This window comes from Magnolia sinica, chromosome 15 (genome assembly GCF_029962835.1).
Source record: "Magnolia sinica isolate HGM2019 chromosome 15, MsV1, whole genome shotgun sequence".
Lineage (NCBI taxonomy): Eukaryota > Viridiplantae > Streptophyta > Magnoliopsida > Magnoliales > Magnoliaceae > Magnolia > Magnolia sinica.
Genome location: NC_080587.1, coordinates 32912550 through 33056728, shown reverse-complemented (window position 1 = coordinate 33056728; position 144179 = coordinate 32912550). Strand labels below are relative to the sequence as shown.

General features: G+C 39.8%; 1 protein-coding gene and 1 non-coding gene across 3 annotated transcripts; one reads left to right on the top strand and one right to left on the bottom strand.

Annotated features, from left to right (window-relative positions):
• Positions 1 to 1257: 1257 nt before the first annotated feature.
• On the top strand, positions 1258 to 1364 carry LOC131228348 (small nucleolar RNA R71). The gene has a single exon (XR_009162854.1). It is a non-coding gene; the product is annotated as a small nucleolar RNA R71 (small nucleolar RNA).
• A 63722-nt stretch (positions 1365 to 65086) lies between these two features.
• LOC131228013 (putative clathrin assembly protein At2g01600) lies at positions 65087 to 140567 on the bottom strand. Of its 2 annotated transcripts, none has more exons than XM_058223826.1 (15): positions 140312 to 140567; positions 140074 to 140143; positions 139358 to 139455; positions 134907 to 135045; positions 134627 to 134754; positions 134428 to 134520; positions 134207 to 134257; positions 112505 to 112570; positions 112334 to 112399; positions 112114 to 112194; positions 111920 to 112000; positions 91611 to 91763; positions 91460 to 91535; positions 91241 to 91359; positions 65087 to 65702 (listed from the first exon to the last, which is right to left on the bottom strand). In XM_058223826.1, the coding sequence occupies exons 1-15, from the start codon at positions 140399 to 140401 to the stop codon at positions 65340 to 65342; spliced, it is 1674 nt and encodes a 557-aa protein (XP_058079809.1). In that variant the 5' UTR covers positions 140402 to 140567; the 3' UTR covers positions 65087 to 65339. The 2 variants fall into 2 exon arrangements, with proteins under 2 accessions (XP_058079809.1, XP_058079811.1); XM_058223828.1 differs by having other exon boundaries at positions 91241 to 91356.
• Between the last annotated feature and the right edge of the window lie 3612 nt (positions 140568 to 144179).

Here is a 144179-nt window from a genome sequence, read left to right as displayed (position 1 = left end):
TTTTAAATATTTGGTCATCGTTTGGTCGTACATAAGTCTTTCAGAAATTTGGCATATGAAGATATTTGTTTAACTGCATGCAGTAGAGAAATATTAACCTTCACTTATTTCAACACCTCTAGAATGTCACTCACTTTCTCAGTTAAGAAGATTTTCTTTTAAATATTTTTCCGTCTTTTGGTTGTACATAAGTCTTTCAAAATTTTAGCATATGAAGGTATTTGTTTAACCGCATCCAGTAGAAGAATTTGACCTTCACTTGTTTCAACACCTCTAGAATGTCCTGAGAGTTAGAGAGAGGTTTTGGTGCAACCAATCATTGGGGAAATGGAGCAATCGGCTTCCCTTGAGGTTCTGATTCTAATTCTTGTGGAGCAATGTTCGGTCTATCCTTGTTGTCCTCTTCCAGGTCCCTAGGCTTTTCGGTCCTAACCGAAATAGTTTTGTCAATGGTCTTCCCACTCCTAAGAGTGCATGGTGATAGATTTAGCTTGCTCCATCTAATTTAAAGAGCTTCGGTCGTTAACTTTATATTATGGTTTTGGATTAGGAAGAGGATGAGTTGGAAGGCTCCCCTTATTCCCAATCGCACTTTTAGTATCAAGTCTTTGTATGGCCTTTGTGATGTCTTGAAAGGCTTGTAGCATACCCTGAATGAAAAGCTCTTGCTTTTGAAGATGTTTTAGAACCGGGTCCTCTTGAGGTTTCTCTTGATGTGGAATTTGATTAAAGAAACCTTGAGGGGTAGCAGTTTGTCCATTCCTCTAACTGAAGTTTGGATGATTTCTCCAACTAGGATTGAATGTATTAGAGGTAGGTCCATTAACAGGTCTTTAGTAATTGTTCACGGCATTGGATTGTTCATTCAACACCTCTTGAAAGGCAGGTATTGTTGGACAATTTTTAGTTGTGTGAATGTCGCAAGCACAAATACCGCAAACAGTTTCCTTAGCCTTTTCCTTCTTTAATTCCATGGCCTCGAGTTTCCTAGTAAGATTAGCCACTTTAGCACTGATATCATCACCCTCTTTTAGGAGATACATTCCACCCCTTTCTTTGGATTGAGTCAGCCTAGACATGGTGCTTGGTTTTGGGGAGATGTCCCATGATTGGGTGTTTTCAGCAAGCTTATCAAAATAGTCTCACACCTTATCGACACTTTTATTCATAAATTCTCCATTACACATTGTCCCGACTAATTGACACATGGGAGATGTTAGTCTATCATAGAAAAAGTTCGTTATGCGCCACATTTCAAAACCATGTTGTGGGCATGAACTAACAAGATCTTTGAACCACTCTCAACATTGGAAGAATGTTTCATCTTCCTTTTGGGCGAAGTTCATAATCGACTTTCTAAGGGTGTTTATCTTATGGTATGGGAAAATTTTCTTTATGAACTCCCATGTCATGTCAATTCATCTACCAATAGATCGAGGACGTAGTGAATGCAACCACATCTTAGCTTTTTCTTTTATGGAAAAGGGAAAGAGTTTCAGCCTGACCGTGTCGTCAGGCACGTTAGGAAAATATAGAGTAACTATAATTTCGTCAAACTCTTTTAGGTGTAAATATGGATTTTCATATTCAAGCCCATGAAATTTTGGAAGGAGTTGAATTACCCCTGACTTGATATCCATATGTCCAGTATTTTCTGAAAAAACCATGCATGAGGGTGTACTCACCCCTGCCGGTTGTAAATAATCTCACAAAGTATGAGGCGGGGGTGCTTGATGCACCTCATTCTCATCCTGGACTTCCTCAGCCCTAGGTTGAAGTTGTGGATTTGCTAGTTGATTTGCAACCATCACTTCAATTAACTCTGAGGATCTCAAGTGGTGTCTAATCCTACAATGGATAGATAACCCCTTAACCAATCCTCCAATTAAAAGATGTCAAGTATTATCATGGACCCACTTGGGCATGAAACACTCTCAGCCCTCAAATTCAAATTCTAACCTAATTCTAAAAAGGAAGAAAGGAAATAGAAATCTAGAATTAGAAAGAAAGAGGGAATTAGAAAGAAGTTACCAAATTATTAGGTCCTGGAAAACAAAACAAAATAAGTCAGTTTCTAAAATAGGAACTCTAAAATTAGAAAGTTCTAATAAAAAGTAAACTAGTTTCTAGAAAAAGAAGATTTCTAAAAACAGAAAATAGAAAGTTTCTAAAAGACTGATTAGGAAAGTTCTAAACCCTAGAATTAGAAAGCAAGTTAGTTTCTAAAAAATAAAAGAAATCCTAGAATTAGAAAGTTTCTAAAAACAAAAAATAAACTCTAATCCTAAAAATAGAAAAATAGAAAAATTAGAAATAGATCACCAATTTAGAAAGTCTATATCAGGATCCTACAAAATAGGAAAGTTAGGTTAGTATCTAAAAATCAAACAGAAAAAACTAATCCTAAAATTAGAAAATATAAAAACCTAATATTAAACTAATCCCAAAATTAGCTAATCTCAGAAAAGCGCAACCGTTAGCCCCCGTCAATGGCACCAAAAACTTAGTCACAACCCCAAGTGTAAGGTCGCGATGTAGTAAATAATCTCGGTAAGACTGAGGTCAAATCGACAAGGACTGAACCTTGTACGTATTTTAGAAGTAACCAAAACTAGAACTAAAAGAAGATGTAATCTAAATCTGGAGAATGGAAGAGAATAATTGCAAACTATTTAACTAAAACTTATAAACTACAAAGGTGGGAAACTAGGGTTTCCAAGGATCCACTTGTAGAGAACAGGGAGATCTATGCTTGATTCACAAATACAACTAGATTTAGAGTCCCATCTTCATCCAATTGGAAGATAATTCATGGAAAATCAATTTTGAACTTCCTTTGATCTAGTTCTTAATGGATGAAAGGTATGAGAACTAGAAGTGACTCCATCACTAAACCATGCCCCATGAGACGAAGCATACAACAGAATTTACCAATCCACAACCAATCTGAGAGAATTGTGAACGTTAGCAAGGATTCCATCATCCAGCCATGCCCATGGGATGATGGTGAACAACGGGATTCCTAAGTTCACAGCCTCTATACACGAACAAAATATACTCAAAGCTATCATAGATCTATTGTAATTTAAGTCACAACAAACCATTAAAAGCTAAGAGTATTTCTCATAATCAAACTAGAATCAAAGAGAGTTCAATAAACATAAATCAAAGCCATAGAAAGTATCTCATCACACTACAAGCTCCACCTCTTAGCCCTAGCTAAGAAATTTAGCCAACCATAGACATGATTAAGCTAGAATCTGAAAAACATCAAGGAAGAAAACTAAAGAAGAAGGAGAAGAAAAACTCTTTGAAGTCGGCCTGCTCCACGGCTTTCTCTTTCTCTTTCTCTCTCTCTTCACGTCTGATCCCTCACATCCCCTTTCTCCTTCTCTTTTATAGCATTGTTGTAGGTCGGCTGGAAGTCGGCAACACGTGCGTAATCTTACACAGCAAGAAGCAGTGAGGCTTTTATGCATCTCTCCTACGCAACGAAACCATCTGGCGCAACCAGTTTCAACACAAAGACGGCCCTATTACGAGATCTGTTCCGATCAGCCTTCTTAGGCATGGTCGGACATCCCTTAGGAGAGGTTTGAACAGTCAAGATCATTGGTCTGATCCTGGCCATGATTGCATAACAGCCCGGATCGTCCAGGTTCCCTCCGGATGCATGTCTGCGTATTACATGCGAAAAATAGATTTTGCGTTAACTGTGGGGCCCACATGCTATGGTGTTTGAATAATCAGCTCCGTCCATTAGATTGGTGGCAGAATTTTGGTTAGAGATGATGTGGTACATCTCGGATTCAGTGTGGCCCATGGAGTCTTTTTTTCCTGCTATCCATCCTACGTTTGATCATGATTTTCGTGTGTGCATGTGCATGGCAGTGTAGGATGCCATGGGTTTGGTCGGCCCCACCATCCGGACATAGTGGACAGTTCAAATCGACCATTTGGTCAAAGGTGGTGGGCCACAACACATCACAACGAATGCCTGTCTGCTGCTGTGTAAGAGGAGAGAGACTTCTCTCTTTGGAAAGCACGGTCAAATTTAGTTTGACCGTGCTTACACTTTCGGTGCACTGCATTGTATAAGAGGTTGTGCACTTTCATCATGGGTGGGGCCCACAGAGGTATCTTTGGAAGGATCTGTTCCATCCATCTATTTTTCTCATCTGATTTGATGGGTTGAGACCAAAATTGAAACATATCCAGAGATCAGGTGGGCCCTGAATCATTAATTTATGGCCGATCTTCCTATTGGACTACTTCCACAAAGATCTGAGGGCTGAAATTTTACGTGTACGATTACTTTATGTCCTCAGGATGGATATAAATTTTTGTGCCAAATGAATGGTAGGAGCCCTGTGATCTTGCATTCAGGATGATTTTTAAGCTTCCTTATCTTCAATCACTTTGTTTTCTTAGATCTTTGGCATGTGAATTCTTCAATCTCGGTCTCCTAAGATTTGTCCCTTGCCTTGGTGATTCTTAAGCATCAAATCCATGCCTTTAGTACCCTTTTCAGTCCAAGCTCTTAAATTCACCTTGCAACATAAACATGATTAAAATAGAATGTTAAGCATAATCATGTTCATAAAACTAAGTAATAACTAGGGTCTGATATTTAATATTTGACCCTCAACACTTCTTTGCAAACTTTTGCTTCAACGCGATTAGCTCTGCCTCTAGAGTCATGATCCGGACTTCCAAATTCTCTAACTCGACCTTAGTAGTTTCCACTATGGCATTCTTGGTCACGATTTTTGGGCAATGATGTGTGCAAAAGTCCTCTTGGACTCAGTCATAGCTTGTTCTGCCTCACAGCGACCGACAACAACACCAGCATGATGGCATGTCTTCAACAGCCCTTTGAGTTCCTTGAGAGCAGATATCTTGGCATCTAGAGTAGGGTCTAACCAGGAGAGGATGCGGCAAGATCCTGTCAACCCCTTTTGTAAAAGGTTGTGAATTTCAGCCTTTACATCCTACAGATTGATTATAAGAGATGGAGACTCAGCCGCAGTTGCTTCTCCCATAAAGGATCTCTCAAATGAAGAAAGGATATCGCCTACGGGAGGGAGACCTTTACTGTTGAGGGTAGGGGTAACACCTGCAGGTGTAATTACCAAAATAGTTGGCTAATGAGAGCTAGGTTCGACCATCTCGACCATAGTTGTCTCAACAGCAATAATGGCCGAAATCATCCCAACAATTTCAACCGCAGTAGAATCTGCACAGCTAGAACCATTTCGATAGCCTTGACCAAAGTGGCAACAGGTTCTTTGATCTCGGCTGCATTCAACTCATCAATCTCAGCCGAAGCTGGTTCAAATATCTCAACTGAAACACCTACAACTTCTGTTTCCTCAGCCACAACTCTTTCGGTCTTAACCGTTTCCTCAACCATCTCTGTTATAACCATAGCTTCAGACTCAGTTGAAGCCAGAGACTTCTCAATCATTGCAGGTGGTGGAAGGAGTAGCAATGGAGGAGCAAAATTTACAGCGAAGGATTGAGAGGGAGGCCCTGCAGCCAAACTCTGAATCACCGGTACAAGATTGGAGGGAGTCTGTATCGCACACTCCAAGTTACCAGGAATATTGCTGACTTCAGGTGAACTATCAGAGTGGACGCCTTTTGCATTGACTGTTGTTTCTGAGTCGAGGTTCATAACCTATGTAATTATAGGATCAGGGACCCTCGGAACCACCGGAGTTACTACTACTGCAGTTGCCATGGTTGCTAGAGGAATTGCAAATTATTGGATTGCTGGTATATGTGGTTGATGTTGTTGTTGGTTCATGACCATTCGTTCGATTGCTAGTGGCAACTCCTGAGTAAGTGTGAGAAAAAAGAAAGGAGTTAACAAGCACATAATAAATTAAATCGGTATAAACAGATGTCTGAGCAAACAATCTCCACCTAAATCAGACTGAACAGCGTAGATGATTGGCTAACTGTTAGCAGCTTAAGGATTTTTTATTAAGGTTGTCAACGGTCGAGTGGAAGTAGGGAATGGTGGCGGATTAGGACGATAAGGTGGGTGATACTTCTCATCAATGGGAAGTCAAGATTATGCAGTCTCTCTCTATCCCGCCACCATTTATTGAAATGGGCTTTCTCATGGCGTTTTAGGCCTTTGTCAATTTCTTGTGAATAATCTACAATGGTAAGGCTAGGCCAATACTTGGTTTTGAAATATTTTTCAAAAACGGATATAGCCTAGGCCAAAGAGGTACCCGATGGTTGACTAGGTATAGCCGATGTCAACAACGGTTGATCCTCTATTATTGGATGAAATTTGGGAGGATCAGTGTGTTGGAAAGAAAGGATGTGAATTTTTTGGAGGTTAACTAAAGAGATCCCCCAAATATGAGATCTTCTTCAAAGCCATCCATTGTTATCGGGCAGATGTGAAGATTTATGAAGGTTCCTCTGTGATTTCTTGGCTCGCTAGGACAAGAGCCTCAACTGTTGGGGTTAGAACAGTAGTGGCCGATCTTATTTTTTCCCTGCCCATTGTCCTCTTAGCATTAGGGGCAGGCAGCATGGCGGCACTTCTTTTCTTGTTCTTCACCACATCCAATTAAGAGACAAATTGATTTATAAGCTCTGGCTTACTTCTACCACCTATCAATTTAGTTTAGTGGTGATCCCACCATGTGACGAAGTTATCCGTTATCTGGGGAAAGTTGGGATAACTTGGGATCGTCAAAGTGAGTGACTCTTTACGTTATGTTGTGCTCAGAGTTATATAAAGCTCTAAATCGGTCACTAGCATACGATTATAAGGAGGATGATTAAAAGCTTTATGAGTAAGAGGACATGGGATACATTAAGAGGCATGGGATACATTGAACGAGGCCAAATTGTCGAGCAACTAGCGATGGATAATACTGCTTGATCCTAGCCTTAGCATTTTTGCCTAACTCAATCGTGCTTCCATAAGAAAGATTGTGGCCGATAACATAGCTAGTCCAGGTGTGATGTGAACAACCGGCCAAGTATTCATTATTTGGATCAAATTTCCCCATCAGCCACCCTAGTCATAAGTTGTTTCCTCTAAAAAAAAGGCATGAAGGATTGGTCTTCCTTGGATTTGTTAAGGCAGAAGAATCCTGTGAGATAGTTTTTGACCGTAAAACTCTCCAGGAAGATGTGGAGAATTCAGTTGTTGAAAGAGGAGTATGAATTTCCTGTGTATTGTTTGATTAAAGAAAGCAGGTCAGAAGTATGCAAAAAACTACATCTACAGGAGCCATAGCGGCCCTCCTGCAGAATGTAACCCTTTACGAGTGGCCTCGTAAAGACTTTGATTTAAATGGCCAAGAATGTAAGGTGTCAAGCCATCCTATGACCTTGAGCTAGTCGTTCAACCAAAGCAACGTATTCAGACGTGTCCTGAAGAGCACTGACACAGAGAAAATGTCGATAGATCCAGATAATAAGAAAGGTCATATGTTCTTCTTCTTCAACCGGACCTTCTTGCTTGTGGTGGGCCTTCAGGAAATTGGTGTAACCTTTATTCTCCTTGCTTGGATAATCCTTGCGCTATTTAGAAACAACACTTGCATAGTAGCTCAGTCAGATGGCAAATGTCCTTGATAGTAGTACTCATCGGGCCGCAGTCGAAGAGAAAGGTGTTGGTCGAAGTACTCCAAAATGCTAAAAGAGAGAGAGAAGAAGGGCTGGACTAACTTGATGCTCATGAAGGGAGATTTTTATGCATTCATAGATGCCTATGTTTTTCCACATTGCTGCATAATGGGATGACACCCAGATGACCATTCTTCCCAATCTAGAAGAGGCTTCAGCCATGTCCAAGGGATTTTCAATGCATTTTCCACACCAAGAAAGGATCCAAATCTGATTAGTATTTCTTCTCCAGGGCAGATCGGGAAGAAGGGATCAAGAGGTTATACCTCATCGACCGAGACTTCTGAAGAAAATGCTGGACCAACGTAAAGAACCTCATCGCCCAAAGGAGACTTAAAGATGATATCCTCGGAGCATTTCTCCCCAAGGAGCTCCATTACTGCCATGATATCTTTCTGGTCAAAAGAAAGGGTGGATGATGAGGAAGCAGCCATTGCAGAAGGAGTGTTTAGAAGCAAAGGTTTTGGGGAGGGGATTGTAGAGAGAGAAAATTTGAAGGTGTAAGCAGGAATCATCCTAGGTATTGTTTATATGGCTGAAGAAAGAGATGGCATTTATTGAAGCATCATTATTATTTCGACAGAATGGCTAAGGAAGACACGTGTAAACACAGGATTCAATTGATGCCTCAATTTGACACGACCAATACTGACAATAACGGTTGAAGGCAATTCACAGTTGGACAACATGTGTGAGCATTGATGGCATCATTAATAATGACTCAAATGTCGATGCCTCTTTCATCAAAAGGACAAAGATAAGGGGGGCAATGTTCGTACCCATTTCGGCCGAGCCCTATTGTCACGCCCCAAGCTCAGAAACTGGGCTAACAAAATTCTCGATCACCGAATCCGATGCCGATAGCCTCCGTAGTACCCCATTCTCGGGTCCTGGCACACATACACTAGGTTCCGATCCTGGGATCCTACAAGGAGGATTTCTATAACATAAGTCTGTTTCATAATCAGCATAACTAAGATCATAACCCACAAATAATAACCACAAGAACATCATCACAAAATCTACTAAGAATAAAAAAAAAAAACTTTTATAATATAAGGCGTACAAAGGGAAAGATACAGTGGCTATAATAAAACTCCAAAAGCTCTGCATCACGTTTCAACTCCTACTTACCTACTGTGTAGCATCACCAGCACACATCAATCATGCATAAGCTTATAAAAAGCTTAGAGGGTGGTGTAAGTGTGTGCAGAACAGGTGTCAAGTATGCAATATCAGAGTATGCGAAATATGCAGGCAAGACCATGAATACCACTAGTCGTAACAAGGCTATGTAATACAAGGCAGGAATGCCACCATCCATACCAAGGCTATGCAATACAAGGCAGGAGTGCCATCAGCCATCCCAAGGCTATGCTACGCTACACCAAGCATGAATGCTATTAACCATACCAGGGCTATGCGATACGGGGCCTATATAACTAAATGTCATATGCAATATGCAATGTGATCATGCCAGTCCACACATCAGTACAGTTCCTCTCTGGAAAATCACTGGGGTCAAATACACTCCACACTGACTGCCGCCTCCCTAGCCGCGCAGCCCAGCGAGCGAAAGAGACCTCACTACCCGCTTGTAGTCTGCCAATCTACCCAGCTCATCGATAGCAGACCCATTTGTAAGCTGGTCAAACTCAGCATAGCTTACAGCCCCCGCACTCTAGCGGGTAAGGCCACACCCCCTTCCAACGGACCAAGACACAGTGGGGGACACGGCCTAATAGTATTTGGCACTGGCGCTCATGTTTTCACTCGGTCTAGATGTTAGAGCATCTCGTGGTACCAAAAAGGTTCTGGGACATTCACCCAAGGATATCCTATGTGCCCACAATACTAAAATCAAGCATTTTCGGTGTTCAAATCTGGCCATTCATGATGTGCCTATGGAGGCTACAGCCCTGATGATGTTATGGCGAATAATAACCATGTCATGCAAATGCGAGATGCATGAATCATACCAATCAACCATGCATCAGTCCTGCGGATACAGTGCTCTCATATGAGGCAACTCCATCACTTAGGGAGTCCCATAAACAACCTTGTAAGTGCTATGGTCTCATGCTCCTTTGATTGTCAAATTTTGTTGTGCCAAAACCTCTATCTGTGTCTTGTGTTTGTATGTTGATATATATGATCAAGACACTGCATCACAATGGTTCAAGACTTGTATGGTGCTCTACTTCGAGAAATGTAAAGTCATGTACTTTAGGCATCAAGTTCAGAGCTACATCGATAAGAAGAGTACATTTCAAGACTCAAATACATTTCAAGACTCATGAACAACTTAAGATGAAGTTTAATTTCAAGCTTTAGAAGATCTCAAGATCAAGCTATATCAAGTAGAGATCTCAACCTTTATAAGGTTCAAAGGTCATCTTACATCTGAAAGAATGAAGTTCAATGTTCATACTTAATGATCCAGGTATGATAGACCTTAGATTAACCTTAGGGTAAGTCATTTTGTATACATAATTCAAAATGAATCTATTTATATGAATTAGTCTGTTCTAAGACTAGTCCTGTACCTTATTCGACTAGTCCTAGCACTGGTTCGACCAGTCCAAGAAATTCCATGACCAGTCCTAAGTTGTTGAAAATTTTTAAAAAAATTTTATTACTCTACAACTAGTCCTGTAGACTGTTCGACCGGTCGTAGGGAAGTCACGACTCGGCCTTCGACCAGTCCTAGAACTACGACTCAAACTCCAGTAACCAAGCCTAGTTATCTACGACCAGTCCTGGGTCTGATACGACCGGTCATAGGTGGTCTAAGACCAGTCATAGCAATCCTAAGATTAGTCGTAGAACTGTTTTCAAAGATTTCTCTTAAAAAATTCAAAATGCCGTTGAAGCTACGACCAGTCGAAGGGTTCCTAAGACCAATCGTAGATGTGATCTTTTCATCTATAAATTGAACACAAATTTCAGAGTTTTTTATTGATTAATTTTAAGAAAATTCGAGCCTCCACTCTGAGATAAGCTTGTTCATTTTAAGCTACGATGTGCATATTTAATATTCTTCTTGTTAGCTTTTCTTATTTAATTTTATTCCTATATTTCAATCTTATTTAAAAAGAGGAATTGTTGTATTCCTTCTTCTTGGAATCAAAATCAAATAGAGTTAAGCCCATTTGATTTAATTTAAAATCAATTAGAACTTAGAACTATTGTAAAGTGAGTATTGGACATTGAACGTTGATTCGAACATCTACTCCGATTGGTTCTACCGGGCTACTTCAAAAAGGAGAAATACAAGTGTTTTACTTTTATGTAATTTACATTCTTTTGGCTTTTGTTTGATATTCGCCAGAAAAATCTCATTATGTGGTTATCTGAGGAGAGCCAGAAAACTCAGAAAGTATGGGTTTTTGGATTGTGTAAGCCCAAGTAAACACAATTGTGAAGGTTTTAGGTGAACCTATGAAACCTATTTTGTTAGTGAATGCTAATATCCCCTGTGTGAGGATATTAGGAGTGGAGTAGCATTCTGTGTGGCTGTTGTTAAACAGTTGGTATACACACAGGCAAACCACTATAATTCTTTGTCTTATAGTTTAAATGCTTGCTTAAGTTTTATATCTTTTATCATTCAGTTTTGTGGAATGTATGTGTGGATGTGAATGTTATAAAATTTTCATTTCAAGCACAGTGGGAATGCTGTAATAATTTAGATTTAAATTCCTGTAATTTATTTCAATTCCTTGCTATTTATTTATTCCTCTCCGGTTTAAGTTTTTGATACAAAGGACATTTTAGAAATAAGGTTGTCCTGCCATAAATCCTTGGTTTTTATGGTGTAAGGTTGTCCTTAGAACTGAATTCGTATCAACCTCTCAATTCTTGTTTATTGAGGTTGCTTTTATTTCAGCATTGTGAATTGATTTATTTTATTTGGTTATCATATTCGTTTATTCTGCTGTTAAAGTTTTATTTTGGCATCGTCCTATTCACCCCTCCTCTAGGACGTATAGCTAGGTCATTTCAAACTTGCCCAATGACACATACCATAATCAATCACTCCTCAACCAAGCATACATATGATGCACATGGGAATGAATCATGAAGATAATTAAGCATAACAAGCGGTCATGATGTACTCTCCTCTTAACAAGGTCAAGTCTAGGTATTTAGACGATTCTACATGGTATGGAAGAAGCATAACCAATAGTATGGGCCCAACGGTTTAGGGGTAGCCCACAAAGTCTAAGTAAGCAATACTATGGGCCCAATAGGTGAGAGTGGGCCTGACAAAGGGCCTAGAGAGGTTCACAATGTAGACATTTAACCACCATTATTCCCTAGAAGGCGGCCCAACAAGGAATCTAGCTAAAACAAGGCCGATGGCCCGGATACAACTATGAAAAGAAAATGGGCAGCAATCCATAACATCTCATACAACATGATGAGCCTCAAGAAATGACCCAGAGCCTACATACATCAATGTGGGCTCAATGGGGCAAACCATGGCCCAAGTATCATGGCCAACCAATACATGCATTATGATGGGTCTCATGGGCACCCCATATGCCCAAATACATAGGTAGGGCATATCCAAGATTCACCAAGATGGGCCTTACAATTTAGCCTAAGACTAGGCAAGATAGATGGGCAACAAGGATCCAATTACATGTAACATATCAGCCCATAAGGTCCAATACATAAGTAAGCAGCCCATACACAAAACTGGGCTCAAGGTTGGACGTCCAATCCACCTAGGCCTACTAGACATCCAAAAATCTGGACTGTCTTGGTCCTCAAACAATCAGCCAAAGGTAGGCCTCACAAGGCACTAATGGGATCTAATAATCATAGGAAAATACTTGCATAGAGTGAGTACACAGCACCCGCAATCTGGTGGGCCTCACAACATCATAGCTTCCAGCTACATACAGAATTTTTTTAAGGCCTTTGCTGGACATCCAGCCCACTCAACTTCTTGGGCCTACTAGGGTCCAGCAGATGGTAATTCTAAGTGAACATAAACTTCATGATGGCCAGTAATTATCACAGTGGGCCCCACTAGATGGAAGGTGAGGATACAACACATAAATAAAAGTGGGCCTGCTGCTGGACTGCAAATCCAGTAGCACCCCAATTGGTCTGGGCGTCCCAAAGGGGCTGGACGGCTGGCCCTAGAAATACCCAAGGTGGGCCCCACTTGTGGACATCCCACCAGGGGGTGGACGTGCCTAAGTGGGTCACACAAAGGGGAGGACGGTGTGGACAACACACATAATTAAGGTGGGCACATTGGAGGGGCCAACCCCTGCTGAACGTCAGCCTAGATGGAACGTATAGCAAGTGGGCTGCTAGCACAGCTATGGTAACCCCCAAAAATGAGTGGTCCGGATGGTCCACATATAGCTGAGGTGGATCCCAGCAAGGTAGGCCATAAGGAAGGTAAGGGGAGAAGCCATAAATACATACAAACAGGAATAAAATCTGGACAGCAAGGTTTTAAAAAAATAAAATCTGTTGCTGGAATGTTGCTGTCCCCATCTTATACACCCAATGGAATGGGCCCAGGCCTGCCCAATCAAGGGCGAAATGGGTGGATTACATGCACCCATGAATTTGCATCAAGGTGGGGTCCACAAAAGTGGCCCACCTTTCCAAAAATCAAGTTGATATGTGTGTGTGTGTGTGTTTGTTTTTCCTCCATGCAGGATTGCTGGACGGTCCAGGAACTTGGACCGTACAGCCCTCTTGGGTCTGCCCCATAGGGCTCCAATCAAGGGTGGATGTAAAGAGTTTTCATCACACTACAGGGTAGGGTCCACACCTCAGAGGAATACCCAAAAATCATGGAGAAAAAGAGCTATAAACTGGGCTTAAACTCCATACAAAATCATACTACAATGACCAGAAATTTGGACAACAACTTGTTGTTGTCCATTCCAGCCCATAATGCGGTTGATTGGGGGATTTATCTCAGATTCAATAGGGTGGGGTCCACCTAGATGGGTCACAGATACTCTAGACCTAAGCCCCATTCAAAACAACCCTACAATCAGGCCCAATGGCCATCCAAACCATGCAAACTAAATTGGGCAACAATGATGGGCCTGGATGTCCAGCAGCTAGGGCCTGAACGTCCCTATAGCTAGATGGTCTGGATGCATGAACACATCAGGTGGGCCACACACATCAGAAAACTAGAGAAAGGAGAGAGAGAGAGAGAGAGAGAGAGAGAGAAGGAGAGAGAAAGGAGATCTCGGCCATAGGAAGGGCTCCGCCATTATGAGTCCGCCTCAAGCAATCATCATTCAATCAAATACACATGGGTCCCGTGCATGCATGGGCCCTACAATAAAAAATCTGACATGGGGATACCATCCCCACCATGGATCTAGGGTCTAGATGACCCAACAAACTATAGATCAAAGGAAAAACATCATGATGGGGTCCATGGAGAATGGCCCCATCATGGCGACATGCATGCACAAAGTTGGTCATTAGCCACACTCATGGAGTCATGAGGATCTCCACCATTGATTAGTGGGTCCTGCACACTCCCATGAAGGAAAGATGAAGATCTAAGGAAGAAAAATATGAAAATCTACCCTAGGAGAACACCCACCTTAAGGATCTTCTTCTTTCTTCAACACTATGCTCTCTAACTCCAAGGAAGAAAGATCTATGGTTGAGATGGGATTACAAGGGCTGGATTAGGTCGGATTTTAGAGAAGAGAGGGCTGGAAAATGGACGAAGGTGGGACATTTTCTCCTCTCTAGCAAAGGAGGATGAAAAATGAAATGAAGGAGAAAGGAGAGAAAGAGAGAGAGTTGTAAAAGTGGAATGATGAGGGGAATCCAATGATGGCTTTGGGAAGAAAACCCATAATGAGATTGTTAGGCTAGGGTTATAGGTAATAGGGTGGGCAGCTATCATAAGTAGGTTAGGTAGCTATATGTAATGATGAAACTAGGGTGAGGTCACCCATCTAGGAAAACATGCACAAGTAACAAGGTGTTTCCCACATTATGATTAATGGTCTAAATATTATGCGCAGTACATATTTTGATCTACTCCTTGGATTAGCGCATGAGATGCGGCGTTAGAACCGCGGCAATGATGTGGTTGTAATGGCATAGGTTTCGAGTCGAAATAGTTCGGGTTTACAGGGCAGAACTTAGGGATGATCGTAAATGCTACTTACAGATCGCGAGTCACCAGAATTCAACCGGAAAGACCGCGAGACCCAACGGAATGGAATGGATACTAGGTTATGGGTCTGACAGCTCTCCCCTCCTAACAAAAAATTTCATCCTTGAGATTTACTATAACCAGGATAAAACAAAGGAAGAAGACAAAACATCATCACATATATAGCAATTAATACAAGGCAATACATGGCACAATATAATCAATCACTCAACAAACAAATTTGGATAATGCTCTCTAATCTCAGCTTCACGCTCCTAAGACACATGTGCTCAGAATGGTGACCCCACTGAACTTTCACTAGAGGAATGACCTTGATTTCGAAGAACCTGCTCCTTCCGATCAAGGATGCGAATCGGCTGCTTAATATAAGAAGCATCCTCACGGACCTCAAGAGGCTAGTAATCAATCACAGGAATAATGTCTGATCCACACTTCCACAACATTGAACATAAAAAATGTTGTGGATACCAGACAACTCAGAAGGTAAGGCAAGCCTATAGGCCACAGCGCCCATGTGCCTAGTGATCTCAAAAGGTCCTATGAATCTCGAGGCAAGCTTGCCCTTTGCTCCAAATCAAACCATGTCGTTCATGGTCAAGAACTTGAGATACACCCTGTCCCCAACTGTAAACTCCAAGGGATGACATCGACGATCAACAAAACTCTTCTGTCAGCTCTAAGCTGTGTGCATCCTCTACCTGATAATGTCGATGACCTCCAATGACTGCTACACAAGCTCAGGACCTAGGAGATGCTGCTCTCCAACCTCGGTCCAACAACTAGGAGATCTGCACGATCTGCCATATAATGCCTCAAAAGGAGTCAAGCTAATGGTTGCCTGATAGTGGTCGTTGTATGCGAACTTGGTCAGGCGTAAATGCTCATCCCGGCTACCCACGAAGTCGATCACGTAAGCTCTGAGCATATCCTCAAGAATCGGGTTGACCCTCTTAGTCTACCCATCGATCTGCGGATGATACGTGGTGCTAAGCTGCAAAATAGACCCCATCGCTGACTAGAAGCTCCTCCAAAACTGAGACGTGAATCTCGGGTCTTTGTCAGAAACAATCGAAACGAGAATGTCGTGCAGTGTCACAATTTTCTCGATGAATATCCTCGGAAGACGATTCAATGACTAAGTCTCATGAATCGGAATAAAATGTGCCAACTTCTTCAGACGATCGATGACAACCCAAATGGCATCGTGACCGTGCTGAGTCCTCGGTAAGCCCATGAAAAAATCAATGGATATGTGCTCCCACTTTCACAACGGAATGCTCAACAGTTGTAAGGGACCAGGGGGTCTCTGGTGATCGGCCTTGACACGCTGGCACGTGTCACACTCGGTCACAAAGATGGCAATCTGGCACTTCATCCCTAACTAAAAATACTGCCTCCTCGTGTCATGATACATCTTCATAGAGCCCGGGTGGATAGTAAGTCGCGATCAGTGTGCCTCGGTCATCAGATCTCTAAACAACTCGGGCACATCCGGAACACACAATTGGCCTCTGAAACAAAGTCCACCATTGGAACCAATCTGCCAATCTAACTGCTCCACAGATGTAGCCTCTGCTCGGTAATCTTGTAACGACTTGGCTGTCTGCTAAGCCTCGATTACCCTTGTGACAAGAGAGGGTTGAATCAATAGGCTCGATAGCTGAACAATGGAAGACTGCAGACCAAACTTGAAGTCGTACTCTGCTACATCCTCGAGCATCTTCCACTCTCGGACCATCATCTATGCCACCAAACCTCCTGGCTGACAGCTGAGCGCATCCACCACCATGTTCGCCTTGCCCGGGTGGTACTGAAGGTCAAAATCGTAGTCCTTCAGGAGCTCCATCCAGTGCCTCTATCTCATATTCAGCTCCGACTGAGAAAATAGACACTTCAGGCTCTTATGGTCAGAGAAGAACTCGAACCTAACCCTATAAAGATAGTGTCTCCACACCTTTAATGAAAAGACAACTGCTATTAACTCCAGATCATGCGTGGGCTAGTTCGGCTCATGGACCTTGAGCTGGCGCAATACATAAGCCACTGGTTTCCCGTGCTACATCAGGACAGTACCCAATCCAACTCTTAAGGCATCAGTAAAAACAATAAATCCATCACTCCTAGAGGGAAGAGTGAGGACAGGAGCAGACGTGAGGTGGTCCTTTAGCTCCATAAATGTCTGCTCACAGGCATTACTCCAGACGAACTCTGCGCCCTTCCGAGTCAACCTGGTCGGCAGTGCTGCAATGCGGGAGAATCCCTCAATAAATTGCCGATAATATCCCACCAAACTAAGAAAGCTGCGGATCTCGGACGCGTTCATAGGCTGGCCCCACTGATGCAGTACATCTAACTTCGAGGGGTCCACATCAACACCCTCCCTTGTCACACGTGACCAAGGAACTTTACCTCCTCCTGTCAGAACTCGCACTTCTCCAGCTTCGCATAGAGCTGGTGGGCACAAAGGGTCTGCAAAACAATCTGCAAATGCTTCTCGTGGTCCTCACAGGTCCTCGAATAGATCAGAATGTTATCGATGAAGACCATAACAAACTAATTGAGGTAAGGCCGGAAGACCTCATTCATCAACTGCATAAAGATGGCGGGCACATTAGTCAATTCAAAGGACATGACCTGAAACTCAAAATAACCATGGCGAGCACATTAGTCAGTTCAAAGGACATGACCTGAAACTCAAATAACCATAACGCGTCCAGAAGGCTATCTTTAGGATGTCCTCCTCTTAGACCTGAATCTGATCATAGCCGGACCACAGGTATATCTTCAAAAAGAACTGTGCACCCTACAGCTGATCGAATAAATAGTCAATCCTCGGGAGTGGGTATTTATTTTTTATTGTGACCTTGTTGAGCACGCGGTAATCCACCTAGAGCCTCAACGAGCTATCCTTCTTCTTCATGAATAGTACCGGGGCTCCCCATAGTGAACTGCTCGAACGGATAAAGCCTAACTCCCATAACTCATCCAATTACTCATGTAGTTCTCGTAACTCCATCGGTGTCATACGATACGAGGCCTTCGAGATAGGCGCGGTACCAGGCACAAGATCAATCTAGAACTCAATCTGCCGGCACGGCAGCAACCCGGAATCTCCTTGAACACGTCGGGGAAATCACAGACAATCAAAAACTAATCGATGCTCACAGCCACTGACTCCTCTACTGCACACGCCATCAAACTAGACAACGGCTCTCCTTTGGGCTCGACAACAAACTAGAACAACGGCAAGCCAAGTATATAGAACATGACTGTCCTTATGGAGCAGTCCAATATGGCGTGGTACTCGACGAGCCAATCCATGCCTAGGATAACATCAAACTCGGACATCGGCAACACAAAAAATTCTCAGGCAAAAAAATATCCCCAATTAGAATGGGGCAAGATAAGCAAAATCGGCCCAATACCGCAGTCTTCCCCAAGGGAGTCGATACCGACAAAACCTCATGAGCGGACTCCAATGGTAGACCAGTTGATCAGCAGAACTCCTCAACCACAAAAGAATGAGATGCTCCAGAATCAAACAACACACGTGCAATGCAATCAGAAACAGGAAGAATGCCCTCAACTACCCCTCCTAATGACTGAGGGTCCTGCTGAGTGGCATAAAATCTGCCCTGGACCAGCGAGGGAGGTGCCTGCCCCTCTACAGTCTCTACTGCTGCTACTGCCACTGTGACAGCCTAATCTGCTACCTCTACTACTGCAGGGGAGGCCTCAGAGGCTAGTGTTGTGGTCGCTGTTGCTACCACAGTGGAGGCTAATGCACGGACTGCTACGGTGCCCTCGGCTACTATTATGCTAAGGATGGGGAAACTCATGCCTATAATGTCCTGTCCTACCACAACCAAAGCAAACACCTGTGAATGGTCCTGAAGATGATGCTAGATGTGCTACTAGTGCTCGAAATCCTAGGCGACACGTACGTCAACAGTGCTGCTGCTGAAGGGAGCTTACAGAGGGTGTCATCCGCTTCAGATCTCCTCCCTAGTCACGGGTCCTCTGCAAGGTGGCCCAATCATCCTCATAAACCAGGACCCTCTAAACAACCTGATCAAATGTCATAAGTAGGTGTCCGACCACACGACTCCTGAGAGCCGGATGTAAGCCATTCACGAAACGACAGGCCTTCCACCTCTCATTATCCATAAGATAAGTCACAAATATGGCCTATATAGGTTCACAATGTGGACATTTAACCACCATTGTTCCCTAGAAGGTATCCCAACAAGGAATCTAGCTAAAACAAGGCCCATAGCCCGGATACAACTATGAAAAGAAAATGGGCAGCAATCCATAACATCTCATACCACATGATGGGCCTCAAGAAATGGCCCAGAGCCTACGTACATCAACGTGGGCTCAATGAGGCAAACCATGGCCCAAGTATCATGGCCAACCAATACATGCATTATGATGGGCCTCATGGGCAGCCCATATGCCCAAATACATAGGTAAGGCATATCGAAGATTTACCAAGATGGACCTTACAATTTAGCCTAAGACTAGGCAAGATAGATGGGTAATAAGGATCCAATTACATGCAACATATCAGCCCACAAGGTCCAGCACAATAGGTAAGCAGCCCATACACAAAAATGGGCTTAAGGTTAGACGTCCAATCCACCCGAGCCTACTGGACGTCCAAAAATCTGGACTGTCTTGGTCCTCAAACAATCAGTCAAAGGTAGGCCTCACAAGGCACTAATGGGGTTTAATAATGGGGTCTAATAATCACAGGAAAATACCTACATAGAATGAGTACACAGCACCCGCAATCTGGTGGGCCTCGCAACATCACAGCTTCCAGCTATATACAGAATTTTTTTAAGGCCTTTGCTCGACATCCAGCCCACTCAACTTCCTAGGCCTACTGGGGTCCAGCAGATGGTAATTCTGAGTGAACGTAAACTTCATGATGGCTTGTAATTATCATAGTGGGCCCCACTAGATGGAAGGTGAAGATACAACATATAAATCAAAGTGGGCCTGCTGTTAGACTGCAAGTCCAGCAGCACCCCAAATGGTCTGGGCATCCCAAAGGGGCTAGATGGCTGGCCCTACAAATACCCAAGGTGGGCCCCACTTGTGGATGTCCCACTAGGGGGTGGGCTGTGCCCAAGTGGGTCACACAAAGGGGAGGACGGCTTGGACAACATACATAATCAAGATGGGCACAAGGGAGGGACGGCCAGCCCCTGCTGGACGTCAGCCTAGCTAGAACATCCAGCAGGTGGGCTGCTGGCCCAGCTACGGTAACCCCTAAAAACAGGCGGTCTAGATGGTCCACATACACCAGAGGTGGGTCCCAACAAGGTGGGCCACAAGAAAGATAAGGGGAGAAGCCGTAAATACATACAAACAGGAAAAAAAAATCTGGACAGCAAGGTTTTAAAAAAATAAAATCTGCTGTTGGAATGTTGCCGTCCCCAACTTGTACACCCAATGGAGTAGGCCTAGGCCTACCCAATCAAGGAGGAAATGGGTGGATTACATGCACCCATGAATGTGCAGCAAGGTGGGGTCCACAAAAGTGGCCCACCATTATAAAAATCAAGCTGATATATATATATATATATATATATATATATATATATATATATATATATATATATATATGTTTTTCCTCCATGCAGAACTATTGAACAGTCTAAAAACTTGGACCATCTAGCCCTCTTAGGCCTGCCCCATCGGGCTCCAATCAAGGGTGGTTGCAAAGGGCTTTATCACACTACAGGGTACGGTCCACACCTCAAAGGAATACCCAAAAATCAGGGATAAAAGGAGCTATAAACAAGGCTTAAACTCCATACAAAATCATACAGTAATAGGCCAGATATCTGGACAGCAACATGTTGCTGTCCATTCTAGCCCATAATGTGGTTGATTGGGAGATTTATCTCAGATTCAATAGGGTGGGATCCACCTAAATGGGTCACACATACTCCAGACCAAAGCCCCATTCAAAACAACCATACAATCAAGCCTAATGGCCATCCAAACCATGCAAACTAAATTGGGCAACAATGATGGCCTGGACGTCCCTACAGCTAGATGGTCTAGATGCATGAACACATCAAGTGGGCCACACACATCAGAAAACTAGAGAAAGGAGAGAGAGAGAGAGAGAGAGAGAGAGAATGAGAGAGAAAGGAGATCTCAACCATAGGCAGGGCTCCGCCACTATGAGTCCTCCTCAATCAATCACCATAGAATCAAATACACATGTGTCCCATACATGCATGGGCCCTACAATAAAAAATATGAGGTGGGGATACCATCCCCACCATGGATCTAGGGTCTAGATGACCCAACAAACTATAAATCAAAGGAAAAACATCATGATGGGGTCCATGGAGAATGGTCCCATCATGGCGACATGCATGCACAAAGTGGACCATTGGCCACACTCATGGAGTCATGTAGGATCTCCACTATTGATTGGTGAGTCCTACACACTCTCATGAAAGAAAGATGAAGATCTAAGGAAGAAAATTTAAAAAAATCTACCCTAGGAGAACACTCACCTTAAGGATCTTCTTCTTTCTTCAACGCTATGCTCCTCTAACTCCAAAAAAGAAAGATCTATGGTTGAGATGGGATTACAAGGGCTAGATTAGGTGGGATTTTAGAGAAGAGAGGGCTGGAAAATAGAGGGAGGTGGGACGTTTTCTCCTCTCTAGCAAAGGAGGAAGAGAAATGAAATAAAGGAAAAAGGAGAGAAAGAAAGAGAGTTGTAGAAGTGGAATTATGAGGGTGTAAGGCCATTATGAGTTTTGGTAAGAGAATCCATCATAGCACATGGGGTAGAGAATCCAATGATGGCTTTAAGAAGAAAATGAGATTGCTAGGATAGGGCTATAGGTAATAGGCTAGGTAGCTATCATAGGTAGGCTATGTAGCTATATGTAATGATGAAACTAGGGTGAGGTCACTCATCTAGGAAAACATGCACAAGCAACAAGGTGGTTCCCACATCATGATCAACGGTCGAAATATTACGCGGGGTACATCTTTTGATCTACACCTTCGATTGGCACACGAGACATGGCATTGGAACCACGACGATGATGCGGTCGTAATGGCATAGGTTTCAAGTTAAATCGGTTCGGGTTTACAGGGCGTAACTTAGGGATGATTGCAAATGCTACCTACAAGTCACGGGTCGTCGAAATTCGACCGGAAGGACTACGGCACCCAATGGAATGGAATGATACTAGGTTATGGGTCTGACACCTATTTCGACTAATCAAGGTCATTTACATGTGATCTATAAGGATATGCATGGTGCATTTAAAGGATTTCCTATAAATATGTACGGTTATTTTTTTAAAAGAGGAACCACAACATATCAATTATGGTTGAACGTTATTAATGAGATTGAAAGGACAAGTGACCGAGCTTTGATGATTAAATGACAGTTGCTAGGCGATCGAGTTCATACGGTCGCTTGACAGGTGGCTAAAGGAGGAAAAAAAGGAACAAAATGTGCGAAGCATCCAGAACCCAAGTCGTGAAGAATAGTTATCATAACCATCAAAATGTGGGAAGGATCCAAAATGGCTGATTTAGAGCTATAAATAGAAGAAAATTACAGCAAAATAATTCATCTCATACCAAACCAATCAAACCAAATCAACTATCTTCCAATTATCATTTTCTTTACATTTCATAGTGTAAGCTTTACTTTCCATGCTAAGTAAATTACATTCCTTAGTGTAATCCTTTACTTTTTGCCCACTGTTTACATTCTGTAGTATAATCTATAGTGTTAATCAAGTATCTGATAACGTTTAGCTATAATCTTGGGTCTACGCTCATAAGCTGGATTTAGTTCTACATCAGAGAGACGTTCTTCGACAATTTACAACGGCCAACTGTAAAGATTTCTTTACTATCTGTATTGAAAATTCCTTTCGTACGAAAGGCATAAGAGTAACCTATCTTTAGAGGATGAAACCCACCCTCTGATTATCACCTGATCCATTTACACATTGAGAGAGTAGCTGAATAAGCGACCGATCTTCCCATATTTCGGTTATACTCTACGTCTGCCTATCTTAGCGCTCAGGGTCATTGTCGTTTGATTCGAAGTGGAGCCACAAATCCAATTTTGGCACACCCACATACACTGTGTGAGAAACAATAGTCAACAATATGTTTTCATCAAGTGAGGTGATGTTGGACCTAAAAATGAATACATGCTTAAAAGAAGGATTTAAAGCTTAAAAAGAGATTAAGCTAAAGATAATGAAGAATTGGATATTTAAAGTCATTAATGAAGATTTCAAGAGCCAAAGATCCAAGAAAATCGAGTACAAAGGATGGAGAAAAGACTGAAAAATCACAAAGTGCATCAACAAAAATAACATATTGTTCAGTTTCACATAAGGTTGATTCGGTCCAGCCGAATGTGCATAGAACAGTCCAACGATAAGAAGTGATTTTCAGATGTAATTTGGCTCGACACTTAAGTCTGACTGAAGCCATGTTCAGTGTGACCTAAGGGAGAGAAATTTCAGATATATTTTGGAGAAATTCGACTACAACCGAAGGAGTCTTCGGCTAGACTCGGTACGACTTCAGTGCGATCGAAGGCTATCGTTGGTGCGACTGAAGCGTACCATAAGTGCATAAATTTGAAGTCAGTTCCAAGTCGGTGCGAGTTTTTCCTATTTAAATGGGTGTTTTAAGTTTTCATAGATACGAATTAGGTCCTAAGAGAAAGACCTAGGAGTGGTGGAGCTTCTGCGGAGCTGTCTTTCTTCTTCGATCCCTTAAATCTACATTATCATTTTAGTTTTTCTTTTATTTTTCTTTCTAAGATGTTATCCATGTTAGGCTAATATCTTAGCTAAGGCTAATGGATGAAGCTTGTATTTTAATTACAATATTTAGTTTATTTGATTTAATAACATTAGTTTTATAAGTGCTTATATGTATTAGCACACATAAGTTATCAAATTTTGGGAGATAAAGATATACAATGATACCGCTCAGATCATAAGTATGGTCAGATCACAACTACACTACATCTCTAAAGATCAACTCAAGATCGGCTTATCATCTCAAGAAGATGTCACTCAATTTAAAGATTATCACAACTAGATGATCTTTGTGTTTGTTAACCAACAGGTGATATAAATACCTCATAAGGAATACAGTGAAAACTTAAATATAATGAATCAATGTAATTAGTAGAAGTAATTAAATTTCGAGGACAATTTTATTTAAGGGGGGTAGATTGTAACACCCCAAACTTTTCAATACCCAAGTATTAAAAGTTCTCAAGTGTTACCATGAATTTTAACTTAATATGTACATGTGTACGATACCAATCTAGCTATCCTAACCTTACATCTATTCTCCAACATAAGTTCGATCATTGGGAATAATCTTCATCCATAGATCAAGCCATCCAACCATTGATTTTAAAACAAGGACATCATATATCTAAGTATCCTCATATGTCCATTATAACCAACCACTCAGTCAAATATTCACTATTAGATAGAGACATCTGACCACCCGATCATAGTAAACTAACTACTTAATCTGTATATCTACTCATACACATTAAATTGAGATTCTGATCCATTCCTCTTGTTCACCACCTATGCATATGCTTGAACCACAATCAAAACTACAATTAGAGGAAATTATATATGTGAGAAAGTCACTTGAATCTAATGATATACATGTTCTACCTCTTGATCACTCTAAAAACCCACTTGTGTTGATCCATTTACGAAACTGACCATACAATCACCTAGATACATGACTAGAATGCTAACCTTCAAGTTTTTTAAGATGTTATCTGACTACCCATCATGTTTGGATTCGTCAAACGAGCCATCCAAATATTACCAGGATCTTAGAGTGTATGTCAAGACTATCGAATAACTTTTCAATTAGATGTATATAAATGTCGTATTAAACCTCAGAGTAGTATAGTCCTTTAAAAAGGTATCTTGGTCATCTTTATGCAATCAAGGTCCAAACTGAGGTGTTAGAGAGAGCGTGAAAAATAATAAATAGTGGTGAAGTTTCGTCGCATTTGGTGTAATTAGGAGATACGGATGGTAGAAGTTGCAAAAAGGGAGAAGGGAATATTTGTAATTATAAACTTAAAGTTTATATATACGGCGAGGTCCACCCAAGGCTCAAATCTTTAATTACATACCTATAGAAGTTTTTGCAGTGATTTTCATTAACAGGTTTTTAACAACATGTGGCCCACCCAAGGCTCAGATCTGCTTCATATTTAGGATTGTGGCCCAAAATGACCTGCTCAAGATAATGAATGGACTGGATTTCATAAAAACATCATAGTGGACCCCCCCCCCCCCCCCCATCACACATGTGTGAATGCATAAAACTAAAAATCAAAATCATTGTTGCACGTCCAGCATTCGCAACTAGTTCCATTCTTTCCTTCTAAAACCAAACAATAATGATCACTGGGAGCTATCATCGACTGATCGTAGCCATTCCTTAGGAAGATCGTGGTCATCCACCATACATCAATGAGGAAATCAACCAAAGATCCAACGCTTAAAGGAAGCCTTTTGAACCAGAATCCCTGAAAATCTTCCTACTTAAAAACCATATTTCAATAGGAAACTTCCAGTTTTCCTCCTATTCAAGGTAGATCTCTTTATAAATCTAAGAAGCATCATTCTCCAACAATCAAGACCGTCCATTTGAGGAAATCTTAGCCGTCTAAGAAACCATTGATTTTCAACAGAAAACCATTGTAGCAATAACTCTCCATTGACTATTACGAATCAATTTTAGAAACCATTCCTGGATGTAATCCTAGCCATCTAATCTTCTTAAAAGGATCTCTAAATCCTATTAGGAATCCAAATAATTTAAAAAACAACTAATCACCATGGGTAAAATCCTCGAACTTCATGGCTTCTTGCACAAGAAAACCCAGAAACAACCGCAATGCCGTTTCGCACTACCCACTGTATAAAACATCTTAGACCTTAGAATTCTTGATTTTTTGAGCATCATGTGATGAATCTGAGTGGTTCAGAAGTAATGGAACAACGAAAAATGTACCAGGAAGAAATATTCTCCTAAAATGTTATCATCTTCCTTGTTTATAAGAGTCATCATCCATCCATACTGCAACCTGATCTGAGGTCTAACACGTTCATCAGGTGGGCCATCTGAATAGCATTCAATCACCAACGTTTAGTCATAAATCAAATCAAAATCATGGGTTCATAAATCAAATCAAATAACGTCTAAAATTGCTGTGAGACCTGACCCGAGTTCACATGTTTGCATGTGTGTGTGTGAGTATGCATCTCGTGTATTTTGGTCCCGCGGTCCTACCGGTTAAATTTCAACGACCCGCGACCTTCGGATAGTGATTGCGGTCACCCTCGAGTTTGGTCATGTAGACCCAACTCGGATTGACCCAAGACCTATGTCATTGCGACCGCATCATCGCCGTGGTTCCAGCGTCGTGTCTCATGCATAAATCCGGCATGTCCATCAAAAGTTATGGGCCGCACATTATTTGGACCGTTGATTGCATTTTTGGTGGGACCCACCTGATTGCACATTTCCCCATGTGCACTATTCCCAATGTAAGCCACCTTTAGCCTAGCAATGATGGCTTCTTTTCTCAAGAAAACCATGATGAGATTGGCTTCTCTAGGCAATGATGAGCCACCTTATCCCATGAGCAATGATTATTTCTCTTTTCAAAAATTCATCTTTTTCTAAGAAAGCAATCATTTCAACCTTAGAAACTCTCTCATCTCCCTCTCTCTTTCTTCATTTCTCTCTTCTCCTCTTTGCAAATGTCCTCCATTGCTGAATTTTTCCAGCCCTCTATCCTCTTCTTCTCCCCTAGATCTAACCATCAAAGATCCATCATCACCATTGAACCTCCTTCCTTGTAGCTTAAGGAGCATGGTGGTTGAAGAATCTTGAAGATCCAACAAGTGGGTGAGCATGTAGGATAGATTGCATGATTCTTATTGTCATAGATCTTTTGTTGCTTCATATGGAGAGTGTAGGACTCACCACATCAATGGTGAAGGTCCACCACTCCTTGGATAAGTTTTTTTTTTTTTTTTGCCATCACTTGCATGCATGTGATCTTGATGGGGCCATTCTCCATGGACCCCATCTTGATGAGATTTCCTTTATTCCTCTCTTCTCCACTTTCTATGGTTTGGATGTAATGATTATGTGGCCCACCTGATGTGCCATGCAACCAGAATTTTTAAATTTTGGGACATCCAGGCCCAACTGTGCTGCCTAGTTTTGCCGCTTGATTTGGAAAGCCTTTGGGCTTGATTTTATGGATTTTCTTGGGGAGGGGCTGGGCCTGGGAGTTGTGTGACACATCAGGGTGGACCCCACCTTGTGGAATCTATGATTTATTTCCCATTTATTAAATTTTTGGGCTGATCTGATTGCTGGAATTTTTTTATGCTGTAATGTATGTGTTGTAGGCCTTGTTTGTGGTCTCCTTTTTCCTGATTTCTTAGACTTCTCTTTGAGGTATGGACCCCACCTAAAAGCATGCTAAACCTCAGCTTCAAATGTCCCTATTTGATCACCCAAAAGGGTGGGCCAAGGAGGGTGGACGGTCCAGATTTTTCTGGACTGTCCAGCCACACTGTTTGCTGGAAAATCATAAATATCAGCCTGATTTTGAAATAGTGGGCCACCTTTGTGGACCCCAACTTATTGTATATTTGTATAGGAAGGTTGTCCTTGCATTTTTCCAAATTTACATAGACCTGGGCCCACTCAAATGGGGTGCTAAAGTCAGGGACAGCAGCATTGCTGCAGCAGGAAAATAAAAATCTGGACCTTGCTGTCCATAAATTGCATGAGTTAAATAAAATATTTTTACTATCCCAAAAATCCTAAATTTTTGTAGGGAGGTGTCCCACCCATGGTAGGACCTATCCACACAATTTCAGGGCCAAGGAATCCTATTTGGGCATCCAAAAGGGTGGGCCAACATACTGGACTGCCAGAAATTTCTGCTGTGCAGTCCAGCAGCATAGTCCCATAAAAATAATATTAAAAAAATAATTTCTAAGAAGGTGGGCCATATTTATGGATGCCAACTTGTTTTAGGCTTGATGAGGGACCTTGGGTCCAAATTTCAGGAATTTTGGAGGCCCAGAACCCACCCATTGGATGGCCCAAATTCAGGACAGTTATATTCCAGCAATATTTCACCCTGGATAGATTGTATTCTTTAAATTAATTTAAATACTTCTGAGTATCCTAAAATCATGAAAATTTACAGAGAGGTGGTCTACCCATGGTGGGACTCACTTACAAATTTTTGGGGCCAATGGAGCCTTGTGTACACCGTGACAAGTGCTGGAATGGATCACCACGTTCAGGTGTCCCGATTCACCAGATTTTCTTGATGGTCTGTATTATTTAAATTAATTAAAATACTTCTGACCGTCCAAAAATCACAAAATTTTGAGGATTCGTGGTCCACCTATGGGAGGACCATCTTGTAAATTTTCATGGCCATCAGGCCCCTGTACTGATCGTGGTGTGGCCTGCAAACTTGGGTCAGTTTTGGGTCAGATACTCAGGCCCGTAGGACTACCCATCACGGGACGCCCATACCTTGGGCTGTTGCTGGGCCTGTATTCCAGCGGCATGGCCCACTTCTAATATGTGTTGTGCATTCCCCTCTCATCCGGTGGGACCCACTATGATATGTGTGGGTCACCATGGGCCAGTAACCCATCTAAATTACATAAATTTCTAGATTTCCAGCAGGCCCAGGAAGTGGGTGGGCTGGAATTCCAACAAGGGGCCCAAATTTACTCCATAGTTGATTGTTTTGGAGCTGTTGTGGCCCACCAGATTTAAGGGAGTGTTGCACATACTCCTTGCCTTATTTCCTTAGATATTTTTGGGCGTAATTAGTTCCTCTTAAGGCCCACCTTTGTGGTGATGTTGGGGGTTAGCCTTAACCAGATTTTTGGTAGTTTATAGGCCCAATGGGCTGGAAACCTATTTCTTGAGCCCAAGATCGTGCAGGGCCAGACCTTATTATTTCACAGGCCCAACGGGCCGTCTACAGGCTGACCGTGTGTATTTATTAGCCGTGATGCCCTCATGAAATGCTTAATTATGGGCTGACTTGCGGGGCCCACATAAATGTATATTGTGGAGGGCCTTGCTAAGTCTTTGGGCTGATGTGGCAAGGCCCACACTGTCAGTATAGGCCTTGCCTATGTGTATTCTTGGGTTTATGGGCTGCCCTCAAGCCCACCATAATGTATGAATTGGATGACTTTGGTTTTAGGCCATTTCTTTAGGGCCCATTATGTGATATAGTATATGCATATTTGTGTTAGCAAGTAGGCCTTGTGGACTCAGTTCTTTTGGATAGGCCCATTGATCTTGAGCCTATACTCTCCTATCTATTGTGATGGGCTTAGGGGCAATGATACACAAGAAGTCGGGCCCTTGGCTGCCCATTAAACTGACCCTGTACTTAGGCCAAAAGTGAGGCCCAACTCACTTGTGTTAAATGTGAAACTTGCCCATGTAAATGAATTACTGGGCTGCCCATGAAGCCCACCACAATATGTGGAATTATGACCTTTGTGGTTGGGCCCAAACCTTACTTGAGGGCCCACTATATGGCTTATGAGTTGGGCTTGGTGTATGGCCTACTAGTCCACACATTGCTTAGGCCTTAGATCTTTCATTATATGGGTAGTGGTGAGCTACCTCTTGGAAACCAGTTGAGGTTGGATGTCCTCCTGGGTGATCCTAAGGTAAGCTCATAGGTTTCTCTATGGGTGGTTAAAGGCCCACCATAGACCTTAGGCTATTTATTTAAGGCTCAATATGCATGTATGTAGAACCTACCTTAATGCATGTTTGGTCCAGGCCGTCCAAGCCTTAGATCGCCCGATTGTGGAAGCACTCTCTGCCTTGGGTTGCTGCTGGACTCACAATCCAGTAGTAGGCCTACTTGATCTTTTCATGATATATACACACTCTCCATCTGGTGTGGTCCCCCAGTGAGTATAGTTGGCCTTCATGAGATTATTTCCACATACTCAACTAATTTCTGGACCTTAGCAGGCCCAGGAAGTCAAATGGGCCAAAAGTTTATCAAAGGGCCTTCAATGTACAATTTTATGGTTACAACTTTATTTGGCTGTGGGGCTCACCATATTGAGAACTTGTGTACGTGTTACATGCTTATGCTTTCTTATAATCCTTGGGCTTAATCAGTGCATTCTTTGGGTCACTTTTAGTGATCTTATGAGGACCCCATCTTAAGATCAGAATTTTGGGACATCTAGTGAGCCCAGATTGGGCAGGGACATCCCAGCTTGGCCCAACCATACATTGGGCCGACTTCCACCATTTTGATGGACTTGTGGGCTGAGGTAAGGATAGTATTGGGCCCTCGGTTGCCTACTTAATTACTAATTATTGGGCTGATGTAGTGGGGCCCATTTCATCCAAACTTAAACCTATTTTTGGGCCGTATATTGTGTACGCGGGCTGCCCACTAAGTCCAACTTAATGCATGGATTCTATGGCCATTGGGAATTGGGCCTTGGGCCTTAATTCCCCTCTTAGAGCCATGTTGTTAAAAGTGGTATTATATCTTTTTATGGCCTATTATGAGGAATATATGTATGTAATTACTTTTATTTTTATCTTAAATGTAGGCCTTGGGCCTTTTATCCATATAGTTCATGGTAGATATGCCTTTTGGGGAATGGTGGTTAAATGTCCCCATTATGGACCCCTCTAGGTCTGGTTGTATTTAAAAGTGATTGGATACTTATCTTAGACAGGTTGCTAGGCTCATTTCTATATTACTTAGACCCGTAGTTGTATGCTTAGTCTTGTGGGCTACCCTGTAAATGGGCCCCCACTAGAGGTGGGATTCCTTATGGATATTGTCTAAGTACCTAGTCTTGGTTCCTTCTTGGATAGGAGGAATGTAATTTACTTTGTATATTGCCGCATAATGCGCCTAGACCCATCTTCATGACCCATGTGCATCATTGTATGCTTGGATGACACTGTGTGTGTGGTTATGATTGTGCCATTGGGCATTGCATGCTGTCTTCCCGAGGGACGTAATATTCCCTCTTGAGCATGTTGGATGCTTGGAATTGATGCATAGTTGATTGTGTGATTCATGCATCTGGCATTGCATAATATGAGCATTATCACCCTTGCTTCATCAGGGTTGTAGCCTCCATAGATACATCATGGATGGCCATGTTTGGACACCGAAAATGTTACTTGAGCATACTGGGTGCATAGGATGCCCATGGGTGAAATTCCCAAAACTTCCATGGTACCAAGGATCTGCTCCAACGCCGTGACCGAGTGAAATATATGAGCGCACGAGGGCCTTATACTATTAGGCCGCGACTCCCACTGTCGTGTAGTCGGTTGGATAGGGGTGTGGCCTTACTCGCCTGATGTAAGAAGGCATTGCTAGGCTGAGTCTGACCAGCTCGTGAATGGGTCCGCTACCGTCAGGCCTTGCTGGTGATTGGTTGTCCACAGGCGGGTAGTGAGGTCTCTTACGCTCGTTTGACTGTGCGGGGTCTGTAGAGCTGCAGTCATCTAGCAGTGTAATGGACCCCGGTGATTTCCTTATGATTGGAAATATACTTGACATACGGTTTGGTTATGAACACTGGCATTACTTACATCGCATTAGTATTGGTTATGTAAGCCCCTTCATGCATTGCCTTGGTATGGCGTCCAGTACTCATTGTATCATATTCATGATAAGCCTTGGTAAGGCTAGTGATATTCTCATTGAGCATGTCTCCTTCCTGTATCTCCTATTATTCTTCTGTGCACTATTATCACACACTTACACCACCCTCTAAGCTTCTATAAGCTTATGCACGATTGATGCGTGCAGGAGATCCTAGGCAGGTGTTGCAGTGGCAGAGTTTGGATTAGAGCTGAGCTTGAGGACCCAGTATTGCATCCTTCCTTTCTTTCTTCTATTATCTTATGTATGTCCTTTTGGATCTCATGTAAACTTGTAAAAGTTCAAATTCTTAGTGGATTTTGTGATAAGTGCCTTTTTTATTCTCAGATTTACTTGTTGTGATCTTGGGTATGCTCGTATTGGAAATGGTTATATTGTTATGGAAATCCTCCTTGTAGGATCCCAGGATCGGAACCTGCTTCAGGAGCCGAGAATGGGGTACTACGGAGGCTGTTGCGGCAAGAACCGGCCATCTGGTTCCTTGTGAATCCGGTTACCGAGTCTGGGGCGTGACAATTGCCTTCGCAACTCATTTTCGTGCACGACACAAACCCATCCCTTTCCTACACGGAAAGTCCTTTAAAAAAACATTATAAAAAGAAGGGAGAACTCTCCAGGAACAGCCATCCAATACCAAGTGAATCAGGGAGAAAATGAGAGAGAACGGTAAGGGAAGCCACTAACCGAGTCAACTCAGTGGAGTAAAAAAAATACAAAAGGACTCTAGTCCAGATCATGTGTGTCGACCTCCTCAAAGGAAGTAAGGAGCAGAAGGGAGAGAAGAAAAGGAAAAGAAAGAGAAGAAGAAGAAGAAGAAGAATAGCAAGCAACTTTTCTAGTTGAGTTAACTCAGTGGAACCACTGAGTCCAGTAATGAGTGAACCTGGTTTGGATCAATTCCAGCTAGCCACTTAAATGGTAAGTTCCCTTGTGAAGATCTTCCTTCTAATTTTCATTTGATGTCGAGTTCCATTCAATTTTGAACTCATAACCATGTAAATTAATCAACTAGAGAGTCTAATCGAGTTGACTCAGAAAATAGACTCGCTGAAGCATTTATTGGGCTGAAGTTAGGCGCTAAAGGAGGTGAGTTGTCCTTCTACATTTCTTTTTAGATCACTAGTTAATGTAAACCCTATATCATAAAGCAAGCTCTAGAGTAAACTCTAACCATACAAGTTTTGTGATCTATGATAGAAATCAAATCTAAAGTACATCTACAAACATCTAGCAACACTAGAAACCAATCTAACAACTAGAGGTGAAGGTTTTTCCTTTAAACTTTGTGATGAAATTGATTTGATTGTCTTATTATTAAATGTTTCATGTTTATTGTTGTTCATCTTTACCGTATGAATTCCAATTACATAATTCCAACCACTACATTATTACCTTACATGCAAGTATTATTTTGGAAATCCCACTTTTAGCGATCGGTATAATACTGTGGACATAATGTGTTTCAGGTAGTGGCTCTTTTTGTCGACACGTAATCCCGTGGGTTGGGTAGTGGTGCACAATTGATGTAAGTAAACTGTCATGCGTGTTATATCATTTCTCAGGATTAAATGTTACAAATAGTCACTCTATGAATAAATCGTGCCATGTAAATCTTTCAATCGCCTTGTTGTATCACCTTAAGATGTTCGCAAAAATCCACGTTAACGTTAGACACGCTGACGAATCTCCATAGTATGGGATGCAGGGCGAGCCATATATCTTTTAACTACTCTCCACATTATGATGATCGTTGAATGTGATGGACCACACATACTTTGCTAGGCATGCATTTCATATAAAATGTTTGTGCATACCGATACCACTTGTATTTGTTGAGTATGAGATATATCAGAATCCTTCTGTTATTCCTGTAAATCACTTAAATCATTGTAAACATTAAAGGACAACCACCACTATGAGTAGGGTGTTGACCCTCTCCAACCATACAGATGTTATAGGTAAATTACAGGTTGATAATATGGATGACGACCATTTTGTGGAAGATATGTTCAAATAGCGAAGAAGAATATCACACGATTTGCTTTTTTATTTATATTTCCACTGCTTACTTTAAGACAATGTAATAAGCTCCCATTGAGAGGGCATTAAAAAACTAATTGAACTCTTTTTACTCAAATGTAAACTAAATACAGTTGATGTTATTCTCATGGATGGTTACCTTCATGAATGTAATTGGATCTGATTTAAATAAATAAACAACAAGGTACAATTTTAAAGTATCCAATTTTTTACATTATTAACAACCAGAGTTCTCGGGCACGAGTATGTACTCAAGCCGTGAAAATTTTAGGATGTTACATAACCCTAGAAAGACCTTAGGTTAGGTGTTTTCAAAAATCATTTATTTTAGATTATCTTTGGTGTATTTATTCTGGAGTTCGGCCAACCTAACTTCTTCGACTAACCTAACTTTAGGTTTAGGGTAAAATTCAAAATCTACTGACAATTTGGCCAACCTAACTTTTAGTTTGGCCAGCTGAATTTTGCCTTGGGCTAGTTGAATTTTGGATAAAACTTATCCAATGCAATTCAATAGTCGTTGGAATGAATTCGGTGGAATCCGACTAGTCGAACCTATTCTTAGGCTATCTGAATTTCCATATCCTTTAGCTATAAATAGGGACCTTCTCTCATTCTAAATCACAATGAAAAATCACTCAAAACCTTCTGTAAGTTAGAGAAAAGATTAGGTCTTCATCAAGCTAATTGTCATGTATTTATAAATTTATTTTATGCTTATTCAGTTTCCTTTGTCAAGTTAATTTTAATCATATTCTAGAGAGTAGTCTATCTACTTAAGAATTAAGATAATTAAATTTATAGTAGTAGGGTTTTTTATTTTCTAAAATACTTTAGAACCTTATACTCTTTCTGGTTAGGAGAATACTGCTTCATCTACATTCAAGAAAGAAGATCTTCTGGTACAAGCTTCTACTGCATCTTCGAATCTACATTTGAAGATAAGTACACTATTTATTTTTATTTCATTTAGGTTTTTCTGAGATAGCCTGTGAAAATCACAAAGTCGATTTTGTTTGTGATAGCCTGTGAAAATCACAAAAGGGGTTTTATTGTGATAAGCCGGTGAAAATCACAACGTACTGTATAAGGTTATTAAGATGAACCTGTGAAAACCTTGAAATATAGAAAGCTAAAATTACAAGGGAAGTAATTTTGGGAGTGGAGTAGGCATGGTTTTTTAAACACCAAACCACTATAACTCCTTGTGCCTCTATGGTGAATGCTTATTTCTTTCTGGTGGTGAATGTTATTTATTTCATTCCTAGTCATGAAAGTTATATTTATTTTATATCTTGCTAGTTTGAAAGATTGATTTTAAAGATATTCGTGAAATAAGGTTGTCCTTCCTAATATTTTAGGTGAAGGTTGTCCTACTAATTATTTGGAATCAAGGTTTCAATACTTAGGCGATTGAGATTTTATATTATTTATAATTCCACTTTTATTTCAATTATTTGGTATTGTCTTATTCACCTATCCTCTAGGACATCGATAGCTCGTCTTTTCAAGTTTCAATTATGATAATATATTGAAATAGATTTGAATTTATTTTAAAGTCTTTAAGTTGTTTATTTCTAGTTATTTCTAGATTTGTTGTGCACTATGGGTACAATGAATGCTCGGATATAATAATTGCTTAGCCTTAATTAGAGAATGATTCAATATGTATAATTGATGAATCTATTATCGCCTAAGGGTGCATTAGACGATTTTAATTCCCTATGTTTAAATCCAAGTGCTTTATGAGAGAATCATTCAATCGAATTCATTTTCTTATTAGTGTTAATGATTAGTTTAACAGAATTATCTTCCAATTGGATAGGATAAGATTTCAATTCCAATTGAGTTATACATTAAATCAATGAATGAGATATTATGATTGTTATAAGTAAATTCATGGATCCTTGGTCTTTTATTTTTATTGTTAAAAAACCCTTTAACCTAATCGTTAGATTAAAAATCCAGACACACTTTACCTTTATATTTGTTCTAGGTTGTGTTCCCCATTCCCTGAGGATTCAACCTCGGTCTCACCGAGTTATTACTGCATCGCAGCCCTGCACTTAGGGTTATTAACCCTTAGGTTTAATCAACTTCTTTTAGGATTCGGTCTCTGACCACTAAATAATAAAGAGAGTCGAAGGACTTCACCACAATCCTAACTTCGTCATCGAAATCCTAACTTCGTCATCTGAATTCCCTCTTTAGATATTGGTAGGTGAGGAACGTCTCCATCATGGTAGGATCACTCTAGCGAGGCCTGGTCACGTCATCATTAGCCTCGTAAAAAAAAGGAACAAAAGGAAAGAAACAAAATGAGACTAAATCCCCTAAGGCAGCTACCTAGCTAGCCAGCATGATGCGTTCACGCACCCATGTGTCCACCAGCCTACATGCCTGCACATCCACGTGCTTGCATGCCCACGTGCCTATGCAGTCACGTACTACACATCTCGGGTGCTAATCTGCATATGCGCCCTGTGCGGTTACTCTATACATACGAATGTTTTCACTCTTTACAAGGACTTTTAAGGCCCAGGTTGGGTTTTGAACCTCCCTAAGACCGTCCTGAATAACAACAGAGTTCCAAATGACTTGAAGTGATTATGAATTACTCAGTTCACACCCGACACACGTCTCCAGGTGCCCTAGAAGTCACAACCTCACCTCTCAAGCCTGACCTGTTAAAAGTGCAATGGTCACGTGACTGCTGTCTTAATGCAACAGCCATGTCGACAATGTGAATCCCTTTGTGCATTTCATGTTATCTGAAGGAATATCACAATCAAAACTCCATATCAACATGCTTGTTATACACAACTCCAATGTAAAACCTGGATAACAGTTATTACTATGCTTAACAAGGACTATCCTTTAAAAATAATTCAATATCATACAAAATCATCAGATAAGGGTTTTTTTAAAAAATGCTGAAAGCAGCTCACCCTTGAGAGAATCATGTTAAATGCTAAGGATCCCCACTATTCCAAGCCATATAATGCCAACCCATTCAAGATGATTTCTGCGAACATGACTCAATAACATCTAGAATCGTAGTAAGTCTTCGAGTGGTCACCCATCCCAAAGATGGGTGTGGGCTGAGCGTTGCACTACTCGATCAAAAACTAATTAGTAATCTTACCCATAACTGAAACAAAAATGGGACATAGACACTTGACTCATCAAAACAGTGTGGGTTGGATGATTAGCTTAACATTATTCAAACAACCCCTTATTATGGACCAGGTGGCCTCTTTCTTGAAAGTTATAGTGAAAGATAAGCTATCGATGTCCTAAGGGGAGGGGGGGAGTTGAATAGGACAATACCAAATTCTTTGAGATAATGTGGAATACGTAAACAAATAATCTCAATCGCTTAAAATATTGAAACCTTAATTACAAATAATTCAAAAGATAACCTTCACCTAAAATATTCAAGCAGAACAACCTTATTTCACGATGTCTTTAAAATCAATCTTTCAAACTAGCAAGAGATAATGAAATAAATATAGCATTCACAAATAATGAAATAAATTATTACAACTAATGCACAAAGAGTTAAAATGGTTTGGTGCTTAAACCCACACCAACTCCACTCATAAAATTACTACACTCATAATTTTGGCTTTCATTATTTCAAGGTTTTCACAGATTCACCTTAACAACCTTATACAGTTCTTGTGATTTTCACAGGCTATCACAACAAAACCCGCTTTGTGACTTTCATAGGCTTACTACCAAAAACTCCCTTTGTGATTTTTACAAGCTTACCACAGCAAAACACCCTTTGTGATTTTCACGGGCTTACCACAACAAAATTCCCTTTTTTTATTTTCATGGGCTTACCACAAAACAACCCATTAAGATTTCTAGGGTATCTCAGAAAAACCCAAATGAAACAAAAGTAAATACAGGGTACTTATTTTCAAATGTCTAATCAAACATGTAACCGAAGCTTGATCGCAATGATCTTCTTTCTTGGAATTTAATGAAGAAGTATATGTTCAACCAAAAAGAATAAAAGGATTTAATGTATTTTAAATAAATAAAAGATAACCCTAATGCTACAAATTTAATTCTTTAAATCTCAAGTAGAGTATGGATTACTCTATTAAATATGATTAAAGCTAACATTAGAAAGAAAATAGATTAAGTTAAACAAAGATTAGAATTACCACACAGATAGCTTGAAGAGGGCCTGATTTTCTCTTTGACTTTGAGAATGATTTTTTATAATTTGTATTGTAGAAATGAATGAGAGAAGACCTCTATTTGTATGCAAATGATTTAAAATTTTGGTCAGCCCGAAATTTGGTTCGACTGGCCGGATTCCAATAATTGTGTTCCATCGGCTCTCAAATTTCGCGGGATAAGTAAAAAATTCGACTAGACCAAGCTAAAATTCTACTGGCCTAATACAGGATTCAGCTAATCGAATCTCCCTGAATTCTAAAGAAAACCATTACTAAAAACTTAACCGAACAAAACTTTCGGCTGGCCGAATGTTAAGTTCGGCTGGTTAAACCCAAAGTTGGGCAAGCCAAACTTGCAACAAAAATTCTGAAAGTTGTTGTATACTTGCTTGAATTTTGTTAAGTTAGACGAATTTGGTTAGGTTGGCCGAACTGCAAAGAATTTACACTATCCATGTTATATTTATGGCCATGATTTATAAACACCTAACCTAAGGTCATTCTAGGGTTATACCACCTGATAGTTGACATATACCAAAGCTTTAACCTTGAACCATGCAATGTCTTTAAGGCTTAAGATGTCGAGCTAATCTTGAGTTAATCTTCATGAGTTGCCGAAGACTACAGGAGTGTACTTGTGTTTAATCTGGAACTTAGTCTATGAAATTTGACAACTCTAAGTGTGTTTCAAATACAAGAACTTACAATCTCCCCCTTTGTTAATTTTAGGACAAAACACATATACAACCATACACAACAACTCATCATACATACATACATTAAAACATCTCAAGGACTCGTCCATCAATATAAAGCTTTGGTTCAAGAAGACATTTGTACACCACCTGTAGTACATCACCTTAGGCTCCCCTTGAGAACTTTAGTAAATCACCTGTAGCTCCCCCTGACTAATACCAAACACATGCACAATATATATATATATATATATATATATATATATATATATATATATATATATATATCCAATTCCAAACATATCATGCGTGCATTGCCTCACACACACACACATATCCATTTCTTCCCCTTTTTATCACAAGTTGACAAAGGAAGATGCAAAAAAAAAAAAGTAATAGAGCATAACAATATCATAAATGAGGGCATATATAATAATAATTGAGTATCAAGAAGAGTGTGAAGATAATCAAATCTTCCAATTTTATTACAAATTATAATAGATTCTAAATCATTCAGATTCAGAAGCAGACTTAGTGGGCATCTCAAGATCATTAATTTTCAAACTCTGACTAAATCGATGAAAGTACTTTTTAAAGTACTTCATTTTTATTTTTGTGTTTGAGCTAATGAATCTTATAATACTTGCAAGACATCTACCTTATTCTCTAATGCAGCCAACCTATCATTAAATTGAGAGGGCTGGTAGTTAGAATCATTTATGCCTCCAAAATCCTCTAAATCTGTAAAAATGTCGTCCATATTGATATCGACTTCCTGTGCTTCTTCCTGATCACCTCGTTACTTAGGAAGAGTAGTTAATTACATCATGTTCAAATTAGCATTATTGAATGGTAATTCGAACTCCAGTGCTTCAATCGACAGTATTTGTATGCGATATTGTTAAGGGAAGTCATAAGATACGAAAATAGAATAGAACCATGTTGAGGATGCATTCGATACTGAATTATAACAAAACAGATTAAGGAAGACATATACGAACACCAGTGGCGTTAGCATAAATAACTCTAATCATGAAGGGAGTAAGATCAATCTTATTTCATGTCTGGGATAAACATTTAAAGTGAAAAATGCGATGAAGGATGTGGTATTTAGGAAATACTTGAATGTGGGAAGGGCATTACAGGACCGCCCTTCAACAATGAATCCACATAACACACGGGTAATAGATCTTTGATTCCCTTGAGCTGACACCAATTAATGACATGTTCCCTAAAAAATAATTGTTTAAGCTCTCCCAACTACCTTAGTTTACTAAGATTGTAAATTATCTTGTCACAGGTTTCATGCTAACACATTAAACTGCTCAAGATAAGAAAAAATTTACATCAAGGTACGCAAGTTTATATGAGATGACCCATATTTGCTTAAAAACTGTCCAGATCAAATTCTAAGGAGATGTGTGCAAGACAACGAATACCAGAGCGTAATCTCCTTTTGTCACTCTCAGGCATATGGTGGTCACTTTTCTGCCAAAAAGACCATGGCCAAAATCTTGTAGTGCGGCTTTTATTGACCCACTATGTTCAGAGATACTCATGAGTTTTACAAAGCTTGTGAGAGTTTTAAAAAATTAGGAAGATTGACCTGTCTAAACATGATGCTACTGAACCCCATTTTGATTATAGAAGTATTCGATTGCTAGGGCATTGATTTCATAGGACCATTCCCCCAATCATTTAGAAAACATTTATATTTTATTAGCAGTGGACTATGTTACCAAGTGGGTCGAGGCGATCCTATGCCGAAACAATGATCATCAAATAGTCATTCAATTCTTAAAAGAAAATATTTTATCCTGGTTCGGAACACCTCAAGCCATCTTAAGTGATGGAGGGTCACACTTTTGCAACAGACCATTTCAGACCTTAATGATGCAATATGACATTTCACACAAATTAAGCACTCCCTATCACCCGCAGATAAGCAGTCAAGCTGAAATTTCCAATAAGTAAATCAAACAGATTTTGGAAAAAAAAAAAAAAGAAGATGAATCCTGACCGAAAAGATTGGTTAATTAGATTGACCAATGCTTTATGGGCTTACCGTACAACTATTGGAATGTCTCCCTTTATACTCGTCTATGGGAAGGATTGCCACTTGCTTGTAGAGATGGAACATAAGGCTTAATGGGCAATAAAAAATCTAAATTTCAACTTCGACAACTCCAGCTTGCTCGAAAACTTCAACTGAATGAACTCGAAGAGATTCGAAATGATACTTATGAGAATTCAAGAATTTACAAGGACATAATGAAGGTGTTCCGTGACTAAAACATTCTTTGAAAATCATTCATGCTAGGTCATAAGGTCCTTTTATACCATTCCCAATTACACCTTTTTTCGGGTAAGCTTCGATCTCGTTAGACCGACCCTTCATCGTTAAAATTGTTTATCCTTATGGGGTTGATAAAATTGAAAATCCAATGAATGGCAACATTTTTAAGGTGAACGGACATCATCTTAAGCCATTCGGTGAGAAGTTTTCTTCAGAGGATATGTCCATTCCTCTAAATGATCATGTGTACCAAGATTGACCTCCTAGTCTAATGGAGGTGTAGTTAGGTTTCTTGCTTTCCTAGGATTTATAATAATTATTTTAGTTTGTTTAGTTTCCATGCTAACTCCTTTTACATGTTGAGAACTTTGAAAATGCTTCAATTCTACTTCTTTAGGTATGATCTTCCTATCACTCCTCTTTTATTTTTGTTGTCTCATATGCATTGATTGTTACATCTTTTATATTGAGGACAATGTAGAATTTAGGTCAGGATGAGATTAAGTAGACTAATCTATATTTTCCTAGTTCTCAAGCAAAAATCTTTAAAAATTTTCAATTTTCAATTTAAAAACTCATTTAGAAAGTGAAATCTATGTAATTGAGCATATTTCAAGTACTACAATAGATATAGAGCTAAATTTTTGAATTTTTCAAGTTTGATCAACTGAGTAAAGTATTAGCTAAGTTCTCTCACTGATTTAATTAATAGAAAGTTTAAACATCAATTGAATCTAATTTGCAATTCACACTTAACTTCTTTTCTGTGAATAATACTAGAATTTCTTATTTTAGCATGTATATCACTGAAAAAGTGTTAGGAACGAAGTCTGGAGATCCTTATCCACCTTAAAAATAATGGAAATGAAGAAAATAACTAGCTAGAAAACATTTAGATTGACAAAAGGGCCATATATGTGTATTTCAATGAAATTTCAATGAAAAAGGAGGAAAAGATTGAAAATAATGTGAAAAATGGCTGTCGATATAAAATCTAAAAGCTGAAAAAAGAAGAGAAAAGGGGATATGTTCGATATTAGTGCTTGTGTTGATCTACACCTTAAAGCGATGGGCATGGCTGACATTATGAAATGATAGTTATTTTCTATGAAAAGTGAGTTAGGATCCACCAAGCACATTAGAAACTTGATGTTTGAACCCATTCTGTTAGTTAATTGAAGTAGAAGGTTTAATTCAACTGTTTACCCATGAGATTTGGGTCTAGATTTTCAAATTATCATTAACCCACACATGAACATAATGTCATAGTCCACTCACACCACATGCACATTCTCCATGTGATACCTCACCCCACTCACACCACATGTACATGAAAAGGCTGAGCTAAGAGTCCTAAAGGGGGGGGGGGTTGAATAGGACTATGCCAAATTAAAAAATTAAATGCAAAATTTAAACAAATATGAATAAAGATAGCACTTAAACAATCTCACAATGTAGAAATGAATAACAACCTCAAACATACAAGTATTGAGAGGTTAATATAGATGTCTAAGGACAACCTTACACCAAAAACCAATGGTTTATGGTAGGACAACCTGATTCCTAGAACGGTCTATGTATCAAAATCTCAAACTGATACAGAGGAATAAAGAATAAAATAGCAAAGAAAATAACTAAGCTATTACAACATTCCCACACTTGCATACAAAGATTACAACATTCTCCACATATGCTTAAAAATGAAATTACAACATCCACACAATGCCACAATCAATCATTTACCACAAGTCCATAAATTATAATGGTTCACTTGTGTGTACACCAACTGTTTAGAAAAACGGCCACACAACTACTCCACTCTCAATATCCTCACACAGTGGATATTGGCATTCACTATGAAATAGGTTTTTCAAGGTTCACCTAAAACCTTCACAATTGTGTCTTTCAAGTGGGCTTACACAATTCAAAAACCCCCACACTCTGAGTTTTCTGGATCACCTCAGGCAAACCAATAAAAAGAAAGAGATTTTTCCTGGCACAATCTCAACGGAACCAAAAGAATAGATTTACAGAAATGTAAAATACTTATCTGGATATTCTCCTTTGATGAAGCTCGATAGAACGAATTCAATGTAGATGTTCAATGTAGACGTTCAATGTATAATCTCACATATGAAAGGGTTCTTAGATCTAAACGATTTTTAGATTAAATCACTTTGGGGCTAGCTTGATTTGATTTTGATTCTAAGAAATGGGAAAACTTCAATCCCTTCTTCAAATAAGATTGGAATGTAAAATATAAAATCAAATGCAAAAAATCTAATTAAAGAGAATATTAAGTGAGCACTAAATAGCTTAAGAATATCACTAACTTATCTCTTAGAGTGGTGTCTTGATTTTGCTTGAATTCAATGAAAAACTCTGAAAATCGTGCTCTATTTATAAGTGCAGAAAATGCTCATTCGACTAGTCCAGAGGTCAACTCGACTGTCGAAGGACTAATAAACTTTTGAAAATTTGGACGCGATAAGATAAAGTCGTTCCACGACTGGTCGAATGGCCTGCATGACCGGTCGAGTGGCCTCCACGACCGGTCCAGCCATGCCCACGACTAGTCGTGTGGGACCCAATTTGGTTGCTAGACTTTGAGTCAAACCTGCTCAACTGGTCGAGCATTGTTCACTCAACTGCTTAAGCAGTCTCCAAGACTTGTCGAGGTTATAACAGAAAATCTCAAAAATTAGTAACAAACCTTGGACTGGTCAAGGAATTTCTTAGACTAGTCGAGCCAGTACTAGTACTAGTGAACATAGGCTAAGACTAGTCGAGAAAACAGTTTATACACTTATGTAGTGACCCATTTAAAGTATGCAATCAAAATGACCTAACCTATGGTTAATCTAGGGTCATTCATACCTTATAAGTGATATTGAAAAATCTTTTGTTTCGGTTGATGGTTGATCTTGAAGTTCACGAAGCTTGATATCTTGATGTATGTTGAAGCTTGAATTTGTAACACTTTGAAGCTTGAATTTAAAACACTTTGAAGCTTGAAGTTGTAGCACTTTGAAGCTTGAATTTGAATTACTTGAGTTCAAAATTCACCTTGAGCTTTGAGTACCAAAGTAATGCATTTTGTCTTGACATAGGTCGAAGCTTGAAAGCTTAATCTATCAGTTGATGTAGTTCTTCAACTTGCATATCTCTTATACTTGTGATGCTTAAATCTTGAAGTGGAACATCTTAAACTTGTACAAGAATTGCATGATCTTGAACATGAAGATAAGCTACATAAGATATAGATTCCAAGAGGTTTTGGCACTATAAAATTTAACAATCATAGGAGCTAGAAAGCATAACACTTATAGTACATTCTTCATATGATAACCTTTTTAGAATGATAGTAGACTTGATGGACCATGCATGCACCAAAGTTTGTGCCAATCTGATCAGTCTAACTGCTTCATCTGATTTATGCAATTCAAACCAAATTTGTTGTCCAATGCAGTGGTCACTGACACCCCTCAAAATGAACTAGATTAGTGGGGGCCACAGATATCTAATAGATTCCAAAATTTATTGGATGACAGTAGACTTATGGATCATGTTTGTACCAAATTTGGGGTCAATCCAATTAGTCTAACCCCTTTATTTGATTTCTGAAATTCAGACCAGGTCTGTTATCAAGTGCAATGATTAGCACTGACATCCCTTAAAATTAATTCGATTAGTGGGGCCCATAGTTATCTAATAGATTCTAAAAAATTTATGAATATATTATAATTGATAAAACATTTATATACCAAATTTGAGGCCAATCTGATATGTTTAACCCCTTCATTTGATTTATGCAATTTGGGCCAGGTTTGTTGTCTAGTGTAGTGATCAGCCCTGATACTCTTTTTAAACGACCGAGATTTATGGTATCCACATATATCTAATTGCTCCTAGTTTTTTGTATTGTGATATTAGACTTCATATGGGATGCATGTACCAAATTTGAAGTCAATCCGATCGACTACCCCTTCATTTGAATTATGCAATTCAGACTAGGTTTGTTATCTAGTGCAGTGATCAGCAATGACACCCCCTCAAATACGACAAGATTAGTGGGGTCCAAAAATGTCTTATAATTCCTAATTTTTTTGGAATGATAAAAGATTTTATGGACCAACTTTGCACCAAATGTGGGGTCAATCTAATCAATCTAACCCATTTGCTTCATTTATGCAATTTAGGATAGGTTTATTGTATAGTATAGTGGTTAGCACTACCACCCCTCAAATAGACCAGATTAGTGGGGCTAAAGATATCTAATTGATCCTAAATTTTGTGAGATGATAGCAGACTTGATGGACTATGTATGTACGAAATTTGGGGTCAATCCAATATGTTTAACCCCTTCATTTGATTTATGCAATTCGGATCATATTTGTTATCTAGTACAGTGGTTAGCACTTACACCTCTCAAAATGGATCAAATTAATGGGACCCACAGACATCTAATAGATCTTAAATTTTTTGTGATGATAATAAATTTGATAGATAATATATATACCAAATTTGGGGTCAGTCTGATCTGTCTAACCCCCTCATCTGATTTATGCAATTTGGACCAATTTTGTTGTCTAGTGTAGTAGTTAGCACTGATACCCTTCTAAACAGCTTAGATTTATGGTGTCCCAAGATATCTAATTAATTCCATTTTTTAGAATAAATGTAGACCTTATAGATTAATTATGTACCAAATTTGAAGCCAATCAAATCTGTATAACCTCTAATGCAGGACCTATATGATATTTGTTTGCAATTCAACCTGTCCAAATGGTCACATTGACCCAGACAAAAGAACCATATAAATATTATCTTATCCTAAGACTTTTTGTGAGCCCCACTAATCGTGGGCCCGATTGTGATGTTTATATGTAATCTGAATGTTCATAAGTTTATTTCTACTAAGCTGGATAGAAAACACAAATATTATTTTAATCCAAACTTGGTTGGCCACCGTGAAACCCACTTGATGTATACTTTAGATTATTATGGTGGTTGGTCTGACTGTGGGCGCCACCTTGATTATTATGCTTAGGTAGTGAGGCCCACATTCATGTATTCGATAGGAGTGTTGGGCCTTTGGACGAATCAATTTTGACATGCATAATGAAACCATCAATGTGAACCCTATCATGGGAGGTGTGTTAGCCGTTGAATCGGTCCATTAAAGTAGGCATGTAGATGTTATTGGCAACCCCAAGTGCAAGGTTGCACTGTAGTAATAACTCAATGAGACTGATGTTGAATCCATAGGGACTTACCTTGGATGTATTCTGAAAATAACTAGAACTACTAATCTAAAATCTGAAATTTTTGAGAGAAATTACTGTAAATTAAATTTATCAAAGTAATGAAAAACTATAGTGATGAGGATCCACTTGCAGCTATTATGATGTAAATCAAAGTCCTATTCTATCTAATTGGAAGATGGAGCAGTTTAATTATAATGTGGTGTTGAATTTTATTGAATTAGTTCACACATGAAGTACCAATCTTATGATCGTAGGGAATTCATGCATCAACCATGCCTATAGACAATGATAGATCATGAATTTTACAAATCACATGATTTGCAAAACAGATAAGAATATATCAAAAGTTTTCCGAGCATCTACTGTAATTTTAGTCACAATAAATCATAGAAAACTGAAAATATTCCTCCATTCAAACTAGAAATCAATGCAAGTTCAACATAAACTCGAATCAAAATAGAATAAGTATTAAAATAAACTACAAGCTTCACCTCTTAGCTCTGGCTAAGAGATTAGCCAACCAAAGACATGATTAAGCTAAAACTCTTAAAGAAAAATATGTAAAACTAAGGAAGAAGAAAGAACTCCTTGGAAGCTATTCCACCCTTGGCTCTACTCCCCCAACCCTAATTTGTATTTAGAATCCCTTGGAAAACCCAAATACATAGGCTTTGTTCAGCTGACTTTGGAAATCGCCTTAATTTTACACACTCTATGCACCTTCAATGTCATCGAAGGTGGAAGTCCAAGTTGAATTCAAATTTGGAAACCGCGCTCCTTCGCACTATGTAAGTTGTCGATGTCATTGCCCGATCTTCGATGTTATTGAACAGGTCTTCATTACAATAAAAAATGGTCCAGAATAGTCCAGCGAGTTGAGCTTCAAAATCCGAAAGTCTCCATATCATCAAACTGGCTTCGATGACATCAAAAGTTTTCCTTCGATGGAATCGAAGGGTCTTAGATAGAACCAAACTTTACACCCAATTGTCTAGCAACAAACTTGATTTTTCACTAAATTCTCAATGTGATCGATCAGCCTTCGATAGCATCAAATACTTACTTCGATGTCATCAAAGTGTGTTTGATGTAATCGAATAGTCAAGTTCAGCAATGTTGAATTTCTGCACTTTGTAATTTCAATTTTCTTCCTTCTTCACTTAGTTTACTTGGATCTTGGACTCTTGAAATCTTCAATCTTGGCCTCCAAATATCTAATCCTTGCTTTAGCAATTCTGGAACATTAAATCCATCCTTTTAGCATTCTTTTCACTTTAAGCTTACGAAATCACCTTGCAAGATGAACATGCATAAATATATCAATTAAGTGTTATCACTTTCATAGAACCAAGGTATAAGCAGGGGGAAAATATGCAATATTTAACACCCAATGATGCCAAGTTTTAGACCACACATGACTTTTGGAGGACTGCATAGTTAGTCACTCAATGCAATAATAAAGACGTTCGGTTGTGCTTACATGTGTTATGATGATTATGATATTTTTGATTTTATAGTTCACTCGGCCCTTTTGACATGTTGTAATGTAATAATTACATATATAGTTTATTATCAATTGTTTATTGGGCCTTGGGAAAGCCCATTTGCTTATTGGGCCTTATGAAAGCCCACTTGTTCATGGGCCTTAAGAGAGTCCACTTGTTCATGAGCCTTGGGAATGCCCACTTGCTTAAGGGTTTTGTGAAAGCCCACTAAAGTAATTGGGCGTTGCCATAAGCCCACTATAACTATGATGTGCATGAATTGAAGCCCAAAGAACTTGAGGCCCATAACTAATTGATGAATGAAATATAGTGATTTGCTAATGATATGATAGTACATGCTTTTATTACATCCAGCATTAACATAGCATATCCATGCATACATCCCGAGAAAAGGAAGATCAAACTTTGGCCCTCGTGTTGGTTAAAGGAAATATTAGGTCCTCATGTTGGCTAAGTGAAATATGTAATGTGATATTAGGCCCTCGTGTTGGCCAAGCAAATATGTGATATGATATTAGGCCTTTATGTTGGCAATGTGAAGTATGTGATGTGATATTAGGCCCTCATGTTGGCCAAGTAAAATATGTGACATGATATTAGGCCATCGTGTTGGCCATGTGAAACATAAGACATAATATTAGGCCCTAGAGTTGGCCAAGTGAAACATGTGATATCATATTGGGCCCTCATGTTGGCTAAGTGAGATATGTGAAATGATACTAGGGCCTCGTGTTGAAAAGTGAAATATATGATATGATATTAGTCCCTCTTGTTAGCCAAGTGAATTATATGTTGCATTATGGATTGTCGGGTGACTCATATATGTAATGAGGTGACAAGGCCCGAGGGGTGATTTGCCCAAGATTTATTCCTAAAAGGCCAAGCAACCCATCTACATGATAAGGTTACAAGGCCCGAGGGAGTGCTCTGCCCAAGATTCATTACTAAAAGGTCTACGGCCCACTGTACACGGTGCAGTGACAGGACCCGATGACTATATTGTATTGCCAAGTGACCCATCATATTCCCCCAGTGTGGTGATGGGACCTAAGGAGTAACATGGTACTTAGTGATAGCCCTCGTGTGGGTTTAACTAAATTTGTGGATGGTTCGATCTAGACTTGGAAGCATATGGACTCCTTAGGGGGACAGAGGAGTAACCTTCTTCTATGTGAAGAATCTCCACTTTCCAGCTTAGGGAGATAATTGGTCCCTAGGGTATGATACCCCACAGTTACACCAATTGGTAATTAGGAAGCCTCCTATATTCATGTGCATACGTGTTGGGAGCAAGGGAGAGAGTATGACGAACCTACTATAGGAAATGGTGAATTATGCCCATCCCCCAATTCTATCAGAAGGGATATGAGGCTATCTTTAATAAATTTTATTTGGAGTATTTAGAGTATTTGGAGAGACGGTGCAGCATATGCATCAATGCATTTGCACGCATGTTACATTTCATCCACATTCATTTATACATTACTCACTCGAATTCATAAATGCGTAACTAGACTATCAAGTGCTTATTCGTAATGGCTAAGATTTTGGTTAGGTGTGGGACTAACCTGAGATCAGGGGTTTACTACCTTGAAACACGCTATCCAAAATAGGTATGGGACTAGCTTGGATAAAAGTTATTTGTGTTGGATCCCATAGTTCACGAAATCACACACTACTATCCCTAACACACCATGCGTTAGTTATATTCTCTACTTGTTATAACATGATGATAACATGATTAGTTTTTTTTTTTTTAACACACTCACACCCCCACACACACCGCAGTGGGATTTCACCACCTATGGATACTCGAACCCTTGACTGGGTGTTGAAACTCTTGAAAGTCTACCACCGAAGCAAGAGTAAGGATCCAAATAACATGATTAGTTATTTACTACCTATATTTGTTTATCTGCTTTACTATGTTTAGTTGCAAGTGTTACCTGATTATAATATGACATAATTACCTATGTTATACTATGATCGGACACTGTTATGCCTTTCATTTGGCCGTATTATGCCACTTGATAGAACTACCTATTGGGCTTTTATAGCTCACTCCATTACTTCCTCTCATAATTACAAGAATGACTCACCAGTGAAGACATGTATTGTTATTTTGAAACATCAAGGAATGTAATCAATAGTGGACATTTATATGTATATATGGGTTTCATGTTCTTTGCTTATCACTAATGTCACGCTTGAGTACCATTCAAAACAATAATTCGGCACCAGATTCGGAGTTCAGGAAGTTTAACAGCCCATTTGCCAATTTTGATGCTAGACGATATGCTTCTCATGATTGTAAGACTCGTATCCTAGATCGTACCATTTCGTAGACTCCCGCGGTCCTCCTGGTCGAATTTTGACAACCTGTGACCTGTAATTGGCGTTTGCACGTGACCCTAAGTCGCATCTTGTATATCTATGTCGACTCGACTCAAAACTTGTATTTTAACGACTGCATCGTCGCCGCAGTTCCAATGTCACGTCTCACGCGCCGATGCGATACCCAGGCCAGGAGTTGTAGGCCCGAGTTTATTTCGAGGAAAATACCACGCATTTACAAAACTCAAGAGAATCTCTACCAAATATCAAATCAATCAATCAATGTACAAGTCAAGTACATATCCCATCAACACCCATCCCTCTCTCACCAACAAGGCATGGTAACCGATACCTCTCTCATACAAAGTCAACTCTCTCTCTCTCTCTCCACCCATCCCTTCCTTACACCATCACCTATCACTCCATCCCTTTTCATCCCATCACTTCTCTCTGTTTCTCTCATTTTCTCTCTTCACTCCCAAGCAACTAAGAGAGCAATCGTCCAAGCTTCCCAAGGAGAAACTAGGTATGGCCCACTTCCCTATCCCAAAAACCCTCATCTCCACCATCCAAACTTCATCATCCACCATCAAAGGTTGAGCATAGGAGTTAAGGAAGCCAAGGGACTAAGAAGGAGTATAATAGGTGGGTGATCTTTGGATTTCCACCATTGATTTCTATTTTTGGGCCCACTTGTGGTGGGACCCACTTGATGTATGCATTGTATTAAGTATAGGGAAGGCCCATAGTGGTGGGGTCCCTCCCCTTCTCTCTCTCTCTCTCTCTCTCTCTCTCTCTCTCTCTCTCTCTCTCTCTCTTTCTCTTTTTTATGGTAATATATGTGTGTGGCCCACCCCGATGTATCTTGCATCCAGGCTACCATCCAGGGCCTAGACGCTGCCGCTTTTTAAAAAATAATAATAATAAATAAATAAATAATATATTACATGAGGTGGGCCACACATGGGACCCACCTAATATGGAAGCAGATTGGCCGGTGTAACTCACACCAGCTATATAGCTAATGTAATGACGTCAGCAAGTTATGTGGGACCCACCAGATGTATGGGTCTTATCCACACCGTCTAACATAACGGACGTGTGGGACCCACCCCATGTGTTAATTCAAACCGTCCACCCATTTAGAGGCATGATCCCACCCCACACATGTGACACGTGTGGGGGTGGGACCCACCAAGGTGTATGTGTTTTAAACCCAACCTGTCTGTCCAGTGTTCAGGGTCTAGACACTAGACATTTTTCAAAAAATGTTGGACCTTTTAAAAAAAACAAATAAATAAATAAATAAATAATAATAACAATATAATAAATAAATATTATAATATTATATTATATATATGTAGTGGGCCCCATGCGGGACCCACCTGCTAGACGGATTGGCTGGAGTACCCACACCAGCTATATAGCCGATGTATTAACGTCAGTTCTGTGGGTTCCACCTGAATTTGGATCCATCTCACGTGATGCGTGGGACCCACTGCTGATGTATGGGTCTTATCCGCACCGACCAGACGACTAGACAGTGGGACCCACCGTTGACGTATGTATTGTATGTCTGCCCCATCCATCTGCCGGGCCCACCTTAATGTATGTGTTACATCCAAACCGTCCATCCGGATGGTGAGCTCGTCTTAAGGCTTGAGACAAAAAATAAGACAGATATATTTATCAAGTGGACCGCACTACCAAAAATAGTGGGGATTAAACATTGAAAGTGCCATAGTTTGTCAATTAGCGTGAGTGTTGAGTCAGCAAGTCAAGAGAGACCCACAGGAAGATCAGTCAAGCATCTGCCCCAACTGGATGTGTGCTCCGAACTCATCAAAGGTAAATTAAGCCTCACATCCCACGTCCCAAAACACTCAGGTATATAAAACCTTAAAATAAGTAGAACAACATAGGTGTTTGAGTATGAAAACTTATCTTCCAAAATAGAAAAATTTCTAAGTTTTCAACCTTTCTCGATATATCGATATCACATCGATGTGATCGAACTCCTATTATCGATGTCCTCGGCAAGTACTCAATATCATCGAAATGAGGACATCTTGTGTCCAGCAACCAACTTGATCCTTTGACAACATTCTCAATGAATCGATGGACACTTCAATATCATCGGAATTCAAATGCCGATAACATCAAGACAGCTCGATATAATTGAATTCTAGCTAGTTTGTGTCCATTGTGCTGTTAAGGTAAATCTCATATTTATCGATGACTCGAAGCGAGCCTCGATTCCATCGAAAATCAAATTCCGATGATATAGAGGGACCTTCAATGTTATCGAATTTGGACCAAACTAGTCCAGTGAGTTCAATAGAAAAATTCTCTGGAAATGACCAAGGAATCGATGATGTCTCGATATGATCGTAATTTAAATATCGATGAAATCGATATATGCTCCATTTCATTGAAATAGATCAAAGATTGTCCAGCAAGCTCTTTTGAAAATCATGTGGAAGTGATCGATTTATCGAACAGATTGTCGATGAAATCGGAATTCAAACTCCGATGACATCGACGAATGATCGATGGCATTCATCCCCAGGCAAAAAGTTTCATGTATATATTTCAGTGGAGTTTGTATCATCGAACCTTGCTTCAGTAGCATCGAAAGTATATGTTTGATGATATTGAAATAAGCCCAATAATATCGAACTCAGTTAGAATCTGACATCTTTATTATTGTTGGAACTTTTTGTCTATTTAAGGAGAGCTTGTTATTAGTTGTTGTATTGAGAAAATGAGAAAGAGCTTTGAAAGAGTAACTACATATCATTTAACCTAAGTCTTTTTTCTCATTGGAGTTCATTCCTCAATCCACCCTCATCATTGACGCATCTATTTATTATTTTTTCATTATTATAATAAATCATTGGTTGTCAATATTATGAACCTACTTTCTTTGTAGTTTAACGAGCTTATTTAAGGGCCTTACATGAATAGTTTCAAGGCACCTTTGAAGTGAATAAAATTTATGCAATTTTCCTTCTATTTTATTTATGATTCTTATACTTAGATTGAAGGTGCATATATTCGGGTGGATTCTTTCCACCAGCGAATTGTGCCAGTTTAGATAAGGATGTGAGTGGGGACTGAAAATTATTGGAGCTAAGTGGGCCTACCTTGTCGGGCATAGGCTTTTGTGGGATTTAGGCTTGAGTTTCTATGACAAGCCGCTCTTCAATTGTCTAATATGACGACAAGCAGCACGCTGTACATTAATTTGGCCCATTAGATCAATCATAACCGTGGATCTAGACCAACAACTAGCTTCTTCTTCTTAATTTTTTTTCTTTCTTTTTTTGAATGATCCATGTGGTCCAGTTTTTGGATGACGGTCCAAATGCCCTCATCAACTTTCTTCTCCTTTCAAGTGATTGATTGGCCTTAGATTATATGGAAAGCTTTTAATCATGTCTATTAGTTAAATAAATTAAGATTATATGGAAAGCTTTTAATCATGTCTATTAGTTAAATAAGTTAAAGATATTAGAGATCTAATTGTCATCCTAGATGGAAATTCACTTTCCATTCCTGACCATCCAAATGTTCCCTTTTTTTAATGAAATCGTTGAGTTTTATACTACTTTTCCTGTTAATGATGCCATGGTTGAAACCTTTAATTCCCACCAATTCCTTCCTTTGTTATATCTAGCTTTATTTAAAATTCATTCTTTGTTGACTATTAGATAACACTTGATTGCAATCAACTCGTGTAATAGACTATTAGATAACACTTGGTTGCAATTGACCCGCATGATAGACTATTAGATAACACTTGATTGTAACCAACTTGATTTTGCAATGTACCCACATAATAATTGATTACACTATGCCCATGGGAGTTTTATATCTCGTTATCAGTCCCAGCACAGATAAAAGAGGCTTGTGTCGAGTTGGCAGCTGGCTTCAAACTTATGACATAATTTCTACTATGAATATGAATAATAAGACATTATCAAACTAGTGGCCCTTATTGAAATGGAATCCCTGCAAAAATGGACCCCAATTAATTGGTATAAGGCTTAGATAGTGATAATAATTTTAACCAAAGATCATCTATTTTGGTTAATAGCTCCCACCAAGTTTCCGTAAGAAGGCTGAATTTATTGTCTCAAGTTTTCTTATCCCTTGCTCTCCACATTTCAATGTATATATATATTGCTCTCCACATTTCAATGTGCGTGTGTATGTGTGTGTGTGTGTATATATATATATATACCGAAACTCTCAGCTGTGCACCGGTTCGCATGTCACTGCATGCACACCTAGCTACCAACAGTCGGATCAGGCCCACAATCTGGATGAAGGGGATCTTAAGCACGAGTTTGAGAAAGAGAATTTCTGTTCCCCGCATTTCGGTGAGAGATTCGCATGTCACTGCATGCACACCTTGCTACCAACAGTCGGATCAGGCCCACAATCTGGATGAAGGGGCTCTTAAGCACGAGTTTGAGAAAGAGAATTTCTGTTTCCCGCATTTCGGTGAGAGAGAGAGTCTCTCGCTGGCACGCCACCTCTGCGGATTCTCTAGTCCGGATTTCCTGCCAAAGCCTTTGCAAGTTGTTGCACTGGAAATCTAGGTGGGACCCACCGTGATGTTTGTGAGAAATCTATCCTGTCCATCCATTTTTTGAGTTCATTTTAGGACTTAAGACCAAAAGTGAGCAGGATACAATACTCAAGTGGGCCACACTAAAGGAAGTAGTGAGTAGGGCCGTCCATTCATTTCTTCATGTCGTTTTAGGCTGGCGTCACAAAAATGAGGTAGATCCGTTGCTCAAGTGGACTCCTAAATGGGGATTAAAGTTTTATCGTTGAAAACTTCTCGAGAGCAATAGAAGTTTTGGATCAAGCTGATATTTGTGTTTTACCTTCATCCAGGTCTCTATGACCTTATTAAGAGGTCGGATGAAAAATAAACATCACGGTGGGCCTTAGGAAGGTTTCAACAGTAGATGTCATTAATACTGCTGTTACGTCCTGTGGTGTGGCCCACTTGAACCTTGATCTGCCTCATTTTTGTAATCCAAGCCTAAATTGACATGGCAAAAATGCACCAACGGTGTTGAAAAAATCCATACGTCACAGTGGCCCTCGGAGCCATAGCCTGTCCCTGTCTTGAGATTGGCGGGAGAAGTAGACGCGGATTTCCTGCCAAAGCCTTTTGCAGGGAGTTACCATGATGTGATGCTAGGTGGGGCCACTGTGAAGTTTATGAGAATTCCATATGAAAGTAAATAGTTGGATTCAGGGACCACCGTTGAAACATTTTCATGGCCACAAAATTTTCGTACTAGGTTAAATTTTTTATTTTTTCACTTCATCTCAGCGGATATGGCCTTATAAACGATTTGGATGGAATATAAACAGCAAGTGGAGCCCAAGAAGGTTTCAACGGTAGAAAACTCTTTCACTAGTTTTCCCTCTAATATGGCCTCATTGAGTTATATATGAATCCATCTGATTTTTAGTCTCATGTCCGAAAATGATTCGAAAAAATGTACGGACGGAGTGGATTTCTTCAAAATATCACATGGCCCTCACATAGCATCCGAGTGAAAGTCTGAAATCTGCGTCCAAAAAGGGACAGGGAGCGATTAGGTGTGACATGGGTAGAGTTGGGCATCGGTCCGGGTCAGACCGAATCTGGCCTAATCCGATCAGATTCGACATCACGGTAGCTTAATCCGAACTCGGTCCGACCCGGGACCGAGTCTGGGTCACCTAACTCGGACAGATCCGATACGTGGCTAACTTGACCCGAACCAAGTCCGACTCAGGCACCCTGCCTGAGTCGGATCGGGTTGATCCAACTATTTCATGTGGTGTGGTCCACTTCAGCCTTCAATATACCACACTTTTGTGCTCAACGTCTAAAATGATATGTCAAAATTGATGAACAGCTTAAATAAAACATATACATCAAGGTGGGCCCCACATGTATCTGAAAGAACGTATATGCAATTACACTGGAGGTGTTATATTATTGACGTGCCGTGTTTTCAATTTTCACGCTGGGACTCTCTTGTTTTGACGTTAGCAAGTACTAGGGATGTGATCATGGGATATGTGTTATATCCAAACCGTCCATCCATTTGGTGGCCTCGTCTTACAGCTTGAGACGAAAAATAAGACAGATCTAACTATCATGTGGACCACACGAATCGTTTAACAGTGAAAATCATTCTCTGCTGCTATTTGTAGTGTAGTCCACATGATCTTTGGATATTATTTATTTTTTGGATAATGCTCTATAATGACCTCTAAAAATACATGAACGGTGTAGATATAATAAATGCGATCAATGGGGCCCATGTAACTTTGATATCCTTTGAACCCTTCGTACAACTCGGAGCTCGAGGAGCGTCAGTGCTCCGCTTCGCACGACACGTACCTACGCTAGCTGTGGGTTGTCAGACAGCCATCATGGTGGCGGGAAACGGATTGGCTACACCGCTGACATGGTCAGTGCTATGTGGGCCCCACCATCACATGTGTTTCATCCATGCCGTCCATTTATTTTTAGAGATCATTTTACAACATGACTCCAAAAATGTGGTATAACCAAATCTCAATTCACAACTAGGTCAAGCAATTTGGATGGTCTGGATTGACATAAAGACATGGAAAAATAACAAGTAGAAAAGGGGGGAAAGGGGATGAAGAAGAAAAACCTGAAACAGAACGACGGAGAGCTTAGTGAACTTGATTTTCCTTCTCTACATTTGGTTAGGTTCAAATGTGACTGAACATATTAGAAGCATGGTCTGAAGGGGGTCATTTTATAATTTTTTTGTAAAGATTTCATAAGATTGAGGTGAAATGTAAATAAACTTGAGGAGCAACTGCAATGTATCCATGAGAAGCAACGTGTTGAAGGATGGCAGAGTAGCAGCTGTTGGTGAGACAAAAGCCATGGAAGAAAACCACCACTGGATATTCTCCTGCTTCTGTTGGAGTGCTGATTAATAGAGGCTTTGGAGGTGATGAGCTTTCAGGAGCCTCCACAACCTTTACACTCAGCTTCCCTACTTCAAACACCTCTCTCTCTCTCTCTCTCTCTCTCTCTCTCTCTCTCTCTCTCTCTCTCTCTCTCTCTCGGGCGGGAGAGTTTTGGGGAAAAAAACGGGTAGGGTAAAAGGAGTTTTAGGTTTTGGGTGAAAAAAAGGGTATTTATAGGTATAGCCCTCCGGGTCGGGTCTGTTCAGGTCGGTTCGGACCCATTCGATCCGGGTATTCCAACCGGATCTGTCCGAGTACAGTGTTATCCAAACCTGACTCAAAATTAAATTGGATCTGGCCAATCAGAATCGATCAGGCCCGATTAGACCGTCGGTTCTGTTCGGAACGATACCGAGTCGAGTCTGGTCGGGTCGGATACACGGGTAACACCTTCGTGGGGACGCGGATTATCAACTGACATAACCAAGTTCAGTGGACCTCACCATTATGTATGTGTTGTATCCACACCGTCCATCCATTTAGAGAGATCATTTTAGGGCATAACACAAAGACCGAGGTAGATCCAAAGCTCAAGTGGACCCCTCTATAGAAAACAGCGAGGACAGTGATGCCACCGTTGAAACCTTCCTGGGCCCACCATGATGTTTTTTTTTTAGATCAAATCTGTTCATAAGTTAAACCTAGACGAAAGGAAAACACAAATATTAATTGATCGAAAACTTACGTGGCTCTCAAGAATTTTTTAATGGTAGACATTTAATCCCCACTATTTTATGTGATGGGGTTCACTTGAGCTTTGGATTTGGCTCCTTCTTTATGTCATGCCCTATAATGATGTCTCAAAAAATATGGACATTGTAGATACAATACATACATGATGGTGGGGCCCACGGAACGTGGTCACATCACTTTAGTAGCCAATTCGATACTGACTTATAGCTAATTCTCGTCTACAGATGAAATATTTGTGGGGCATATAAGTTTTGAATTAGGCTAATATTTGTGTTCTCAGTTCATCTTAGTAGGAATGACGTTACGAATGGTATGGATAGCATGTAAACATTACTATTAACCCAGGGAGGTTTCAATGGTAAGAATTTCCATACCCACTATTTCCTTTAGTGTGGCCCACTTGAGTATTGTATCCTACTCACTTTTGGTCTCAAGTCCTAAAATTAGCTCAGAAAAGGGATGGATAGGGTAGATTTCTTACAAACGTCAAGGTGGGTCCCACCTAAGTTTCCAAGGGTAGTAACTACAAAAGGTTGGTCCCACCCAGGAAGTTCCCGCACCCGGATGCTAGGTGGGGCCACAATGATCTTTTGTGAGAAATCCACATTGTCCATCCATTGTCGGAGCTCATTTTAGGATATGTGACCAAAAATTAAGTGGATCCAAGACTCAAGTGGGCCGGAAGAGAGGGAAAACCGGGGAAAGAGTTTACTACCGTTGAAACCTTCCCGGGATCTACCTTGATATTTATATGCCATCCAAACTATTTATAATGTCATTCCCACTTGCATGAAGTGAAAACACCAAAAACTTCGCCTAATATGAAACTTTGTGACTATACAAATGTTTCAAACGATGGTCACTAAATATAGATTGTTTCCTCTAGCATCCCAACGCAATAACTTCTTCCACAAGAAATCCATCTCTGTGGGAGAGTCAAAGAATAGGGAGAGGGAGTGCGCCACAGATGGAAACTCTCTCTCAAACTCGCATGTAATCATCTTCCTAATCTGACGGTTGATATCAAGGTACGTGGTTGATATCAAGGTGCACACGTAGTGACGTACGAACCAGTGCACAGCTAAGCATTTATATATATATATATATATATATATATATATATATATATATATATATATATATATCCGAATGCTCAACTACGCACCGCACGTAACTCGTGCAAACTTTTTAAGAATTCATCATACGTGATGTGATTTGCGTAATTTGGACGGTCCACGTGATGTGGAACCTCATGAAACCCTAGGGCCCAACTTTGGTGGGCCATGGAAAAGGAAAACAGTTTTCTCCCTTGATTTACATCTCTTTTCTATGTCCCACCAGAGGTTTATATCAAGGTGAAAATTGGTACCTTAAGGTTTCATTGGAGGCCACGTCACGTGCATAGGTGAGCATGCCTCTCTCTCTCTCTCTCTCTCTCTCTCTCTCTCTCTCTCTCTCTCTCTCTCTCTCTCTCTCTATATATATATATATATATATATATATATATATAGCCAAATGCTCAATTGCGCGCCAGTTCGCACATAACTGGTGCGATCTTTTTTGAGAACTCATCAAAGGTGAGATGACTGCAAAATCTAAACGGTCCACATGAAGCAGCACCTCAAGAAACCCAATGAGTCCAATTTTTACTTTGATCCAAAACTTTGGTGGGCCATGAAAAATGAAAACAGTTTCCTCCCTTGATTTGCATCTCTTTTCTATGGCCCACCAAAATTTTAAATCAGGGTGAAAATTTGCCCCTTGGTGTTTCATGAGATTCCGCATCACATGGACTATTCGGATTAGACGCCCATGACACGTGTGCAAAGGTGCACAGGTGAGCATGACTCTCTCTCTCTCTCTCTCTCTCTCTCTCTCTCTCTCTCTCTCTCTCTCTCTCTCTCTATATATATATATATATATATATATATATATATATATATATATATATTGCGCACCATACCGGAAGGGCATTGAGATGACGAGAACGGCTGAGATTCAGGGGAATTGAGAGAGAGATTCTTCAAAGAAATTTACTCTCTCCTGCACTCACGTGTGCAGTTTAGCTCCTGCGAGTTGAGCAGCAAGACTTGAAGTGACATCACCAAGTTATGTGGGTTTACCTTGATGTATTTGTTATATCTGCACCATCCATCCATTTTTAGAGACCATTTTAAGACATGAAAAAAAGAATAAACAGATCGAAAGTTGAAGTGGACCCCACCATAAAAAAACAATATGGAGAGAAACGCCCACCGTTGAAACCTTCCTAAGGTCCACTGTGATGTTTATTTAAGATCCAACTTGTTCATAAGTTAACGTAGACATTAAAGAAGGGAAAACACTAATATCAGCTTGATTGAAAACTTTTGTGGCCCTTAAAAGTTTTTAATGGTGAGTGTCACTCTCTCCACTATTTTCTGTGGTAGGGTCCACTCAAGCTTTAGATCTGACTCATTCTATGGCTAATGCCATAAAATGATCTCTATAAATAGATGGACTGTGTGGATACAACACATATATCATAACGAGGCCCACATAATTAGATGGCATCACTTCTGTAGCCAGTCTCCCTACTCAACCTATCAGTAGCGAGTTTGGACTTACATGACATCCCCACCATTCATAACACCATTTCTCCTAAGATATATATATATATATATATATATATATATATATATATATTCAAAGCTTTTGTGGCCCCATGAATATTTAAACCGTGGACATTCAATTCTCATGTTTTCAACACACTTGAGTATTGGATCTAGCTCATTTTTTACCCCATGTCCTAACATAATCTCAAAAAATGGATGAATGGGTTGGATTTCTCATAAACATCACGGTGGACCCCACCTAGGTTCTAGCGCGGGAACTCCGTGAGAAAGGCTTTGGCAGGAAATCCGGGAACGGATTGGCCGGTAACCCTCTAACTCAATGCCCTGTGAGCCCCACCGTGATATGTGTGTTTCATCCATTCAGTCCACCCATAATATATATATATATATATATATATATATATATATATATATATATATATATATATATATATATATATATATATATATATATATATTATTTTACACACGCGGACACACCCCACACACTCACGCTAGTGGAATTTCACCACCCATGGGTACTCGAACCCTTGGCCAGGCGTTGAAACTCCTCAGAGTCTACCACTGGTGCAAGAGTAAGGTATGAGCCCACAAATGAGGTTGATCCAAATTTCGAGTGGACCACAAAGTGTTGATTGAACGCCCACCATTAAAAACTTCTTGGGGCCACGAAAGTTTTGGATCAAGCTGATATATATCTTTTCACTTTTTCTAAGCTTGTATGACCTAATCAATAGGTTAGATGTCAAATAACCACTACGGAGGCCCTAGGAGGTTTTTAATGGTGGACGTTCAATCCAAAAAAAAAAATTTCCATGGTGGATTTAGATCTACCTCATTTTTGGTATCAAGACATAAAATTATCTTTCAAAATGGCTGAATGGGGTGGATAAAACACATACATCATGGTGGGGTCCACATAGCACCGACCACTAGCCAGCCAGACCATGTCCAGAAATCTAGATTGGAAGCGGATTACGAGCAACTTAGTACCCTAAGGGCGTGTTTGGATTCGCATATAGTACTGTATTGTGATGTAATACTATACAACGCATATACTCTGGACATTGTACACTGTATCCATGAGTATTATCGTTGATCAGTAGAATGTTTGACATGGAGTGACCTTGGAATTGTAATCAGTGGATAAACCTAATTCAATGTTTGTTGAAGGAATGGTAACACATACAAATCTCTTCTTTCTCTTTCTGTCTGTCTTTTCTTCTTGTTTGTCAGGGAAAAAAAAATCTAATCTTTACATTTTAAAATAAATATTAAAAAAAAAAAAAAAAAAAAAAAAAAATCGAATTTTTCTTTCACAGAAGGCCGAAAATCAAGGAACCCAAATCAAAGAAATTTCAAAAAAAAGATTCTCTTACCTTATTCATTCAAGAGCTCAAGAACCCCCCCTCAGAAAATGCGGCAGAGGACTACCTCAAGAAGGCTTGAGATGATTTGGGTCTTGGGCTAATGATTTAGATAAATGGAAAGGAACCCAAACCAAAGGCAAGTATGAGGAACGTGGGACGTGAAAAAGGAGAAGGGAAGGCAACCAAACAGGCAATCATGTCCCGATCAGCAGCTGGAGTAGCCATGATGAGACCATGGCTAAAATAACACCAATCCCATATATAGAAAATACGGTGAAAGAAGCAGAAAAACCATCTAAGAAAAAGATAAAAGATAGAAGGGAAGGAAATTGCAAATGGGATTGCTCAAAAGGCGAGAAAGAAAGGGAAAAGGCATCTCTCTCAAATGCTCTTCTTTCCTTTATTTTTGCTTTAACATGACATAAACCACATGCATAACAGATGTAAAAACAAATATATCGTGTGGCAACTTCCACAAAGAGTTTCAACAGATTCTCTTTGAAAGAGGATTTTGTAACTCTCTCCGTCTCTCGCGCTATGCTCTCTCAAAACACCATGGAAGAAAAAGAGAATTTTCTTCTAAGCCTCTCAACGCAATGAAGACATTGCACGGCCCCATGTGAATAGACGTTAATAAAGAGATGCGTGCCCATCCATTTTTAGTTCGGAGACATACATGGGCGGTGACTGTATACCGGATTTCAAATCTAATTCAAAGGCCGCTTAATATATTATTTTAAAATAAAACATTACAGTATGTTCTGGGCCTGCGATCCAAACACGCCCTAAGCGTACTAAGTAAAGCCTGTGGGCCCACCATGATTTATTTATTTTATCCACTCCATCCATCTATTTTAGCATATAATTTTATTACATGAACTAAAAAATGAAGCCTATAAAAGTCTTAAGTGGACCACATCATAGGAAACAGTATGAATTGAGCTTCTACCATTGAAAAATTCTGGGAGGCCACATAAGTTTTCGATCAAGTTGATATTTTAGTTTTCCCTTCATCCATGTATTTGTGATCTTATGAACAGGTTGGATAACAAATAAACATCACTGTGGGCCATAGGAAGATTTCAACGGTGGAAATCATTATTCCCACTGTTTCCTATGGTATGATCCACTTGAGCTTTGGATATGCTTCAATTTTGGGCTCAACCACTGTAATGATATGGAAAAACGGATCCACGGTGTGGATAAACCAAATACATTCACTTGTGGGGCCAACTGAGTTTACTCACTACGATAAGAGCGTCCTGAGTAACTCAGTACGCAATCCGATTTCGTCTGGATTAGAGGGTGTACCACACACGAGCCAAACGGATTGGCTACTCCCCCGCCACTAGCCATTTGGGCCCCACTATGAAGTCTGTCTTTTATCCATGCCGTTCATCCATTTTTACAGATCATTTTAGGGCTTAATACCAAAAATGAGACAGATAAAAATCTCAGGTGGACCACACCACAGGAAAACAATAGTGATTGGATATCCACCATTAAAATCCTATTAAGGCCCACTGTACTCTTTATTTGACATCCAATCTGTTAATTAGGTCATACAGACCTATATGAAAGGGAAAAAACAAATATCAACTTGATCGAAAACTTTTATGGCCCCCAAAAAGTTTTTAATGGTCGGAGTTCAATCAACACTGTTTCAATCTCTCCCTATTATTTTCTGTGGTGGGGTCCACTCCAACCTTCGATCTACTCATTCTTTTCCTTATGTCCTACAATGAACTCTAAAAATGGATGGACAGTGTGGATATAACAAATACATCAAGGTGGGCCAACATAACTTGGTAACATCACTTGAAGTCTCTACTCTACTTGGCAGTAGCTAATCCGCCTCCCTCTGCGTGAGTGTAGAAGAGAATCAATTTCTTTGAAGACTCTTAATGCAGCTGAATCCCCCGACCATATATATATATATATATATATGGAAAAGGTACTATGCGCTCTACCTCAATTAGCTCTCGTGAGGTCGAGCTGTGTGGGCCCCACCGTGATGCGTGTCGACCATCAGCACCGTGCATTTGATGGGTACCCTCTAAATTATGGGATATCCGAAAAATCAGTCGTATATGTTAGTCAGGTGGGCCATACCATCTAAAATCATGTGAAACACCGTTAAAACATATAAAATCACTTGGTGGGGCCCACCTGAGTTTTGAATGCTGCTGAAACTTGGTCTGAACCCTCATGCAAGTGGGACACACATAATGGATGGGCTGGATTTGCAAACCACATCTCGATGGGCCCAAAAAACGTATTATGAATGTTTTAATGGTGCACGGCCCCTCCCCACTTCTGTATGTGGTGTGGCCCACACAAGTCACGGATTGACTTGATTTTTGAGGCCTAGGCCCACGATGGAATGGTGCATCTGACTGATGGGTTAGATGTTCAAAACGCATCACGGTGGGGCCCACACAGCTCGACCTCATGGGACAGACTCGTGAGGTCGAGCGCATAGTACCTTTTCCCATATATATATATATATATATATATATAACAACAACAACAATATATGGTCCAGCAAGCAAATGATACCACCATGTAGATAACAAGCATCAGCTCATGCTCCCAAGTGAGGGACATAATCAAATCCAGAATGATTCCCAAAAATCGTTATCCTCTTCCAATCTCCAAGGCCATCTCACATCACAACTTAGAAAATGCATACAAAATATACTCTAATAATACAAACTCCAGATCAAAGGAATAAGTCTTGAAACTCGTTTTGTGTGGGGCTATATATTGTATCATATTTTCCGATCTGATAATTGTATTAAAGATTCTTCACTAGAAATATAATTATTTAGTTTATTAAAAGCTGAGTCTGGTTTTCAGGTTTTGGAACACCTTGCTCCCACCATCCAAGGGGCGGAGAATGTTGCCATGCATTTCAAAATGGGCTTCTGAAAATCCACAGGTGTTTGAAATGCTTATAAATTTCAAATGCCTTAATCACATTTCTTTGAATTGTGATTATGCATGTAAGCATGCAATGAATCATATTGACCATTGCGATCAATGGGATTCCCCAACTTTGAAATCTTGACCCATTGTCAACCAGCTTTCAAGAATGAAATAAAATGGAAACCAGCGGGGAAAAAACCACCTGTAACCATGCAAACCAGAACGGCGCTACTTGTACAGACTGAGAACAGCAAGTAACCAGTAGATGGTATCCTCAAGTGAGCATTATTGTGTAATTTATCTCGTGGATTTTCCTCCAAGGATAAGAAAGAGGTAAAGGGAATGGCTTTTAACCACAATTTGTAAACAAGCCAAAACTTCTTAGGCGTTTGAATCCCTAGGGTATTATACATCAAAATAAAAAAATAATAATAAAAAATAAAACCTTAGAAAAATAAATAAATAAATAAAAACAATCTGAAAGATTATTGCTCAACTAAAACTTTACATCCAAATTCATCACTTCATATGAATAAGATGACCGGAATCATGGAATCCAAAAAAAAAAAAAAAAAAAGGTTTTTGTCTTTACATTCCAAATATGAGACTTTGTTCAATACTGAACTGGAATAGAATACACAAACATGCACAAGATCTCAATAAATTCACCTGCATTGGGGTAGTAGTAGTAGTAGATTTTGTTGACAACCCATATACTACAGCAAGCCCGTGTTTCCAAATGGATTATTCTGAAGGTGGGGAGGATGGTTCAAGGCGAAGGACCCAAAGCCCGCATCACCAAAGGGGTTTGACGGCCCCATGGTCATCGAGTGTTGCTGCTGCTGAGGGTGGTTGTTTGGCTGAAAAAAGGGATTTGATGGCATCATCATAGACATCTGCTGTTGCTGTGCCATTGCAGCCAGCTGAACTGATCGAGGGGCCGCTACGCTGTTCGACGCAGCAAATGGATCCTGCATCTCAAATGGATTTGGAGGGGCAACTCCATACGCTGGCTGACTTTGTCTGTATGCTGCTTCATCATATAAGCTATCAAGAGTGAGACTGTCCATACCGCCAGCCTGAAAAATATACATATATAATTACCACTTGATGCCAGTAGAAATTTTGGCATGAATATATCAGGAAACGCATAAAGAAACAAAAAATACATGAAGGGAGTTATGCATATGTTGCAGTCTTCTTGGTGTCCAACACAATCCATGCGGGCCTCTCTATCTCTGAACGAAATGCAAAATATTGCGAGAGCTAATAAAATTCCAAGTTAGATTAAAGATACACTATTGGTTACACTCATTTGGTTTTGATAAACAAAAATAATGAGATCCTACTACCTATATATGATTGGAGAATAGGCATCCAAATGCGAAATTGGAAAATAAAATTTGAGTCAAGAAATAAAATAAGTCCAATCATCATCTTGAAACATCGATTCAAATGGTCCAACAATGAAATTACCTATAATTCCAAGGTTGCCCTGGTGATGCTAGGTTCTAACAAAATGGCTAAAGAGCTAGGATCATTGGCATGATTCTTTTTACCATGGCTTGCTGTCCAGGTTGATGATTGGCCACGAGCACATCTCACTTAAAAGCTTTTGGCGCATTGCTAACATCCTCAAGACGGTACTCTGATGTTAGCAACATACCAAAAATTTTACAGTGATTTTTTTTTTTTTTTTTTTCTGATATTTATTATATATTGAACAAAGAAAACAAAACAAAACAGAGTGGAGTTTTTCCATCAAAGCACACTGTAGCACTTCTATGTGGCAGCTTCCAAGGCCTGAATGGATGTATTGTGCCTAGAAGAAGTTAAATTCATCAATCAATTCATCTATTGCAACTCGTCTTGGGGATTTGGAGAGAGACTTTGGCTATGATATGAAAAGAATCATCCTAGCCTCTACTAAAGAGTTCATGCAAGTTTGGATCAGGGTCATCCAGGGAAAGAAAAGCAGTGATTTGGCGACTCTCTCTGTTTGTTGTTATCTGGATTTGTGGGGAAGCAACAGAACAATAGAACCTTCAACAATAAGTCAGCTTCGCTGGAGGTGGAATTTATGAAAGTCAAAGGCAGGTATTATTTTGGGCCTTGGAGATTCCCCTATTCTAAGTGTTACAGAAAGGAGGAGCTTTTAGATGCTCAGGGCATTTTCTTGTGAATGCCATCTTTTGGGTAGTGGGATGATCCCTCAGCATCTCCACCCTTTTTTCTTGTAATTTTGGTTTTGCATTTAATAAAATTTTTCCCTTCAAAAAGAAATGTTTTCCATGGAAAATAGGTTTATCTTCTGCCTCAAGTTTCTCAATAGAGTTTTGATGGGTGTGTTACTACCAACAATGGGAGCTGTAATGGCCTTTACCAACAGCACCACTTCTAATAAGAGATGGTCTTCAAGATAAAAATAAAAACTAAAAATAAGTAAACCTCACTACCACCATCTACCAATGCGCAGCAGAAGGCAAGGTTTCCAATATCAGTTTTGAGAGGTAGATCAGCATAACACAAGCCCAAACAGATACAATATGTGCCACACCTGGCCATACTGGACTGCTATCAGCCATAACAGCTGATTTTTATTTATTTATTTTGCTGAAATTTTGAAAACGAAAAACAAAACGGAAAGTGGAAAATACAAGAACCTTATCTTCTTCTTTTTTAACGTTTATTCAATGGTGTATCAGGCCATTCTTTGGCTTACACTAGGGGTCAACATTGAGCCTCTATATTTTATCAGGCATTTACAGGATGTGATCATGTGGGGTATGTTGTTCCTAGATGACATAGTTTTGATAGACATAAAGCTAGAGCTATGGAGGGATGCTCTATAATCTAACATTTTAAAACCATTCGGAGTAAAACAGGTTTATAGAATGCAATTTTAGTAACAATGGGAGTGGAATAAGAATCAGTTAAGATTGCTAACCAAGGACCCCAAATTGCCATTTTCAATATCAGCAATCAATAATTATGAGTCGGGAGGATAAGAGATTGAGTAGGATGTTGCTCATAAAATTGGAGATGGGAGGATGAAGTGACGATGTGTCTCTGGAGTTCTTTGTGATCACAACATACCCACCAAACTGAAAGGGAGATTTTATAGGATACCCATAAGATCCGCCATGCTTTATGGGATTGGAAGTTGAGCAGTCAAGTAACAACATGTGCGAGAATGTTGAGATGAAGTGGCAGGATGAGGAAGGATAGAATTAGAAATGAGCACATCGAGCATCATGGGAATCACCAAAAATTATCTGGAATAAAATATCCATGTTATATTACAACCACAAATATCATGAATGTAATGTAATGAACCATATATTATTATAATAATTATATGCATGTAATCAAAACTTGAGATCCAAGAAGGGGGGGCAAAAAAAAAAAAACTATAGCTACCTATACAGAGTCCCCCAAAAAAAAAAAAAAAAAAAAAAAAAAAAAAAAAAAAAAAAACTGATACAGGACAATTAAACACTTGCTCTAAAAGCTCGAACTGTTAGATCACGGCGAATTAATCCTTTTATCTCATAGCCTAGGCCCCACATCTCATGGGTTAAGACCTCGGCCGAACCCCCCTCGTGGGCCCCAAATCACATAGGTACTGCCTCACACGAGCCACCCACCCCGAGTGTGTCCCCACATCCCACAGGCTACCCCACTCGAGCCCGGTGTGAAATGCCCCTGCCTTAATCACTCCCAGTGAGGAATCTCAAATACGAGACCTCCCTCGTGGGCCCTGCCCACCCTGAGTGTGCCCCTGCATCCCACAAGCAACCCCACTCGAGCCCGGTGTGAAAATGCCCCTACATTAATCACCCCTGGTGAGAAGTCTCGAACACAAGACCTCCCGCTCTGATACCAATTTAATGCTGGACAATTAACTACTTGCTCTAAAAGCTCAAATTATTAGAGCATGGAGAATTAATCCCTTTATCTCATAGCCCAGGCCCTACATCTCATGGGTTAGGACCTTGGCCGAACCCCCCTCGTTGGCCCCAAATCAAATGAGTACTGCCTCACACGAGTCACCCACCCCAAGTGTGTCCCCGCATCCCACAAGCTACCCTACTCAAGCCCGGTGTGAAATACCCATGCATTAATCACCCTCGTGAGGAGTCTCGAACACGAGACCTCCCTCGTGGGCCCCGCCCACCCCGAGTGTGCCCCTGCATCCCACAAGCAACCCCACTCGAGCCCGGTGTGAAAATGCCCTTGCATTAAAAACAGTCTACTCCACTTTAATTCATCGAATCCTGCCCAAACCTTATGTTCTTAGTCTCTAAAATAGGCATAGATCTAGTCAAAATGGGTTTACAAGCATCCTCTAAGATTGAAATGAAGGAGAAAAGCAAGAGGAAAAAAATAAAAAACAAAAACAAAAACACAAGAAAGGGCCTTTATATGCATCAGCTTGTAACCAATACGGGTTGGGCATCTTGATACCGATAGGGATGCGAATGGGTCTGGTTAACCTGCTAGGTCATTGGACCTGACACAACAACTAGTGGGCCCGGATCCAACATTTAGAACCATAAGGAGAGTCTAGGTCCAAAAGTTCAACCCAAATTACTAGATTGGTCAGGTGGGGTCCTCTTAAAATCAACTTAGGGCCTGTTTGTTAAATCTGAAGTCTGAAGCCTGAATATGAAATCTGAATTTGAAGTTTGAATCAGAAGTTTGAAAACCTGTTTGGTAATTGTCTAAAAGATGTGCCAAAGTCTGAACATTAAGTACGAAATCTGAATGATGGAGACATCAGAGGACCTACTCGGGTGTACCAGAGACAGAGACGATCACCCATATCAGCACAACTTTCTTTGCAGATGGGAGACGAGTTCTAGATGGGGCCCGCCAGGCCATTTTGAAAACCCCACATGCATTGGGCGTGCATCAGGAAGATCCCAGTTTGGGATGATTCGAGTCAATCCAACCATCAGATCTTGTCAATCAGGCCATCGAGCTGCAAGATCTTCCAGATCTGGGCTTCTTAGACTTTGATCTAGCTTCCTTTATGGGTTTTTTTTTTTTTTTTTTGGTCATTTTTAGGATTTAATTGATGGTTGAGATTGATAATAAGTGTTTTAGTTTTCTTATTTTGGATGATGGGTCATTTCACTTAAGTGGGTGGTATAATTGTAATTATTCCAAAATTTTAATTATAAAAGCACAGTGGGGTGGAGGTCCAACCCTAGTGGTGCTATTGAGAAGGGGGGGGGGAAAGAAAGAGAAGCCCCTTGTGTGAAGGAATTTTCCTCCTTATGTTTTAGGGTTTGTGAGAAACCCTCCCTTCTAATTGAATTGTAGAAGGGTAGAAGCTTATTTGGTGGTGGATTCCCCAAGGTACATTCTTCCTCTTTCTCTTCTTCAAAAGGTATTTTTCTTCTCGTCTCCTTCTTTCTCCTTCCATTACAACCTACTAAACCCATCAAAAATTCATTCCTAAATCTCTATCCATGAATACAAAACCCTAATGAAAATTAGATTATTATTTTTATATAACTTCCCCAAACCAGAATTTTGCTTACATCATTGTCTATACACGTGGTTGTTGCACTACCTACGCTAGATTGGAAGTCCCTACTTCCAAGTGGGCCACTTTTGAATTATTTTATATTTTTGTGCACCGCGTATGTGATAACCTAGGACCTTCGTGTTATAAATCTGAATTTTCAAATCTATCAAGTGATTATGTTTGATTTTACATGTTGATTGCTGAAATTAATTTGTAAATTGATCTTTCATCTTGCATCCTAGGGTAGTTTCCATCATCATACATCACTGAAACAACCCATTTGTTAACAAACACCTGAAATGTCTAAAATCTATTACTTTGACAAATTTGCTCGTCTCCTGTTTGGAGATGTGATTGAGATCCCTAATTGTGGGGGCCATCATGATGTATGTCCCTTACATCCACACCATCCATTCGTTTTGAAAACTCATTTTAGGGTATGATCCCAAAAATGAAGCAGATCCAAATCTCAAGCGGACCATGATACAAGAAATAGTGGTAATCAACCACTAGAAACTTCTCCTGAGCCACAAAAGCTTTGGATCGAGTTGATATTTGTGTGGTCTCCTCATCCAGGTCTTTGTGACCTTATCAACAGGTTGGATGGCAAATAAACATTCTGGTGGCCCCCTTAAAGTTTTTAATGGTGGAGATTCAATCACGACTGAAACAATGGGAATTGGGCGCCTATCGTTGATCCAGGTCTGTGTGACAAAATCAACAGGTTGGATGGTAAATAAACATTACAGTGGGTCGTAGGAAGTTATAATGGTGAGTGTTCAATATCCATTGTTTTCTTATGGTGTAGTCCGCTTGAGATTCAGACATGCCTCTTTTTTTGTCTCATGCACTAAAATGATCTCGCAAAATGGATGGTCGGTTTTCATAACATATACGTCATGGTGGGGCCAACATAACTTGGTAACATTAAGTCCGTGGTGTGTGGCACACCATGCAATCCGCTTCCACTACTAGCAGCGTCCGGATTTCCTATTAAAGCCTTTTCGAAAAACTTCCTACGCTGGGATGCTTAGTGGGGCCCATTGTGATGTTCGTGGGAAATCCACCTCGTCCATTCGTTTTGCAAGATCATTTTAGGACAACAAACCAAAAATGAGGCGGATCCAAAACTCAAGTGGGCCACACTACAGGAAACAGTCGGAATTAGGCGCCCACTGTTGAAAACTTCTTAGGCCACGAAAGGCTCTAAACAAGCTAATATTTGTCTTTCCCCTTCATCTAGGTCCGTGTGACCTTATGAAGAGATTATATGGCAAATATACCACACAGTGGACCCTAGGAAGGTTTCAACGGTAGTCTTTCAATTCCCACTGCTTTCTGTTGTGTGGTCCACTTGAGCTTTGGATGTGCCTCATTTTTTGGGTTCATGCTCTAAAATGATCTGGAAAAGTTGATAGATGGTGTGGATCTAACACAAATCATGGGAGGCTCACATAAGTATTGAAAACTTCTTGGGGCCATGGAAGGCTCTAAACAAGTTAATATTTGTCTTTCCCCTTCATCTAGGTCCAAGTGACCTTATGAAGAGATTATATGGCAAATAAACCTCACAGTGGATAATAGGAAGGTTTCAACAATAGTCGTTCAATTCCCGATGTTTTCTATTGTGTGGTCCACTTGAGCTTTGGATGTGTCTCATTTTTTGGGCTCATGCTCTAGAATGATTTGGAAAAGTTGATAGACGATGTGGATCTAACACAAATCGTGGGGGCTCACATAAGTGTTAGTGCACTGATTTGTGCACCTTGTTTGTCAATCACGTGAGTCCATGTGTCGTGTAATTGGTTAAGCACTTAGAAGCTGAAAACCGAAGACACAAGAGAACGTGAAAGATCAAGGAGCAAAGAACAGGTAAATGAGGTGGCTTGGCGACCCTAACCTTGACCCAAAACATCCCTTGAACATCTAGATGATCCTAATCCTATAGGTAAACATTGTTAATCATCCCTTAGCCTTAGAAGCTTTATTGGAACGTAATAAATAAGACTAGAACAGGTGTGAAGATGCCGTGAAATTGTATGCCCAAAACAACAGTTTTCGAGTGGTCCTCGATCCAATCGACAAGCTTTCGATAGGACTCGATGGAATCGAAAGATCACTCAATCTGATTGAAGAATGAGTCCAACAACCATCAGATAAAATCCTGAATTTTCTCGATTGGATCGATGGAGGATTCAATCCTATCATTCAGTCCTATTGAAATGGTTGTTTTATAACCATTGCAAAACAATTTCTTATAAAAAGGGCATTCAATTTTAGGGCAAAAGAATGAACTTTTGGTGCAATAGGAGCTTACGAGATTCCTCACTCATATCCCACATTCTGGGAAGTTGGTAGAATTTTTCAATGAAACTTATGGGATGTTAAAAAGACATTATTATACACTTAAAACTCAAAAGATTAGAAATAATAATAATAATAAATGTTTTCTTTGTATAGGGACATAAATTATGCATTGTTTGACAAAAGTGATGCAATAATATTCAAAATTAGGAGGTATATAACTTATAGCTCACACAAGGCATGTAAGAAGGTAAAAAATTGGAGGCCGAAATTGAAAATCGGATTTTCCCCAATTTCCCCCATTTTCCCCAAATTCAAAAATCGGAGGCCAAAATCTATGATCGAGCATCCATAACATGCAAAATCATGAATTACAAACTTATTCCATTGATTCCGGGTAATTTAAACAAGAAAAAATTGTTCAAATTCAAAAAAAAAAAAATAAATAAATAAATAAAATAAGTGAAACAATTTCATTCCAACGCCGCACACTCTCCGATCTCGATTTCCATACCCAAATCCCATTCTCTCCGAACAATCGACAAATAGTGATCAAAATCATCTTCTAAAAGTAAGCGGAAAAAAAAAAGGGGGGGATTTTAGAGCAGTTTATAATTGCAATATTTTCAAAATATCAAATGTATTGATATATTGTCAGTATGTTGCAATATTTTGGGAAATATCGCATGGTGCAGGAAAGAAAGTGAACTTAAGCTCGGCTTCATATCGCCCACATGTGATATTGATAGTATCAGCCGATACTAACAATACTACAATCACTAGGTCCAGGAAAACCCATATCCATCCCATTAAATTAATGAGTGGTTAGCTTTTACTTGGACTTGACTCAGACATGACCTGAATTATAATGGGTTAGGTCTAGGTCCAAAATTCTAACCCAATTCTTAAATGGGTTTGGTTTATGCCCACTTCAACCTAACCTAACCAATGTTGTCAAATGGCATAAGCGATCCCACGAGACACAAGGAGACTGCTCATATGCAATTGCACAGCGCCCAAAACTTCTTTTTAAAAATAAAAAATAAAAAATAAAAAATAAAAAATAAAAAACTGAAAAATATTAAAACTCAAGAAAAAAAAAAAATCAAAATACTACAAGTGAAGATATGTTTTGATAGTTTTATTACCAAATTCAATAAATATTGTCATATTTATTACATTTGTTATACTATCAGACCATAGCAAGTCAACTACAAATAATCAAATGAATGCATATTTATGGGAGTAAAAAGAGCAAGAGAGTAATAGAGTAAGGAAAGTGGGGGTGGGAATGCCTATTTATAGGCAAAAGGGGGAGAAAATAAAGCAAAAGAAAAGAAGTCCTAACCATTGGGACATTATGCCATCCATACTGAGTATGTGATGGCATAACCGCATAATGACGGCTTATGCTGTCGCATACATCTCTGTGTGACACATAAAGCCCAACAATCCAAAAACCACATATGCCACTATGGCAATCTGGTCCATGCTCTCCAAATGGCATATGTGATCGCGTACTCACTTATGCAACACATATGACAACATTGGACCCAATCCAACCCATTTACAACCCTAGGTACCAGTACACCCCGTATCAACTAGATGGCCATCAATTTTCTTGATCAACAGTTTCACGCCTATTTCTAAGATCAACATTGTCCGATATGGACATGATATCCTTGTATCAGTTGATACGATATCAATCATATGAAACCATGGTTTAAAGGACATGGTCAACCCCCACAAAACCCTTAGATTCCAATTAGAGCCCCCTCCATACGTCATCTTCACTCCATGGAAGAGCTCGACATGTGCAATAGTGCATCCATAGAAAAAACCAATCATTGACTCATGACATTTCTGGGTTGTGACACCAATCATGCTTCGTGAAAGTGGGATGAAGGAGAAGATTTCCTAGGTTTCCATGTGTTAGAGAGAGAGAGAGAGAGAGAGAGAGAGAGAGAGAGAGAGTCAAATTGTTGGATGAAGAGAAGAATAAAGAGAAGCTTCTGAAAAGATGGAAGAGAGGTGTTGTGGACCATGAAAATTAGTTTACAAAGTAACAGCTCATAAAACTTTTGGGCACTTTTCCATGGAACTCTGCTACTTTTTCTTGGAATTCGCCTACTTCAAATGGTCAATATGTTTTCCACTAGTAACCAGTTTTCCATAAAATAGTTAACAGGTTCCCAAACAGGGGATTTAGCTCCTTTGTTTCATCTTTAAAAAGATATAAACAGCAGTAGCATTCCAATGAATTAGGAGGGAACTACTATCAGTATCGATAAATCATGCAAAGTGGTTTTATAATTATGAGAATCATCACCCTAAACAACAAATTCACAAGTAAATTTGTGACCGTAGTAGGACATTAAATTAGAGAAGGGGAAAAAATCCATTAAACATATGGGAACTACTGCCAATATTTGGAAGAGAAACTTCAAATTTCTAATAGCAGAATATTTTGTCAGAAAATTTCTGCAAAAAAACCGCCTTACAAAGCCAATATTCCTTACAATAAAAAATAAAAAAAAAAAGCTAAAAAAAGTTTTGTGATCAACAAAGAGTAACTTCACCTCAGGCCTTCTACTTGATACTCCCTTCTTTTTCCTGGAAAGAGGTGACACCCGTGAAGCATGTAACTCAACAAGAACCCCAATTAACCCTATTACTTGCCCGAGTTTCTGATAAAAAAATGAAAATTATATGAAAACTAAATTCCCTTAAAAAGAAGACGACTGATTACTAAACAGAAACTTAGCAAAAGAAACTACTCCCCTTAGATTAGTTGACTAACTCATAAGCCAAATATTCCCTTTCCGATGTCATCACTAAGCGTTAGACAATTTTCCCTTTTTCCAGAGATGTAGCTCTGAAAACTACCCCATCAATCTGCCTCGTCAAATAGAATTTGCCACATTAAATGGACCATTGCATCGACATCATTGCTCCAAAATCTCATAAGAACCAGTACCAGTGATAGAACTTGCTCGGACACAAACTTAATGAAGACTGGACATTTAGAGAACAACTTCAACCAATTTGATGTAGACCCAACTGAAAATACAGGGGTCTGTTTGGACTGCAGCAAAATTGCAAAGGATTTAACAGGAGAGCGAAGTTGTCGAAAGGGGTCTTTCATAGTGCAAACGGAAGGGTCCTTTGGTTGGAAAATGGATTTTATTTATTTATTTATTATTGCTAATCCCCTTCTCAATAGAAGTTTCTATTCTCAAAATAATAATAATAATAATAATAATAATAATAATAATGAGGATTTGGAGAGGGAGTTGCCTGGCTAAGCGGAATTGCGAAATTTTCACCAAAAACACAGGGGTCTATTCTCAAAAAATAAGTACAGAAGTCATTATTTCCTGATTTTAAAAATCATGAAATCCCTCCTCTCTCATGGCTAACCCCAGAGAGAAACCATGACACTTCGAAAGTGTGTGGTTTATACACGTACACGGTGCACCTCTCATGGCTAACCCCAAGGAAATCCTTGACATTTTGAAAGTGTGGTGGTTTATACACATACCACATGCACTTAAAAATTGTACCAACTGGAAATTAAATCTTCTAAATTGAGGGCTCCAATTACGAAGTCAACATCGTAATTCCTAACTTAAATATTGAGAGGAGAAAACAAAGAAACAGCACCCAATATAAAATTGCCACAAGGAACAAAACAACAGGAAAAAACTACACTGGAAGGCAGGCTCATAGCCCTGGCAAAAAAATATACATATATTAACTAAAACAACCCAAAAAGGCCATGCCCATGAAATCAGATGCTGTGCCTGTCAACCACAAGGAGACCACTGCCCACAGCACCCTGCTTGGCTAACTGATTACTTTCTTAGTTAGCCTCTCAGGGAATCCTAGAGAAAAAGAACCCACGCTAAGAGCACAAATACAGGACCTCTAGGATATCAGAAATTCACCATGGTGTATTCCCACACCCATGAAATAGTATTCTTTGAACAAAGTAGGGCAATGGTCTATATCGTTCAGACCAACAACTGACCTCTCAAAGTGAGATACAACACAGACTGACCAACAACAGTGATTGGAGATCAATGGTTAGTTCTAGTGATAACACGAGATTCATGGTTGGATCTAGTGAAAATGGATCATTAGTGGTTGAAAGTTGAAAATATTGGCAATGGATGATCAATGAAAGCAACTCATTTAGTGTATGGTCAATGACCGAAGTTAATACTAACAAATAACTGTCGGATCTAACAACAATAGACAGTCAATGACTCAACATTCTCATCTAGTGATAATGGATGATCAATAGTCAAACCTAACAATAATAGATAACCAACAGTCAAAACTAGCAACCATTTTAAACAAGCCAATCTTTTTGGTGGGGTCCACCCGCATGGGACAACATATGCCAAGTAGTTTGTGTAGATACTGTTGAAGCATTTTTCTATTAGGATAAGCCAGGATTTTCTAATTTCAAAGAAAATGTCCATCCCCATGGCTCTCTCAACAAAAATTTTAAGTCTCCATCATCATCATTATCTAAGCATTATCCCAACTAATTAAGATAGGCTGCACAAATCTTGTTAAACCATATGTCATCAATTCTTTCTTAGTACCTGAGCCAACGTCCTTTAGGGCCTTCACTATGCCTTTTTAGAGCCTTCCACTTAAACCAACTCACTCCTCAGCTGCATAGTTCTTGGTCTCAGTTGCACATGACCAGACCATCTAAGTTTATTGTCCCTCATCTTATTAACTATTGGCAGTGTATGAAATATCGGTATTACATTACGTATCGCGCCCTTGGGATACAAATACGTAACAGTTATGGCATGGGATATATTGTCTGCATCGGGTAATTTATTACACTTTTTGGGAAACATTGGGAAATTAGTTGAATTTTTGAATGAAATTCAAGGACTGTTAAAAAATACCTTAATACAGACTTTAAATCATAACATCTCAACAAAAAAAATTCAAAATTAAAAGTGCACATAATAGGTTTCCTTTGTATATGATCCTAAGCGACTTGTCTGACTGAACTAATGCAACTATATTCAAATTGAATTCATAACATATTTTACCTACAAAAGAACATTCTATTAACAAAGGTAAGATACTACATCCAAAATACATGTCGGAAAAAAAAAATAAAAAAAATTTAATAACTTATTTTTTTTAATAAAAAATATTTTTTATTCTGAAAATTAACAAAAACACATTAAATCTGCAGATCAGCCCTCATACATGTTTGGTATCATGTTTGGAGTGCAACATTGCAAGCAATTTGGGAGTAATTGGGGAAATTTTGAATTTTTCCCAATTTTCCCATATTGGGCCACCAACACTCGGATATCGAAACTAGAATGTATGTGATGATCATTTCATCAAACACTCCTAAATACTTCGAAATTAGTCTCATTTGACAACTGCTTGAAGGGAAATTTCAAAAATATATATATATTATTAATATTTTTATTAATTTTAATTAAAAATAATTTTTATTTTCCAAATTTTGAAAGAAAAAAAAAAAAGGTTAAAAAAAATCCATAGATCAGGCCTCAGACATGCTTGATTTCATGTTTGGAGTGTGATATTGCAATCAATTTGGGAGAAATTTGGGAAATTTCCAAATTTCCCCGATTTCTCCAAATTGGGCCACCAACACTCAAATATTGAAATTAGAGTGTAGGTGATGATCATTTCATTAAATGCTCCTAAATACTTCGATATTAGTCTCATTTGACAGCTGGTTGAAGGAAAATTTTGAAAAAAAATTACTATTTTAATAATTATTTATTAATTTTTATTTTTCGAAATTTGAAAAAAAAAAAAAAAGGTCAACAAATCAGTAGATCAGGCCTCATGCATGCTTGATTTCATGTATGGAGTGCAACATTGCAAGCAATTTGGGGGAAATTGGGGAAATTTTAATTTTTCCCCAATTTTCCCCAAATTGGGCCACCTACACTCAAATCTTGAAATCGAAAGTTGAATCCTTGATTTTCCATGCAAAACATGAAGAATGAAGGATTTATTATGATTTCACACTCATTTTATATGATTTAAACCAAACAAAATATAAATGATTAAAATGAAAAATTACTCACTAAATGAGAAACAGCCCCACATGCAAGAAAATCTCGATTCTGATTTCGAATATGGATTCTCTCCCAAATCCAAGCAAAGGATGGACCGAAATCCACCCACTAAGAGGTTAGAAGAGAGAAATATAAAGAAAATGGGGGGAAAACAGTTTTGGGGGTCTTTTGGGAAGGGCAATGTGCATTTACTGTGAGGTATCGATGGTATATGTTGATATTCACAGATATCATCGATACATTGTAAAAAAGGTTTATAAAAAAACACTGATATTGCACAATATCACCGATACTTTACGATATCTTGCAATATTATCGCCGATATTCAGGAAACTGTGCCTTTTTTTGTTATTACCCACCAATTTCGTATCATCGACCTCGCTGATATTGGGAACACTGCCTATTGGTGCTACTCCTAATTTCCCCTAGAATGCATTCATTTCTAATTCTATGCTTCCCTATCTTGCTACTTATCCATCTCGACATCCTCTTTTCAGCTACAGCATCTTAACGTTCAGCTTGGCCCCCCATTACAGGGAAAGAATTCCTACATTACAGCACAGATCCCATGTACCAGTAACAATAATATCACTGCATATGTGAACTGAAAGGGAGAAACTGTTAAACGACATGGGAGACAGATATCCCATGTACTCAAATAACTCCATGCATGCATTAATGTGCCTTTATTCTCAATTCTTACCATTTTTTTAAATGACCTTTGACCAGAAGTCAAAGAATCTTTTTGGGAAATGGCAAAAGTACCCTCTGAATGTTTTTGCCTTCTCATTTATTGCAGGGATTAAAATTTGACATGAGAGAAGGATCATGCGGGTGTCCAGACACCATGTATCCATGCGCTACACACATGACAATATGGGATACACGCCTGACATCTAAAATGTGGGCCTAACTTAACCATGATGCAGTTATACTATCATGCTGATCGAATTATTAAGGGGCTACTAAACTAACAGTTAACAATTTCTAGCTGTCCTCTTGTGTGATGCGGCTCACCTGAGATGTAAAACAGCCTAGTTTTTTAATGAAGAGCTCAAAATTTTAGCTTATTGATAGAAAGCTCAGATCCAGCACACATGTTCCATCATAGCACGTGTGCAAATGTGGACATGCGGCTCCTGGCATGCACACCTTCTACTCTATGAAAGGTATCATATCAGTTGGAGACATGATACAAAAGGGCAGGATCAATCAGAATCTGGTAGAACCAGTTTTCGAGTTGTCGGTATCGCTACAAGTTTCGCTGGCCGGAGATAAAGATATAATATTGCTATCGCCGATAACCGGAAATGCAGGGAAAAAGGGGGAAACATGGAGAAAATGGTGGAATTTTTCAGTGAAACTTCAGGACATGCCTAAATACACATATTTACATATTTAGAAATGAAAAAAAAAAAAAAAAAAAAAAAATTGCAAAAAGAATGCATTAAATAATAAGTTTCCATTTAATGGGGGCCAAAAGGCATGCGTTGTCATAAGAAATCACTCAAATAGTAACCAAAATGAGTTTATATAATACATATGCAAACTTACAATAATTAAGATATACAAAAGTAAATGAATTCAAAAAAATACACATTTTTGGCCATATTTCATCCCCACATAGAGTAACGAGGTGGCTCGTAATCATTGTTCGGATCCCGTGACAGTTGAGAGTGGTACTGTTGCCCAACATATTGGCAGTACTGTTCCTAGGTCATCCTCTACTCGTACCAATTGAGGAACTCTCATATGTACCTCTGATAGTCATCCTACCCAAACTGTACGAGTACGCCTAGACATGGGTATTGCGTGACATACATTGACTGCATTTGCTGAGTAGGGTGCTGAGGGAACAGATCAAGTCCAACCCCAACTCCTTGATAGTATTGCTGCCAGTCATATGGGTACCCCGAATATCCTCCTGTCAAAGGGTCATGACTCAAAGAACTATCTTCCGGCTGCCTGTACCCATAGGTAGATGAGAGTGACTGAATGTCAAAACTGTCATACCTGTGATATCCCCCATGAGCATAAGGTGGGACGGAGGTAGAGTTCCCCTGATATGAAGTTATGTCCATAGATGACAAGCTGCATGTGAGAGCATCAGCCGCGGCACGTCCGGTTTTCTTCTTCGAACGATGCTCGAACGTATATGTGGGATCTGATGCTCTCACCCTGGATGGTGGACGAGATCCATGGTCCTCGTCCTGAGTGGCATGATCAAAGCTTTGCTCCTCAAAAAACTGGCCAACGGATCGTTGGCTCTGAGCCGTCGTGTACCCCCCCCCCCCAAACTAGTACCACCTATAATAGTGTCGATGCCCCCATCCCCTCCCTCATCAACGGACCAGTGTTGAGTAGGGGTTGAGTCTCATCATCATCACTCATCATGACTCGATGATGAGGAGGGGGTCGTGAAGATGCTTCATCGCCTTCATTAGAACGTGTCAAAGGAGTCTGTATCCGCTTTCTGTTGGCTTACTACCTGATCGACATCAATACCAAGAGACGCTGCTCCCTCGGCTACCTGTGGAGCGGGGCCTTACTCCGCATCATCTAAATCCGCTGATTTAACCCACTCATAAAGTAAGTCCTCATCATCTTCATCTATCTGTGCCAAGGTATCCCAAATCGGTTACGTATCGGCCATAACGACCGATACGTAACGGTAATGGTGGGACCCGTTACGCAATACGGGGTCGAAACGGCCGTTATGGAATTCTGTGGCCGTAACGGCCGTTACGGGCCATAATGGCCGTTACAGACCCGTAACGGCTGTTACGGGCCCTAAAAAAAAAACAAAAAACAAAAAACAAAAAAAAACCTTACCTTTTTTTGCTTTCTTTTCTTCTTCTTCTTCTTCTCGAGCAGCTACGGCTGCGGCTGCGCCCGACTACTTCCTGTTCTTCTTCTCCTTCTTCCTCTCTCTCTCACTCTCTCACTCTCTCTCTCTCTCAATCTCTTCTTTCCCCCTTTCCCTCTTTTTTTCTTTTCTTTCTTTCCCTCTTTTTTTCTTTTCGTTTCCCTCTCTCTCCATTTTTTTTTTTTATTTGCAGCGGCTGCCTGCTATAGGTACGTGTCACGCAAAGACGAGCGCTGACACTCCTCGAGCTCCAAGTTGTATGAACGGTTCAAAGGAGATCAAAGTTATATGGGCTCCACAGTGATGTATTTATTACATCTACACTGTTCACCTATTTTCAGAGATCATTTTAGAGCACCAGCCAAAAAATGAATTATATCCAGAGATCATCTGGACCACACCAAAAATAGCAGCAGGGATAATGATTTTCACGGTTAAATAATTTTTAGGGCGCACGGTAACGTTTATTTTCCATGCAATCAGATCAGACCCGAGTGGGCCTCACCATAATGTATATATTTTATCCATATCGTCCATCCATTTTGCCATGTCATTTTAAGTCAGGATTCAAAAAATTAGTAATATCCAAATCTCGGGTGGACCACACCATAGGAAATAGTGGTTATAGAATGCTCACCATTAAAATTTTCATAAAGTCCACTGTAATGTTTATTTTCAATCTAACCTGTTAATTGGGTCACATTGACGTGGATGAAGGGAAAACACACATGTTAGCTTGATCTAAAACTTTTTTAGCCCCCAATAAATTTTTAACGGTAAACGTTTAATTATTATTGTTTCTTACGGTGCAATCCATCCGAGCTTTGGATGTGCCTCATTTTTGGGCTCATGCCCTAAAATTATTTGGCAAAATGGATGGATGGTGTAGATATAACACATTCATCACGGGTGAGGCCCAAAAAACTTTGACACGTGTGCTGCACTTCACATCCGAGTCCCTCCTAATTCAAGCCTTAAAAAATTGTACACGAGACATATATTAACTTGAAATTTGACAATTAAATTATGGACTGCAATTGCTAACTCACAATGCCAAAATCAAATTATTTGAATAGTTTTAATTGTTAATTTGTGAACTTTTATTTTTTAAAATAGGACCTTTTGATTTTTTTTATTTTTTTTTTATGATTCACTATCCAATAAATGTCCACCAATTTATAAGTGGGATAATGACAATAAATGGCATGAATTTGAGGCTGATTTAGAGAATAAATTGGTCCTCCAAGTCAGCCCCAAATTGGCAATGCCATCTACCTGAATTTAATTTCATTTTTTTAAAGAACTATTGGGAGAAATGATATCAAGATGTTAAGTATATAAATTACATATTTAAAAAATTAAATATATGAATTTTGTAGTCAAATTCAAGTTACCTGGTTAAAAAATTAATCAAACAGTCCGATACAACTTCTCACCAAAGAGTGGACCGTTACACTACCATAAACATGTTCTAATTTATAAATGAATGCATATTTGGAATGCTTAGAATATTCTAGATTTAATCCATATTTTTTCATATTTTTTTGGCAAAAAAAAAAATTTGCGTCGTTACGGGTCGTTACGCCCCCGTATCCGTATCGGTTTCGGAGGGCACCGTTACGCCAACCGATACCGATACGGGACACCTTGATCTGTGCCATGGTACATATAGACAACAATTCGAGCGGGGCCAGATTTTTCTCGATGTCTCGATCTACCCGCAACTGCCTCTCTCTTAACTTCATATTGTAGTGGCAGTAAACGAGCTTCTGCAATTTCTCATATGCCAGCCGGTTCCCCTTGCTAGTGTGTTTGAGTGATCATGTGCTCCAATTCCTCTCACATGGTGAAGAGGATACAGTCTGTGCGAGAACATGGACTGCCAATAACTGCAGTGCGGGCGTGTCGACTCCGTACATCACCCACTACTCACCTATATATCTATGAGGAGCTTGTTTTAGTTTGAAGTTTAAACGAAAAATGCACTTACCTAATTATGTTACCATACTCACACGGCATCATCATTTCTGTCGACGCTTTTGCTAGTGCGGATGAGAATGTACCTCAAGCATCCCTAAACTACAACAACTGTAAACACGGATTCACGAGTCATTATTTTTAATCACCCATATTTTTAGAGGCTATAAGGAAGAAAATTTATTTTATCAATTACTATTGGTGAAATCTGCTTAAATTGCATTACCTAGTTACTGAATTCTGATTGCGCTATCAATTCTGGGAACAATCGTTCGAACACCTCGTGGACGGCCATCGTCAAGTCTTTATTCTCATGGAGCCGATGTTTATAATGAAATTTGGGATTCAAGTAGTATGCTGAAACCCAAATATTAGTTACTAAGTTTAATTAACATGCAAATAGAAGTGATGCTTAAAGTGCAAGTGCAAGTGATAAAAAAGATAGGTAAACGTAACAAACTTACCAGCTTGGTGAAGTAGATGCTCGAGAGTCCCGGTCCATCGATGATCGATGATATTGATCACCCACTAATACGAACTGGGGATTACAGTCATTATCCCCTCTCATAATTCTCATAAGCTCATTCATTGACCCCATCGAAGGCCGCATCTCATTATCTATGACTCGTAGGACCTTGTAGATCGGATGCAGGATAGAAACGACGATGTGAACTCTTATCCCGAAAGGAATTGAAAAGCACCATCTTCGAAACGTTCTTTGCACCCTCAGTCTTCCTCTGATTCCACTCTAAGTATCTCTCATATCTGAACACATTCCTGAGACCCACGCGGTGCCTGTATAAGCTGTCGAGTGCAATGAAGTTCGTGGCGAACCGTGTCCCACCTGGTCTAACGATGTCCCCTCCACAACACTCACGCGTTGCAGCCAACAATCATGAGTGATTATATTTAAAGTTTGTCACTCTCCTCGCATCTTGGATGGTCCTCCTGACGAAATCCCTCTGGCTTATCCCCTCAATCATTTAATCAATGCAATGTGCCGCACACGGGGTTCAATAGAGATTGTACCTCCTCATCAATTTCTTTACGACCTTAACGAACGCACTGCCATTGTCCATCACAACTTGGATAACATTCTGGGACCCAACATCTTTAATCACTCCTTTTAGGAGGTCATATATTTATTCGTGAACTTTTATTTTGGCTGATGCATCAATGAATTTGAGGAAAACGGGCTACCCTCTACAATACACCATGAAATTGATAATGGACAATTTCGTGGGTCCCGTCCACCTATCACATATGATTGTCATACTGCTTCTAGTTCGGCTTGAGTCCACGTACCCAAGCCCGCATCTCTTTGTTCTCCCGATTGAGGTAGATGCCAAGAATCTCTTGTGGCGTCGGAGGCTTCACACCGAGCCCGGCACACTGCACCTCAATCATATTTTTGAAGCGAGGACTAGGTGTTGCATTTGCTGGTACATGACTCGAGATGAACTACCTAAATATAGCGCCCCCCACTTTCTCCTTGAGCCCCTTGTTCCACATATTTTTTAATCTCTTTTGATTAATGCCTGCGATGGGTGCATCTGTGACACAAGCACTTTGCGTGCGTTGTAGGCCATGCCCGCTGCCTCCCTCAAATCGTCTACTGCTCCCACCAGCCTCATGTTGGAACGTCCCAAATGACGGCCTACTCTCATCAAACGGTCTTTTTTGCTCCCCCTCCCACTCTGAAGTCTGAGACTCACGAATCACTTATCTAAACTCCCTCCTATCTCGAGCCGTAACACAGTCATCGACATATCCGATCCCCTCCTTGTTGTCGTCATCTTGCTCGTCGATATCACCTAGGCCCCGTCCAGTGTCTCGTAGCTCCTCTCTCAGATCCCTCTCCCAATCCTTCTGTTGCAGCTTGTGTGACTTCGCTTCAGTCAACACTCTTCTCATCTATCTCTCACTGGCCTTGTTACACTTGGGCAGTCTTTCACATTCTTGTATCCCCCTACCAAATGTTCCTTTAGCCTAGACACTCCCCCACTCCGTATCACTTGGCCACAATAGTTGCATATGGCTCCATATTTATTTCCCTCCACTGGTCGTCCATGTTTCCACCCAATGTCCTTTACTCCACCTTTTCCCGATCCAGACGACATTTTACTCACGATCAATGCTATATATAGATACAGGAAAACAAATAGCATATAACTCCATAATGAAGGACGGATCAGATCGAACAAAATAAAGCATATACAAAATTCAGGTGGACCACACCACGTGATCTATATATATATATATATATATATATATATATATATATATATATATATATATATATATATATATATATATATATATATATATATATATATATATACCTTTCATCCAATTGCCACTGTTTACTATGGGATGGTCCACCTAATAACTGTTAGGCCCACCATGAATGTATATAGAATAAATACATCTAAGTGGGCCACATCCCAGGAAACTCTATCAGGCCCACCATGAATGTATGTGCTTTACCCACACCATCCATCTATTTTACCCCTCATTTTAGGGGTTGAACCCAACATTAAATCATAAACAAAGTTCCAGTAGACCACACCAAAGAAAACATTGGGAATAAACAGATGGAGAAAATAGATCCAGTGCACTAAGTGCATGGAAAACACCTTCCTATGCACATAGCTGCATTTAGACTTGTTGGCATCACAGAACCTATATGGACCCTCCATTAGGTCCATTCCACGCTTCTCCTATTTATATGAAAAAATCACATCAATCTAATGATCCTATCCATCCATTATTGGACCTATGATCTATATATGCATTTCACTAATGAGATGGTTTGGTTCATCCAGTTAGAATGAATTTTCCAAGGAAACTTACAAAGAGGGGGTGGAATCTACTGGATGATCTAGATGGAGATTTGTATGCTAACGAAATCCAAATGCAACCTGTGCTTGGGATAGCTATTAAGAAAGAAATGGGATTATCTTAGAGAAGACATACTCTAGTGCTCTTCGAGACTACAAGTTACAGTGCATCTAGTTGCACCGGTTCACATGGACAATCCAATCCATTGATCTATAGCGTTCATAGGTCTAGCGAACTTTTAATGGGGTAACATATAAACATCCCTCTGATCTAAAAAATACTCACCATTTGATCAATGACCTTTTAAAATGTACAGTCAGGATCATTTACCAAAAACTCCAATCAATAATCTGATCCATCTATTTGTTAGGCCCAATCGTGGATTACTTATGATTCTAAAGAATAACTTTTGTTAAGCAGTAAAAACCATCTCATCCATGGATGGCTAAAGAAAATAGGCCAAATGAATGTCAAACTGGACCATCCAACTAGTGCAATTTTTGCATGTTAGCCCATTTCATGTGTTCCCGACTTAATGGATAGCTCAGATTAATCGATTGGACTGTCCAAGAGAACAGATACAACTAGGAGCACTGTAACTTATACTGTGTATTTCTCTTTAAGAAGAAAGTGACCCCTCAAAGAGAATCTAAAACTCAGAACGAATTCTAATTACTTTGGGTTTGGGTATCCAAACGGGCTTTTACCTTTTTGGCCTCTAAAATGATGTATTTATTACATCCACACCTTTCATCCATTTTGGGACATCATTTTAGAGCATAATCCCAAAAATAAATCATATCCAAATTATAAGTGAACCACACCACAAATAGCGGTGGGACAATGACTAGTATCTTAAAACATTCGTAGGGCCCACCATAATGTTTATTTTCCATCCAATATGTTCATTAGATCACACGGACTTGGATGAAGAGGAAAAACAAATATCATGTTGATCCAAAACTTCCATGACCCCAAAAAAGGTTTCAATGGTAGATGTTCAATCCCCTACTGCTTTCTGCAGTGAAGTCCACTTGATATTTGGATCTGTCTTATTTTTCGGTTCAAGCCTTAGGACGAGCTCACCAAATAGAAGGACGATTGGGATATTACACATACCTCATGAAGGGACCCACAAAACTTGGTGACGTAAACACGCCAGCCAGGTGTGGTACGCCAGCTAATCCGTTTCCAGAAACGGATTTCCTGTGCCAAAGGCTTTGGCAGGAATTTCCTGCGCTGCGCTGGGTGGGGCCCACCATGATATTTCTGAAAAATCCACCCCGTCCATCCGTTTTTCCAAATCATTTTAGGACTTGAGACCAAGCATCAAATGAATCCAAAACTCAAGTGGGCCATACAATAAGGAAAATTGGAGAAAGAGTTTGCTACCCTTCAAACCTTCCCGGGCTCCACCTTGATGTTTATATGCCATCCAAACCGTTTATAAGTTCATTCCCATTGAGATGAAGTGAAAACAAAAAAAGTTTAGCCTGATACGAAACTTTTGTGGTTACATGAATGTTTAAACGATGGTCAATGAATCTTCACTGTTTCCTCTCCTGTCACCCACGTGAGTTTTGGATCCACTTGGTTTTTGGGCTCATGTCCTAAAATGATATGAAAAAACGGATGAACAGGCTGGATTTTTCAAAAGCATCATGGTGGACCCCACCTAAGCATCCCAGCAGCTTTCCTGGAGTGGCTTAGGTGAGACCCAGAGGCGTGGGACCATGACTGTGGGGCCGGATGGACAATATATATGTGTATAGGTTATCCACGCCGTCCATCCAAATTTTTCACTGGTTTTAGGGGTTCGTCCCAAAATTGAAGTATAGACAAAGCTTGAGTGGACCACACCACAGGAAATAGTTGGGTTAATGATGTCCCCCATTGAAACGTTCTTAGCGCCCACAGTGATGTTTAAGTGTCATCCAACCCGTTCATAAGCTTACAAAGATATGGATGAAAGGAAAACATAAATATCAGCTTCATCCAAAACTTGTGGACCCAAGAAGTTTTCAACGGTATATGTTCAATTCACACTATTTCCTGTAGTGTATTCCAAGAGTTCTGGATATTCTTGAATTTCATTACCATACCCTAAAATGATATGGAAACACGGATGGATGGCGTGGATATGACACATACGTGATGGTGGGCCCCACAGAGTCTATTTAGTATGCTAAGGGTGTGCGTACGCAACCCACTTCCTTAAAATGGATGTGGATTAGCTTGTAGCGAGTTAGTTACGTCACCAAGTTATGTGGGTCCCACCATGATGTATGTTTTGTATCCACACTGTCCATCCATATGGAGAGACCATATCAGGGCATTAGCCAAAGACCGAGTCAGATCCAAATCTTGAGTGGACCCCACCACAGAAAATAGTGGACAGAGTGATGCCTACCATAAAAAACTTATAAGGGCTACAAAAGTTTTCGATCAAGCTGATATTTGTAATTTCCCTTCTTTAATGTCAGTGTTAACTTATGAACAGGTTGGATCTCAAATAAACATCACGGTGGACCTTAGGAAGGTTTCAACGGTGGGGTCACTCTCTCCACTGTTTTCTGTGGCAGGGTCCACTAAAGCTTTGGATCTACCTCATTCCTTGGATCATGCCCTAAAATGATCTCTACAAATGGATGGACGATGTGGCTACAACGCATATATCATGGTGGGACCCACAGAACTTGGTAACATCACAACCGTATTAGTTGCACTACAACCTGCGAGTAGCTAATCTGCGTCCATTTAAAATAGGGTTAAAAATCAAAAACCCTTCCCCAAATTCCTCCTCTGAAACCGACCCCCCCCCCCCCTTAAAATCCCTCCGAAACCAAAAATCTCTGGATTTTCGTAGCCTTGCCAGCGGGTTTTAAGGCTGGCAAGACGGAGAAGTCACCGTTGGAGGATCATTTGACGGAAAATGCAATTTTTTTGGGGATTTCGTTCTTACCTCTTGAAGAATGGTTGCCGTTGCTACCAAACTTTGAAACGTTCCTCTTCAAATTGATCCGAGGAAAAAAAAAAAAGGTATTTTCTTCTTCTTTTTTCTTGGATTTCGATGATGTTATCGCCGAAAATGTAGCCCTTTTATCGATAAAATGGAAGTAGTTGGCTACAGTTTCCACCTGTGGTTGGTGGGAACAATAAATTATCGATGATATTTAGAAAATATCAGAAAACCGACATTATCGGCGATGTTTCGACAATATCTGGCAAGAAAACGAAAAAATAGATTTTCAGTTTCAATGAGCCAGCGATACCAATATTATCGGCGACAATTCGATATTGTCGCCAATAATTTAAACACTAGGTGTAACCATATCTCCACAGGACCTGTGGCAGGGTGATGTACTGGTCAACACACCCATATACTGGCACCAAGACAAAGATGGCTTACATTTAAAAACTAAAACCCATGAGACAATCCTACCCATCACTTTTTCCTATTGGCCTGTTTGGGAGCTTGGATTTGGAATGCATTGGAGTCCAAATCACAATTACATTGGAATCGAGGTGATTGTGTGTGTGTTTCCTATTGGCCCATTTGGGAGCTTGGATTTGGAATGAATTGGAATCCAAATAACAATTACATTGAAATCAAGGTGATTTTGTGTGTGTGTGTGTGATATTTGATAGAATGATTGTAATAAGTCCGTTGAAATATATACTTTGGCCAAAAAATGAGGAAATTTCAAGCCCTAGGTGGGCTACGAACGTAAGGATCACAAACAAGCAACTCGCCAACATTTTTTAACCGTCCATTTAGATATCCTACATTTGGATGGTTCAAATCATTCTATTGATGTAATTTTAGTGATGCAACCAATAATTGGATTGTTTTGGGGTATCATTAGCGTGCCACATGTACAATAGATTAGTAGCCTAGCGACACCTTTGTTACACGTGTAATTTTCATGCCTTTAAAAAGGAGCCAAAAGGGGCATTTCATTTAGATTACAGCGGAATCCCAGCATTTTGGTGAGATTTCAAAACACACCAAAAAGGTGTTATTTGAAATACCTCTGATTCCATTTACCTCCAAATCCAGGGCTGCCAAACACAAAAAGTAGCTACTTGGATTTGAAATACACCCATTTACCTCCAAATCCAAGGTGCCAAATGACTCATATAGTTTCTCCCACTGCCTATTTGACCGTTAGTTTTTTTTGGCACAAATTAGATGGGTCAGATTCTCTAATAGGTGTGATTTTTGAAACGTGAACCATATATGACAAGGCCTCACATATGGGTGGACCTGATTTGCACATCACCTTGCCACATGTGCTAACTACCATATTTCTGTTCTTCCCACTCCACCGTTTTACCAAAAAAGAGAAATAAATGATGAATGATATGAATGTGAGCCCATGCCACAATGTGGGCCCGTGATGTTTCAGTGCCATCCACTCCATGAGAATGCAAGCCCCTTGAAGGGTACTTCTTGTCATTTCTTAAAAAATACCTTTCTATTCACAATCAAAAGACATTTTAATGAAAAGCTCAAGAATTTTAAGACAAATGCCATATTAACTAATTTTCATGGTTTTCTAAGTAAAATACATCTAAAAATGGAGTCCTTTGACTGTTTTTCCCAAACAGAAAGTAAGCCTTTGAGAAGAACATGGCATTTAAAAAGCTTCTTCAAAAGCCATGCACTTAAGAGTAAATTGGATTCTAGGGAAAGCCAGAATGATATAACAGAAGCACAAATATTAAAAGTCTAGAATATTCAAAATACAAGTAGAAGTGATGTCCAAAAGCTTGAAAGATTTTATGCTTATAAGGGAGAACTGGATGGTCAATTGAATCGTGTGCATACAAGTTTCCTACAGAAATCAATAATGATGGCATAGCATCCTAACAAAAAAAAGGAAACATTAATGCTACTTTCCCTTTCTTCAAGCTGACCATAAGACGAGCACTAAAATGGATTTGAAACATAACAAAAGGAAAACAGAAATCAGAAAGGTGGAAGGCACCAACCAATTGCCTTTCAACCGATGTATTGGTGCTGGGAGTAGTAACAAGAGCAAGTTCCCATCCAGTAGGATCCAGTACATTTGCTTGCATGTTATTTGAGTCATGAGATGCAGTGGCACCTACTAAGACCATCCAAATTCTGATTTAGACATTGCAAATGACCATAGAAAAATAGCAGAAATTGAAAGAAGTGAAACAAGAAATAGGTGAAGTGTAACTTACCAGATGGAACTATGGCCAGAGCCAAGGCATTGCTTTCTTCTATTGCAGATGCATCTGGATGTACAGCATTTAATCCCTACAATAAAGATATGTAAGCAAGCAACAGAACTGTCGACTAACAAAACAATGTTCATAACCAATATAGGCTTACCAATAGATCTCCTGTATCAGGATTGGGAGGAGGAGGCGCAACCTCTATGTTAGCAGGTGCTGGTATTTGTTCCTCTGCGGAAGGTTTTCTATCCTCAGAAGGAGAAGGAAGTTCTTCTGGTTTGTAGGTCAATAGAAGTCTCTCTTGGAATTCCTGATATGTAATGCAACTTGAATATTATATCATTTTTTAAAAGAATGCAAGTCTTTTTTTTCTTTTTCTCTTTTTTATCAGTGGCTTGTGTGTTACATGTTAATAAAAACCATCTACAAAGAGCCTTGGCATTTTACCAACACATGAGCCAACCTTAACTTTACAATATCCAATACAACGGACTTTAACCAGTTTAAATAAATAAATAAAATAAAATTTTGAAAGCATATGCCATAGTGTCTAGATCAAGCCTAGGAGGTAGCAAATATAATGGAAGAATTACAAGATGTTTGTGCACATCTAAATGTTATTTTTCTTTTTTATTTTTTACTCACATTCACCACAAGCCGAATTTTGATGCAAGTAGATTCTCAAAATGCAGGGTGTATAGAGCAGTGATGGTTTTTTTTTTTTAAACGATGATAATATTATTTACAAAAGCTGAAGCTAAAAGATACAATAATTACAAGCCTGATCGAACTACAACTCCGCCAAAGAGGGCAGGAAAGCATCTAAAAGCTTTAACCAAAAAGCCCATTCTATAACAAGAGATTTAGCTTTGCTAAAAACCTGAGAAACATGATTCTTGCCATTACTGAAACAACAACTGTTCCTTTCCAAACATATCACCCAAAAACCCGCTAGCAAGTACAATCGCCAAACTTTCCCCCAATTTTGGACACACTGCCGCTATGCCACATAAGAAAGGTCTCCACAGACTTTGGCAAGGCGCCAAGGCCTATACCACTCTGAACAGACCAAGGAAGCTGTCCAAAACCCTTCTTGCAAAAGAACAATGAAGGAATAGGTGCTCCACCGATTCCTCATCTCGCATGCACATAAGAAAGACATTCAGAAGAATGAAACTTCATTTATGGGGGTTATCTATAGTCAGCACCTTTTTTCTTCCCATTAGCCACACGAGAGCCGCCACCTTTGGAGGAGTGCCATATCACCATATGAACTCTGTCGAAACATCTAACGAACTTGTAAAAAGATTTTACTGAGAAAATTCCAGACTTATCTCTAAACCATTTCATAGAGTCCACATCTAAGGGGGCCGGAGATATATTTGATAACAAATCCAACAACCTGATAAACTGAGCCACCTCTTCATCTCTCAGATTTCACCTACACGGAGAGGCCCAAAATACTTCCTCTTCAAGTAAAGAGAAACATCTATCAACCCTCAAACCCACCTCAGCCGAGATCCCTGCCAATTGCAGGAACAGATCACCTAATATAAAACCCCCCACCCATTTAACCTCCCAAAATCTGATATTAGCCCCATTCCCCAAAAGAAAACCCACCCCTTCCCAAACTTTGAGTTTTATGGAGGCCACCAATTTCCATACATTGAGACGCCCTATATAACGAAGATGACCTAGTCCACCACCCCCTATCTTCAAGACCATATTTTCTCACAATCACCTCTCACCAATAAGAACCCACCCCTACCCCAAATCTCCAAACCCCTTTACCAAATAAAGCTATATTCATCTCATCCAACTTCCTGAAACCCACCCCTCCCTGTTCCCTTGGTTTACATGCATCATCCCATTTCACCATATGAAACGTTTGACTCTCCCCCTCCGCTCCATAAGAAGTCCCACCTAAGTTCATATAATCTATCCAATACCGACTTTGGACATTTGAATAAAGACATAAAATACAGTAGGAGATTAGACATAACTGTCTTAATCAAAGATATTTTTCCTCCTAATGACAACTGGCGAGTCTTCCATTGAGATAACTTGGCCTCGAATCTTTCAATCACTATATCCCAAAGATGCTTCGGCAAATCGGCAGCCTTCCAATGTAGAGAGGAAGACCAAGCTAAGTCATTAGGAAAGCGCCTTCCTTATATCCCAACACTTGAGCATAAGTCTTCAACTCCTTCAGAACCCCCACACCTAATATTTCACTTTTGGCAATGTTGATTTTTAAACCCAAAACTGCCTCAAAGGAAATGATGATCAAGCATAGATTTTCAACATACATAAAGTCAGCTTCACAAAAAAGTAATGTGTCATCAGCATAGTGCAAGTGGGATATCTAAATTCTGATTTATCCACCCAAAATCCTTCTAACAACCCCATTTCTATTCCTTTATCTAGCATTTTTCTAAGAGCCTCCATGACCGTCACGAATGAGGATCCCCTTGCCAAAGACCTCTAGTAGCTGAAACAAACCCATTTGGAGAACCGTTAACTAGAATTGAAAACTTTGCAGACCTCACAAATTTTTGGATCCACATTCTCCATTTAATACCACATCCCAACTTTTGAGCATATAGTCCAAGAAGTCCCAATCGACATTATCATATGCCTTTTCAATGTCTAACTTACACACTATGGAGATTGAGGATCCCCTTGCCAAAGACCTCTAGTAGTTGAAAAGAAACCATTTGGAGAACCGTTAACTAGAATTGAAAACTTTGCACCTCACACATTTCCAAATCCATGTTCCCCATTTAATACCACATCCCAAGCTTTTGAGCATATAGTCCAAGAAGTCCCAATCAACATGATCATATGCCTTTTCAATGTCTAACTACACACTATGCCTTTTCAAGCTACCAAAAAGCTATCCACGATCTACCTATCTTGAACGAAAGCCCCTTGTGATACTGAAATAACTTCACCCAACACCACCCGAAATCTTGAAGCTAAAACCTTGGCCAAAATCTTGTATACACTTCCCAGTAAGCTAATGGGCCTAAAATCCAGCAAGCTTTCCACACCTTTTTTCGGGACAATTATAATAAAGGTAGCTCCCAATTCTGGGATAATGCATTCTTTCTCATGGAATTCATTCATGAAATCGCATTCTAAGATGCTCTTGCCTTCTTCCACTGCCACCATCTGGTCCTCCGATTCTTGATGCACTGTAATCGGCACCTTAAAATCCCCAAAACGCAAGTTAATCACCTTCAAAAAGGATTGAAGTATCTTTTCCCTGATCCGTATTCTAGCATGGTACAACTCGTCGCTATTATTTTGTCCAGGGATCTAAGGCATCCACCTCTCCAACACAACCTCCAATCTCCTTGAAAATATCATCCAACCATAATTCCATCGGAATATCCCAGAACTAATACCAGTGAAACTCCTATCCAAATACTTACCATTCGTCCCATTTTTTTAATCTTTCTGAGTATTTCATTTTGGATGGATTAGCACATGGTTTGAATGATGTTTGCATGATCTTCGCAGTCAAGGGATAAAAGAAAAACATGATCTCGGAGCTTCTTCACCATCATATCCTCCTCTTGTAATCCTTTCGCATTTTGAAGCAACCATTTCAACAAATCATCCTCATTTTGGCATGAATAAACTGAAACAACATAACAGAAAAAAGGTCTTCATGAATTCCTCCAAGACTTTGATATTAATACAAACTTCTGGCCCCAACTCTGTAAATGCCTTCCAAACCCATTTCCCTATGGAGGATTCTCCTCTATCTCCCTCCTTTGATTCCATGTTTTTACATTCATAACCACTTGCTTGTATGATTTACCTACTTCCAGTGATTGTGATTCGTGAGCAGGCCCTGTTTAAGAGAAGATGTCGCCCTTGAGAAATCCCTCCTCTGCATTCCAACCTCTGACTGTTTTAGGCTTTTAGCCTAATCCCATTTCTTTCCTTCCCTATTCTTTTGTTCCAGACCGAAATGCGCCTTCTGAACGCACAATTTGATGCCACTGAAACTTTCACCATTGAGTTGTTGTATTTGCCTTTTGTACCTCCTGCTCTGAGCTAATTCGGACAAAAATGAAACCCTGGAGGTTAGTGGAATTCCTCTCTCGGAATTACCACCTCCCTTACTATCCCCACCTCCCCAAAAGCCCTCACCCTATGGGGAAATTCTCGACAAAAATAGTCAAGTATTCAGATAGAGCCGTCGACCCACCCCTTCGATAGTTCAGTTTCCACCCTATTCTTACCAGCTTTCTCCCGTTCTCCCTTACCGTCACCCTCTTCCCCTTTTTCACCACGATCGTCTCTTGTAGGAAACCCCCTGTTTTCTTTTTGTCACCACATCAGTGTATACATTAAAAAAACAATTACAAATCAGCAGTAAAAAGTGGAAATGCAACTAAATGTGTTATTCCGGGGTCTCCATTTTCTCAACTGCCTATTATAAAATCACAGATCTACATTTTCAATTCAGATTTAGGGAGCAAGGACATGTATAATGGTCTTTTGTTGTATGTGCTGGCATATATGCATTCTTCGGTAATCCCATAGAGTCAATGTGTGGTGTTCTATATCCTTCATTTCACTGTTTTGTTTTCCTCCTCTTAATAAAATTTCAACGTTAACAATCTTTTATAGTAATAAATAAATAAATAAATAAAACTGAATTGTTGTGCCTTAGTTACATGTTAGTTACAGATTGCAACATATCACTCCTATATGAAGAGGGTAATCTGTTTAGTTTAAATCTCAGCAAGTCAAGACATAACATACTTGTTCACCTGGATGCACTAACTTGGTAGCCTCCTTTAGCTATTTTATTATTAAATATTTTCATATTTGCGATTTCTTATTGAAATTTCTCAAGGGAGATAGGATGGAACAAAAAATAAAATAATGTAGGAAAAATTTGTGAGTGCATATATTTGTCAATTGGCATGTGTAGTGTGTTGTCAAGTCCGATGAGCCCTATGGAAGCTAAAGAATTGAAGACTTGAAGACCTACGGTGATCAAGACTTGAAGATTAAAGCCTATGAACTGGATGCCTTGGTAAATCTTAACCTTCTACCCATTAGAACCTTGAAAACCCCAAATCTCTTCCCTCTAGATGGCCTAAACCTGATTGCAACACCCTAAGCCCTTATAGCCTAGAGGAGGAGTCCATTTGAGTTGCATGGACTTGGCAAAAACATGAGCAAAGGAGTGAACAAAGCATAATTTAAATTTTGCTCTGATTGAGTGGATCTCGATCCTATTTGCAGTCCCTCAATAGGAATCGATACAATCAAAGGTCTCCTCGATACTATCGAAGAATTGCCTAAATAAGTCTAGTGAGCAAACGGGCATAAATTCAATTATCTCGATACTACGAAGATACTAAGATAGGATCGAACATGGACAAGAAACTGTCCAACGAGTAAATTGTTTAAAATTCGAATTTCTCAATCCTATCGAAGAAGTTGTTTCTTGCTAGTTATTTGACCATTGCAAGACGAAACTATTTAACCCCTTGCAAGGGTTTCTTTGCAATTTGATGAGAATCATATAGAGCTTTGTGAGAGCATTTTCCCTTTTTATATTCTTCCTCATTGGCTCTATTCTCATGAGTTCATACTTCAATCCTTGTGATTAAGATCATTAATGAGCATTCAAAGCTCAAATTGAAAAATGAACTCGAGCATTAATGCCTTGACCTAAATGAAAGAGGTAAACCCCTCTGTCTTATGGCCATTAAATGCTAGCCAATGTTTCGAATAGCGCCCGTAGCGTACGCTACGTAGCGTAGCGTGGCCGTAGCATTACGTAGCGTCCCAAATAGCGTAAATCCCCTATAGCGTAGGCTACAAGGGTTGTAGCGTATGCTACAGCTACGTAGCGCGTAGCGTCCGTAGCGTAAGCTACAATGTATTTTTTTACTATTTTATTTTATTATTATTTTTTTCACATTTTCTTTGTTTCTAATGTTGAGGAATGTGACACTCGTATTATACTTGATACTTTTAACCTATGGGATTTTTATTTCTTTTCATAATTGTAACTTGTGGTTTCAATTAGACATTATAAATTAAAGTGGTTTGCTTAGAAAGTTGTTGGTGTGATAATTATTTGATTTGTCTTATATATGTGGATTGGCTTTTGATAAATGATAACTAATAACTTTTTTGAACATGCTTATAATTGATAAAATGAATCATCTTTTAGGCATTTTTATATTTTTTTCCCCTTTTTTTCCACTATTTATTATATTTGTCCTATTTTTAAATTAAAAATTAGAAGTATCGTGTAGCTTACGCTACACGCTACGTATTTACGCTACACGTTATAGAGGGCTGAGAGCTACGCATCACGCTACTGCTATTTAAAACACTGATGCTAGCCTAGGTGAATCCCTCTCCTACCCTACAAATTCATATCCTATAGAGTGATTCCCCAAACCCTTCTCCCACACCTTGGCACTATAATGGTAAATTCATTCAAGGTTGTTGTTTGTGAGAGCTAAAGAGGAGCTAATTTGTGCAAGACGAAGCATCCTCAACAAGGCGCTATCATGGGGCTCATCCAGCTAAGTGAGTGCTAGTATTTGAGTCCATTTGTTGAATCCATTTCTTGTGTAGATTTGGGTTTCAAGAGTTTGAAGACCCAAACTCGATAAGACCTTGTGTAGGCCTTCGGCGGGAGTAAATGCAGCTAGTTCTTGTGTAGGGTTCCTCTTGAAGGGCTTAACCGCCTAGAGTGAGATCCTAAAGGAGCTAGAAAATATGCCTAAGAACGAGGGAAGTTTAGTGTCAAGACCCCCTTACTTTGATGGATCAAATTACACATTGAAAAGCAAGAATGAGAATATTTATTAGATCTTTAGATTCAGCAGTTTGGGAGGTAGTAGAACAAGGATGGACTACCCCGGTCAATCAAGTACTGAAAGATGGGGTCACACACTCCGTACCCAAACCCCAAGTAATGTGGACTGACCATGAGAAGGCGAGAAATGGATATGACACCAAAGCGCTTATTGCAATTTATTGTGTTGTGTCTCAAGATGAATTCAAATGTATATGTACTTGTGAGACAGGAAAACAAGCTTGGGATTTATTGGAAACTACCCATAAGGAACGAGCACAGTAAAATGCTCTAAGCTCCAGCTCTTAACTCTTTAATTAGAAAATATCAAAATGGAAGAGCATGAGACCTTCATGGAGTTTTATACTAAATTGAGTGATATATGTAACTCCACGTGGGGCCTAGGTGAAAAAGTTCCGCAACCATGCATTTGTAGGAAAATTCTTAGATCCCTACAGGATTCACCTCTAAAGTCACAACAATAGTAGAGTGTAGAGATATTGATTCAATGAAAGTAGAAGAACTATTAGGTTCCCTACAAACATTTGAGCTACACTTTAAAACTCCCACTAAATCCAAAAACATTGTCTTGAAAACCTCTCACAAGAAACATGAATCTGATGAAGACAGTGAAGAAGATGATAATGAGGAAATGGCTCTAATGGCAAAGAAATTCAGAAAATTTTCCAAGAGCAAAGGCAAAAACCTCAACAGGAAGGGGAAATCTTTTTATTCAAAGCGCATGATAGGTAAATACCCTAAGAAATCAAAAGAACCCTTGTGCTATAATTGTAGGGGTTATGGTCATCTTGCCTCAGAATGTCCCACAAAATCTAAATCTAAAGGAAAGGCAATGGCAGCCACCCGGGATGAGCCTGAAGATTCTGAATTAGACTCAGAAGAATCTCAAAGTGATGGAGACCATGGTTCTCTCCGAGTTCTCATGGCCTCTACCATTGTTACTATAACTGACATCAAGAACATGGGAAATGAGGATGACCATAATACCACACAGGAAGAGAATCATGAGCAAGGTATTCAAAATCAGTTACATAACGGCAACAGTCATAACTGTTACGCGTTATGGGGTCGAAACGGCCGTAACGGCCATTACAATAAAACGGGCCGTAACTGTCCCGTAACAGACCGTAACGACCCCATAACGGACCGTAATGGCCTCGTAACAGTCCAGTAACAGCATTTTTCAAAAAATAAAAAATGGTTGTTACAGCCCGTATCATAACAGTAACGGAGGTGGCCGTTATGGCTACCGTTACCGTTTTGGAACACCTTGATCATGAGACATCCTCAAATGAAGAAGAAGAAGAGGATGAAGATAATGGACTTCAGGAAGCCTATGACAAACTATATACTGAAAGCCTAAAGGTCATTAAAAAGTATGGTCAGCTTAAGGTTGAGAATGACAAATTGGCCGGTGAGACTGAAGAATTAAAATTTGACAACTCTAATTTGTCTCAAAATAACGTAAACCTTGTAGACAAACTGGAAGATGCATTAAAGAAAAATGGAGATCTATAAAATGAATTAAAAAATGTTATATCTAAAATCGACCAGTTAAAGTCTCATCATGCGGATGCAAAACGCAAGTTTTCCAAGGCGAAGAGAAGTTAGAGAGATTATTAGGAATGGGCAAAAGGTCGAGGGACAAAAGAGGATTAGGATATGATAGTCACACCTCTAGTGCAACCTCTGTCCCACCTATGATCAAGAACTCAATCGCTTCTAGGAGTAGATCCAGAGCGTCTCCGGTTTGCCACACATGCGGTAATGTGGGTCATTTGAAATTTGAATGCGTAGCTTTTAAGATCCCACGATCCACCCCAATCTCGAGCCAGATAGGTAAATTTGTTGAGACTAAAGAATGGTGCAACCCATGTGGAGTCCACCTAAGAGATCACTGGAGGGGAAACATGAGAAGGAAATTTCCTACTCTTAAGATGGATGGCAAGATGAGAGAGTTGCTCAAGCTGGTTGCCCTCCTTAATGAGAATACCAAAAGGATGATAAACGAGAGGAATACGGGCAATGAGCAAAGGTCTCCAAAATGAAACTCAACATCGAGAGATGTGAGCCTAGGAAAGAAACCCCCTCTCCCAAGAATAATCCAAGCCCAAAGAAAGTTGTCACAAAATGGGTCGTGAAGGATAAAACAAACTATAATTCACACAACACTCAAGGTTGGTAATGTTGCTAGACGTTATTTAGATAGTGTTGCTCCAGGCACATGATCAGTGACAGGACCCAGTTTTGTTATTTCGTTGATTTTGATGGAGGGTCAATTACCTTTAGAGATGGGAACAACGTTCAGATTATTGGGCGAGGTACCATTGTTGGACCAGGGTTGCCCAAGATTAAGAATGTTCTTTATGTGGAGGGAATGAAGCATTAACCTCCTAAATATTTCGCAAATCTACGACAAAGAGCACTCGGTGAGGTTTTCTAAGGAGATGTGCGAGATCTCGGACTCTAAAGGTCAAGTAATCATGAGAGGTTTGCGCACTAATGACAATTGTTATGTCATTGAGAGCAGTGGAAATTCTGCTTCTATATCTGTTTGCCACATGGCTCAAGACAATCAAGCTGAATTGTGGTGCCAAAGGCTCGGCCATGTCCACTATAGGAATTTGTCTTGCCTGAGATCGTAAAATCTGCTGAGAGGGTTGCCAAAGATAGGAAGAAGCCTAGGAATGTCTGTGGGGAGTGCCAAATAGGTAAATAAATTCAAGTTGCCCACAAAAAGACATCTTCCATGGCTACATCAAAGCCTCTCGAACTTCTACACATGGACCTTGTTGGTCCCACCAAAACTCAAAGCAAGGGCGGCAAAAGACAATTTATTGTGGTTGTGGATGATTACTCTAGGTTTACCTAGCTCGCATTCTTAAGAGTGAAATCTGACACATTTGAAGAATTCAAAAACTCATGAAGTGACTCCAAAATGAGAAAGGTTACATAATTGATCGAATCAGGAATGATAATGGCAAGGAGTTTGAGAATGATCGGTTCCAAAAGCTTTGTGAAGAATATGGAATCCGACATGAGTTCTCAGCTACTAAGCCCCCTCAGCAAAATGGAGTAGCTGAGAGGAAGAATAGAGTGGCCACGGTTAATAGTAAAAATTTGTGAGCCGAGGCTATAAATATGGCATGTTATATAATCAATCGTGTATACTTGAGAGTAGGCCTGAAAGTTAAAATTAGAGGATAAAGGTGAGGCAGACAATTCTCAATATAAGGACCGAACCAAAAATTGAGTTGATTTCTTATCTCTCCATATCAGCAGGTTTGCCTCGTCTCCTTTAAAGACTAACAGCATCTCTACTTCATCATCATTGAGCCCTCTTCAGCAAGGCGAAGCCCATCCAATAATACCTCTTTCAAAACTAGAGAAACAATTGGCCACCATAACATTCTTGTTGGGGGCCAAGTTGGCTAAGGATGAGAAGGCATCTCTAAACAGGCAATCTCCCAACCGTAGATCCTCCCATAACCGAAATCGAGTACCATTCCCCACCAAATAAGAAACTTCTTCTTTGAATTTTAAAAAAAAAAAAAAAAAAAAAAAAAAAATCGCTTTCCAAAGACCGAAAGCTTTGTAGAGCGAAGAGTCTTTTATCCACCACCCACCTAGAGTGGTTCTATACTTACTAGATAAGACCACTCTCCACAAGCTATGTTCTTCCGTAGCAAACTGTCATAGCCATTTACCCAATAGACCATTGTTCATGATGCCCAACACCCTGACACCCGCCCCAACCCTTGAAAGAGGCTTGCAAACTTCCTCCCAATTGAGGAGATGAAATTTCTTCGTAGAGCCCTCCCTCTCCATAAAAATTTATGATGTAACATCTCTAATTTGTCCAGCACGGACTTGAAACCCTAGATTAAACCTGATTATTGACCGTTCTCAAGTATTTTGCCTAGAGCTTCAACAACCGTCAAGAATAGAAAAGCGGATAAAGGGTCCCCGTACCGAAGACCTTAGGTACTTCAAAGAAACCCTTTGGAGAATCATTCACCAATACCAACAAAGAGGTTGAACTCACGCATTCCAACATATAGCTTCTCCATAAATGACCAAATCAAATCACCCAAGCATGTAGCTCATGGAACCCCCAAATCAGTGTGGTCGTGGGCTTCTCAATGTCCAACTTGCACACCACCCCAGCTTTGCCATCTTTGAATTGTAAATCAATGCATTCATGCGCTAGTAGAGCACAATTCGAAATTTGACGCCCCACTAGAAATGCACTTTGGTTGCCAAAGATTAGGTCCATGGATGAGTCTTTTGAGGATGGTCTCATGTCATAGACCTATATTGTTGCACGCTGAGGAGGAGAATTGGGGCCCTAGGCCCTTCCGCTCTGAATTATCATGGTTGGAGATTGTGGAATTTTGCAAGCTAGTTAAGGAATGGAGGGCCTCCTTTCAATTGGAAGGTTTTGCATGTTTTCTTCTCTTTCAGAAGTTGAAGCGGCTGAAAGACAAGCTAGTCGCTTAGAAAAAAGAGGTTCTTCAAAATAGAGAGGCGGAAACAAAAGTGATTCTTTCAGAAATGCACGATTTGGACCTCAAAGTCGTGGGTGGATGCTCTTAGTTGATGAGAAAAGGAGAAGTCTCGACTTGGCCTTCTGATATGAGAAGAGGATCAAAGAAAAAGAGAGAGAAGTCTCAACTTTGCCCTCCGATATGAGAAGAGGATCAAAGAAGAATCGATTAAATGGAGATAGATCTTGCACTCTCTAGCTCAAAGAAGGGACAAGAATACAAAATTTGTTCATAGTATGGCAAGTGCTTGTGTAAGAAACAATCGTATTGGCAATCTTTTGGATGAGGAGAAGAGGTTGACAAATAAAGATCAAATTTGTAGTGCTATCACGAGGTTTTACAAGCACTTTTGACCGGGGGTATTTGGGACCTTCCTCGCCTAGACCATCTGGAGTTTCCTTCGTTATCGGAATCTCAAGCAACTGATCTTGAGAAACAAGCAACAAAAGAGGAAGTGAAAGTGGCATTAGATTCTTTAGGAAGAGACAAGGCCGGGGGGCCTGACAGGTTTCCCTTTGCTTTTTTCCAAGTTTGTTGGGAGGACCTTAAGATTGTTATTTTGACTTTCGTTACAGAATTCTTTGAAAGAGGGATTTTATCAAAGTGAGTTAGGGGCCTCCTTCATTGCGATTATACCCAAGATCAAAGGTGTGGCAATGTTAAAAAGACTTTAGGCCCATAAGTCTATTGGGAATACCTTGTGACATTGAAGTCTCCACCAACGCACCAAGGATGCAACAACTTAGCTCATACAACATCCCGGTTGTCCCACATCAACGACCTTTAGGAGGCTTTACAGGGTCCATAGACAGAAGTGAAAGTCCAAAAAAAAATCAATCACAAATGTCTTTAAGAAGCATAGAAACAGTGAAAGCACCAACCCAGGAGTCAACTTTGCTCGACTTTTGTCGAGACCAAGTCACAAGGATAGCTCCTAAAGCACAAGAGGCATTTAGCACTTCCCAATCCATCTGCTTGCACCCTCATGGAGAATCAATGACCTTGTTGTCAATCGATTACAACCATTGTTGTCAAATCGCATAAGCGATTATATGTGAAGTAAGAGGCCTATGCGCATATGCCATCGCATAGCCCTTCAAAAATTTTACATTTTTTCATCGCGTAAGTGATGGCATAATCACATATTCAATCCCATAATCAGATAAGCAATCACATAATCACATATGCCATGGCATAAATGCATATGCAATCGCATAATGCCTAATAGTCATAAAACCACATACGCCACTATGGCATATGCGATCTATGCTTCCAAAATGGCATATGTGATCGCATATGACAACACTTATTACAACTTAGTTTCCTACAGCACGATCAGTTGCAGCTAAATCTTCCTGCATAAATCCCAAAATCACACCCTTGTTCCTGCAGCCCAACCCCCTAATGTTCCAAGATAAAACCTCCATTGATAACCTATCCCCAAAACCCCTCTTACAAGCAAAAACCCTGTTGTTTGAGTCGTATTTGATGGAGGGCTCTAGGCTCCGCAATTCCTACCAACCTCTAGGCGATTTTCTGGATATCAGGTCGATTTGAAGATCAATCTTCACTTAACAGCAATAAATTGCACAAAAGCCATTACATCTTCGTCAGAGTCACCATAGGATACCCCCACCATCCTTCCTACCCTTTCAAGTGCATAGCACATCCATTTCCTATCGCGTGCTGAGAGCTTTTTCACTCCTACATCCAAAGTAAGATTAGTCAGTTGTGGTCAATCATGCACCTGCTGGAGTCCTGCCTCCCCTTCTTCTACTGCACTAACATGACTAGGCCATGAATAGGTCTAGAACGCTACAGCAAGGCCACACAAGCAACTCATCCTCTTCACCTTCACGACTATTGCTACAACTCTGGCTGCTCGGAGCTCCATCCTTGAGCCTCCAAATCTCTCCCCAACATCACAAGGGCATTCCCTTGACCTCCCTTTCCACCTTGACAGAAATCTTCATCTGATCATTCTTGAACAAAATGTAAGTTGGAACTGCCTTCACCCTCTTTTTGATAAGCAAGTGCACAGCTGAGACCTCCTAAGTCCGAACCTAATTCGGTCTCCTCATCAACAGTGATGACCTCTCCCAAGCAGGAACCTAACTCCTTGAACACCTCCGAATAATAGAGTTCTAAAGGAATTCCACATAGCAGGAACCAAACATCTTCCCCAAACAGGGAGACCTTCGACCATCGTTGATAGTCCACTATCAAATTCCTACAGGAAATGATCAACGAACTGACATCCAACCCCGACCTGACTACTACCAAGATCTAGTTCTCTCCCAATGGACAAAAGTAGAAATCCCCATCAAACAGACCACAACTCTATCTCACCCTTTTTTTTTTTACTTCCTCCGGACCTATCTTCTCTTTGGTGTAGACCACTACCGGCCAATAAAGTAATTTTCCGGAGTCCACCACCTGTGGTTCCACACAAATAGTATGCCCCTTCTCCATCCTCTCTCCAAACCCACTAGTTGACGCTAATCCAATTATGTGTTGCCTCTTGAGCCGGTTCCACCCTCTTCAGGTCCCTACGGGCAATGTTGTTAAAATCATACAATCTATGATCCAAATCATATTATTTGGATCATATCATACACTCGTATGATTCAGATCGTACTACAGAATTGCAAATTTGAATGAATCGTACAATTCATACTTGAATCATACAACTATATCGTAAATCAAACAATTCAGTATGAAACGTACGATTTGATAGCAATCTCTCTTTTTTTTAGAAAATCGTATTTTGTTTAGAAAACCATATTTTCTCTTCCGTTTTTTTTTTGTGAAATTTTTTTAGTTCTTTTGTTTTTAAAACCTATTTAGGGCCCACATGCATTAGAATATCACTTATTTTGTTTCTTTTGACAGCGTTTGGAGAATTTTGAAGCTTGTGGGTTATAGGAAACCTAGAGAAAGAAATCTATATATCTTTTCGTCACTCAACGGAATCGAACGTCATTTGTTGCATTCGATTTCTACATTAAAATAGGTTAGAATACGTATAAAATATTCATTTATTATTTTCTATTTCATTTCTTTCGTATTTAGGTGAAAATATGCATTTTTTCGGATATATATATGTGTGTGTGTGTGTGTGTGTGTGTGTGTGTGTGTGTGTGTGTGTTTTTAGTGTTTTGCAATTATTATTTTTTAGAGCTTTTGTGTTTAAAAGTTATTTAGGCCCCATATACATTATGATATCACTTATTTTCGTTCTTTTGAGAGAGGGTGGTGAGATTAGGAGTTTATGTGGGCCTAAATAGTATTTTCTCAAGATTTTTCTCATGTATTTAAAATTTTCAATAGTTTTTTCATTTTTTTAATCATTTATAAGCTTCTATGTTTGTGTGGGCCTAAATAGATTTTTTCTTAATATGTAGATTTGTCACTTGTGTGTTGCCCCGACTTACCGTGTTGGTTCTTTTTTAGCATTGGAGATGGGAAAGAAATCAAAGACCAAGGACAATGATCATACATGGGATTATTGTTCAAAGATGGATGAGAACAATAATCTCCACCTAAGATGCAATTTTTATGGGAAGGCATATTGTGGAGGTGTGTTTCAAATGAAACATCACCTACCCCGAGCGAAGAAGAATGTAGTGGCATGTCCCCAAGTGGGTGATGAGATAGTAGAAAAATTCAAGATTTTATTGGATGGTAATGTTGGTGAAAAGAAGCAATAAGAAGAAATGGCCTATGATGTTGGAAGGGTTCCTATTATTGATAATGTCGATGAAATAGGTGGTGGAAAAAGGGGGGGGAAAAAAAAAAGCAATGGATGATTTTATGGAAAGAAACAATGAGCCAAAAGAAAAACAATATGCCACTCTAAACAAAATCTAGAAGAAAGAAGACAAAAAGTGTGTGCCTATCTATTTCACGTTTCCTATATGTAAAGAGCCAATTCTTCACACCTATGATGGAATCGGTTGTTGCATTTGGGCCAGGATTGAAGCTTCCGTTGTATCACAAAGGAATAAATTTTTGAAGATGGAGATTGAGTCAATAGAGAAATCCATTGATGTTTATAAGAAGGAATTGGGGAAGATTGGATGCACGATTATGTAAGATGGGTGGACCGATGGAGTGAATCAGTCGATTACAAATTTTTTGGTTAATAGTCCAAGCATTACAGTATTTTTGAGATCTGTTGATACGTCCGATATTTCAAACAATGCAGACAATTTGTTGGACTTAATCAAGTCCATTATTGATGAAGTGGGCAAAGAGATCTTTGTACAGGTAGTTACATAAAGCACATCTGCCTATGTAAAGGCGGGTCAAATGTTAATGGAAAAGAGGAAAACATTGGTTCGGTCTCCATGTGTGGCACATTACATGACTTAATGCTTGCAGACATTGGAAACTTGCAAGTTCATTCAAAGACTGGCGAAAACAAGGGCTATAATGATCTATATTTACAAATATTGTTAGGTCTTGAATTTGATGAGGAAGCACACAAAGGGGAAGTTGACTCGACCGGTCGTAACACGGTTTGGTACGTGTTACTTGACTTTAAAAGGCATTCATGAAAATAGAATTGGCTTGAGGTTGATGTTTACCTCAAAAGAATGAGAAGGTAGCAGCTCCTCCAAGACCGTAAAGGGGAAGCATGTTCAAGATAGTTTTGGCCGATGTGGATTTTTTGTCATCTATCAAGTTTTGCTAGAAGACCTTTCTCCCATTGGTCAAGGTGCTACGGCTAGTTGATTCAGATGATAGACCGGCTATAGGGTATATTTATGAAGCGATGGATCGGGCGAAAGAGGCTATAGCAAAAAACTTGGGAGAGGTGAAGAAGCGATATTCGGCTATATGGGAAATCATAGACCAATGGTGGAATCTTCAGTTGCACGGGCCCTTACATATGGCGGCTTATTTCTAAAATCCTAGATTTTAGTATGATGACATTTTTCATCCAGATTTAGAGATTAAAATCGGCCCGTATGACTATATCGAAAGAATAGTCCCTGATGGCTGATTCAATTATTGATGAGCAAATGGATAAGTTCAAAAAGGCCTACGAATTCGGACGAGAGACTGCAAAATTAACTAAAACGACAAAGCAACCAGGTAATTTTACTTACAATTATTTTGCTCTTTGAGTTTGATTGTGTTCCTATTGTTTATATAATTATATATGATTATGTTTTAGGTTTATGGTGGGACAGTTACGGAAACAAGTGTCTAGAATTGCAAAAGCTAGCTATTCGTATTTTAAGTTTGACAAGTAGTGCTACTAGTTGTGAGCACAACTGGAGTACTATTGAGCAGGTGAGATATTATTGAATTCATTAATCAACTTATGAATTCACCATATAATGACCAATAGGAAAAAGTCTTATATTATTACGTTCATTGGCCTGAAGATACATTCAAAGAAGAGGAATAGACCCAAGCAACAGAGATTGAATGCGCTCGTCTTCGTAAAATATAATCTCCAGCTCTAAGTCCGTCATGCAAAGAGAGAGGACTAAGGGCTTTTTCCTATATGCTTATCAAATATGGAATATCATGATGAATGGATCACAGAGAGAGGATCATGTGCTTCCTATAGATAACACTTGGATGTACAAGGTGTAGGTGGATCCACATCGAGACCTAATATTCTTATTGTTTAGTCTTATAGTCTTATAATTATTAATTAATAATCTTATATTGTAATGACTTTTGCAACAACTATTTTATAAGTCCTAAAAAACTTGCTATTCGAAGCAAAACGAAGGGAAAAGCGAAAGTGGTAAAAGAGGAGAAAGATGAGTTTATTTCGACATCAAATTCTAAAGATGAAGATGATGCTGATAATGTTGACCTCATTGGTGAGGAGGATGGTGTAGCCAACGAAGAATAGATTTGTTTGAATTTTTTATATCTTTTTAAAATTATAGAAACAAATGAATAGAGAAAACATATACATTATACATGTAAATGGAGATGAGGGAAATGTTATTTTTTGAATCATATGGAAAATTTACATGTACATGGGATGGAAAAAGGGGGGTTTTTTTATCTTGATTATGACATGATGATCATGCAAGTACAACACATTGACAATGAATCAATGAAACATCATACACCTTTTTGTTTTTTACATAGTCATGACAAATTGGATAATTGATGTGTTTTTTTAAAAAAAAAATTTATATATACGATTTTTATTTTTTATTTTTTTTATCACATGTGAAAATCTAAAAAAAATCTTACGATTTACGATAAGATACAATTCAGACCCCTTCACGATTTATGATACAATAATGATTATGACAACATTGCATGCAGGTGGATGTCCCAGCAACCTCCGAAAATGAATGGTGTCCTATTGTCTCTTTGATGTGCATTGTCATTAGGTCTTCCTTCTCAGTTGATTTCTTCACATCTGAAATCCTCTTAGGGGAAGGGAGGGGTCCCTCCACCTTACGATTGGACCTTCTGTTAAAATCATTCGGCTCATATTTGGCCTTCTGAACCGAGATTTTTCTTCCCCCAAAGCTTTTACCATGGAGAGACTCGACTGCTCTCTCAACCTCTTCTTCCGTCAACATTTGCACAAACGCCAAACCCCTTATACTACTTCTTGTCCCTAGGGATAACGACTTCCTTAACGCCACCGGCTCTGGCAAAAACCCTAGAGAAGGAATCATGGTCCCATTCAAACCAGGAGGATTGGGTGAGAAGTGTCAGTAACTCCAAAAGCGGCCGGCTCGCCCGATTCGAACCACCATTCTTCTTTCTCCCTGCTACTTCCACCCATCCTCCCTCTATATCCTGATTCTCCGATGTAGTGCGGATTCCCATATTGGCCGTTGTGCCCACAAAGGGACCCTACTCTGGAAACCTTCCCTTTTTCCTTTGACATCTACTTGCACCCCTTTCGGATCAGGTAATCCCCCATTAAGAGGGATTTTAGGTTGAGTAGGACTCACCCTCTTCAAACTAGATGTATTTTGCTCCTATCCTCAGGATAGTAGAACTTCTCCTTGATCTCCAAGCCTCTTTTCCTGCACCATGCCGGTTTTCCGTAGCCTCGGCCTTCTCTTTCGCCGTACTGTTGGTAACGCCGGTCACTAACGTCGAACCATTCTTCTCGACGAGATCCACCTTGAAGACTTCCTTGCCTATCGCAAGCATCGAATCGTTCTTCTCGATGAGATTCCCCATGAAAACCTCTGCGCTACTCTCCATTACCTTTTCTTCACAAGATGAACATCGCGCACGTCCTTCTCGCTCTCTCAGAAACCGCCCTTTGCATCCTACATCATGAATGAATGATGAATATTGAACCAAAATAGAAGGTTTTCTTTGTTTGTTTGTCCTTACTACTTTGTTGGATTAATTTGAAGGTGTGATCATCCTATCAATGTTGTGATTGGAAGATCTAGGCTTTGATGTGACTTCAAGCCTAAAATTTCAAATTCAATTAACATGTGTTACTTCAATTCATTTTTCCTCCACCAATTTTGGAATCAAGCAAGATCAATTCCTTCGGTAGATTGCATCTTCAGGAGGACTGTGGTGATTAATTTAAGACTAGATCTCTAGCATTATATGAGAATGCCGCCTAGATGGTAATTGATGGAAATATTTGTGAGAACTTTATCCCCAAAGAAGCAATAATTAAATTATTGAGGTCGGGATATTTTTCAAAGAGTGAACAATATCCAACTTAATGATAAATTGTATCATATTCTTTTGGAGGAACTTATCCAAAGATGTGTGGTATGTTGTTAGTACGATGCACCACTACCATATTCTTCTTGGACATTCGTGGATATAAGATCAAAACATGACTCACAATGCAAAGAAAATTATTCATTCAAGGTGAATGAGAAGAAGTTCATCTTTTTTTTCTTAAAGGAGATCAACGTATTATTAAAAAGAAATCATACAAAAGAAAGGGTCACTATTGGTTGGCCACAAGTCCAAAATCAAATTGTTTGAGGGATCATAACCATTGATTGAGGACACTTGTTGATTGAAATAGAAATACTGGATTTTTAAATTTTTTACAGCCCAATAAATGCCCACCAATCTGATAGTCGACTAATGAAATAAGCATAATTTGGAGCCCACTGTATTAGCGTGATGAGTGCCACAGAGTGAAAGAATTTTGGGCCAATTTAGGGCACTCAAGTGGTCCCCCAAATTGACGACACTATTTATCAAAATTTAATTCTAATTTTGTTCTTAAAATTTTTTGGAAGAATGATGTCAAATGCTTAGGATATGTATTAGTGGAATGAGTGTCCAAGATTACATGAATTTGGGGTTGACTTGGGGGCATTTGAGTGGTCCCCTGAATCGGCAACATTATTCATCCAAATTTAAATTTATTTTTTTTCTTTAATTACTTATGGTGAATGATGTTTAAATGCTTAACAATGTATTATTGTCATAGCTTACATGAATTTTGAGTCTATTTAGGGGCATTCAAGTGGTCCCCCAAATCGGCGACAATATTCATTTGAATTTTATTTTTATTTTTTCTTAAATTATTTAGGGGGAATAATATTGCACGCTTAAGGATGTGCATCAGTGAAATTAGTGCCATAGCTTGCATGAATTTCGGGCCAATCTAGGGTCAAGTTTTTGCCTATCAGATTCATGAAATCATCACACAACCCAAGATGTCATTCTCACCAAAGAGTGGACCAGTACACTATCATAAACATGATCAAAACAAAAGGAGAGAAAAAGAGAATAACATAATCAAACTTGGATCCACACAAGATTTTTTTTAAGGACTAATTCCCTGCTGCATTATTTGAAGAGAATTGCACCACATAACAAAGCAGATCAGTCAACAAAGACATGTTTTTTACCAAAATAAATAAATAAATAGAAGACATGCTTTCAATACAAAAAGCCAACAAGTAACAGCTAAAAAGATCATGTGTACAGACTGAATCTAGATCTAAATATCAAACGTGGACAGGAATTTATTCTGCACATATAGAACATAATCATCTGATTCACATGTAAATGACTGGAACAAAAATAAGCATGCAACCCGTTTGTTATACTAACCAGTGGCTCTCTTGAAACAGACACCATTCTTGGTGCCTCCCTGATGTATTCTTCCATGGTTGCAAGGAACGATTGAGGTGGCTGATGAAAGGAGATCAGAAAAAAAAAAAAAAAAAAACATCAATTCAGTTCTCACAGCTCAAGCAGGGAAAATAATAAAACCACTAGAATTTTGTGTCAAGTAGCATTGTTACTTCTCGTAAGACTGGAAATTGGAAATTCCTAGCAAGTTCCAATCCTCTGCAAATTTCATAGAAATCAGAAAGGCTCCCAGCCTGCAAAATCAAAAGCACAAAATTACTTAGGAATCAACAACATCGTACATAAATTCGCCACTATAATTATTCTAATGAGAAAGCAGTTGTGAATTAGTCAAAGTAACTTATATAAATATAGTGACGGCGGCAGTATTACCTGCTGGCCAGCTCGTTTGTAGATTTCAAGGGCTTTGAAAGCTTCATGCCTAGGCATCTCAAAAAACTGTAATGAAAATAAATAGTCATTGAAATATAAATGCAAGGCCTTTATGAAATCCATAGGCCAAGAAAAAGGAGGGTTTGGCAAAAAATTATACAATTAACATACCTTATCAACAAGATTGATGATGCCATCATTAATCGCACAATAAATTTTAAAGCTCTCTTTCAGTACCTTTGGAGTCAAGAAAGAAATTTTGAGCTGTCATAGAATAGGCAGGAAAATACTTTTTTTTTAAAGCCTAGGCAGGAGAATACTTTCATGTTATGTTGATTAAAGGAGTGCCTAGACTGTCTTGGGCATTTCTGCCCTCATCATGATGGGATTTGTATTATTTGCATTTTAATAAATCTAGCATTTATCAGAAATAATAATTAATTGATTGTACTGATAAGAATAAAGGAAAACAAAAATGTATAAAGTTACAAAACGGGTGATGATCCACACTGCTAAATGTCAACCAGACATACCCTCGTGACCAATAAATTTGCTACTTCATTGGCCTCTCTAGAAATTATCAAGACAACAAAAAAAATAAAAAATAAATGAACTCACAAAGCTTCAACGTAGTCTAACATCTTTGTCAGTAAAACAGTTTATGAAATATCTATTTTTTACTTCCTGCGGTGAGATCTCTTCAAGGTTATCGGTGATTTTTTGGCGCTCAGATCTGGAACGCATGATCATGAATCTCACATTTGTTTCTTTGGAAGTTATTTGCTGCAGTGGGTGGCATCCAATGGATACTCATTAAAATCCTTCTTCCACCAATGTGTTAACGACAATGATTTTACCCTGGGAAATTTCATCCCTCCTGAAATTGAAGATGTTGCTTGGACAGCTACAGCCGACAAAATTCTGACCATTGGAAAATCTGTGTAAGAGACCATTTCCTTTCCAAGCATCTGCTTAATGCATTGGGAGAATGAGTTAGTCGACAATCTGTTCCTCAGTTGCCCTTGGGTGAGAGCTTGGTTCCATTTCATTGATTCGTTAGGTGTGGAGTGGGTCCTAAATGTACCACTGAAGGACCTCCTTGGCCGGTTGTTGGACACAGAATTCTATGATAATGATGGACAAAACTCTCTGTCTTGTACTTCTATTTTCTGAAAAGCTACTTTTCTTTTCTTGTAATTCTTTCTCTTTCTTGTAATTCATCTTCCAGATTCTAAAAGAGCTGAAAATGGGAGCTGTTGGGGATGAAATCGTGCTGAAAATGGAGATGTAAAAGGAGAGGAGGAATGAGGGTGGAGGAAAGTTTCGAAGAATTGAGGCAAGTAGAGATCGAGATGGTTGGGTCATGCTGTTTGTTTCCAAACTTCCCCAGAATTGCTCCTGGATTAAGCTGGAAGACATGTTCAAAATGGTGGATCTGTAAGATCATTATTATGAGAGAGAAATCCTCAGGCAAAAGCAGAGGATTTGGATTTGTTATTATGTGCTCGTCGGAAGATGCGGCCAGGGATTTTGCAGAAATCGATGGTGTAGAATGGGGCAGGCTTTCACGAGTAGTCCAGAAGGCAAAGTTCAGACCTGAGGCGTGGTACAAGAAGCAGGAAGCAGTAGTGAAAAGAGGTGCCCCTGGTGAGATGACATTAGAAGGAATGAAACTGTCAATAACCTGTCTACCTCCCATCTGGTGATAGGAAGCAGTGCTGCAGCGGAATTAGCATTTGCAGAGGTCGTCACACAAGGTAAGGGAGGCAAAAGGGGAGTTTGGGTCATCGAGGAAGGGGGCTCTAAATCAGTGAGAGTCAGGCTTCCAATTGCCTCAGCAAGAAAGAAAAATTAGTATATAGTCTGGTGAGTTTGCTAGGAAAGGGGAATGAAAGAGTGCGTAGCGGCAAAATAGACCAGAAAGCATTGAGGGATAGTAAGATTTGAGGGTGAGGAGGTTGGAGAAAGGAAGAGTTTGGATCTACCTCTCCAATTGTATGGAGGTATACAGATGGTGTTGGGGAATATGACATATCTGTCTCTAGACAATCCGGCTTGTATTCTAGTCAAGAGTCTATTGCAGCAATGGGATAATGTTCCAAGGAGGTGGTGGAAGTGGATCCAGGATTGACTTCCATGAATTTGGGGCTCAAGAATAGTTGTTGTTTCCGGATTGTTGATGAAGGGGTGAAGTTATCTTAAAAGTTAAACGGCTTGAGTCAGATTGGTGGTTTATGCGAAGGCAGACTTGGCTGCCCTTCCTTTTTAAGTAGTTTGGTTGAGTGTTGGGCCTGTATTCTTTCCTCACTGTCGCAAGTTTCTTAATAAAATTTCCCTTCTCTCACCCAAAAAAAAAAAAATAAACCATTGAATTTCCTAGGGTGAAAACCAGAGATATCAAAGTATGGAACAGCAAGAAACGGGTTAAGCTACAATCATAATTAGCACTTATTCAATTCACATATCCACATAAAAAGGATGTTGTTCCTCTACAAAATTAAGCTTATTCTACAAACTTTGTGTGGGGCCACTGCATGACAACCATCAAGATTAAATCTAATGCTCAGACGGCTACCTGATTGCGTTCTTTCAAACCTTTTGCCAGGACGTTCAAATCTAATGTTATGGCATTCATGATAGAATTCTTGAAAATAGGCAGGCTTTCTAAAGATATTGGGGTATCATTTACTGCATTGATTCCAAAACACAAAGGAGCAAAAAGCTTGAAAGACTTTCATCATATTACCCTTATGGGGAACCCATATAAAGTCTTGGTGAGAGTCCTTGCATCTAGAATCCGAAAAGTGCTTGGCAGCATCATCTAAAATATCACAAGATTCATTTGTTTCTGGAAGGCAGATTTTGGACAACGCACACGTAGCCCACAAGGGTGACAATGGGCTATGCACACCCAACAAGAAATCGATCCTATCCTGAAATCAACTACTTGTGGGTGTATTTAAATGGGCATGGGTGTGGCTTTGGGTATTAATTTAAGCCCAATTCATAAGTGGATCGGGTGTGGGTGTATGCTTGCCCATACCCAAACACAACCGGCACTTGATTGTGTTATATATATTACAATTTTTTTAGTACGTCTAATGAAAGGTATTCCATAATGGTAATGGTGGTCATAATGGCCACCGCTGTTACCATTACAATATGGGCCGTAATGGCCATTACCTTCTTCTTTTTTTGAAAAAAAAAAACCAACTATTTCTGCCCTGTAACGAACATTTACGAACCGTTACAATCGTTACAAGATTGTTATGGGTCAATTTTTCCATAACAGCCGTTACGACCCCGTAACGCGTAATGTTTACCACCATTAGCGTTACATAACCATTTGAAATACTTGTCCAATGCTCCAATCAATTTATAATAAGTTTTTGCATACTTCATGCCCAACGCTCCAATCAATTGATAATAAGTTTTTGTTAATCTACAATCATAATTAGCACTTTTTTAAATTCACATATCTACATACAAAAGGAGGTCATTCCTCTACAAAATTAAGCTCATTCTACAAACTTTGTGTGGGGCCATTTGCATGACAACCAGCAAGGCTGCCCCACCACGACGTGTCCAACTTTCAAGTGGGCCACCAAATGGATTTGGAAGTTTTTGGCTAGTTGCCCACCTAATGATTAGCTAGTCCTAATTTTTTTAAGCATCCCATCATCATGATGGGGCTCGCTTAATGCATGGATTGGATGGCATACATGCAATACGATGACACCACACGCAAAGTGCCTCAAAAAGGAATTGGTAAGTGGATGAGAAAAACTTTGATACCATTGCGCGACTAGTTCATAGTGATGGTGATGCATGTCTGAATAGGTATGGGTACCTAACATTTTTTAAAAAAATATAAATCATAAATGGATGATGGGTACCCAATATCCTAATGGATACTCTATACCCTAACAGGTATGGGCATAAGTGCCCATTCTAGGCCCAACATGGGTATTGTGTACAAGTATGGGTGCATCACCCATTAACGAGTATGGATATGGATAAACTTATACCCAACCAAAACCTTTCCCATTGCCAACCCTATCCATGAGTGTATAGATTCCAAAAATAAAGCAAGAAAGTCGGGGATCATTTGCACGCTCGATTTAGAAAAAGCCTATGGTCGTGTAGATTGGTCATTCTTGAATCATATGCTGAGGAGGTCAATTTTGGCATCAATAGTGTGAATGGATAGGTGGAATGTATAAGATCATTTTTTTTCTCTGTTCTACTTAATGGATTGACAAAAGGTCTCTTCAAAAGCTCTAAAGGATTGCACCAAGGGGCCTGCTCTTGCCACACTTAGTTCTCGTTGTGGTCAAAGCTTGATGCTACAGGTACTATAGGTTTTGTAAGCAGATTCGAGGTAGATGACACTATTTCTCATATTTCAAATCTCCAATTTGTTAATGATACCATCCAATTTTGTGACACAAACAAAAGACAGACTGATAATCTTTGTAAGGTTTTACAAGGCTTTGAAGCAGTGTATGGGCTAAGAATCAACATTCAGAAGCGCAAGATGCTGGGGATTCACCTTGATGAAACAAAGATAGCCACTTTGTGGTGGAGTTCGGGTGCAAGCCTCCCTTTAAATATCTAAGGCTACCTCTATGCATAAGGAAAACCGGTCAATCATCTTTGGGACATGGTGATTGAAAAAACGGAATGATTACTATTAGAATGGAAAATCGATCTCACTTTTAGATTGACATTTGGCGTGGGGATAGACCTTTACAAGATTTATTCCCAGGTTTGGCACCGTATCACCTCTAATCAAATCATTACGGTGGATCGATGTTTCTCGTTTATGGGCAGGTCCGCTATTTGGGCTCCCCCTTGTCGGCGAAACCTTTCACATGACGAATTAGATGATTTCCATAAGCTTCTCAACCATTTGAAGCTTCATTTGCCCTCACTTCATAATGAAGATACATTAGTTTGGAAATCCCATGCTTCAAGTTTTTAATCCGTCCGGTCCTTCTACAAATTGATCTCTAAGCCGCCGACAAGGCGACAACCCATTCCTTTCCCTTTAGTGGTCTTACGGCGCTCCTCCGAGGATCGTGGTATTTGTGTCGCTTGTTGGAAAGGAAAGAGTCACAATCTCCAAAGGAGATCTCTCATCCTCCCTAACATTTGTCTAATGAGTATGAGGGACGCGGAATCCATTGATCGTACCTTCATTCATTGTCCCTTCACTCAAAAGGTTTGGGATCACTTCATCAATATTTTCCATTTCTCTTGGATGATGCTAAAGTTGATCGATCAGCCATTATGTGGTCTTTGGCACGGAGGCATGGTGGAAAAAGCTCAAAAAGCAATTTGGAGACTTGTGGCAATGGGGAATCTTTGGTACATTTGGACGGCTCGAAACAACCGTTGTTTTTAAAACATGATCTTTTCCGGTTGTGGAAATCATATGTATGGTCAAATTAGTTGTTTCGGACAAGGCTCTTTATGTTAGATCAGCTTCTAACACCGATCTCACTTCATGGTTTTTTTCCTTAGTTTGTCTTCTTTCCAGCTTTGGCGGTTTTTCAATAAAATTTGCAGTTTATCTCTTAAAAAAAACTACCAGAATGGAAAAGCCACTCCGTTGTTGGGGGGGGGGGGGGGGGGTTTCTCTTAAAAAATCCTATGGTGGTGATTCATAGGCTCGACAAACTTCAAAGAGGTTTCCATTGGCAAGGAGTAGAATTTAAGAACAAGTTCCACTTGATTAATGGAAGAGGTGTGTAAGCCGTAAAGTAAAAGATAATTGGGGATTAGAAGCCTCAAGATTATGAATAGCGTTGCTGGGAAAATGGCTATGGGGGTTTAGGGAAGGATGGTCGGTTATAGCATTGAGTTGTGATCAGTAAATATGGTAAAGAAGTGGAGGGATGGTTCCCAAAGTCCTTGAGCAAGTATAGAGCGTCAACCATCTAAAGGGCAGTGTTAAAGTTAGGGATTTTTTCAAAAGGGAAATTTTGTTCAACTCAGGGAACGCGTTAAGAGTCTGACAATTCACAATAGACTGACAAATGGTGTGGGGAGAATGCATTGTCCCTATCATTTCCTTTTTTATTCAAATTGGCAGTAGAGGAAGATGGTCCGATAGGTAACTTTGCATCCTATGAGGGCAAACAGATAGTTTGGTGTCCAAGCTTCGCAAGAAGCTCTAGCATGAAGAGACGAAAGATGTTTCCTGCCTCATGAGTATCCTCTACAAATGAAATCTAAATCTCGAATTGTCGAACAAGTGGGTTTGAAACGTGGATAAATTGGACCAATTTTTGGTCAAGTCATTGTACCTAGTTATGGCAAGTCATCATAGTCATGGTGAGATCAATCTCACCAGTTTCATTTGCCCTGCATCCTTGCCTTTTCAGGACTTGTGGTCAAAAACAACATGCTCACAATCAATGTTCGAAATATCAGTATCACATTACATATCGCATCCTTGGGATACAGATACATATCGGTTATCGCAAAGGATATATCGTTTGTATCAGGTAATTATCGCACTTTTTGGAAAACATGAGGAAACATTAGGAAAATGGTTGAATTTTTCAATGAAACTTCAGGGATTGATAGAAAATACCTTAATATGCACTTTTAAATCATAACATCTCAAAAAAGAAGTGCAAATAATAGGTTTCCTTTGTGTAGGGTCCCAAGCTGTGCGTTGTCTGACTGAACTAATGCAACTATATTCAAATTGAATGCATGACATTTAGAGTGCATGTGATGATCATTTCATCAACTACTCCTAAATACTTCGAAATTAGTCTCAATTGACAGTAGCAGGTTGAAGGGAAATTTCAAAAAAATAATAATAATAATAATATTTCAATAATTTTTATTTTCCAAAAATTGACAAGGACTTAACAAATCAGTAGATTAGCCCTCATACATGCTTGATTTCATGTTTGGAGTGCAACATTACAAGCAGATTAGGAGATTGGGGAAATTTTTATTCCCCAAATCGGACCACCTACACTCAAATTTTGAAATTAGAATGTATGTGATGATCATTTCATCAAATACCCCTAAATACTTCAAAATTAGTCTCAATTGACAGCTGGTTGAAGGAAAAGTTTGAAAAAAAAAAAAAAAAAAAAAGGACAGCATGAAGAACGAAATCAAAGCCCCAACTCCATAATTTTTCATGCAAAACATGAAAAACTAGTGGATTTACAACCATTTGACACCCATTTAACATAATTATTAAAAATAAAAAAATAAAAAGGATTAGAAACTGAAAATGCTCACCGGATCGAACATGTAGGATATATCGGCACTACTTACGTGTTTCATATCGCACAGTTGGGATACAAGATATATCGTGGGATATATCGGCCGATATCGTTGATATTTAAAACATTGCTCACAATAAACAATGTTTTGAAAAGAGGCTTTGTCATTATAAATGGTTGGTGTCCGTCTTTGGGAGGCAAAGTCAGTCAGCCACCTTCCATGCATTGTTTATTTTCCCAAGTGGTGTGGCGGAAGGCCCTATCCATGTTCAGGGTTTGATTGGGTAATGTTCCAAGCTATTGATTCTTGGTATGGGATGCAAGAGGAGGAAATCCCTTTGGCAATCCATCTTCCTAATTGTATTTGGTCAGAGTGGCGTAAGCATAAAAATCAAGCTTTTAGAACTTCTGAAAGCAACCCAAGGTGACCTTCCTTAACGCTAAAAATAGTGCATTGGGATGAGGCAAAAATCTCTTTGTAGGGGGGAGGCGCAGGGCCATTTGTAAGCTTTTGGAATTCTCATTTTGTATTTGGATGATACCTTATCATCCTTCATTTTGCAATATATCTCCGAGATACTTCAAACAAAAATCATCTACAAGATGCTCCCCTACATAATCACATAGTGTTGCGTTAATTATGGATTAGGTGGTAGACAGACCAGAATTTCATGGGCTTTTAAGAGTTAATATCCTCATATATTGGAGATGTATAATTGTTGGAGTCTAGCCCCCACTTGGCTCCAAGTTTTGGATTCTTGTAGTTTTTGTTGTTGTTGTTGTTGTTGTTGTTGTTGTTGTTTTATCTTTCTCACCTTTAGTGGGCCTCTTCCTGAGGCAGTTGTTCTTGGTAGAGAGGGAGTTACTCATCTTCTTGGCTCCTTAGGTCAGCATTTAGCTTTCTTCATAATAAAGTTTTTGTTATCTTATAACCGAAAAAGCAGATGTTTCTAATCCAACTATGGAAAGGAATCAAAGAAAACTAGCAAGAATTTTAACCTTGCTGACCTAGTTTGTAGTAGGGATAAGATCATCATAATCTATTTAATGCTTTATATAGAGCCGACCATAATTTCCTATTTTGGAATAGCTCTCCTAATGACACCTATTTAGACATTTGAGCTCTCTCCTTAGAAAAGAAAATCAATTTTCATTTCAAAATTCCAAAAGCCCGTTGCAATTTCTTAAACATGGTATATACAAAACGATCCTAACGAACCTCTTAAGTAAAATTGGCAAGTAGTGCATTAATCCCTCAACGAATCAAAATTCAATCTAACAACCTTATAACTTCTTAACTAAAAACTAACAATGTTAAGGAAATGACCAAAACAACCTTACAATGCTCAAAATAGCAAAGAAATCAAAATCTTGCCAAAACACAGATGACCATGTATGGCCCTTCCTCTCACTCTGGACCTCAAGAAAACTGAAGCCAATTGGCATCATGATGTACTTTAATTGTCATTACATAACAGTAATGGTGGCAACAGTTACGAATTACGGGGCCGTAGCAGCCATTATAGTTATAAAAATAAAAAAATAAAAAAGACCCATATTGTCCCAGTATGGGGCTAATACTAGTTTTCTTTTTTCAAAAAAAAAAAAAAAAAAAAAAAAAAAAAGGCCGTAACAACCATTATGGCCTGTATCGTAATGGTAATGGTGGTAGTCGTTACAACCACTGCTATCATTACGGAATACCTTACTTGGCCTACATCGGACAAGGAAATGAAATGAGAGGGCCCACTCGACCTGACCAACATCAGAGGTCAATCTACCCCTATGTCAAACACGTCGACCTGTTAGAGACGACTCATCTTTAAGTAATTGTCGTTGTCTCCATTCGTAGAGTCGTCACTATATGGGATGAGACATTTGATGCACTTCCTAGTAGACATGGATCAAGATAGACAATTGAGTCTAGATGCTAGAACATATGCCCACAACAAAGAATTTCATCTTACTCTAAGATAGAACAAGACAATCCTTTCTTGAATTATAGGCAATCTGTCACACGATTGGTTGTGATTGGGAGATCAATAATGGTGAATGGTGAGATATAGTTACTCCACAATAATCGCCTCTCAAATTTAAAAGGACTCGTCATCAAGTCTCGACCAATGAATCTCACACCGTCGATTACCACATACCCAACATCACATGTCAAAACCTCATGGTCAATGCATATGGACATAGAAACCTGAAAGTTATGACTGAAGTCTTCCCACATATAATTGGTGAACGAAGTAACAAAGATACGTCTGTCATCATAACTTGGGTGAGAGTTGGTCACTGTCAGTTCCTTATCGGCATGGATTGAAGTAGCCACCATAGGCCCGGTCATCAAAAAGTGGTGGTATGGATACCACCATGGTCGGGTTCCATTGTCGATCATCCTAACTTCCCCCAGCTCTTCATTGACAGCACTCACCAATTTGGGGAGTTTCCCCAGCTTACATTGCTTTAACACTAAGCTATTGTTGCACGGCACCCAAATTTCACCATCGTCACCGTACACTACATCACATGTGTCGTCGTAATAACAATCATAAATTGGATCTCCTAAGATGTATGGTGACTCGATCAATTCCACATAAGGTTTGGCTCTTCTACGGTTCTTTGAGCCCCAACCAACTCCACGTTGTCATAGCAATCATAAGCGACTCTATATCTTGAAAACCAAAATATTCAAATTCAATCGATTTTTCTATTGTCTTCCTTTGTCATGATGTATAGTGATGCAATTGGCCCACATCCCACATGTGCATGCTCCGCACGTATATACAAGAAAATGACCAATTTCCCTTTTTAGCCCATCACTACTTTCCTTTTCTTTCAAATCTCTACATTGGGCAATTTCCTTTTTCTTTCATATCTTTATATTATGCAAGAAGTAATTTTAGATTTTCCTTAAGTACTTTCGGATTTAGGTGCTTTCTTAATTACAGTGCCTTCTTATTTAGGCAATTCCTATTTTCTCATATCTTGACTGGATAGGAATTCTATTTTTTAATTTCATACCATTTATTGCATATTGTGAGGACTTATTATAAATAAGGCCCATGGCCTATGGCCTATGGAATACGACAAGTTGAATGATATTTCTTTCAAGTAAATTCTCTTATTTCTCTACGAAAATCGTTGAAGGGGTCGGGGGGAGATCAAGACTAAAGGACTGTTGACATTGCTCACAATCTTGTATTCGCAATCTCTAGCATTCGGCTAGAGAATTGTTGGGTTTTTTCCCCACAATCTCTTTCTTATTTTCTTTGATCAATTTGCTTTCCTTTTCGGGGGTTGCATAAGTTGGTATCAGAGCAAGTTCTGCTCTTGGGAAACTTGAAGAAGGTAATTTTCTCATCTCAATCCTACCCTTTCATCTTTCCCCTTCTTCAATCCTTCATCTTCCATTTTCTTTTCTTTTCTTTTTCCCTTCCAAATCACCCTACCCTACCCTACACCCAACCTTCCCAAAAACATTTCCCATTCACTACATTCACACACAAAAAAAAAAAAAAAAAAAAGATGAAGAAGAAAAGAAAAACCTTCTCGAATGTTTTGTGAAAGACTGTTGTCTTATGCGCACTAGAAGAGAGATGATTTATAATCCTGGGATGGTTACACAACCTTAAGATGGGACTATCTCAACCCTGCAACAAGTGGTCGATTTGATCACAAAACAATTGGATGATCTAAAGACCCGTTCCACGGTTAGAATGAAGGCTTTTGAAGGAAGTATTCTTGAAGACGCAAACAGAGGAATCAATCCAGACCGTCAAACCTCTATGGATGGCATTGAAGTAGAATTGGAGTTCGAGAATGTTGACTCAAACCATCCTGGCCGGAATGGTGATCTCCAAGAAGAAGAATATGAACCTGGCTATGGGGCCCAACTACATCGCTATGCGCAACCGGGAGCCAGAGGGATGAACAACCTCCGATGGGATCATCCAATTTATCATGGAGGAGGAAGGAATATTCCCACTTCGAATCCCGCTAAGCATGTCAAGATTCACATTCCAAATTACGATGGTAATTTGGATCCTAAAGTGTTCAATGATTGGCTCAAATAAATGAACGATATTTTCGTTGGTACAAAATGGAAAAAGTTGTCAAGTTACGTTTTGCTACCCTAAAACTTAAGGGTGCAGCTCAAGACCGGTGGTACGCCATCAAAGAAGTTTTGCAACGGTGTGGCCTTCCTCCCGTAAGCAATTGGGAGGAAATGAAGGAAAGATTGAAGCGAAGATTTCTGTCATTGATTTATGAGACGACTTCTTTCCAAGAGATCCTCATGCTTTGACAAGACAATCTGGCCGTGGAGGAATACACACAATATTATTATGATTTAGTTATTTGCTGCCGCTTAACAGAAATGAGAAGACAACAAGTGGCACGTTATTGCAATGGGCTACAGTTCGAGATTCAAAGAGAACTAGTGATCATTCGGCTCAATAGCATGGATAAAGCGTATCAAATGGCTCAAAAAGTGCAGAAGTAGAAGTTGGTGATAAGGCACAGTAGCCCTCCAAGGTGGGGGCTATGCATCTCTACCTGCCTCACTACTAGTGGCTCCACTTCGCATCCACAACCATTCATGCCTCGCACTAACTTGCCTCGGGATTACAAATTTGGTCAGAACTCTGCCTCCAATCCTCTTCCCCGAAACGGTGATATAAAGGAAAAGTCTATTGCAGCAACACATGAGAGGTCAACCAACACTTGTTTAAGCGTGGTGGTCGTAGACATTACGTAAAAGAGTGTACATCTCACAATCTCCAATTTTGCGGGGTAGAAAACTTCATTGCAGACCAAGTGGAAGATGAACATGAAAACGATCCAAAAGATGCCAAGCAGGAACTTAGGGAAGGCCTACATGGCCTTAACGCAAACAAGCTATGATTAGTGGTCAAAAAGATTCTAACGGTACCAAAAGAAGAGGCTCAAGAAGACTGGTTGAGAACCAGTATTTTCCACACATGAGTATCGTGTGCTGGAAAGGTTGTCAAAGTCATTATTGACGAAGGCAGCAACATGAACGTTGCTTCACAAAGCATGATGGACAAGTTGAAACTGAAACCACAAACATATCCCAAGCCATATGAAATTGTGAGGGCAAATGACACGTTCATCCCTGTGACTAAGAGGTGCTTAGTAAAGTTCTCTCTAGGTCGTTACGAAGAATCATTTTGGTGTAACATCATTCCAATGAAGATCACTCATATTATTGAAGCGCTCGTGGATTTACGATAGAAATGTAACACGTAAGGGTCGCAAGAACACATACAGCTTTATGTACAAAGGAAAGCCCATTACTCTTAACCGTACGAAGGATGACGAATCTAAAGAGGGAAAGCCAACTTCCACAGTGTTGATTATGGCCCGATTCATGGAGGAAAGTCGGAACGAGGAATCATATATGTGTTAGTACACTGATTTGTGCACCTTATTTGTCAATCATGTGAGTCCATGTGTCATGTAGTCAATTAAGCCCTTAGAAGCTGAAGGCCGAAGATAAAAGAGGATGTGAAGCATCGATGAGCAAAGAACAGGTAAATGACGTGCCTTGGTAACCCTAACCTTGACCCAAAACAACCCTTGAACCTTTAAATGATCCTAACCCCATAGGTAAACATTGTTGATCATCCCTCCTTAGCCTTAAAACCTTAATTGGATCACGATAAATAAGGCTAGAAGATGTGTTAAGCTATTGTGAAAACATATACCCAAAACAGCAGTTTTCAAGTGATTCTCGATCCCATTGACAGGATGTCGAAGGGACTCGATGGAATCAAAGGACCACTCGATCCAATCAAAGAATGAGTCCAGCAACCATCAGATAATGAGTCCAGCAACCATCAGATAAAATCCTGAATTTTCTCGATGGGATCGACGGAGGGTTCGATCCTATCGAAGAACCTTCAATACCATCAACAAAGCCGTTAACTAGCCGTTGCAAATCGGTTTCTTATAAAATGGCATTCGGTTCTTGGGCAAATGGATGGGTTCTTGTTGCAATAGAAGCTTAGGAGATTCCCGACTTATATCCCACATTCCAAGCCTCTAAATCTATGAGATCTAAGTCATCTTCTTTGTGATTCATCACTTGAAAGAGGGTTCCAACTTCAATTTAAAAAAATGAACTTAATCTCCACCTTGTTATAGAGATTAGACTTGAACCAATAGTCAAATCCTTGTCTAAACCCTCTAAAACACCCATCTAGGTGAATCCCCTAGGAAATTACGACATCTTCATATGTTGTAGGAGATTCACCCAGCCTCTTATCACCATGGTCACTTCAATGGAGCATTGCATGTAAGGTGTTTGATCTTGGAGCTGAAGCACTGGCAAAGCATCGGCATCAACGATCAGGGGAGCAAAAGAGGAGCTGATTGAAGTACGAGAAAGTATCGATCAAGCAACCCGAGAAGGCGCTACAAAAGGGGCTCAATCCAACAAGTTGTCAATTGTGAAAGTCCTCCCACTCCTTTCTTATGAAGGATTGAGTGGGGAGTTTGTAACCCAAACTCACATAGGTTCCTGTGTAGAATCGTATCACCACCAAAATGAGTGAGTACAGGTAAGTCCCTGTGTAGGCCATCGACATGGGTGTGTACATGGGCAAGTCCTATAGGCCACCGGCATAGGTGTGTACGTGATAAGTCCTTGTGTAGGCCACCAACACGGGTGAATACATGGGTAAGTCCTTGTGTAGGCCTCCGGCAAGAGTGTACGCTTGTAAAGGTTAGATGTTAACTTAATTTAAAACCTCTAATAGTGAAATTCAGTACACTCATGGGTTGAGTGCGTCCGTTGGGAGTGGAGTAGGAAAATTGAACCACTATACATGTTTATGTTTGGGATTGTCATTTAAGCACTTGTTTAATTATGCTTGTGTTTGATTAATGAATTATATGTATGCATGATTAGATGAATGCTAGGAGTTAACAGTTAGCACATTCCACACATGTGTACACTATCATATATAGAGGTGGGCATCAAGTCAAGTCAGACCGAGTTAGGTCCAACCCAACTCGATCCAGTTTTGAAATAGGCCTGACTCGAACTCGATCCGACTCGATACCGAGTTCAGCATGCCTGACTCGATCTGAGTCTGGGTCTGGGCTAAGCTAATCCGAACCAAGTCGAATCAAGTTGGCACCAATTCGGATCGGGTCATTGGGCTGGGTTACAAAATGGATGGACAGAGGGTATAAAATACATAAATTAGCTTGATCTGATACTTGTGGGCGGTGGGCCTCACCACCATTGAAACCTTGCAGGGGCCCCATCCTGCTGGACGTGTGGAACCCTGCACATTGTCGATGCATTTCCCTTGATCAACAAGGAACTGTGATCCCTAAAATGAGGCGGATGCACAGCTCAGATGGGCCACTCTAAAGAAACTGTGGGGATGGAAACATTTAATCTACCCTTAAACCTCCTCTTAACATTAATAGTAAAAAAAACTTGAAAAAGAAAAAAACAAAATTCAAAACACACATGATGGGCCGCTAGCTGCCGCCTGCCGAATGGGAGAGGAGAGGAGAGACAGAGAGAGGAGGAAGGCCGAAGCTTGGAGGGTTGTTGGCCGATGGCTACCGAACAGGAAGGGCTGAAGGGGTTCCCGGGTTGGGTTTTTTCGGATCGAGGCATGTCACGGGTAGGGTAGGGTAGAGACGGACGAATTAGGTTTATAATTAGGTTTATATATATATATATACCCGACAACCCGAGTCGCGTCGGGTTTCGGATCGGGTCGGGTCGAGTTACTGGGTAACTCGAACCCAACTCGTTTTGAATTCGGATTGGGCGAAGCCTACTCGGCTCGGAGCGACTAACCCATTTGGTTCGGATTGAGTCGGATCAGGCGAGTCAGAGTCATCTCATGCCTAGCTCTAATCATATATAGACTAGTTGCTTGAATAACATATCTATTGTAGTCTACGTGATTGGACCCACTATTGGCTTGGAAGCCTGAGTGTTAAATTGTTTTACTTAGTTTAAGCAGTTATGTGTTTATTGGCAAATATTTTCTTTGGTCCTAAACAAGAACACCCTGGACAAAGCATTCATTTTATAGCACCACTAAGCTTCCACGCATAATCGTGGTAGATTATCCTACACATGCAATTTTAGTATGCTTTAGTAGGATGCAAGACCAATCTAGTTGGTAATGTTATTGTTCAACCACCAGAAATTCAGGACATTCTGTCCCAATGTCAGGATATGGTCCCCAATGAACTACCAAGTGAGCTTCCACCCATACGCGACATTCAACATAGGGTTGATTTGATAGTTGGAACGCCATTACCAAATCTAACAGCATACCGAATGAACCCGACAGAACATGTGGAGCTTCGTCGACAAGTGGAGGAATTGCTAACAAAGGGTATCATTTGTGATAGGCTCAGCCTGTGTGTCGTGCTGATGTTGTTGACACCAAAGAAGGATGGTAGCTGGTAAATGTGTGTTGACAGTCACGCCATCAACAAGAAAACAGTAAAGTACCGCTTTCCCAGTCCATGCCTAGATGATATGCTGGACATGTTGGCGAATGCTACAATCTTTTCGAAGATTGATTTGTGAAGTGGGTACCATCAGAAAAGAATTCATCCGGGAGATGAATGGAAATTTACTTTCAAGGCAAAGGATGGATTGTATGAATGGCTAGTCATGCCTTTCGGCTTAACGAACGCTCCCAGTACGTTCATGCAGGTGATGAGTCTGATGACGCAAATTCTACAGTCATTCATTGGCAAGTTTGTTGTTGTATACTTTGACGATATCCTCATCTATAGCCGTTCACGAGAAAATCATCTGAACCATCTTCGCCAAGTGATGAGAGTATTACACCATGAGAAACTCTACATCAATTTGAAGAAGTGTAACTCCATGAGTGTTAGCGTGGTTTTTTTTGGGTTCGTCGTTCCATCAGAAAAGGGCCACTGTGAATGGCCTACTCCCATAAACATTCATAAGGTTCATAGTTTTCACCAACTTGCGACGTTTTATCGAAGGTTTATTCGGAACTTTAGTTCCATCATAGCGCTCATTACTAAATTTATGAACTCCAATCCATTTGAGTGGACTAAAGCAGCAACAAAGGCATTTCAAGAAATCAAGCAGCAAATTACAGAAGCTCCAGTTCTTAGATTTCCTAATTTCGAAAAGATGTTCAAAGTTGTCTGTGATGCATCCCTCATGGGCATAGGAGGTGTCCTTGGCCAAAAAGGACATCCAGTGGCCTTTTTCAGTGACAAACTCAATGAGGCACAGAAGAATTATTCTACATACAATGTGTGAGTTTTAATGTTATTGTACAAGCATTGAAGCATTGACATCATTACTACATTCATAGGGAGCAGTGTTCGTAATATCGATACTATTGGCCGATACTATCGTTATCGCTTGCGAGCGACACGAAACCCACACGAGATCTATTGAAAGTTTTTAAAAAATAGCAAAAATGTAGATATCACGCGATATATTGTAGATATCGCATGATAATCTTTGATATTTACCGGAAAATCAAAGAAAGAATTAGGAAAAAAAAAAAAGGAAAAATTGGAAAGGAGTACCTATGACGAAGATTATGTGATCGGAGGTGGGCCATTCCATCAATTGACAAAGGTAATTTCAATTTCCCTCTTTCTTTACCAATTTCCCTCTTTATTTTCTTCAAATCGATACAACACGAAGATTTCAGTGAGAAATAAGGTTTGATTGAGAAGATTTGGAGATTTCTCGGAGATTCCAACGAAATATCGGGCTAGATTGATAGTGACTGAGGAGAAGTTACCATATTTTAGGGTTTTCTGGAACCCCCAGCCTCGGCCTTTCGAAAATGGGTTTCTGCGTTGTGGAGGGACGCAGATTAGCTACTGACCAGTTGAGCAGCGAGACTCGCTACTGAAGTGACGTCACCAAGTTCTGTGGGTCCCGCAATAATGTATGTGTCGTATCAACACCGTCCATTCATTTAGAGAGATCATTTTAAGGCATGAGACAAACAATGAGGTTGCTCCAAATCTTTAGTGGACCCCACCACAGAAAAAAGTGGAGAGAGACTGACACCCACCGTTGAAACCTTCCGAAGGTCCACCATGATGTTTATTTGAGATCCAACCTGTTCGCAAGTTAAAAAAGACATTAAATAAGGGAAAACACAAATATCAGCTTGATCAAAAACTTGTGGCTGTTAGAAGTTTTTAATGGTGGGCGTCACTCTCTCCACTGTTTTCTGTGGTGGGGTCCACTCGAGCTCTGGATCTAACTCATTCTTTGGCTCATGCTCTAAAATGATCTCTCCAAATGAATGGACGATGTGGATACAAAAAATACATTATGGTGGGGCCCACATAACTTGGTGACGTCACTTGAGTAGCAAGTCTCGCTACTCAACCTATCAATAGGTAATCCGCATTTCCGTGGGGCCCACTATGAATATATGTGGTTTATCCACGACGTCCAACCGTTTTTACAACTCATTTAAGGGGTTGAGCCCAAAATTGAAGCATATCCAAAGCTCCAGTGGACCATACCATATGAAACAGCGGGAATAATGATTTCAACCGTTGAAACCTTGCCAGGCCCCACAGTGATGTTTTTCTGTCATCCAACCCATTCATAAGATCAAAGAAACAGGGATGAAGGGAAAACATAAATATAAGCTTGATCCAAAATTTCTGTGGCCCTCAAGAATTTTTCAATGGTATATGTTCAATTCACACCATTTCTCATGCTGTGGTCCATTTGAGCTTTGGATATGCTTCAACTTTGGGCTCAAGTACTAAAATTATCTGTTAAAATGGATGGAAGGAGTGGATAAAATATATAAATCATGGTGGACCCCAAAGATTTTACTAAATACACTCATAAATTAAGGCCCAAAATTGAAGCATATCCAAAGCTCCACTGGACCATACCATATGAAACAGCGAGAATAATGATTTCAACCGTTGAAACCTTGTCAGGCCCCACAGTGATGTTTTCCTGTCATCCAACCCGTTCATAAGATTAAAGAAACATGGATGAAGGGAAAACATAAATATAAGCTTGATCCAAAACTTTTGTGGCCCTCAAGAATTTTTCAATGGTATACGTTCAATTCACATTGTTTCTCGTGGTGTGGTCCATTTGAGCTTTGGATATGCTTCAATTTTGGGCTCAAGTACTAAATTATTTGTTAAAATGGAAGGAGTGGATAAAATATATAAATCATGGTGGACCCCATAAATTTTACTAAATACACTCGTAAATTAAGGCCATGGATTTGGTGCTACGTGAGTAAACAACTCAGTGGATGTTACGCTTACTGTAGGACCCACAATGATGATATGTGGTAGATCCACTCCATCCATTCGTTTTTATAGCCAATTTTATGATGAAATAGCAAAAATTAATCACATTAAAATCTCAGGTGGACCACACTACATCAAACAGTGTTAATGAACACTTACCATTAAATGATATGGATCTGCTTAATTTTTCTGGTGCGGCCCACCCAAGATTTGGATCTACTTAATTTTTGGAATAATATGCTTAGATGATATTAAAAAATAAATGGACGGCCTGGATAAAATATATATAGCAAGGTGGACCCACTGAACCTATGACAAGACTGGCTGGTGTACCACAAAGACACCCCTCAAGCTCCGAGTGGTATGAATTGTTCAAAGGAGATCAAAGTTACATGGGCCACACAATGATGTATTTATTATATCCACCCCGTTCATCTATTTGGCAAGATCATTTTAGATCATGAGCCCAAAAATGAATCATATCCAAATCTCAAGTGGACCACACCACAAACGGCAGTGAGAATGATTCTTACCATTAAAAGGTTTATAGGGCCCACCATTACATTTATTTTCCATCCAATCTGTTCATAAAGGTCACAAATACTTGGATGAAAAGGAAAAACAAATATCATATTGATCCAAAACTTTTGTGACCCCAAATGGTTTCAATGGTAGACGTTCAATCCCCCACTACGTTTTGCAGTGTGGTCCACTTGATAATTGAATCTTCCTTATTTTTTAGCTCAAGCCTTACGATGAGCTCGCCAAATGGACGGCCGGTTTGGATATAACAGATACCTCATGATGAGACCCAGAGAACTTGGTGACGTCAACACACGTACACCAACCAATCCTGATACCAAAGAGCTTCAACGTATACCAGCGTATGGCCAGGGATATGAGCAGCAATATGGATATGGTCAGCAATATGGATACCAAGGAGCTTCATATGTGCCCTTCCCAAATCCACATCAGCCACAGACTGTGACAATTACGCAGTACCCACGGATGGGCGTATTGATTCAGTTCGAAGAGGATTAGTACCAACGTTATGTTAAGGAGTCTCTTAACTGGTACCACTCTACTATGACCTGGGCACAGTATTGTCGATTTGTGGAGCAGCAATACTATTCCCAGCCCCGTTGAGATGGAGACGATAATTACGAGCCACCGTGCAACTCTGTGGGTCTAGGCAACAACCAGTCCTCATCATTGACAACCAGTCCTCATCATTGATATGTATATTTCTCAATTTTTACTTCTTTTGCTTTTCAATTAATTGGTTGTGTTTGCATACATTCTTTGATACATTTATAAATATCATGCATTCAATTTAAATATATTACATTATTTCAATTAAACATCGCATGCTTATGACCCTATACAAAGAAAATTTATTATGTGCATCTTTTTTTTTTTGAGATGTTATGTTTTAAAAGTGTCTTAAGGTCTTTTTTAACAATTCCTGAAGTTTCATTAAAAAATTCAACCATTTTCCCAATGTTTCCATGTTTCCCAAAAAGTGTGATAAATTATGCGATACAAACGATATATCCCATGTGATAACCGATACATATCTATATCCCAAGGGTGCGATACATAGCGCGGTACTGATATTTTGAACACTAATAGGGAGTTTGTGCTCTATTCTGATCACAAGGCATTACATTTTTTGAATTCTCAGAAGAAGTTTAGCGCTAGGCATGCTAAGTGGAGTGTTTATCTTCAATAGTTCACATTCAACCTAAAACATTGCGCTAGAGTCAAAAATAGGATAGCGGACACCCTCAGTTGACAATCACACCTATTGTCTACCTTATCAACTTTCGTTGTTGGGTTTGAAGAACTTAAAAGGGGACTATTCCGTAGATGATGATTTTGGGAAGGTATTTTCAACCCTCATTTCTAGCGCAGGCACCAAGTATCCAAGATTTAGCTTGCACGTTGGGTTTGTGTCTTCCTAAGAGTTCCTTGTAAGAACCTGCTATACATGAGCTTCATTCAGATGGCCTGGGTGGTCACTTACGTAACGATAAAACAACAGCCTTGGTCGAAGAGCGTTTCTACAGGCCAGGTTTGAAGAAAGATTAGGGATCATTATTCGTCAATGTTGAGCATGCCAGTTAGGTAAAAGTAGCAAGCAGAATAATTGTCTTTATACGCCATTGCCTTTGCTAGATGCTCCATGAGAATACACCAATATAGATTTCAGCTTGGGATTGCCTAAGACTCAACATAGCTATGACTCTATTTATGACGTGGTTGACAGGTTCTCGAAGATGGTTCATTTTATCCCTTGTAAGAAGACATTACATGCCATGCACATTGCTAATGCTTTCGTCAAAGGGGTGGTTCATTTACATGGTGTTCCCAAAACGATTGTATCTGACTGTGATGTAAAGTTTATAAGCTACTTTTGGCACACCTTTGGTCTAGGATGGGAACTAAGTTGAACTTCTCAAGTGCTTATCATTCGCAAGAAAATGGGCAAATTGAAGTCGTCAACTGTAGTCTTGGGAATATACTTCAATGTCTACTTGGTGATCATATCAACTCATGGGACATTGTGTTACCACGAGTTGAGTTTTCTTATAACAGTTCTGTAAACCGCACTACAGGACTCCCTCCTTTTGAAATTGCAACGGGTATGCAACGTCAGCAACCTATCGATTTAGTCCCACTTCCTAGTGCGACTTGATCCAAAGAATCAAGGAGCACCATAACCAAATTGTAACATCAGCTACAATACGCTAATCAGATGTCTAAATTATTCAATCTCGAGCCCTCTAGAATTAATATGAATAGTCCCGACCACAAATTTCCTGCACATGCATGGGGTTAGATCTAATCACCAACACCATTTAATGAATTTCATGGTTAATCCAACTCTGCATCCCACTGTTTAAATATAAACTTTGTCAAGATCAAACTTATTGTGTACAAACTTTCTTTTAAATGTACACATGCGGGAAAATGAGTATTCAGGCCTCTTACTCCTAAGTAGAAAAAAGAAAAAGAAAAAAGAAAAAGAAGAAGAAGAAGAAGAAATGGCTTCCACTAGGTAGTTTTGAGCAAGTTCCTAGGATGGTAATCAAAGAATCCATATGAAAACTGTTATACCACTGCCTATTTTTGGATCAATAAACTGTTTGGTAGGTTTTAAAGATGTGGACCAAATTTCGCAAATACATCAAGTAGTGATAGAAACTCATGTATTTATAGCAGAAGTAGAACCCAGCATTCACTACATTTGTCAGAATCAGCACTGTCAAATGTAAATCACAACTCTAGGACATGTAAGTAGACATACCAAAGCCAGGGCATACTGTATGACGTAATTGCCAACAGCCGCTCCTTCTGGCTGCAAAATCAGCACCAACATCAGCATTATCTTCAAGAAAAATGAAAAAATAAATAAATGAATGAACTGTTCCCACATCAAGATATTAGCTCAAATTCAATGTGAGTCTAAAGTAATCATTCTCATCAATTCTATATAAGGTCAAGATGTCACATGAAAATGAAAGCTACCCGGCAACCAATAAGACGATATAAGAGCTGTTGTAGGGCAGGCAACTGCTCCAACAGTTCTTCACTGTCCAGATCCCTGGTTCTACTATGGCCCTGTTAACATATAATAACCCAAAAAGAAAGAAAGATCATACTGCAGTTGGTAAAAACAATAGACAAACCGCATGTATTATCTGAAGAAGTCATCTCCGAATTGTACCTTTTCATGACCTTCAGTGGGTTTTGTTAGGCGCTCAGCTTCAACATCGTACTTCAAAATCCTGAAACATTCCAATCTTTCCTCCAAGAAAAGTGCATATGTACGAACCCATGCAGAGCAATCCCATGCTGGAAATGAAAAAACAAAAGAAAACGAAATTGCAAAAGAACCAACACTCCAACCTCAGGATAGGACAAAAATCAGTCAATGCCCCAATAATAGAAATGCATATATGATGATATAAGTTTTTTTAAAATTATTTGGATGCGAATAGAGAGACCTATAGGGCTCGAGTCATCCTTGAAATTGGATAATTGGAGTATGCGCCCCCTCTGGGAGAAACTGAGAAGCTCCTCTCTGAAAGTAGGATCACCCTCCCTTAGGGTCCTATGAATGACTATCAGTGTTTTCAAAGCCACCTGCACCAAGAAGCGGGAGAAAAATATCAAGAACAAAAGCTGTGACTCCAACACACCATATAAAAGAGCTGAAACAGAAGATACATGTAAACACTGACAACAAATACATTGCTTCTTTAGGATGCTCTAGTAAATTGTGAAACAAGTTACTGACAACAAACGGAAGTTCTCTTACTCTTTGCCATTTGATTGGAGTAGAAAAGAAAGGGCAGGATGAAATTTCGGCAGTCTGGAGACTTTGGCAAGTTTATGCCGAGCCAAATGGGAGTTGCGCGGTCGTGCAATGGAGATCGATTGCGCGGTCGCACAATGGAGTTCTATTGCACAGTCGTGCAAAAGGATAGCAGAACTCAGTAAAGAAGAAGAGGGTGAAATAAGTAAAGTGAAGGGAGGTCGGTTTATATAGACAATGGGACCCGACTGGCTATTATGCCAACCCGATCGCGCAACACTGAGAAAAATTTTAGGCGAAAAAAAGATTTGATCCCCTATTTGATTTCGAAGCAAATTCAAGAAGGATCGAGGGAGCATATGTTAGAGCACAAAAATCAAGATTTGCACAAGATAGCTGTGTTGTGAGGTCGCGCAACAGAGATGGATTGCGTGACTGTGCAATTTAAGACCAAAGTGTTGGGTCTAGATCATTGGGAAAAACGAGCTGGCAGCGTACAGGCCGATGGCACGACCAAGTCGCACAAAAAAAGTGATTGCACGACCACACAATAGGGGTGAATTGCGTGCACGTGCAACCATGCCTTGTTGTGCAGATCTGAGGTTTCATACGTGTGAAGGCCTATAAATACCCCCTCCCCCTCTCATGTAGAGATCGAAAAGAAAGAATGATCAAAGAGAACATTTGGAAGCTTTCGAAATCAAGAGGTTCAAAACTCAAGTATCTCGCGGGTCGAAGCACGAGAGAAGGAGAAAGAAGATGCAAGGAGCAAGGAGCTAGCCTGTTGCGCAACCGCATAACAGGATCTGCTTGCAACAAAGGTCCCTAGTGACCTATGTGCCATGCAACTTTCACATATTCGCCATGGATTATGAATTCTATATGCGTCTCGTGCATACCAGCGTGAAACAAGGGTTCTGAACCCGCACAACTATCTTGTCATTGCGACGGATGCTCTATAAGCCGACATGTTGTCGAAATCCTTGATTAATTACTTTCAATTACATTAATTAAATGTACTTTATTTTGGAATCAATGGCAATGTGAGGAATGTAACAAGAATTTGGATTAATGAAATAAAATGATGCTGATTATTCTTTGATTGAATTTCTTTTGTTATTATTGAATATAGATGTTCCAATCTCTGACACATGTTTCTGATCGAAATAGACACCTATGGCAGGTGCCAACTGTCAGTGTCCTCAACTATCCTGCATGGAAAACTCAAAAAGATCTAGGTTCAACAGGATTTGTGGAAAAAAGAATGTGAGAAAACAATATTTCTCAAGACACAACAATGTGTTAGGAAATTGTGGGAAAGAAAATGTTGTTTCCCTTATTGTTATTCAAAAAGATTTATTAATCCTACATTTAAAATTTTATTGTTTGGCAAAATGGAATCCTTAATGAAAAATTACTTGAAGATGGAAGGTGGCACATGTGTCACATTAGTCACACATGTGGCACATTTGGCACATGTGTCTCATTAGTCACACATGTGACACATTGGGCACATGTGGGGTGCTTGAAGATAGATAGCATGCACATGTGGCCCATTGGCATGTACGGTGCATGTGGGGTTCTTGAAGATTATGGTGGCACATGTGGCACATTGGCACACGTGGGCACTTGCAGAAGGTTGGTGCCACATGTGAAGCGCTTGTCGATGGATGGTGGCACATGGCACACGTGGAACATTAGACGATGGATGGTGGCACATGTCAGACACGTGGAGCACTCAACGATGGATGGTGGCACATGTAGAGCGCTTGACAATGGATGGCACATGTAGCACATGTTGCACACTGCGTACTAGCATATTAGTACATATGGAGTGCTTGAAGATGATAGTGCCACATTGACACGTGGGGCGCTTTGAACATGTGTGGTGGCCAAGGTTTCGAAAAATAGTATCAATAGGTGTTTGAGTTGGGCCCAAAAACGATGCAATATGGGCTATATCATACCACATCGGCCTAAATTTTTTTTTGGCAAAATAACTTGAAAAAAAGTTGATGAAAATAGGAAAAATGTAAAACATTACAATCTATCTTTTTGTGTTTTTAACACATAACCAATGATCTATCTTTTTGTTTTTTAACATGCAACCAATGGTGTGACATACTATTTTTTTATAAGAATATTGTCTGTCAGACATTGTGGTATCAGAAGATTTGGATATATAAATTTATAGACCATCACTTGATCTTGAGTTGAATAGTTAGTCATTTGAGTCATCAACAGGAATATTTATGGCATCTCCATTGTACACATGGGGCACTTATAGGTTGATCAGTGCTCTAAACTTCGTACGCCATCACTCGAGGAGGGTGGAGCGTCTATTAATTAGAATGGGTATGTTTTGTCAATCTAGTCATCAACACTTGTGCACAAGGAATCACTAAAAGAACACCTGTCCACGTGGCATATGTATACGATTATCAGTAGGGGCGCACATGGTTCAATTCGGTCCAGTTCCGGGGTGAAACTGGAACCGGACCATTCCGAGCGGTTCCAAGAAAATCGGAACCGAAACCAAACCGTTTGCACCCTAGATCCGAATCAGAACCGGAATGTAAAAACCGGTTCGGTTTCGGCTCGGTTCTATGGTTCTGGGCTTTTTATAATCTAGCCCAATTGCATGTTTTTTTTATAATCGAACCCATGTCCATTCGTGTTGTGATCTATTTGATGAATGGTATAGATAGGGGTGTACATCGAGTCGAACCGAGTGGAGCTGGCCTCAACTCAACTCGGCTCGGCCACTAGCTGAACTCGGCTCGAACTCGGCTCGGCTCGGCTCAGTCCTTGAGCCTGACTAGCTAGCTCAGCTCGGTTCGGTCAGCCGCTCAAGTCAGTTCGAGCCAAGATCGAGCCGAGTTCGTCATTGCAGCATTTTCACAAACACTTGGACTACACCTTCAAAATCTCACTGTATTTGAGACAACAGCAATGGTTTTATAGGTATTTTATCAAACACCTTCTAAGCAACATAAAAATCAAGAAAAAAAGGGTGTTGGTTTCATATACATACCTTCCTTGCCACCAGCCACACTTCTTTGAGTCATTTCATCAAACACTTGGTGAGCAACATCAATATCAAAGTAACCGAGTCACCGAACTGGTTCGATTCGAGCTAGGTTCGATCCAAGTCGAGTCGAGCTGGGGCCAGCTCGAACTCATTTTCGAGCTCAAAAAATCAGCTCGACTTGGCTCGAACTCAGCTTCGAACTGAGTCAAATCGAGCTCCTTCGAGTCGAGTCGAGCTAGCTCAGTTTGTGTACACCTCTAGGTATAGATATTGTGTAAGGTGTGTAAAAAGACATTTATGGAAACAATCAAGGGGCGCATTGTAAACCATAAATCATGAGTCAAATAGACAACTAAAATACATTGAAAACTCATAAAATAGCTTTAAGACAAGTCCAGTTCCAGGTTCGGATCCAAGTTTGGTTCTACGGCCCGGTTCCAGGTTCGATTCACGGTCCAGTTCGGTTCTACATAACCCCAAACCGAGAACCAAATCGAACTAACTGCTTCTTTGATTTTCAGAACCAGAACCGGTGTACTTCAGAACCGAACCAAACCGTGCAGTTTGGTCGGTTCCAGTCCGGTTTACTGGTTCCATGTGCACCGCTAGTTATCAGGTCCATTGATTTGATGGACCATTGTGGGAATTGAATGATTGCCATCATCATATTTTTTTCAAATTCACCCTTGTGTTGATTGTTTAAAACACAAATTTGATGGTTTTCATCCAATCTCCAGCTTTAAAACAAGTGGCAGAGAAAGTCCTAATCCATCAATCAGGTGGGTCTGATCTTTTAGTTGCTCTAATACAAAATCAGGCCAATCAGCAAAAAAAAAAAAAATGAATGTGGCTGGGGACCCCCCATATGCATCCATCAGTTTTCAATATCGTGATATCTGTGACACGCTGGTACATGTAGTGGTGTGTAGATTAACGGCTTTATACATGTATTTAGGCCCTCTTTCATGAACAATTCCTCATTTACCAATCAATAAACCAAATGAAAGTTATTTCCGAACAGCAGAAATGGAAATGAGAAGTCATTTCCATGGAAATGCAGAAATGAAAAAAAAAAAAAATCAATGAGTTGGGAGAGGAAAGAAGCATACAGTCCAGTTGTGGGTCTTTGCCAACCGCCGTGCAAGGGCATGTATACAATAGGCAACATCAGCACGGGGACGGATCACGGAGGTCGCAGCCAAGATTTCTGAAAATATCAATCCATTTCAAATGAATTAGTTTCACGGATCCTTCCTCTAAAGAGAGGTGGGGGATGATCCAGTAAGAATTTTTCTTACTGTACCAGCGCAAATGGTGAGTCCACCTACAATCACCAACTACAATAGATTTACATAATCACCCTGATCAGATGATCAGGGCCATCTGATTAGGGTGATTTTAGGGCCATCTGCACTTGAAAGTAGGCCACGTATACAAATGATCCACCCTGTATGAACCATCTTGCAAAAATCTCTATTCTTTCCGTTCATCTTAAAGTCCCATAATTGGATAGTTTGCGTTCATCCAGTCTGGATGATTCTACAGCCAAGCACATCTACATTGGACCCCTTGTGTTCAATAGTCCACTCTGGACCGACCATTTCCTGAAAGATCCCCAAGATTGGAAGATCTTAACCATCCAATTATCAGCCATACATCAGCTGAATGTGGACCATCCAGTCACATCAATGATAGAAAGATCAGGAACGCAAGATGAAGAAGAATTTTCAGGGAAAGGCCCATCCACAGTGGCATCCATCATACTGAAGATCCAACCAAAATCCTCGGTCCTAAAATTCCTCACAAAAAAAAAAAAAAAACTCACTTCGTAGATGTCTCTCCTTGGGCGGGCACTCAACGTGATTGGTCGCCTTGACGATCGCGATGTCGACGTCCTGTCAGATCCGAGGAAATTATTATTATTTTTTCTTTTTTGGCCATCTTTGAGAGAGATTTAAGGAATATATATATATATACATATATATATATATAGAGAGAGAGAGAGAGAGAGAGAGAGAGAGAGAGAGAGAGAGGAGAAGAGGGAAGAAGAAGAGAAGACTCACTTTGAAATCGCTGCTTAGATTGGCGATTCCGACTTTTGTGGTGTCTTTCAGGGCTCCGTAAGCCTTTCTCCAGCTCTGCAGTGTCCCCATCTCTCTCTTCCTTCTCCTTCGCCTCTGCAACCGCTCTCTCCCCCTTCTGGTGGGAGCGTTCGTTATATGATTTTTACCTTATTTTTCTTTTCTTTTTTTTTTCTTTTTATTCTTCGTCGCCTTTCCAAGATCGGAGATGTTGCGTTTGGACTAACGCTGCCCTGGACTACTTTTTTTTTTGGTATGAAAGAGAGACGCGCAGGGAATTCACGATGCGCGTGTAGGATTGACCCACGTGTGAGATATTGTAGGCATTCATCAGGTGGGGTAGTTGTGGACATTGCCCGTAACTTAAATAAAGCAGATCCGATCATCGTGCGGGCTACGTTTGTGCTTAATATAGAAAGCGCGTGCCATCTTTCTTCCCGCACCGTTCGTTTTTATCATAAACTTGAAGCAACATTATGATGGGCGTGCTCTCGTTCTTTGGGCCAGGGCATGTTACGGTGGATCCCACCTGATAAATGGCTCTATTCTTAATCATGTATGCCAAGTAGGCAAGCGTACTAGGAATCGCATCTTCAATCTCGCATGCATGGGCATTTACGCTACGATGTGCACAGTGGACTGTTGTTTTCAGTTTGATCAGAGATCCAGTCCGTTTGTACGATGGGACCCACTTTTAGTAGATAGGTGAGAGGAGAAAAACAGGAGGAAACGGATTGGCTACTCCCCCTTGCCACCAGCCAATGGCTTGTTGCAAAAAATATTGATTTTAATAATAAAATAATATATAATATAAAAAGTTGTTTTGAAAAAACACTTTTCTGCAGGTTTTTTGGGAACAGTCGCACATGGAAAAGAGAAGAGAAAAACCTGTGGTTTATATGAAGGATATGGAATATTATAATATTTACCTACTTAATCCGTGGACTATGGACCTTGCGTATGCACTAGAACACCCGCGCGTGCGCGCTCGGGCACGGGCTCGGGCACGGGCACGGTTTCGGTCTCAGTCTCGGGCTTGAGCTCGGTGTGAGGGCGTGGGTATGTGAGGTAGTGTGGCTGTAGAGGCGCTAGTGGTTGGTTAGCAGAGAAACTAACGGAATGAGAGAGAAATCTCTCTGTATAAATAGAGGGACTGAAAAGAGCTGTTGCAGTAGAAACTGTAACAGCTGAGCCATTAGTGCAGGGTCCAGCTGTAACTGCTGCATGGCTAGCCCAATAGCTAGAAAACGGCTAGTTGTTGTCTCACAACAGTCAGCATGCAGCAGCTTAATGGTCCATGCACAACAGTCAAAAAACGGCCATAAAACGGCTAGTTTTCCAACAGCTAGAAATATCTTAATGGAATTTAAGTCTTTGGACCATAACCCCCTAGCCACCATAGCCTATAAAAGGAGGACTTGGATGGGTTTCCAGCAACATAGTAAGGCTTAAACCTTAGCTTGAAGAACAGACCAGTGGTGTGGTCTAGGACGGTTCAACTGAACCAATGGTTGAAGATTTGAACTGACCTGTGCAGAAGTTGAAACCACTTTTTCTCTTCTTTTCTTCTTCTTTGGGATTTTTCTTTTATACTGTAATACCGCCAGAAAATGTGTAATTGAGTTCCATTTGGTGGGCCTTCGTGTTTGCTGAACGCAGACCCACACCAGGCTCGTCATATCTTAGAAGTTATTTGCCTGTAACCTACCAGCATACTCAATTCACTTGAGTAGGGGCAAATAACGCTTTAAGGACAGCGTTTCAGACGTGCTTCAGCCTGTCCTGATTTCTGATTATTTTGCACTTTTCGGTTTCCACATTATACAGAAATACATTAATCTGTATATTTCCAACATGGCTAATGGTCGGTGCTCTGTGGGACCCACTATGATGTATGTGTTTCATCCATGCCGTCCATCTATTTTTATAAATCATTTTATGGTATGAGACCAAAAATGAGGTATATCACAATCTCAAGTGGACCACATTACAGGAAATCGTGTTGAATGAAGTTCGACCATTAAAAACTTTTTGAGAGCCATAAAAGTTTTGGATCAAGCTAATCTTTGTTTTTCCCCTTCATCTGGGTTTGTATGACCTAATCAACATATTGGATGTCAAATAAACAGTACAGTGGGCCTTAGGTGGATTTTATGGTGGATATCCAATCAATATTGTTTTCCTGTGGTGTGGTACAACTTGGATTTATATCCCTCTCATTTTTGGGATCAAGCCATAAAATGATCGGTAAAAATGGATGAACGGAATGGACGGAAAAACACATACATCATGGTGGGGCCCACAGAGCACCGACCATCAGCCACCGGGATAGTGGCAGGGGGAGTAGCCAATCCGTTTCCAAAACAGGAATACAGCTTGGTGCATGCAAATAAACGGTTGAGAATAAAAATAAGCTACTGTGCCGTTCAATAGTGGAAAAGAGCAAAAAGAGTGGTTTCTAGGATCTTCGAATATGTAAAAAGTTCTGGTATTATGGTACATCCACGATGAGGTCAAAAAAATAAAGCAGCTAGATCACTCAAGTGTGAACCTCAATTTTGCAAAGCCAAGGGCAGATCATATACTTCCCATTTCATGCTTGTTGTGGCCGAAGATTAGTATGACCCCACCCCAAGTGGGTATTTTATTCAATAGGTATACATTTTTCAACGACCTTTTTTTTTTTTTTTTTAACACAGGCACACACACCTCCACACACTCACGCTGGTGGAATTTCACCCCCTATGGGTACTCGAACCCTTGATCGGGAGTTGAAGTTCAACGACCTGCTCTTCAATTATCCAAACTGTCTTTTAGAAATTTTCAAGCTTACCCACCAGCTACGACAGTCCGTATAACTTTGTAGCACATCTTCACTTTGACTCCCTAGACTAGTAGGATTCACAGTGACATATGGTTGTCAGCCATTTATTTATCAGCCAGAATATTTTCAAATTACGAGGTTTTCCTTCCGATATTGTAAAATAGCTAAGTCGCATAGGTCAGACTTATGGAATGGACCAACTCTACAAAATAGTACGGGCCTTCAAAATCTAAGCCAGTAAGGGCTTCTACGTCCAAGAACAAGCTGACCTTCAAAGAGGTCGACATAGCTGTAAGGACCTATTTTCCTCCTCAATTCAAAGGAGAGGTAGTGCAGCTTGTTGTAAATCAAATGCCTTAAATCTTGGCATTACCACGCTGCTCGACCAGTCGAGGGACTGGCTCGACCGGTCGAGGGGGCTGCTCGACCGGTCAAGGCTCGCTCGACTCAAAGTCCAGCAAGCTGTATTTTTTGGCGTCGACCAGTCGAGGGTCAGGCTCGACCTGTCAAGGACCTAGCTCGACTAGTCGAGGGTTACAAAGATTTTACGCGAATTTTGTGTGAACTGCGTAAATTTGAGGCAGTTTCATAGAGGTGGGGAAGAGAAGTTTCCTAAATTATAAATAGGGGTCCCTAGGGCTATTCTAGGGTAGGCTGAGGCTTCCTAAAGTGATTTCATTAAGGCGTTTTCACGTTAAAGAGGAAGAGAGAGAGAAAGAGAGAGAGAGAGAGAGAGAGAAAGGAAGTTATGGAAGGGAGGATTCTGCTCGTAGAGGTGATCTACTGCGCAGTCGACGTCTCAGCGCTTCTACGTCCTTGTGATCGGTGAGATCTCTCCATTTTCATTATTCTCTTATTGTTCATCCACTCCTACGTAAGTGAAGAAGGTTTGATCCAAGCGATGTGTGCTTGTGATCGGTTGTAACGTTCTACTTCATAGTGAATTGTTGCTCTGGACTAGGTCTCGTGGTTTTTTACCTCTTCGAGGGTTTTCCACGTAAAATCTCATGTCGTGTGATTTGTGCT

Bases quoted from the DNA above. Each gene is read 5' to 3' on its own strand.
- LOC131228013 (XM_058223826.1), bottom strand. From the start codon at position 140,401: ATGGGGACACTGCAGAGCTGGAGAAAGGCTTACGGAGCCCTGAAAGAC. The intron at 139,456-140,073 runs GTGAGTTTTTTT...TGATATTTTCAG, and splicing joins CAAGGAGAGACATCTACGAA to AAATCTTGGCTGCGACCTCC. The intron at 134,521-134,626 runs GTACAATTCGGA...ATATGTTAACAG, and splicing joins CCACTGAAGGTCATGAAAAG to GGCCATAGTAGAACCAGGGA.